The 144,179-nt window shown below is 35.6% G+C and overlaps 3 protein-coding genes across 9 annotated transcripts; 2 read left to right on the plus strand and 1 right to left on the minus strand.

Moving 5' to 3' along the window:
• Positions 1 to 3,042: 3,042 nt before the first annotated feature.
• LOC128219283 (uncharacterized) lies at positions 3,043 to 20,880 on the plus strand. Its single transcript, XM_052927095.1, has 9 exons — positions 3,043 to 3,073; positions 5,299 to 5,391; positions 7,019 to 7,395; positions 11,436 to 11,507; positions 13,267 to 13,372; positions 13,867 to 13,983; positions 18,252 to 18,445; positions 18,758 to 18,862; positions 20,314 to 20,880. The coding sequence occupies exons 1-9, from the start codon at positions 3,043 to 3,045 to the stop codon at positions 20,878 to 20,880; spliced, it is 1,662 nt and encodes a 553-aa protein (XP_052783055.1).
• Positions 20,881 to 27,450: 6,570 nt separating this feature from the next.
• LOC128218986 (fibronectin type-III domain-containing protein 3A-like) lies at positions 27,451 to 105,816 on the minus strand. 7 transcript variants are annotated; one of them, XM_052926774.1, is made up of 23 exons: positions 105,546 to 105,816; positions 93,603 to 94,534; positions 63,368 to 63,531; positions 62,276 to 62,462; positions 57,467 to 57,595; positions 52,219 to 52,349; positions 49,774 to 49,922; positions 49,345 to 49,404; positions 48,692 to 48,830; positions 45,558 to 45,730; positions 45,047 to 45,206; positions 44,096 to 44,182; positions 42,743 to 42,881; positions 42,185 to 42,250; positions 40,420 to 40,532; positions 39,667 to 39,772; positions 38,065 to 38,237; positions 37,352 to 37,543; positions 36,577 to 36,908; positions 36,118 to 36,318; positions 35,167 to 35,333; positions 34,728 to 34,852; positions 27,451 to 34,090 (listed from the first exon to the last, which is right to left on the minus strand). In XM_052926774.1, exons 2-23 carry the CDS (start codon positions 94,486 to 94,488, stop codon positions 33,761 to 33,763), a joined length of 4,209 nt encoding a protein of 1,402 aa, XP_052782734.1. In that variant the 5' UTR covers positions 94,489 to 94,534; positions 105,546 to 105,816; the 3' UTR covers positions 27,451 to 33,760. The 7 variants fall into 7 exon arrangements, with proteins under 7 accessions (XP_052782734.1, XP_052782733.1, XP_052782735.1 ...); XM_052926773.1 differs by having other exon boundaries at positions 52,189 to 52,349; XM_052926775.1 differs by lacking the exons at positions 93,603 to 94,534; positions 105,546 to 105,816 and adding exons at positions 70,828 to 71,373; positions 81,119 to 81,252 and having other exon boundaries at positions 52,189 to 52,349.
• Positions 105,817 to 107,601: 1,785 nt separating this feature from the next.
• LOC128219869 (nuclear protein AMMECR1-like) lies at positions 107,602 to 120,131 on the plus strand. Its single transcript, XM_052928002.1, has 5 exons — positions 107,602 to 107,827; positions 108,440 to 108,550; positions 110,550 to 110,664; positions 111,148 to 111,238; positions 113,572 to 120,131. The coding sequence occupies exons 1-5, from the start codon at positions 107,616 to 107,618 to the stop codon at positions 113,736 to 113,738; spliced, it is 696 nt and encodes a 231-aa protein (XP_052783962.1). The 5' UTR covers positions 107,602 to 107,615; the 3' UTR covers positions 113,739 to 120,131.
• Positions 120,132 to 144,179: the final 24,048 nt, after the last annotated feature.

A 144,179-nucleotide genomic window follows, 5' to 3' on the forward strand; every position in this document is an offset into this window, starting at 1 on the left:
GAGAAAAAAAACACACTAAAAACTGAAATATTCTGAAAGCATATGGTTATAAATGTTAAATTTAAGAAAGTGGCATTTTGCCATTGTCTATAAATTATGTTGCTCAATTATAACACATTTGCTATAAATGACACACGTTTAAATAATTTACACACAAACAAGTCCTACAGAGGTGACTAACATCTTCATTCTCTTGACATATGTGAGTCAGTACTGCATCTCCCTGATTCAGATTGCTTGACCACTTACAGTGCCTAGCAAGGTACAGCTTTCTTGGCACATCTGAATTTGCAAATAACTGTTTTACACATAATAAAACTACCATAATTTTTATACTACTGTGAAATATGCAAAATGCCTAAAAATGCAAAAGAACAGCAACAACAAGTTCATGCAATATTAAATCTTTTGGATATTACACATGAGTTTTTAACAGCCCCAAGATTAAACTCCACTAACTGACTTCAAAGAAGCATTTTGGTGAGTCAAAACGACACTTGCATAGAATTTCTACTTAAGAACCATATTACTTTCTCTGGAGGTTGTATTGAATTCCGGACAGGACCATTCTTTGACCAGCACAGCATTTGCCCTTGAAAGTTCCTCTAGAGCTTCAGCAACCAGGCAAGCTATAGAAGGATTAAACAATACAACTCAGTTTTTAGAGGAATTTCGAGTGTTTTTAGATGTATGGAGGGAAAAGGCAATACTCTTAAAGTACCGGAAAGGCCTCACCAAATTGTTCATCAGATTTTTTTCCAAAAAGTACTGGCGCGAGCGAGCAAAATAATAATAAAATATTTGTATTGCCTTTAGCAAAAAAGAGGAGTGAGCGAAGAGCGAACAAATATATAAAGTCATTTAACTCAATTTTGCTCATATTTTATTTACTAAAGAATGATATTGTAAACAGTGAATAGTGATATCATCCAGTGAAAGAATGATAGCACTTCAAGATGATTCTATACAAATATACAAATATTTGAGATCAAACAAATACTATTTGAGATGAAGCAAATGTATTTCTTTTAACTATTTAATAAATGTGAGAAATCAAAAACATTTTTCCAGATTTTTAGATATTTTTGAAAAGTTTTTTTTCCAAAATACCCTATGCATGGCTAAATTTAAGCCTGGACTCAAGCGCCATTGGTCACAACCACCTGCGTGCCCTATGACATACCCAAATCTATTAACATAGGTTTTCCACTTTTCCTTTGGAAAACTTGGTTAAAATAAGTATCTATAAAATAAATTGTCATATCTCATGCCATGGAAATGACAAGACAAGGTTACTTGAAAAATAACTCACAACATGAATATAGGCATTTGCAATATAAACTACAGCTATCACTCTTGCAACGACTACACGATTGGCCTTCGTAGCCATCAAAGTTCTGGTAGAGAATTTACAGAAAACCTACACTGTGCTGTAAACCATTTCGGCACCAAGTATGTCACAGAAAATTCCAACCAGCCTCAGATTTATTAAAAATTTAACGCCTACCTTTTTTAATCTTGCATATTTTCCTGATTTTTTTAGATATCTTGTTCAAATATAGACAAGTAATAGAAAACATACACATATATACAAAAGACACTTTTATTTCTTTTGTACTGCAAATAATGATTGAGTAAACTTGCATATAAATATAGCAAAAAAAATATTTCAAGAAAATACAATAGGAATGTCAGTTAGGTTAATTATTATCGTCATCCTACTGTCCAATCCCTCCACCACAGCATGCCCACGTTGCCTCATGAGGACAGGAATTTCATGATCCACTGCGTCGGAGGAGTCTGAAATTTTAATAAGCAATATTATATATACACTGTATTTGTTCAATACACACCAAAAGTTTGTACCTGGTCAGGTGTAGTAGGTATAGATGACCAATTGGAAACTGTCTTTTTACTGAAACGGTCATCCGAATTCCAGTGATGTAAAGTAAACACATGTCCAAATCAAATTCTAACTTTGGATAACCACTGTCATTTAGCACTTCTTGCCCAGTGTATTTACATTTACTTTTAGCGGGAGCCAAATTAAAATAAACATATTTGTCCAAAATTTAATTAAACTTTAAAATTGGTAGAATTGTCATTTGTTCACGTCTTTTTCAATAATCAGAAAGTGAAATAATTGTTTTAGCCGGTGTTTAGTCTCGACCATCTAGACCCTTGCATCCGGGTCTATATCGTCCATTGCGATACGTGTTGACGTCATTGACTTTGATCAGAGCGGTTGAATGATTGGGACTAGTCGGTGTTTTGATATTTTTTACGATCGAAAAACGCGGTTATGTATAAGGGAAAAGGCAACATTCCACTAAACATGCTCGTAAAAAATAACTAATTCTTTTAGATGGTGCGGGCGCAAGTGATAAAAAATTAAAAAAACATTGTTTTTTCTGAAGAAATAGATGCGAAATCCGATGAACTAGTTATTAATTTGGTGAGGCCAAAACGTTTTGTTTTTTTCATTTACCTTTAGAAATCCTAAGGAATTCGATATAAACCCCTAAATTATTCAAGTTTTGTGGTTAAAGCGTTACCGTCGGAAAAATGAGCAGTTTTCGAACGTAAATATGAAAAACTGCGATCTGATCCTCCTTCGTCAACAGTCTTATACCACTGGTTTTCAGACATTAACACAAAAATTGGCTCATTTTAAAACTAAAAAAGTCGACAAAACGGTCCATCTGTGATGGTGCAGCTTTAATGAATAAAATGCACATATTAGGAATGCGAAATTTAGCCTTCACACGAATCGGCCATTTATAAGCCATAAGCCATTTTTACTCCAGATACTTCAATTTTTCATTAACAATGAACGATTTGTACGAAACAGCCCTTTGCTAAACAAAAAAGGAATATAATAGATCACGGACGCAGCTTATCAGCACACCAAGGTGGTCATATTTTAGAGTATCTCTATTTTGCTTGCCAAAATTGCAATATTTTGAAAGAAATTCATATTTGGGGTTTGGGTAACTTGGGCGGACGTGTGAGCTCAGAGGGATTTTTGTGTTGGATGAAATTATGATCAACCTTCGCCTTCCCTTCTTCAAAGGTAAGTCTAGCTTAATCATTCAATTTCACCCAACATATACAATCACTTCTGAGCCCCACAGATAATTCAGAGATAATTTCTGAGAAATATTGTATCCAACAAAATAGCATAATCTTTACAGATCTTTATTTTGTATTATATTTGTATATATGTTTGCCGTCAAAGTACATGATGATAGCATATTTGTCAGTCAAGTATCACATTCTGTAGTAATGTTTTGGTTGAAATGACTGTTTTTTTATAATATTTAGGAAAAGTTTTTTCATTACTCCAACCTGCTGTTTTAATAATGTCAGTTAGCGGAACCCCTTTTTCAAATGCAAATGATGCGGCTGCCGCTCTGGTGCTATGTGCCATATATTATGTTGAAACACCCGCTTTCAATAAGATAAGTTTTATCTAACGGGTAAAGTTTGTTTGGATACTTTGGCATGTGGCTTTGTTGTTGAAACAAGTAAGCTGTCATCTTTCCTAAGATATTTTGTTCTGTCAATGTATTCATTCAAAGTTTTTACAATGCTTATATTTTCATCTGTCCTGTATGCATTTAACACAATTAGGTCCATTTGGACGCCTGGCCGACTCTGCTTGATCAGTTCCGAAATGTGTATGACAATGCCTTCGGCAGTTTGATGAATATCCGACAGTTTGATAACATGAAGTGTTTGACAACGTTGAGCTGTTACCAGTAGAAACATCATGCATAGCTTGCAAGATAGGGACAATAATGACCCTGTATCTATTTGTTTTAAATATTGTAATACAGTCTTCACATCCGAAGTGGTTTTGTTCTTTGGCAATGATGGTTTCTCATTGAATACCCCTTTCATAAACCTTCTTATCACTTCATCATCGTGAATATTTGTAGTTCCAGTTAATCTAAGAAAACAACTTATAGCCGACCTTGCGGTATTTAATGTGGAGTAGCTTAATCCTTGTACAAACAATTGTGTACAAAAGCTAACAACCACACTTATACATGTGTAGGTGCACTAAAAGGATTTGCCTTCCCTTCACAGAAACGTAACCATTTTGTAATATAAGTGTTATACTGGAGTTTTGTCCCTTGTCTCCAGGAGTTGAGAATGAGGTCTTGAGCTGTTCCCGAAATGCCTCGCCTTCCCAACGCTCGCCTGATATGATAAAACAACTGTCTGGCGGCGTTTCTCTTTTGGCGGTTTTGGCCGCCAGATAAGTCATCAACATTTACCATGTTTATACAAATGATGTATATTATTGTTACGGCATTAAATAAATGCCCATATACAAACTTATCCTGGTCGTTTGTTGATTACTTACTAGCTGGGGATATGAGAGTCATAGCCAAGCCTGGTATAATACATAAATAACATTTATGGTACATAAAAGTATTTAGGTAGCTTGCTAGGCCATTTCATTATTGGTTTGGCAATTCTACCGTTTCGTGGTACCGACAAGCGTTTACGTGCGTCGAGGTCTCACTGCCAGACTTCGCCTGGCTTGATGACCAATCAGCTGGTAGGATGGATACCACGTGACGTTAACAAACCAATGAAATCTCTATCGCCATTATTCTTTGTCTTCAGCGAACAAGCTTTGCATGAAACGCTAAAAAATCAATAACCACCTCCTCCACACCAACTATTCAATACATTGTGTCTAGTCCAACTTGTATCATTATATGAACTTTTGTATTAACCATTTTATCTCTCTATCAACTTTGTATATTTTGTTTACATTTAACATGAATTGTGTAAAACTGTTTCCAATACTCCACACCCATTTTGGCATTTCTAGTCACTTTTGTATATTAAGGGTGTTATTTAAAATGTTTGTATGTTTGTATTCAATAATGTGTCATTACTGCCAATTTTGCAGATTTCTATGCTATTTTAGTGGCGGTTTTGGCCGCCAGATAAGTCATCAACATTTACCTTGTTTATACAAATGATGTATATTATTGTTACGGCATTAAATAAATGCCCATATACAAACGTATCCTGGTCGTTTGTTGATTACTTACTGGGCTGGGGATATGAGAGTCATAGCCAAGCCTGGTATAATACATAATAGATCTGAATCGATATCTTTACTTTTCGCCCATTATTACGTCGGCCGACGTCAAAGAAGACTGGCAAGCCACCTTAATGCACTCTATTCAACGAATTGTGGTAGCATAACAACGCATCTAAAAACCGGCCGATGTTGTTATTTCCCAGTTTAATGACCCTCGGCCTCTTTACAAGGACATTATGGTGTGGACATTCCAGCCTGTCCGGGAAATTTTCAGGCTCGGGCGGGCACCTGGGTAGAACCACCGACATTCCGCAAGCTAGCTGGTTAGTTTCCTCACATAAAAGAGCTTGACCGTGAGCCTCGATGGTATCGCGCTTAAAGGGGATAAGTCTTACCAAAGGGATAATGTTTCGCAGTGTCAAACCTTTGCCTTTGCCTTCTGTACAATGTAGTGTAAGCATTTTGGAATTTTACAAGAAACATTATTTCGTTATTGCATCCTACATGTTGCACAAGTTTCGTAATAGCATGGGCTCGCGGGCTTATTACAAAGAAATGCTATTGGCGGTGAAATAGTTCATTTTCTGGAGTGCAAGATTGTAAAAAATGCAATACATACGTGGAAAAGCACAATGTTATATATGCCCCCCCCCCCCCCCTGAAAGTGATGTCAAATACCCTTAACCTTCTTTATGTCACATGTATGTCACTCATATATACCTCCAAAAATAGGCGAAACGGGTGTGGGGTAGCCCAGTGGTTTTATTACCTGTGACGCTCCTCCTTGTCGTTAGAAATTATTAAAATTTCAGTGTATTGTTGAAGAGACATCCTTCTTTGGATTTTGGTGTATTTGTGTCACTTTACAGGCGTCTTTAATTAGAAAAGGTAAACAATTATATCAATATAAGGCATAAAATATGCAAGTCGGCTGTGGGGAATTCTCATGTTTTATGACCTGTGACGCCCGATGTTGTTCGAATTTAAGGGGCATAACTCCCGAACAGGTGGAGCAAATCTATTTTTTTTCTTTCTGCACAACTAGGCATCGGTAGTAGTAGCGAATGTTTAAATCAATTCCGTACAATAATGAATAAAGAGTTGTGCGGTCACCAAAAAATGTTGCACGTACGCACTCACGGGGGTCGTTATTCTATAGGGGTTCACATTTCTATGTGAGAGACATTTTTTTTTACATGTGGGGGAGTCATAATATTGGTCACTATTCTATGGGGGTCAGATTACAACGTTACTACGGCCCTTAAGGCTTCTTTTCATCTCCATCAATTAAATGACAAAATAAGTTTTCATCATTTGGTATTGCTCCTAACTAATAAATCCGCGGTCAGCGGGTCGAGTCCCACGCAATGCGAATTATTTTACAGGCGTCATTTTATAATATCAAAACAAAGGTGCCCTTATAAGCAGTTACAAGAACTGGTCTTTGACAGAGATACAAGAAAGTGAACTTCCCTTCTTTTGTAAAAAATATACATATGACAACAGTTTTCACGAGGGTTTATATAACCTTTGATGGCCCGCCGCACTTATATACATAGATACTTATAAGGGGAAAAGCCACATAAGTGTGAAGGGTTCACATATATTTAATGTACAATCAATGTGTGTATGTTATAACAGTTACGGAGTAATCAAACACTCGAATACTCAAATAGTCGTTGTCGAATAGTCAACACACTGAAAATAGACAATATACCATAATAAATAAATGAGAACAACAATACTTGACATATCTTACTGTTATTTTTTTTTTTTTTCATAAAATGTTATTATTTGATAACAGTTATAACACATCCTTATATTCAATAGTCTAATTATAATGTATTTATGTGTCTAGAGGCCAGTTAACATAAATATGGATAAAACAATAAAACACGATTCAGATTACAATTCATATCACACAATACAATACACATTTCCTGATTACAGATTTATGGACTCAAGTGCCATCAACAACAACTCAGTACAGCAACATCTCTGGCTCTCACTGTCACACTACATCTCTGGCTCTCTCTGTCACACTACATCTCTGGATCTCACTGTCACACTACATCTCTGGCTCTCACTGTCACACTACATCTCTGGCTCTCACTGTCACACTACATCTCTGGTTCTCACTGTCACACTACATCTCTGGCTCTCACTGTCACACTACATCTTTGGCTCTCACTGTCACACTACATCTCTGGCTCTCACTGTCACACTACATCTCTGGCTCTCACTGTCACACTACATCTCTGGCTCTCACTGTCACACTACATCTCTGGCTCTCACTGTCACACTACATCTCTCGCAGTGCTGTTATGGTCTGCAAGTTAATCATTGCATAAAAAATTCATGCACAAAACTGGGTGTCAAAGTAACTGCCATTTCAACCATCTCAAGAAAATATGTAATGTACTTGGAAATGTCCAAAACACAAATTCAAAATAAATGCAACACAATGGTTATCATTTATGATAAAATCAAATCATAAGTGAATACATACCAAATATAAAATGACCCAAGATCATTATTAAGAACTTATAAAACAAAAATGTCTTCCACAAGGACATGTTATGGACAAAGGCTCTCATCAAACTGATTTTCTAAAAATAGCTGTGTCCATCTAAAACTGGTTTTGAAGTAAGTGGTCGATTGACAAAAAGGGAGATAATTGGTCAATTGTAAGTGATAGGCTGTAAACCACTAAAATCTCACTGGGCTACAATTATTTATAATGACTTGAACTATTTTTCATACGTAGTCTAGGGGCCTAGCTTGCTATGTAGATTCATAATTGTGCTGGGGGGTTCATACATGATTAACATGTCCCCTTGGAAAATTTAATCAAAGTACTGATGGACTAGGGCTTCATTCAGGGGAATGTTGACAACCATGTTCTAAGCATTGAAAAAATCGGCTCACATCACAAGGGGTCACTGTTTAATGGGCTAGCTTAAACTTTAGACTAAAACTGCTTGCAAGCTGCAAAGGAAATTTGAAAAATCTAGTTAAGTGTGTGTAGAGTGAGGGGGGTGGGGGGCTAAAGCGTTAAATCAGATAAAGTCATAGTTCTTTTGAATTTCTCAAAGTCGTTAAATCAGACTTGTACAAATTAATTTACGTGGTTGGCACACATACTCCTTTAATTTGATCAATTCCTTTTATATCAAAGGACTGCTATTTGTAAGTTGAGTAGACTAAGATGAGATGAATATCGTTTTTAAAGTATGAAATATTGAAATGTCTTTTGAATACTTTGACCATCAAATTTCATAACATGGTGTCAGCAGTTCATCACACTGCTAGTGAGAATGGAATACCAAACATAATTTTATTCTTTATTTTATACCCATCATCAATCCACATGCAATACATATCACAAAATACTTTAACCCATATTCCGCTCCAGTGCAATACGGTCATATACCACTCTTGTGACGTCACGTCATAACAAGTATATTGCGCAATATTAAATTGACGTCATTAAACCAATGAGCGCATCCTTAAAATGAAATTTATTATGCAAAGATGTGGCTTCTAAGTCATCTAATCAGTGATGTTTATAATAATAGGGTTATTAGTACTGCGTTTTGATCCGGATATGGCGGAATGTCATATTTGATTCTGGTAGTTTTTTGTAGATTTAGATTTTACTCGGCTTGTGCCTTGTGGTGTCCGAATCTGCAAAAATCTATTTGAGTCGAATACAACCTCCTGGATCAAAACGCAGTACTTATAACCCTATTATGTACAAAACCTGTTACCCCATGGACAGAGCATCTTTAACCCACAGGGCCATTGTAACTTTGAACAATCATTGTAAAAAACTACATACATGTACAAGATGCTTAAGGAAGTAGTTTGGACAAATTTAGAATTATTTTCTCCGTCTTAATTTGTATGCATTAGATAACTCAATAAATGCAGCAGTTGGCCATTCTTATATTGTCCTCTGTCACTGTCCTGATAGCTCCCTATCTCAATAGATGCAAAAGGTTGTAGGTTCATGATTCTCCTGGTACAATATGTCATACAGAAAGAAGATATTGAATGTAGAATCAAGAAGCTTTCTTTTCAGGCACTCCAAATTGAATAGTACTCTAACATTTGGAGTGCCAAGAATTTGTTGGATTCCTAGGCAACAGGTATCAGGTGTTGCAGTACATTTGGCAAATACTTTTCACCCGTCCTTGTAAATCTAAAAAAGCTTTCATTTCGCAAAAGTAGTTCATATAACTAAATTAAGGTTGCTAAATCAGAGTTTGAATAATTCTGAAAACTAGATGTGCCTTTAATTGCAGCAATTTGAACTCCAACTCATAATGTCAATTAAGCTGGTTATGCAATACTGCAGTTCCTTGGTGTTGGGATTGCTTTATTTACTTGAATAAACAAACAGTTCTTGTGCTGGAAAGTACAATGTATTAACATGCATTTTTCTTGCCCTGACTCCATCAAAGCCTTAAATCTTAGATCAACATGTACTTGGGGCTATGTGTAATATCAATGAGAACTATAAACTATGTTCAATTTAGTGCCACTTATGATATTTCATTCCACATACAAAAACACTAACATGTTCAAACCAATATCCTATGTTATGATAAAACCATTGCCAAGTTGGTAATTTGAAAAGACAAGAAATTATATCTGGTCAGGGTTTGACATAGTCTTTCTAGACAGCTGGACTTGTTTTGCAGTTACTTTGAAAATCTTCAAAAGCTAAACTGAACAAGACTTGAGCAAAAAACTCACACTACCAAAAGGGGTTTTAAAGACTTATGAGATCATTCTCACATCACCTATACCAGTAGTTCTTATCTACAAACTTAAGTCAACATAATAATTAATGTTTTACATAAATATTGCAATGAATAAAACATATTGCAATAAGTGCCAATAACATAGCAATCAAGTATGATCACTATAGGCCTAAACATGAGATTTCAACATTTTCCTGATAAACAATAAATAATTTTACTAAAATAAAAACTCACACTACCAAAAGGGTTTTTAAAGACTTATGAGATCATTCTCACATCACCTATACCATCCTGATAAACGATAAATAATTTTACTTCACAATTTTCTCATTTTTTACACAAGCTGAAAAAATGGTCTCTTTTTGAATACTTCACATACTTCATGGCTTTCATCATTCAAACTAACATTTCACTTGTTATTTCAACAGTATGCAAGAACATTCATGTAGTTAACCCGATTAACTCACTCGCTACGTATGCATTTCTTGTGCTTCATTAAAAGAACATACTGTTAGCTTGAATTGTTAGGAGAACTATTTTTTATTGGATGTTTTCATTGTAATCAGTTCTGGTACTACTTTGATTATTCAAATTCGCTAACGGCAATCCAATCAAAATACAGCGTATGAATACATTACGTCAGTGAATCCTCAGATGCGGCTTGAGAATGCAGATTGCGCGTTTACGGCTATGAACTAGGCCACAAGTGCCCTAGTCCAAAAACCATGGTGCAATTTGACGCAATTTGACTGTGGGCGTTCCGACGGATTCTTTATTTAATACTGGAAAAAAGCAGATTAAGGATCATGTAGTCAAGTACGCAAACTGCGATTTCGGCTGATATTTTGTCAGATTCGTGTGGATTCAGCTGCATACTCGCGTTTAGGCATGAACGCACCTGAGAACTTATTGTTAACGTATTCCGAAACTTGTTTTAGAAATTGACTGCCTTTGAGTTATTCTTTCTTCGAAAGTATATCAACGACGACAGACCTACAACTTTAAAGATTTTATAAAGAGCCTGTAGATGTTTATCTATTAATCAGCGTTGTGTTCGGCCGCGATAATGTAGTCCCTTGTAGCAAGATATTCGAGCACTGCTCTCTGACATTAATGGTTAGCCTCGGAGTATCTTTTGTCGTCGGTGAAATTGTGTGTATATAGTCAACTACTTAGAAAAGATATGCACATGAGTTGGAAATACTGGTATATGTTCTCTGTTGGTTTGTTTTGTTTGGGATGTTTTGATTTGTATTCATTCATTCATTCATTCATTCATTCATTCATTCATTCATTCATTCATTCATTCATTCATTCATTCATTCATTCATTCATTCATTCATTCATTCATTCATTCATTCATTCATTTATGTTCGTTCGTTCGGTCGTTCGATCGATCGTTCGTTCGTTCGTTCGTTCATTCGTTCATTCGTTCATTAATTTTCATTTCTTTCTTTCATATTTTCAGTCAATCATTTCAGTATTGATGTATTTAATTCAGATTGTTTATTGTTAATAGCCATATGGATATTTACACAACTGCTTGTCGTTCCTTTATCAAGTATTAATGCTTTACCATTTTTCGTTTATATTTTTAGATCGTGAGATGCCTGATTGTGTTTCGAAAAGGCATGAAGTCTGTGTCCGCTTTTCATCCGTTGTCATCTTCGGTACGTTCTTGTTAAACCACCACTCTAACTTTTGTCAGCAATGAAAACGCACACGTTTTATTTCATGTGAGCATAATAATCAGCCTACTGAGTTCCAATCAGTGGTTCAAATTTGGTTTTGTCGAAATAAAGTTGATATACTTAATAAATGATAGAAACACATACTATTGTTTAGTTGTGATACCAAAAACATCATCAAATAATTTTATGAAATACAAACATGACATTGCCTCAATAGGAGGGTCTGTATCATTACATAGTTTATAGGGGCACAATAAAGGTACATGACATTGCCTCGTTAGGAGGGTCTGTATCATTACATAGTTTATAGGGGCACAATAAAGGTACATGACATTGCCTCGTTAGGAGGGTCTGTATCATTACATAGTTTATAGGGGCACAATAATGGTTGTTGCAAAAAATAACAAAAATGCAGAAGAACGATAAGTGAACAAATAAAAAATAATTAGCAATATTTTGGCGTTTTTTAACTGGAGAATTGGTGACCACGTAGCCATTAATTAAAAAAAAAAACATTCATAAAGGCTAATATGTTTTAACTGTACACTAATCATATTCTTTTTCAGATTAATTCAACATAAAATTGCATTAATATAAAATTAAATGTTTTGCATCATATTGTGCGCCTTCAAAGCCTCAGTAAACACCTGTTTCACTTATTTGTCCAAGGCACTAACCGTAACATTTATTATCAATAATATTATGACGCATGTGAAGCATGTATGTGTTGTATTGTGACGCATGTTAAACCTGTCTGTGTTATTTTGTGCCGCATGTTAAACCTGTCTGTGTTATTTTGTGACGCATGTGAAGCCTCTCTGTGTTGAATTGACGCATGTAAAGCCTGTCTGTGTCGTTTTGTGACGCATTTGAAGCCTGCCTGTGTTGTTTTGTGGCGCATGTGAAGCCTGTCTGTGTTGTATTGTGACGCATTTGAAGCCTGCCTGTGTTGTTTTGTGGCGCATGTGAAGCCTGTCGGTGTTGTATTGTGGCGCATGTATTGTGACGCACGTGAAGCATGTATGTGTTGTATTGTGGCGCATGTGAAGCCTGTCTGTGTTGTTTTGTGACGCATGTGAAGCCTGTATGTGTTGTATTGTGACGCATGTGGAGCCTGTATGTGTTGTATTGTGACGCATGTGGAGCCTGTATGTGTTGTATTGTGACGCAAGTGAATCCTGTCTGTGTTGTATTGTGATGCATGTGAAGCCGGTATGTGTTTTTTTGTGGCGCTTCTGAAGCCTGTCTGTGTTGTTTTGTGGCGCATGTGAAGCCTCTATTTTTTGTATTGTGACGCATGTGAAGCCTGTCGGTGTTGTATTGTGACACATGTGAAGCCTGTCTGTGTTGTTTTGACGCATGTGAGCCTGTCTGTGTTGTTTTTGACGCATGTGAAGCCTGTCTGTGTTTTAGTGACGCATGTGAAGCCTGTCTGTGATTTATTGACGTTTGTTAAACCTGTCTGTGATGTTTTGTGACGCATGTGAAGCCTGTCTGTGTTTTATTGGCGTTTGTTAATTCTGTTTGTGATGTTTTGTGACGCATGTGAAGCCTGTCTGTGTTGTATGTGTGACGGTGTGTGCATTTTGCTTCAAAACAGAACATTTTATGTCTTGACTAATGAGCGTTTTCATTGTATTTGAATGAAATGTTTGCGCCTATGAGCTGTTTGTTGTTTTTCTTTGTCTGTGTAGGCTTGATTGCAGGGCTTTTGCTATACGGACTAGCTTCATTTAAGAACCCAACCCGGCTACTAGAAGTTCAAGCTGGTGATCAGACTGTACTAAGGAATCGGAAACCGCAAAACAAGAAAATGATTAAACCGACGTTTCCGAGCAATTTAGGTCAGATTTTGGAATTAATATTTATTTACATTGATATATATTATGAATGTATTAGTATACCTGTAACTAATTATTTGATAAAGAAAAAAAACATTCGTGTGAACATAGAACATGTACGATGAACATGACCACTGAACACACTTAATTACTGGTTAAAACCAGTGTGTTCAGTGGTCATGTTCATCGTACATGTTTACAAGTTGTCCGTAAATATCTTTTTATTTTATCTTGTAAAAAATAGTTTATTACGAAATGATAATAATTATTCATATGTAATCCTTTTTAATACGTCTTACAATATTTAGAAGCTTTGATAAATTTTCTGTTGAAGTTTTACATCTTTCAACTTTTCATAATTATATATCTACAAGCATTTTTGGCGATTATTGTTTTCAATGAATAAAATATTGCTCAATGTCAACTTTTTCTGAACCATGACATGTTATGCACAACATTTATAATATGTCAGATTTTGTGCATTCGCTATATTTAAGACAAAATCGGACTTCTTCTCAAACCAATCAAGTACGATACGCCATGCAAATCCAGTATTGAGAAACATTCAGCTGCAAATTTGCACAGCTTAGATGAATTTCATTCTGCTACCAAAGGTAAGTGATAATTGTATACACACAATGACAGTGACACAATGTCGCTGGGGTTGACAGTGTGATTGACGGGGTTGACAGTGTTGACAGTATGATTGACGGGGATGACCGTGTTGACAGTATGATTGACGGGGTTGACATGGTTGACAGTGTGATTGACGAGGTTGACATGGTTGACAGTATGATTGACGTGGATGACCGTGTTGACAGTATGATTGACGGGGATGACCGTAATTGACGGGGTTGACAGTATGATTGACGGGGATGACCGTGTTGACAGTGTGATTGACGGGGATAACCGTGTTGACAGTGTGATTGACGGGGATGACCGTGTTGACAGTGTGATTGACGGGGATGACCGTGTTGACAGTGTGATTGACGGGGATGACCGTGTTGACAGTTGACCGTGTTGACAGTGTGATTGACGGGGATAACCGTGTTGACATTGTGATTGACGGAGATGACCGTGTTGACGGGGATGACCGTGATTGACAGGATTGACAGTGTGATTGACGGGGATGACCGTGTTGACAGTGTGATTGACGGGGATGACCGTTTTGACAGTGTGATTGACGGGGATGACCGTGTTGACAGTGTGATTGACGGGGATGACCGTGTTGACAGTATGATTGACGGGGATGACCGTGATTGACAGGGTTGACAGTGTGATTGACGGGGATGACCGTGTTGACAGTGTGATTGACGGGGATGACCGTTTTGACAGTGTGATTGCCGGGTTGAATAGTTGACAGTGTGATTGGCGGGGTTGACATGGTTGACAGTGTGATTGACGGGGATGACCGTGTGGATGACCGTGTTGACAGTGTGATTGACGGGGATGACCGTGTTGACAGTGTGATTGACGGGGATGACCGTGTTGACAGTATGATTGACGGGGATGACCGTGATCGACGGGATTGACAGTGCGATTGACGGGGATGACCGTGTTGACAGTGTGATTGACGGGGATGACCGTGTTGACAGTGTGATTGGCGGGGTTGACATGGTTGATAGTGTGATTGACGGGGTTAACATGGTTGACAGTGTGATTGACGGGGTTGACAGTGTGGATGACCGTGTTGACAGTGTGATTGACGGGGATGACCGTGTTAACAGTATGATTGACGGGGTTGACATTGTTAACAGTGTGATTGACAGGGTTGACCGTGTTGACAGTGTGATTGACGGGGTTGACCGTGTTGACAGTGTGATTGACGGGGATGACCGTGTTGACAGTGTGATTGACGGGGATGACCGTGTTGACAGTGTGATTGACGGGGATGACCGTGTTGACAGTGTGATTGACGGGGATGACCGTGTTGACAGTGTGATTGACGGGGATGACCGTGTTGACAGTGTGATTGACGGGGTTGACCGTGTTGACAGTGTGATTGACGGGGATGACCGTGTTGACAGTGTGATTGACGGGGTTGACCGTGTTGACAGTGTGATTAACGTGGATGACCGTGTTGACAGTGTGATTGACGGGGATGACCGTGTTAACAGTTTGATTGACGAGGCTGACCGTGTTGACAAAGTGATTGACGGGGCTGACCGTGTTGAAAGTGTGATTGACGGGGATGACCGTGTTGACAGTTTGATTGACGGGGTTGACCGTGTTGACAGTGTGATTGATGGGGATGTCAGTTTTGACAGTGTGATTGACGGGGATGACCGTGTTAACGATATGATTGACGGGGATGACAGTGTAAACAGTACGATTGACAAGGATGACCGTGGTAACAGTATGATTGACGGGATTGACAGTTTGACAGTGCGATTGACGGGGATGACCGTGTTGACAGTATGATTGACGGGGTTGACCGTATTGACAGTATGATTAACGGGGTTGACCGTGTTGACAGTGTGATTGACGGGGATGACCGTGTTGGCAGTGTAATTGACGGGGTTGACCGTGTTGACAATGTGATTGACGGGGATGACCGTGTTGACAGTGTGATTGACGGGGATGACCGTGTTGACAGTGTGATTGACGGGGTTGACCGTGTTGACAAAGTGATTGACGGGGCTGACCGTGTTGACAGTGTGATTGACGGGGATGACCGTGTTGACAGTGTGATTGACGTGGATGACCTTGTTAACAGTGTGATTGACGGGGATGACCGTGTTGACAGTGTGATTGACGGGGTTGACAGTGTGATTGATGGGGATGTCAGTTTTGACAGTGTGATTGACGGGGATGACCGTGTTAACGATAAGATTGACGGGGATGACAGTGTAAACAGTACGATTGACAAGGATGACCGTGGTAACAGTATGATTGACGGGGTTGACAGTTTTGACAGTGTGATTGACGTGGATGACCGTGTTGACAGTATGATTGACGGGGTTGACCGTATTGACAGTATGATTAACGGGGTTGACCGTGTTGACAGTGTGATTGACGGGGATGACCGTGTTGACAGTGTGATTGACGGGGCTGACTGTATTGACAGTGTGATTGACGGGGGTGACCGTGTTGACAGTGTGATTGACGGGGATGACCGTGTTAACAGTATGATTGACGGGGCTGACCGTGTTGACAGTATGATTGACGGGGCTGACCGTGTTGACAGTGTGATTGACGGGGATGTCCGTGTTGACAGTGTGATTGACGGGGCTGACTGTATTGACAGTGTGATTGACGGGGGTGACCGTGTTGACAGTGTGATTGACGGGGATGACCGTGTTGACAGTGTGATTGACGGGGCTGACCGTGTTGACAGTGTGATTGACGGGGATGACCGTGTTGACAGTGTGATTGACGGTTATGACCGTGTTGACAGTTTGTTTGACGGGGATGACCGTGTTGACAGTGTGATTGACGTGGATGACCGTGTTGACAGTGTGATTGACGGGGTTAACCGTGTTGACAGTGTGATTGACGGGGGTGACCGTGTTGACAGTTTGTTTGACGTGGCTGACCGTGTTGACAGTATGATTTACGGGATTGACATGGTTGACAGTGTGATTGACGGGGTTGCCATGATTGACAGTGTGATTGACGTGGATGACCGTGTAGACAGTATAATTGACGGTGTTGACATGGTTGACAGTGTGATTGATGGGGTTGACATGGTTGACAGTGTGATTAACGGGGTTGATATGGTTGACAGTATGATTGGCGGAGATGACCGTATGGACAGTGTCATTAGCGGAGTTGACATGGTTGACAGTGTGATTGACGGGGGTAACCGTGTAGACAGTGTAATTGACGGGGTTGACCGTGTTGATACTGTGATTGACGGGGATGACCGTGTTGATAGTATGATTGACGGGAATGACCGTGTTTAAAGTATGATTGACGGGGATGACCGTGTTGACAGTGTGATTGACGGGGATGACCGTGTTGACAGTGTGATTGACGGGGATGACCGTGTTGACAGTATGATTGACGGGGATGACCGTGTTGACAGTGTGATTGACGGGGATGACCGTGTTGATAGTATGATTGACGGGGATGACCGTGTTGACAGTGTGATTGACGGGGATGACCGTGTAGACAGTGTGATTGACGGAGGTGACCGTGTTGACAGTATGATTGACGGGGATGACCGTGTTGACAGTATGATTGACGGGGATGACCGTGTTGACAGTGTGATTGACGGGGATGACCGTGTCGACAGTGTGATTGACGGGGTTGAAATGGTTGACAGTAAGATTGACGGGGATGACCGTGTTGACAGTTTGATTGACTGGGTTGACATGGTTGACAGTGTGATTAACGGGGTTGACATGATTGACAGTATGATTGACCGAGATGACCGTGTTGACAGTGTCATTGGCGGGGTTGACATGGTTGACAGTGTGATTGACGGGGTAGACCGTGCTGACAGGGTTGACAGTGTGTACAGTGGTCACAGCGTTGACAGTGTTGGCAGGAATGTACCAAACGTTGCTGGCGAACACACCGATGTATCCGTTTTCTCACTAGCTATGTCATATTTACGAATAAAGAATTAAATGGCAGAATGGACAAATCTTATTATCAAACTTAAAAGCAAAAGCTGAAAGCAAAAACTTTGAACAAAACCGATAGCTTTGTTCAAGCCATTCTTAACAAAAACAATATGCATTCAAATGTTGACAACATTCCTTTTAATGTTTGCAAATTACGGAACAAATTCAACATGTGTTTACATGACACATACAACCCTCTTTTTATCTGTCTACATTGGAGTAAGGAATATGATCCTCGACTGCAAACCGATACTACCAGGGTTATAATGCAAATGTCGAGAAGTATCTTCTTGAATGTATTCGTATTACAGAGTTGTTTAACCCGACGGCATATATAGACCCCGAGTCCCACGGGGACCCCGTCTTTGTTACTGCCGCATCCTCCAACCACTTCACGGAGGTTCTGGGGCTAATAGAGAACATGAACGCCGTAGTGAGGCGGTGGATGCCACATTTTACACTGTACATATTCAACCTGGGACTCAACAACACCGAGCTTAACCAGGTAGTTCGCTCCTATAATGAACGTCTACCGTGATTGGTATTAAATCCCCCTAGGTTTTACTGTTGATCCTTATGTTCAATGTTGTATAGTAGTACATGTAGAAGACTACCCCTGAATTTTAAACGCCACAGACAAATGCCCTGTCTCAAATTGTTAACGTCAGATTGTTATCAAACTTCTACAGGGTACTCCTTTGTTATTAGTGGGTTTAGGAGTTGGAAAACGTTTACGTGTATTCTAATGAAGCCGTAGAATATAACTGTATTTTCCTATTTTTTTCAGTATTTCGTTTCCAAATTTGCTATTTTTCAGATACGTAACGTCTGCCGATGTCATATTCTACGTTTCCCGTTTGACCGTTTCCCTGACCACGTGCGGGTTTTGTTTGGCTACACATTTAAACCTCTCAGTATACAGGTTGAATTCTTGTTTTGTTTTCTTTTTAGATGATTGTATGGTTTTATAACATAGTAAACATGACAGTGTGGCAGAGTTTACTTAATCAAGGAACCATACCAGTGTGAGTTTTATTCATGACGTTTATTTCTGTGACCACAACACTGCGGCAGAGTTATTAATTACGTGTATTTCTGTAATCATTTGATGACATTATAATTACATTTCTGCTATCACCATTGTAAACCATTAGACTGAAGATCGTTTATTCTGAAATCATGCCACACTGAATATTAATTTAGCATATAAGTTACACAGAACCCCCCCCCCCCCCCCCCCCCCAACAGGTATCACTTTTCAGTTAACAACTTTCCTTCTATATTACACATACAATTATATCACATAAAGCCAAATAATTAATTAATACATCAGTGTTTAAATTATTGAATTTAACTTGAATAATAGTCCATGTGCATGTTACTTATTGCACTGTCCAGAGATTTCCACAATACAACACGTTATGCGGAAGTCGTTTATCTTTCATTTAGCCAATACTTATAAAACACTAAAATTAAAACTGGAACCAAAGTCCAAACTGTAAACCCTTACACCTGTGAGAAACGTAATCTTTATATTCATGATCGTAACAATCGCAAAAAATGAGTATAAAGACATGCATGCATGCACTTGAGTTCAATAAATAGATTATAGTAATAATCAAACATATCTATTAGTAAGTTTCTTGGAACGAGCCAATTTATGCAAAAAAAGCATGGAAACCAGTGATATAAGACTGCTGACAAAAAATCAGATCGCAGACTTTTATATTTGAGTTAAAAAATGACGTGTTATGTATTTTTCTTAAACTGTTAGAAACGCTTTTAGCCATAAAACATTAATTTTCGAACTGAAATAAGAAAATCTGCGATCTGGTTTTTGTCAGCAGTCTTAATCACTGGTTTGCAGATATTTACGAAAAAAATGGCTCATTTCAAGACAAATAAGGATAAAAGTTGTCAAAACAGTAAATCTGTGAGAGTGCAGCTTGACAGTGGGATATGGGACTTAGACCCTGTTGGGGTTGGATTTAAAGCCCCTAGTATTCAATTCAGGGTACTTCTTTCTTTTTTGAAATAGAAATGTTTAGCAAAACGCGCCACCAAACATAACAAATGTTCAAACGTTTAAAATTGAAAGCTGTAAGTCATGATTTCAGGATTATTCCCCAATGCTATCTCCTACTAGGTTCTGCGTTGATGATATAAATGATTGGAAACTTGGTCCTAGTCTAAAATCGTTCATATGGACAAAATCATTTCATCAATGCCCCTTTGGTTGAAGTTTTATCCACGCCGAGATTATATACCTGATCAAACAACTACTGTGTTGTATGTGACCACACGCTACTTATCAAAGGTTTATATGATATATGCTGACCCCAATTCCATACATGTACCTAGATATATTTTCAGTTGATTGCCAAAGACCATCCATTCCTGGTATGGATGGACACGTCAGTTCGCTTCAAGTCTGTTGACCCTCGACCGATGTTCCGATCCTGCAGACATCAAGGCGTGGTCGGAGTTAAGGGGTCTGGATCTATAGCAAGACGGACACTACCGAACACATTCGCGTACTTCAACAAAGAACCATGCGCGTTCAGAAAGCTTCCGGAGATTCAAGCAACCTTCATTGTGCTGACAGTGGACCGGTTTGTGAGTGAGAGTATCATCAAGCCGTGGGTAGGCTGTGCTCTCACGCCGGGGTGCATGCTTCCTCAGCCAGATCCACAACCTTACATAAACTGCTTCACACATGGGGACGTGTATGGAGAGTGTCATAGGTTTGACCAATCAGTGCTGGGAATTCTTCTGTACGCGAATTACGGGTCAGACATCTACCATGAGCAGCTTAGCGACAATGGACCTCACTTTTGTATGAAGCGTGCATGCTCTTCAAACGGAATTGGAATACGTATTAACAATATGGGTCTGAGATTTAAAAACTTACTTGGTTCATTAAACGGTGCTACGAATTGACCAGAGCACAGACGGAAATGCTGGTAGAATATTCAGGCATAGTGTTCGTGTTAAATGCGTTTCCATGTTTTACATCATGCCATTGACTTGTAAATTCTGTATGTAATTACTGTTCAAATATAAAGTAATCATCTTAAGTGCCTCATTTTATCAGATATTTCGTTGTCCAGTTGTAGACAGCTTAACGCGTATATGAACCACTCTCGGGTCAAGACGCTCTCATAATGGGGCCCAAAGCGTCATCGGATATATTGTACCTGCGGTTAACAATCACAATCTGCTTCAGCCAGTACTTAACTAATGAACATATATTAAATTATTAATCTAGGCCTGCCTCTCATCCAATACGTTAGGGATTCGATCCTCATCAGGTTTCTTCTTACGGCCTCTTTAAAATGACATGTGTACTGGTGCGTTGACCAGTCGTTACCAATTACCTTACCACTAACCTTAATGTCTGTAATGCATTTGAAATAAAGTATGTCCATCTCGTTGTACTGAATGCAGTTGTTACTTGGCGAACGTGATACCCATGAACAGGATCAAACCCTCCCCAGAAAATGGCAGGACACCTAGTGATAGCGCACATCCCTCTCCCAGACTAAGGTAGGACACCCAGAAACTGCGCCAATCCCTTCCCCAGAAAAGGGCAAGACACCCAGAAACAGCACCCATCCCTACCCCCAAAAAGGGCAGGACACCGTCCAAGGAACAGCACCCACCCCTCTCCCAGAATAAAGTACACACCCAGTAACCATGCCCATCCCTCTCCCAGAATTGGACAGGATACTTAGTTGTAGTGCCTACCCCTCTCCCAAAATTGGGCAAGACACCCATCACCTCGCTTTTAGAATAGGGCGGGGAAACCCAGTAACAGCGTACATTTTTCTCTCGGAAAAGGACAGGAAAATCAGAAACAGCGCACACTTTTCCCTCAGTATAGGGCGGAAAACCTAGTAACAGCGCACACTTGTCTCTCAGTATAGGTCGGAAAACCTAGTAACAGCGCACACTTGTCTCTCAGTATAGGGCGGAAAACCTAGTAACAGTGCACACTTGTCTCTCAGTATAGGGCGGAAAACCTAGTAACAGTGCACACTTGTCTCTCAGTATAGGGCGGAAAACCTAGTAACAGCGCACACTTGTCTCTCAGTATAGGTCGGAAAACCTAGTAACAGCGCACACTTTTCCCTCAGTATAGGTCGGAAAACCTAGTAACAGCGCACACTTGTCTCTCAGTATAGGGCGGAAAACCTAGTAACAGCGCACACTTGTCTCTCAGTATAGGGCGGAAAACCTAGTAACAGCGCACACTTGTCTCTCAGTATAGGGCGGAAAACCTAGTAACAGCGCACACTTGTCTCTCAGTATAGGGCGGAAAACCTAGTAACAGCGCACACTTTTCCCTCAGTATCGGTCGGAAAACCTAGTAACAGCGCACACTTTTCCCTCAGTATAGGTCGGAAAACCTAGTAACAGCGCACACTTGTCTCTCAGTATAGGTCGGAAAACCTAGTAACAGCGCACACTTGTCTCTCAGTATAGGTCGGAAAACCTAGTAACAGCGCACACTTGTCTCTCAGTATAGGTCGGAAAACCTAGTTACAGCGCACACTTGTCTCTCAGTATAGGTCGGAAAACCTAGTAACAGCGCACACTTGTCTCTCAGAATAGGTCGGAAAACCTAGTAACAGCGCACACTTGTCCCTCAGTATAGGTCGGAAAACCTAGTAACAGCGCACACTTGTCTCTCAGTATAGGTCGGAAAACCTAGTAACAGCGCACACTTGTCTCTCAGTATAGGGCGGAAAACCTAGTAACAGCGCACACTTGTCTCTCAGTATAGGGCGGAAAACCTAGTAACAGCGCACACTTGTCTCTCAGTATAGGTCGGAAAACCTAGTAACAGCGCACACTTGTCTCTCAGTATAGGTCGGAAAACCTAGTTACAGCGCACACTTTTCTCTCTGTATAGGTCGGAAAACCTAGTAACAGCGCACACTTGTCTCTCTGTATAGGTCGGAAAACCTAGTTACAGCGCACACTTGTCTCTCAGTATAGGTCGGAAAACCTAGTTACAGCGCACACTTGTTTCTCAGTATAGGTCGGAAAACCTAGTAACAGCGCACACTTGTCTCTCAGTATAGGTCGGAAAACCTAGTTACAGCGCACACTTGTCTCTCTGTATAGGTCGGAAAACCTAGTAACAGCGCACACTTGTCTCTCTGTATAGGTCGGAAAACCTAGTAACAGCGCACACTTGTCTCTCAGTATAGGTCGGAAAACCTAGTAACAGCGCACACTTGTCTCTCAGTATAGGTCGGAAAACCTAGTAACAGCGCACACTTGTCTCTCTGTATAGGTCGGAAAACCTAGTAACAGCGCACACTTTTCTCTCTGCATAGGTCGGAAAACCTAGTAACAGCGCACCTCAGTATAGGTCGGAAAACCTAGTAACAGCGCACACTTGTCTCTCAGTATAGGTCGGAAAACCTAGTTACAGCGCACACTTGTCTCTCAGTATAGGTCGGAAAACCTAGTAACAGCGCACACTTGTCTCTCAGTATCGGTCAGAAAACCTAGTAACAGCGCACACTTGTCTCTCTGTATAGGTCGGAAAACCTAGTTACAGCGCACACTTGTCTCTCAGTATAGGTCGGAAAACCTAGTTACAGCGCACACTTGTCTCTCAGTATAGGTCGGAAAACCTAGTAACAGCGCACACTTGTCTCTCAGTATAGGTCGGAAAACCTAGTAACAGCGCACACTTGTCTCTCAGTATAGGTCGGAAAACCTAGTAACAGCGCACACTTGTCTCTCAGTATAGGGCGGAAAACCTAGTAACAGCGCACACTTGTCTCTCAGTATAGGGCGGAAAACCTAGTAACAGCGCACACTTGTCTCTCAGTATAGGGCGGAAAACCTAGTAACAGCGCACACTTGTCTCTCAGTATAGGTCGGAAAACCTAGTAACAGCGCACACTTGTCCCTCAGTATAGGTCGGAAAACCTAGTAACAGCGCACACTTGTCTCTCAGTATAGGTCGGAAAACCTAGTAACAGCGCACACTTGTCTCTCAGTATAGGTCGGAAAATCAGAAACAGCGCACACTTGTCTCTCAGTATAGGTCGGAAAACCTAGTAACAGCGCACACTTGTCTCTCAGTATAGGTCGGAAAACCTAGTAACAGCGCACACTTGTCTCTCAGTCTAGGTCGGAAAACCTAGTTACAGCGCACACTTGTCTCTCAGTATAGGTCGGAAAACCTAGTAACAGCGCACACTTGTCTCTCAGTATAGGGCGGAAAACCTAGTAACAGCGCACACTTGTCTCTCAGTATAGGGCGGAAAACCTAGTAACAGCGCACACTTGTCTCTCAGTATAGGGCGGAAAACCTAGTAACAGCGCACACTTGTCTCTCAGTATAGGTCGGAAAACCTAGTAACAGCGCACACTTGTCTCTCAGAATAGGTCGGAAAACCTAGTAACAGCGCACACTTGTCTCTCAGTATAGGTCGGAAAACCTAGTTACAGCGCACACTTGTTTCTCAGTATAGGTCGGAAAACCTAGTAACAGCGCACACTTGTCTCTCAGTATAGGTCGGAAAACCTAGTAACAGCGCACACTTGTCTCTCAGTCTAGGGCGGAAAACCTAGTTACAGCGCACACTTGTTTCTCAGTATAGGTCGGAAAACCTAGTAACAGCGCACACTTGTCTCTCAGTATAGGTCGGAAAACCTAGTAACAGCGCACACTTGTCTCTCAGTCTAGGGCGGAAAACCTAGTTACAGCGCACACTTGTCTCTCAGTATAGGTCGGAAAACCTAGTAACAGCGCACACTTGTCTCTCAGTATAGGTCGGAAAACCTAGTTACAGCGCACACTTGTTTCTCAGTATAGGTCGGAAAACCTAGTAACAGCGCACACTTGTCTCTCAGTATAGGTCGGAAAACCTAGTAACAGCGCACACTTGTCTCTCAGTATAGGTCGGAAAACCTAGTAACAGCGCACACTTGTCTCTCAGTATAGGTCGGAAAATCAGAAACAGCGCACACTTGTCTCTCAGTATAGGTCGGAAAACCTAGTAACAGCGCACACTTGTCTCTCAGTATAGGTCGGAAAACCTAGTTACAGCGCACACTTGTCTCTCAGTATAGGTCGGAAAATCAGAAACAGCGCACACTTGTCTCTCAGTATAGGGCGGAAAACCTAGTAACAGCGCACACTTGTCTCTCAGTATAGGTCGGAAAACCTAGTAACAGCGCACACTTGTCTCTCAGTATAGGTCGGAAAACCTAGTAACAGCGCACACTTGTCTCTCAGTATAGGGCGGAAAACCTAGTAACAGCGCACACTTGTCTCTCAGTATAGGTCGGAAAACCTAGTAACAGCGCACACTTGTCTCTCAGTATAGGTCGGAAAACCTAGTAACAGCGCACACTTTTCCCTCAGTATCGGTCGGAAAACCTAGTAACAGCGCACACTTGTCTCTCTGTATAGGGCGGAAAACCTAGTTACAGCGCACACTTGTCTCTCAGTATAGGGCGGAAAACCTAGTTACAGCGCACACTTGTCTCTCAGTATAGGTCGGAAAACCTAGTAACAGCGCACACTTGTCTCTCAGTATAGGTCGGAAAACCTAGTTACAGCGCACACTTGTCTCTCAGTATAGGGCGGAAAACCTAGTAACAGCGCACACTTTTCCCTCAGTATAGGTCGGAAAACCTAGTTACAGCGCACACTTGTCGCTCAGTATAGGTCGGAAAACCTAGTAACAGCGCACACTTGTCTCTCAGTATAGGTCGGAAAACCTAGTTACAGCGCACACTTGTCTCTCAGTATAGGGCGGAAAACCTAGTAACAGCGCACACTTGTCTCTCAGTATAGGGCGGAAAACCTAGTAACAGCGCACACTTGTCTCTCAGTATAGGGCGGAAAACCTAGTAACAGCGCACACTTGTCTCTCAGTATAGGTCGGAAAACCTAGTAACAGCGCACACTTGTCTCTCTGTATAGGTCGGAAAACCTAGTAACAGCGCACACTTGTCTCTCAGTATAGGTCGGAAAACCTAGTAACAGCGTACACTTGTCTCTCAGTCTAGGTCGGAAAATCAGAAACAGCGCACACTTTTCCCTCAGTATAGGGCGGAAAACCTAGTAACAGCGCACACTTGTCTCTCAGTCTAGGTCGGAAAATCAGAAACAGCGCACACTTGTCTCTCAGTATAGGTCGGAAAACCTAGTAACAGCGCACACTTGTCTCTCAGTATAGGTCGGAAAACCTAGTTACAGCGCACACTTGTCTCTCAGTATAGGTCGGAAAACCTAGTTACAGCGCACACTTGTCTCTCAGTATAGGTCGGAAAACCTAGTAATAGCGCACACTTGTCTCTCAGTATAGGTCGGAAAACCTAGTTACAGCGCACACTTGTCTCTCAGTATAGGTCGGAAAACCTAGTTACAGCGCACACTTGTCTCTCAGTATAGGTCGGAAAACCTAGTAACAGCGCACACTTGTCTCTCAGTATAGGTCGGAAAACCTAGTAACAGCGCACACTTGTCTCTCAGTATAGGTCGGAAAACCTAGTAACAGCGCACACTTGTCCCTCAGTATAGGTCGGAAAACCTAGTTACAGCGCACACTTGTCTCTCAGTATAGGTCGGAAAACCTAGTAACAGCGCACACTTGTCTCTCAGTATAGGTCGGAAAACCTAGTAATAGCGCACACTTGTCTCTCTGTATAGGTCGGAAAACCTAGTAACAGCACACACTTGTCCCTCAGTATAGGTCGGAAAACCTAGTTACAGCGCACACTTGTCTCTCAGTATAGGTCGGAAAACCTAGTTACAGCGCACACTTGTCTCTCTGTATAGGTCGGAAAACCTAGTAACAGCGCACACTTGTCTCTCAGTCTAGGTCGGAAAACCTAGTAACAGCGCACACTTGTCTCTCTGTATAGGTCGGAAAACCTAGTAACAGCGCACACTTGTCTCTCAGTCTAGGTCGGAAAACCTAGTAACAGCGCACACTTGTCTCTCTGTATAGGTCGGAAAACCTAGTAACAGCGCACACTTGTCTCTCAGTATAGGTCGGAAAACCTAGTTACAGCGCACACTTGTCTCTCAGTATAGGTCGGAAAACCTAGTTACAGCGCACACTTGTCTCTCAGTATAGGTCGGAAAACCTAGTAATAGCGCACACTTGTCTCTCAGTATAGGGCGGAAAACCTAGTAACAGCGCACACTTGTCTCTCAGTATAGGTCGGAAAACCTAGTAACAGCGCACACTTGTCTCTCAGTATAGGTCGGAAAACCTAGTAACAGCGCACACTTGTCTCTCTGTATAGGTCGGAAAACCTAGTAACAGCGCACACTTGTCTCTCAGTCTAGGTCGGAAAATCAGAAACAGCGCACACTTTTCCCTCAGTATAGGGCGGAAAACCTAGTAACAGCGCACACTTGTCTCTCAGAATAGGGCAGGAAATACAGTTACAGCCAACACTCTGCAGTAAACCCAGTAAAAGCACACAACCCTCTTACAGAATAGGGTTAAAGAAACGAGTCACCGCTTTTATCTTCATGCATTTATTTTGCAAGATATCCCACAGACTGAAATAGACTGTCACTGAACACAGGCATTCTCTTTTAACAGTGAATAAAACACCAGTGAAATAGAAGAAACATTTCAAGCACATTTTAATGGCTTAAACACATTTGCAGCCAATGAATATCAACATAATATCTGTCTTAATAATTCCACAATATATAAATGTACATGTATATTTGTCATGATTTTGGTCTGAAAAAGCAAACTTGATTACTGACTATGAACAAAACATTGACATTTGCAACCAGCAAGTTGTATGTTAAGTTTTAAATGAGGTTTAATAATGTTTCAAAGTTAACCTAGTTGATATTGACATAATGCTTATTTTAAACAACTAGCAACAGGTGACATTGGATTCAAATGCATCATAAGTCATACAGAAAATAATGTAGAATAGTAATAGTTGACTAGCAATACTCGGATATATACCATACACAGTTTACTCACAGAAAAATAAAGAGTAAATTACAACTTTATACAATTCATATATATATATAATATATTTTTTTGTTATTTATGTATAATATATGTATTTGCATGCCACATAGCATATATAACAATTACAATGGTAGGGCATTGCTTATGACATTATGAAGAGAATATCACATGAGGGTAAGCTAGAAGACGGAGACAAACGAGAGGACAGGGAGGTGAAGAAATGGTCAACATTTACCAGCAGCTAATATTACAACATCAAAGAAATTGTGTCCTCTGTCTTTTTCTTTTGATATAGTATTGTCCGGTAATTATTATTAATAATTCTGAAATTCAATGTATTTATACAATTGACCACAGCTGGAAAGCAAAGTGTTTTTTTAACCATGTTTTCACGCAGTCGGTGAGAGCTGGATTGCAGGGTGTGTGTTTTATATTAGTTAACTTTAACCCCAAAAGAATAAATCACTTTATACAGTTGGTCGTCTGAAGACATCCGCATGTTTGAACATGTGTGTATAAATTATGTTGGTTTTAAATTACTCTATAAATAAACTTGATTCCTTTGTAATTAAAAAATAACTTGCAGAAAACTAATGTTTAATTCTACATAAAAAGGAAAAAACATATCTATTTCTAGTGATAAATACAAAAAAATAGTATACAAGTTAAAAACTGACTCCTCCTTTTTTTTTTTTTAGCAATAAAACTGGTCACACACAGTTTTCTCCGCTTAGAAACAGAGAGCAAACAAGTGGTTCACTAAACACGGCTGCATGTTGTACCATTGTAATTATGTACACATCTCTTCTCAGCAAAGCACCATGCAAGCATGTGTATTTTTTCCAAAGAATTATTAAACTTATACATAAACCATATCTCATAAAAACAGTATGGCCTTCCATGATATAACATAAAACTGAAATGTGCCGATTGCTGGTGACTTCATAGAGACAGTTTGACTTTTAAAATGAAAAACCTACAGCAAACTACACCCACACCATGGTTCAATATACAGCCTGGTCCCAATTTCTTAAAAGATATCTTAATTCCATTATAACAGGATCAAGCTAAGTTCACTGCCTTATCTAATTTTGGGTCTAAATTAAGAAACATTTTCCTTTTAAAGAGTTATGAGTGTAAAGGAAAATATTTTGAGAACAATCGTGATAAACTTTTGTAAAAATTGTTAACTGAAAATTTAATTAAGTCATTTATCTCATTTAAATCAGATTTGAAGGCATGTAATGATTATGACTTCATAAGAAATTGGGGCCTGTTTCTTTAAATTTTAGGCCAACTAATATAAAATAAACTGAAAAAAATGACTTGGTACTAACTGTAGTTTAAATGGTTCTGGTTTTGGACACAACACAAGGGCTAAAGATTTAATTGTACAACAGAAGTACATCATTACATAAATAAATGTATTGGTTTGATTATGCGAGCTAAATCAACAATAACAAATGTTGTGTATTGTATGAAATATATCATTCATGCTACTGTGCTTATATGAAATCATTCCCTTGTAATATTCTTTCAATAGCTTATTCAAACAAGAACAACCCTTGTTGGAGTGTCGGTTCTTAGCCTTTGATCTAACAAAGACCATAACTAAATCATTAGTAATGCCAGAGTTATGCGCTTTCCTGTTTATGTGGGTATTCTCTCTCTGGCATCATGTGTACCAAGTTCCATTTAAATGTCTTAATTGGTTAATGAGTAATTGCCAAGTATAAAGGTTTTGCACAATGCCACCACCTTGAACCACACCTAGGCTATCACAATAGCCTGAATTTATTTCTTTGACAAATCAGCTTAACTTGATATCATATTGTCAGATGATAAATAACTAAGAGACATGGCAGCTTTTTCAACATCAGCCAGTACCTTAGTACCATAGACTATTTCCCATGATATTTATATCCCTCATTAAATGTTGTTGATGATGATCAAGAGTTGGGTATTATATCAAGTACATTGTTTCAGGAATTATATGCTTCTCAGGTTGTAGTGTACATCCACTGCTCATTATGTTTGTGAACTTTGGGGCCATCTTTTCAGTGAGAGAATGACAAAATATTGTAAGCTCACAAATTTCAGTAAAATATCAAGTGTCACAAAAGAAACAGAAGAGTTCATTTTGCAGAATAAAACAAACATTGCCTAATTTTCAATTTTAGAACTTCAAACATTCATACAATGCACAACACCTGACACAAACATGGTTTATACAAACGTGTGAACACTGGTTTATACAAACGTGTGAACACTGGTTTATACAAACGTGTGAACACTGGTTTATACATTCATGTGAACACTTGTTTATACAAACATGTGAACACTGGTTTATACAAACATGTGAACACTGGTTTATACAAACATGTGAACACTGGTTTATACAAACATGTGAACCCTGGTTTATACAAACGTGTGAACACTGGTTTATACAAACGTGTGAACACTGGTTTATACAAACATGTGAACACTGGTTTATACAAACATGTGAACACTGGTTTATACAAACATGTGAACACTGGTTTATACAAACATGTGAACACTGGTTTATACAAACGTGTGAACCCTGGTTTATACAAACGTGTGAACCCTGGTTTATACAAACGTGTGAACACTGGTTTATACAAACATGTGAACACTGGTTTATACATTCATGTGAACACTTGTTTATACAAATGTGCGAACACTGGTTTATACAAACATGTGAACACTGGTTTCTTTATAATAAGCATTACCTTGAAAATCAAATAACAATGAAAACACTTTACAAGGTTTTTATGTAAAAATATCATCAAAAACAACATGAAAATGAATTATAATATATAAGATAAAAACAGTGAATTAAGGTGAGTGTCAAATAACAAATGTATGTAATAACAAGTAAATTCTCAGTCACAACAAATTAATACAGAGACTGGGAACCACCAATATGTTTATGTCAGATCTTGAAATGTTTTCTGGTCCATGCAATACAACAAATAATATATCATTTTCTCAACAACGAGAAAAGAAAATGCCATAGCCATTGCAATATATACAAAAATAAATACTTTTCACTGGCACTCGAAATTTCATGTAAATACAACCATCCATCTTGGGATGGACTCAATGTGAAATAAACAATTTGTAATTAAAGGCCGTCACCATTCCTTCTCTTACAATGAAATAAAAATATAATGATCATGTGGGGTTTTTTTTTGGAAAAGATAATGATTATGTTGTTTTTTTAAATAGATAATGATCATGTTTCTTTCTTTTTTTTAAATAGATAATGATCATGTTTCTGTTTTTTAAATAGATAATGATCATGTTTTTTTTTTAAAGATTATGATCATGATATTGCTCTTAAAGATAATGATCCTGTTATTTAAAAAGATAATGATTATTATTTTTTAAATATTTTCTAAAATACATTGTTCACATGACATAGTCGGAAGCAGAAAGTTTAGATTCAGTGTAATAGTCATAGAAGACTCAATATTATGTCTTGTATTTTGCACATAAAAAAGTGAACTACAGTTCACATTTGTTTATTTATGCTATAAATTCCCAATGGACTTTTTATGCAAATTAAGACCATAAAAATTGAAATGTGTAAAATGTCGCTCCATAAATAATTTTATTAATTGACAGCTGATTGATAAAATGCTTGACCTCAGGCATATGTTTGAGTTGTTCATCGCATTTCTAGTGACTTATAAACATTTAGTAAAGCGAGTGATTTTTCAGATGGATTGGTTTTTCATTTTGCACAGATGTGCTTCATGTGTCATTAACAATAAAAAATAAGCTCAGAAATCTGAAAGCCAACACCTGTGAAATAAAAAGTCCAAAATAATAAAGTTCCTATACCTTAAATAGTGTAAACGTTGAAATAAAAGAATAAAATAAATAGAAAGTATACCTTCTGACATTGCACTCAATTTACATAATTTATTCAAGGATTATCACCACAAAATCACAGGCAAGAAAAAGCTAAAACTTAAAAAGAAATATGATTATTCTCGTATTATATTCACTTTTATGCATTTTCCAATATGGTTATTTTACTTTCAAGTGTATGAAATGTGCACATATTGTTTGTTGAGTCATACATTTGCTCTTAAAATCTGAGACAACTTCATTTCAAATCAGTACAAGTAACTTAAGTCACCTTATTATATACATATATTTAAGTGATTTTTTCCTCAAAGCTAGACTCAACAAACAAGGCAACAAATCCAGCAATAGTGTTAGGAAAATGGTAGATATTTACCTACCAAAAATTACTAAACATCATATTCATATAAATTCTAATTCGGTATAGTTACATTTTTACAGAAAACAAGAAGAAATGATTTATAAACCAAAAGTTTAACAAAAAAATATTCTATTAACAAGAACAAATGAAATAGCTACAACAAGTCAGCTTCACAAGTCCAGTGCACAACCATGGCAAGCTGTTCTATTATTGGATTAAAATTCATAATCCTTGTTAAGATTCTAGTTTCTACCATTCATCTACAGTAAGCCTAACCCCTAGTTATGCTTGAAACTATATCAACATCTAGACATAAATCCCCACCATGTTTTGCACAGAGTTTAAAATTTGTCAAAAATCTTCTTTGAAAAAGTTCTTCAATCAACCATCATTGAAGTCAGACAATGACATGTTGTGAACATTCGTATTTCAAAACCAATATCTAATATGCATACCATTGCTGACATTGATCAGCTTAGCCCACAGGAGTCAAACTTACTATACAAGCTAGCTCATGTTAAGAAAGATACTACTTTCATATTCATGTATTTCATCATAAAATGTATTGTTAGATGTGCACTTATTGCCATTTAAAAACATTTCACGCTTTTGAAATGGATCTTTAAGATTCTCAGAAAATTTGAGACGATCACGCTGACTTGCTCTTGTTCAGACAATTTGAGACGATCACGCTGACTTGCTCTTGTTCAGACAATTTGAGACGATCACGCTGACTTGCTCTTGTTCAGACAATTTGAGACGATCACGCTGACTTGCTCTTGTTCAGACAATTTCGGTACATAAATACCCATTCAATATCAGTGTTTTCTTGACATTTTCTGCACTAAAAATATGCAGTACACAAAGATTCCCTCAACATATTATCAAAAGGCCATTTCTTTATCATATATACACATGTGCTTGTCTATAGAATAATTGCATTGTAAAACGCTCTTAGCTGTCCGTTTAAAATGATAGCCTATGTCTGGTGTTATATCCGTTATATTGTTTATCCATCTAGAGTGATATTATCAGAACTGGGAAATACCACCTAAAACAGGTCAATATATTCCTCTTGCATCAACCACTCACTTATTATACACATGTATCAATTGTTTTTTATACACAGGTATCATTTGTAAGTCTTTTCTTCAATTTAAAACACTGCATTGACTGTTGAAGTCTGAGGCCATTAATAACAGTCATGATAGCACTATCATAATGTATCAATGCATCTAAAACAATACTGTATATCACCAGTGCCTGCACTGTGCTTTAATCAGGTCAAAAATGGTCAAACAAGATGTAAAAGGAACACAGAAATATAGAGAAATCACAACTATGTCACTTTACCCACCCCCTGCAAAACAAAATATATTCACAATGTTTAAAAGCAATGCATCTTAAAACACTGAAATAAGACTCCATCACTGTAGAAGTAAAACTGTCACATGATCATATCCTCCATCTTCCAATGAGGAAACAAAACTCCGTGTAAAATACATGAAACACAGGTTTGGTGATCAATTGTAAATCAAATGGTGAGAACAATTCCCACATCAGTTGGCAGCTCCCTTGGTCATACCTCGTCGTGGCCACTAGATCCGGGGAAAAACTGTGAGACGATGAATGCTATCAACATGGCCACGACGAAAAACACACACAAGAAAATGGCGGCCAGGTGTTGGTCAGTCAATTTCTTAGATTCGGGCACCTTGGGTACATTGACTTGTGAAAGTATGGGCTTCAAGGGCTCTGGGCTTAGCGTGGAGAAGATCATTCCTGGGCTGAACGCCCCATGTATTTCTGTTTCGTCTTCGCACAGTCTGATTGCACACACACGAACATGATAGTCTGACTTGCACTGCAAGTTCTCAATGGTGAAACTCGTCTCAGGGCCGCGATATATCTGAAATACAGCGAAATTAATGAAAAACTCTGTATGAGTATCATTATGCCTGTAGTAAGGCAGCAACGCTTCTGTTTTATCTTACGACAAAAAAATGCAGCACAGAAGGTTCAAATAAATATTTGTGCAAGACTTGAATACTCCAACTACTGAATCACAGTGAACCATTTTACCCATAGCATTAATAGACAAGACTTCACACATCAACTTCTATAATTAATATCAATTTAAAGCTGATGCATCAATTTTCAATGGTTTTTCATTAAAAACACACATTTTGTATTTTTGAAAAAGAGAGATTTCAAACTTGTGTTTGTGTTTAAATCTTACAACTGCACATATTTCTAGCCTAGTATTTTACCAGTTGCATTTCTTTCTAGCCCAGTATGCTACCTGTTGCACATCTTTTTATACCCAAATACCTGTTGCATGTGTTTCTAGTCAAGTATGCTACCTGCTGCACATGTTTCTAGCCCAGTTTGCAACCTGCTGCACATGTTTCTAGCCCAGTTTGCAACCTGCTGCACATGTTTCTAGCCTAGTTTGCAACATGCTGCACATGTTTCTAGCCCAGTTTGCAACCTGCTGCACATGTTTCTAGCCCAGTTTGCAACCTGCTGCATGTGTTTCTAGCTACCTGTTTATACTCGTGTTCCTTGCTCTGTAGTTGAAGCACATAGGTGACAGAGTCTCCGCCCATCGCCCGACACGTCTGCCACTCTACCACACAGCTTGTCAGCATGATGTTCTCAACCTTCGGAGCTGCAAGTGGGGAGTAACTTTAATCATTAATTCACTAACCAGGGAAATCAGATTCAAGATTAAGTACCATCAGTGACACAGAAGCATAATTCAGGAAATAATTGGAATAATAAAACAAAAGTTTTGTTTCATGTTAATGATTATGTGTAATAATCTTTAAATGACTATTTTGAATGCTTTCTGAGGTAGAATATTTGGACAACTTTGTCACTGGGTCCAGAGTGATTTGCTAAATCCATGTCACACAAAACCCAGACCTAGATTAAGTCATAGATAAGTTAAAAAACACCACCAATACTTAGCCAAACACTGACCTTTAAGAGCTGGTGGCGGGGCTTTAGTTGTGGAGAATGTGTAAGTCTCTGAATATGGCCCGCTTCCAGCATCATTGCTTGCGTAGATCCGGAAATCATATGAAGTCATCTCTGACAATCTGTTCACCTTTGTGTTTAAGGCCTGGCCCTTGTATACCTCAATGAAACTGAAAACACACATTTTTATGTTAATATGTTAATTCATTTTTTTTTAAATATTCTTGCATCAAAATTCTTTTAATACATTTTATCACTTATATATTTATAAAGATTCTAATAAAATCTTTATCTTGCCAATCTCCATATCCACATACCCTTCTTACTTGCCATCCAACCCAATACTTACTTGCCAATCTCCCTATCCACACACCCTTCTTACTTGCCATCCAACCCAATACTTACTTGCCAATCTCCCTATCCACACACCCTCCTCACTTGCCATCCTCCCTATCCACACATCCTATTGTCATCCAACCCAATACTTACTTGCCAATCTCCCTATCCGCACTCGCTTCTCACTTGCCTTCCTCCCTATCCACACACTCTACTAACTTGCCATCCAACCAAAAACTCACTTGCCAATCTCCCTATCCACACTCGCTTCTCACTGGCCATACTCAATATCACCACACCCTTGTTACTTGCAATCCAACCCAAAATTTACTTGCCAATCTCCCTATCCACCCTCCATACTTACTTGCCATCCTCCCTATGCACACACCCTACTAACTTGCCCTCCAACCCAATACTTACTTACCAATATCCCTATCTACACTCCCTTCTCACTTGTCATCCTGCCTATCAACACCCCTTACTTACTTGCCATCCTCCCTATCAACACCCCTTACTTACTTGCCATCCTCCCTATCAACACCCCTTACTTACTTGCCATCCTCCCTATCAACACCCCTTACTTACTTGCCATCCTCCCTATCAACACCCCTTACTTACTTGCCATCCTCCCTATCCATCTCCAGGGTGTATGTGATGAGATCCGTGTTGCGGCCCTCTCCCCATTTCAGTTTGAGGCTGTTATGGGCAGAGCCGCAGCATTCGAGCCTCGGGGGGCGGGGCGGCAGAGCCCGTGTAGAGAATTTCACCACCGAGCTGAAAGCACCTACACCGATACCATTCACTGCCTGGATACGCACCCTGTTAGTAAAATGGAAAATTGTATTTTAGAAAAATGTATTTAATGTTAATTACCAAAATTACTAAACAATTCTGTGAAAGGGAATTATGCATTACGAACAAGAGGCACATTTAACATGATAACTACAATTGTTATAACACTAAAGCATTTATCAAACAAAACAGTAGATATATTTAAATTAAAGTGCTGAAATTATGTGTTACCCTGCAGACGATGATGTTGGGCAACTAAAACAGTCTACCACAATATTTTCTTACTTGTACGTAGATTCTGGGATGAGTTCCTCTATCTGGTACTCTGTGACAGCACTGACTGGTATTGGCTGTTTGTCTCCACCCATATCAATATTGTATGACGTAATTTCACTCCCGTTATCATGCGGCTCCTTCCAGACCAGCGTGACACTCGTGGCAGTGGCGTGGGCTCGTATAGACACTACTGCGGAAGGACTGCTAGCGGGTGTTACGCATGTGGCAACCGGGCTGTACAGGCCCGGCCCCGCACTGTTGATTGCTTGGACCCTAAATACGTAGGTAGTTGCCGGGCTGAGGCTCTTTACCTCAAAATTTGTGTTGGAACCATAATATATCTGGAATGGAAAATGGAACAAAATAAGTATAAGCGAAGTTATAAAATGTGTAATCAAGTGGATAATTTAAAGATTAGTTGTAAAAAATCTTGAAATATTTATGATCATTAGCTTTCATTGCTAAAAGAATGTTTTAAGCAAGTGTTTTGGTTTATTACAAACACATTAGAAACACATCTTGCAGATAAACACCTGTTCAATCAAGTGCTTTTGCAAAAAATATTGAATTCAGTCAATTTTATACTGGAGATAAATGTGAAACAGAGCACGACTAAACAATTATTGGAGACAAGAGTCATTGGCCTCACTAAACATATTAGTATTGTTACTGGCAACATGTGTGAGCATCTGAAACTTCTTCTTAGCTATGATCTCAGTTAAAGTCTTTGCATGATGACAAGGCTGAAAACAACAGATGAACCTAACACATCCATTTTCCATACCTGTGTGAAGTCAGTCTCAGGTTTGAGTTGCCACTCGAGCCTGTAGTCTGTGATAGTAGCACCATTGTTGACTGGCCCCTCCCAGGAGATCAGGGCACTGTGGGGGGAGCGGCATTGACACAAGGGCATCTTTGGGGGGTCTGGCACCCCTGCCCCACTCACCACCTCCAGTGGCTCTGACCATGGTCCACCCTGAAAGGGAAAGACAGTTTCATATGTCAACTATTATGAAACAAGATCACAGCAGATGGATAAAATTGATTGGTGTTCTCCAATTAAGCTGAAGTTTACATTTTTATAAAACAGATGCTTACAAGGTAATAGCCACCTTTATGTGGCTTCCAGAACACCTGCAAAAATTCTTAAGCGTAACTCACTTACGTATCTTATTTCATTAAGCTTAATTATTTACTTAAAGATGATTTTAAAAAACAAAAAGTAGTTTATCTTATTGATCCCAAATATTATTTCCTTTAAAAGCCTCAAATCCCTCTAAAGAGAATATTACACTATTTATACCAAATCAAAAATGGAGTGCTGAGCTTGATCCTGTTATAAGGGACTTTAATTATTTCGAGGAATTGGGGCCTGAACCCAGGTTCTTGAAGGACATTTGACTCAAAATTAAAGAAAAAAAAAATCTTTTTGAACATGCAAAGTCATTGATGAGAAATGTTTAAGTCAAACTAAGCCCAAATCCCAGCTACACTCACCCCCGCTCTGTTGAAAGCCCTAACTTGGAAGAGGTACGGTCTTCCTGGGGAGAGACCAGCGATGATGCAGTCCAGGTCACGGCCCTTGTACACCTCGCGGCTCGTGTTGTCAGGGAGGATCATCTGGGCCGTAAACTCTGTCACCTGGGCACCGCCGTTATATTCTGGATACCCTGGAAAACAGAGGATCAATACACATTAATACAAATGAAAAATAGCAACATATTTCACTCAAAGAGCATCAAAAGCGCCTCTGTATTGTTCACTTACAAAACAGACTTAATTAATGTAGATATGTTTTTTTCAATTTAAAGTTGAATCTGGCTATGCTGGAAAAGAAGGCAGATGCACCTCAATAAAGCTTTCCTTAAGCCTGGGCACCACATGGAACAACATGCACATCAGCTTTTCTCAATTCATCAAGTGGTTAAAGTGGACTATTTGAAACAAAAGCCAGATTGATACGCCAAGCTGCACATATGCATACTGCCACTGGTGAAATGTATACTGTTTAATGTGAATTCCATGATCCTTGACTATTTTAAAAGTATCATAACCATTTATTCATATATTCAGATCTATAATTTAAATACCTCTAAGATAACAATTTAATCCAGTAGCATACTAGTCAACCTCATAAGAGTGCAAAAACTATGGATAAAAACTGACCATCTTTTTAATTCATTTTTAATTTCGGTGCATCATTGATTCTACTTTGCTTTTTTTATTGCATAAACAAGTGCCAAGGAGAGAGAGCAAAGAGAGAAAACCCTCAATGATTTATATTATAGATGACTCCACAACTAGCCCATCCTTGTCTACATGTGCATACAGGTACACCCCTGAAACTCATGATCTTGTCTGAACAGGATATTAAATTATTAATGACAAGCAAACTGCATTGCCACAAGCTAATTTTTCCAAATTTAATCAAAAGCCAATAAACTGCATCGAAACGTTACACTTATTGTCCCTGGGCAAAGTGAAACAAGAGGAAAATAATTAGCATGTGATCAGGCCTCACCTTGGCTTTAAAGACACATTTAAGTCGGAAAAAACTGCTTTACCAGTATTAACCTTATATGTGTTAAAAAGTCCCCTAAGCAGGTCAACCAATATTGTGTAATAATCTACTTTTGATACAGTGCTCTAGTTTGCAAGTGACTTTTAGTGTGTGAACTAATATCCTCCTTTTACAGTTGTAAAGACAGAATAATCTTTATCCTGAGAATAATAACATACCAGCTGTTTAATGAAAGTTTATTCACACGCACTTGAAATAAATAAGATATTAATGCTCAACTCTGAAGAATCATATCTTGGAACAGTTTCAATCATCAGGCCAACTCCACCTTACCCCTACTGCCAATATACACAGACTAATGCCCAACTTTAGTTATACACAGACTTACCCACAATCATAGTACACAAACTTACTTCAAACTTTACTTATACACAGACTTACCCCCTAATTTAGTTATCAACAGTCTGGAGTATATTGCAGTTATACTCAACTAACCCCTTTCAATAGTTATAAATAGATTTACCCCTTCTACAGATAAACACAGACTAACCCCCTACCACAGTTATACACAGACTTACCCCATCGTAAGTGTAGGGAGGTGGCTTTTGGCTTGCCCTGTAGTTTGGGCACTGAACACTGGCCAGGGGGAACACATTGTGTCACGACTGTCAACACTTCAGAGAACTGTGGGCAAAAGAAACTTATGGTTACTGGTTAACTGATACTTTCATACAAAGGTTTTTAGAGTAAATTGAAAACAACATTATCATACCAAACAAAATTAGAAACCGAACCGATCTAAGTTATGTATATAATATTTAAAAAATGTTTATGTCTTTCTTAAGGGTGCCAATATTTTTGTGTGCAAAACCATGGAAGAGTTGTGAAAGCTATTTTCAAGAACATTTTATGGGTTCAAAGAGCACTACTACTCTTTTTAATTGAAGTATTCCTGTTTTATATTGACAATCGGATGTAAAAAAAACCAAATCTAATTATTGATGTAAAGAAAAACAAGAGTGTAGCTAAATTAACAACAACGCTCACCTATTGTTGTTTTTTTAATAAAAAGGGGCATTACTCAACATTTATTTAAATCAATGTTATGGGCCTTGTTCTACATATGCCTGTTGCCCATGGCATCATGTGTACCAAGTTACAGCTGAATATTGTGAGTGTTGTCTTATTCATCTATGGCCAAGGTTGAAGTTTATGCATTATTCCGACAACAACACCAAGGGTATGACAATACCTCAACATTTTCATTCAAAACACAGACAAGCTGGAAACATATTTTATGTGGAGTAAAACATATTGAATCGTATCCTAACCTCACTCCTGCCTCCGGCACTGCACGCAGCCACACGGACACGGTAATTATGGCCCGGCGTGAGACGGTCACACGTGTGTTCCCGCTCTGTACCCTCAAACACGCTCTCATAACCTGCAATATATGGGCGGTGGAAGTGAGCAATAATGTAAAAACAACCATTTTTAAAAGTTATTTTATTGTAAACAAATGCCTGTAACAGTTTCTCATGTACTACAAATGGGTGAAAGTGAGGAATCTGGACTGTATGCATTGTACTTGTTGTTTGAAATTATCTGGCAAATATTTAATAATCGTCAACAATTATTCTTCCCTATAGGTACTTTATATCTATGGCAAACATTTTTTCTCAATTTGTGAAACATTATGACATTATATGACATAATAAAGTATTTCTTCCTTTAAATATTTATCTTTTTAGTACTTTTTCTTGCAAACAATTTCAAGACACTATCTTAAAATATCACATCTTGTATCAAGCGTTTTTAAGTAATAAACTCATACAGCAAGTGATGTGATACAAGATCAGCCTCATTTCAATAACTATGAACGTAACTAATAAAATACATCTTATTCATGACAGCCTGACTATAAATAGAACATGAATTGCCAGCAAACATTAAACTAATGTTAATTCCTAGAGAGAAATATTTGGCTCTATATATTTTAATGATTTAATGCCTTTATTAAAATGCAATAATTATGGTTTAAATATTTATTAATATGTCTGGAATTTTTTTATAATTTATTTTATCATATCAAATAGCACAATAAAATATGACATTAAATTGTAAGTGCTTCATTCAGAAAGGGTAATATCCGGCGTTGTGGTGTAAAATTGCTAGAGGTTTAATTCAAAACAAGAATATTTACAACATCAAACTCCATACAACATTAATTTTACCTGATCCTGTTTAAGTTAGCAAATACAGTTAAAAAAATCATTAAATAAAATGTATGCAGAAAAGTCTATTCCATTTTCAGTTTCTTGTTGTTGTGAGTGTTGTCGTTGTTGTTGTTGTTAGTGTTGTCATTGTTATTGTTGTTAGTGTTGTCATTGTTGTTGTTGACCATCAAGTATGCAGAATTTATGATAGGTATAAAGTACTAGGTGTACAATGATGTGAATTAAGATGTCCAGTGACCCCATATTACTTGGTATCATATGAAAGTTTATTTCTATGTGAAGTGAAAGTATATTTAAAACAAATATACAGAAATTAATATCAAAAGCAAGCTGTTTTGTCTGTCAAAAGATGACAAAAAAGGACACAAAAAAGGAACAGGCAGGCATCGCAGCCTACATGTATTTAAAACTTTTAAAAATAAAGCATGTCATTGTGTTTGCATGTATTGTACTTGGTGAAAGATATTTGTGAATGCTCTATCATGCATTTATGAGCAATATTTTTGTATATACTATTAGATTTAATTTATAAATGTATGCGAGTTTATTTATTTATCAATATACATAGTTGTAATAAAACTAAAACAAAGAATTTTCATTTCTAATTCTGAATGACAACATTTCTATATATATATCCCAAGACCATTTCAATAACTGATCAAGATGTTATATGGTCCAGATTTGGATATGTCAAATGCTTGTAATATTGGGTATTTCTCACGGTCCAGACACCTTTGGCATAATTGATTTAACTGTGGTTTGGATTTGTTTATTTTCCCAATCTTTCTTACAAACATTAGCCACTGAAATTATCAACATACTAGTGAAGAAAAGCTTAATCACTGTAACAGACACATACCATTTCCATCGTCAAGCTCCACAAAATACTTGGTCACCTCTGAACCACCAGTATCTTTGGGGGGATCTAAAAATTGGCACAAAAATCCAACATTATATTTGAAACATAACAATGTTTCTTCTTACATGTTCATACAGCAAGACTCGACATTTCAAGGCTGATACTAAAAAACTCACTTGATCTTATTACTGTAAATGTTATTCTTATCTTTGTAAAGTCATGTAACCAATGTTTGATATGAAAAGCGACAAATAAAAAATGTTGTTTATTGTAGTTAAAATCAAGTAAGGAGAAAAGTAAATGTAGACACTTGGGATCAAAGGGCATAACTTGACATACATGTTAGCCAGTTTCATGGGACTTGCTATACACGTAGGCATCATTGTGAGCACGTGCACCAAGTTTCATGTCAATATATTCTGCAGTTGTTCAGTTATGGCCTAAGTTTAAAAAAACAACACTACAACAACACCAAGGCTATGACAATACCTTGAACTTTATTCTTGGGAAGTAACAGCAAACCATTGAAAAAGAATTTTGATAATGCTGCAAACGTACCCCAAGTGATTCTGAACACATGTGGGTGTATCTTGCCCTTGAGTTGGGGCTTGCTGGGGGTGTCAGGCCGGGCAGGAAGGGTCCGGTAAGCCACCACCTCACTCCATTTGCTGGCACCCTCGTCATTGCTCGCACATAGCTGGGGAGATGAGATGAACAATTACAGTAATGATCGGCATGAAGATTTCATGATACAAATCATACTTTGATGCTTTTTGAATAGCTTTCCCAATCTATATTGAGGAGGGGGCCGGATTGTAATCTATATAATACTTATCCTTAGACATACATCACTGATTGCTTTCATTCTCATTAATTTCAAAAAATCCAATGAGAACACTTTCATTTGAATCTTTCGCTTTAAGCTTAATCTAAGATGTTTATTGAAAACAGCCCCCTCCTTTTATCTTGGTCAACCCCTACTTTAATATTCGTTTTATTAGGAATCAAGAACTTTATTATCATAAAGAATAAGACACTGTCTCTGTTGAATCAAGATCTATTGTACCTGATTCCTTTCTGAGAACTAATAACAAAATCAAAGAAAAACAGATGGTTTTAAAATTCCCTTCTCGCTTGAGTCTGTTTTTGTGTTTTTTAAATAAAACCTTACAAATTAGACCAGATTATACAATGCCTTTCGTTCAGAACAGCTGTTAAAACAATTGAAGTTGAACATTTCTGTACGTACATTGAAACTGTGCCCTTACTGAACTGAACGTGAAACAGTGGTAAACATGAACAGTTCATCACTGTGGTAAATAGTCTATCACATTTGGAACACAAACAAATGTCTGCACTCAAGTCTACAGATGAAAGGATGAGTGTATGTAGATCTGGTAGCAGTTTGGGCTATAACCATTAACATTCTTACCTACCAAGTAGTTTCTATAGTAACCCATTTCATCTTCACAAAATAGAGTACAAAAAATAAGTTTGTGTCCATACATGTACGTGAAAGCAAGAAAGTTCAAATGTTTGCCGGTAAATGCAAGTGAAATGGAAGTTGCTTCAGTAAGTACTTTGCTACAAATCAATGCAAAACAGGGGAGATAATCCTATATAATACAGACAGAAAAAAATATTTTCATGACCTTCAGGAATTCAGCTTGCTAATAGAATTAAACATTGCATCTTCTTCTTTATCTAAGGATGCCTGAAATGGTCTGTAGACAAAGCATTATAATATGTCTAAGTGCTTGTGACCTATGTTTTGTTTTAATGTGCACAGATTACCTTTTCAAACCATGTGTAATTGGTTATCTGTAGCTAACAAAATCTGGTGCACGCTTAAATATTTTACACTCAGACAGAACCACCATGTCACATGAATTTCTGAGGATTATCACATACCCTAAACTTATACTCCTTATTCCGCCTCAGCTTTGTGATTCTGTACGACAGCAGTGGCCCATTGTACACTGGGATGAACCCATGGCCCTGAAATATAGCAACATACATTGGTCAATAAGCATAAATGCAGGTACCACTACAAGTGATTTAGACCCCCATCAAATATATACATGTAATGTTTAATATTATTAATTACCAGGACTACTAGTATCACTTATTGTGATTTACATTGTCTTTAAACAATGAGATGAAGCTAGAATTAGATTATCACCAAAGGTGGTTGATATCACCATCCCACATTGGCATATTAATAAGCATAGCTGAATACAGACAAAGCATAATTTATAATTAATATTATTCTAATGTACAAGACAGCAAACTACTTAGCACATTCTTCAGGACTGTAAAAGCTCATTATTCACAGTGGTTTATTTCAGTCCAGTTCAGTCCAACATGACATGAAACATTTATCTTGAAGATATTTCAATACATTTGCATACATAGACGGAAGGTAGCAGAATTGTACACTTTTTTGTACGTCAATCATCTTACGTAAATCATTTATGTAATAAATGCCAAAAACATTATTCAATAAAATATTGAGGATTTCATCAAATGCTTATATAAGCAGTTACTAAAGACTTTGAATAGTACGCATAGTTATATAATACTAAATCAATTGACCAATATAGTACCAATGTATAATAGCAGTAGCTATGAGATCTCTAATCAAGTGTGTCCAATTTTTATTTTATTTTTGTTCTCGGAATTATTATTGATAAATATCATTTGATAAGATTTAAAGTCTTAATTCTTCAATAAGTTAATATAATTCTTGCAGGAAATAATACTGTGAATGTGTTTATCTCTAAAAGTTGAGCAGACAACAAAATACTCTTCATTGTAGCAAGTATTACATACTGAGAAAAATAATCCTAAATGCAGACTTACAGAGACTTCATCATCTAGCTGTAGTGTGAACTCGTCATCGTTGGGTCGTTTGATCCATGAGATGAGGAGTTCAGTGACGTAGGGCTCTGACAACATCGGGGGGTCAGGCTGGGACGGGGCCGAGCCACTAGTGCAGTACACCACTGCCTCACTGTACTCGCTGCAGAGTGAAAATCATTTTTTATAAAATATATGAAATTATGAAAGATGATTACACATAAGAAATTAATTTTCCTTTAACATTCAAGGGCTGAAAAAAGGGCATCTGAGCACATAAAAATGGACATTCACAATTGAAGTAAATAATACTATTGCCGTATCTACATTAGATGATTATGAAAAGAATGGAGAATACATTGACTTTCAGTTTCAGAAGTGATTAAAACATATCAGGTAATTGAATCATAAACTTAAGTGAGGATAAGTAAGAAAGGAATATAATTGAAATGTTTTTTGTAAAAAAAAGTCATTTAAATACAAGTTCAAAAAAATTACTTGAAAGACTTCATACCTCTTTCCCGAATTGTTTATTGCTGCAAGTCTGAATGTGTACTTTGTTGACGCTGTCAGTTTTGCAACTCGGAACTGTTTTTGCTGGCCCCGAAAAACTTCAATGAAGTTCCCATCCCCTGCATCACACTCCAAAACGTACGCAGAGATCTTGGAGCCATTCTCACAAGGCGACTAAAACATAAATCAGAGCTGGCTGTTAGATGTTTATTAAATGTAACTTAATTTAATTAAGTAAAGAAGGAAGAATTATTACTTAAGCTTAATTTTCTAACTACAATTCAGGCTCAGGTTTGTTTCATCCTCAATATATTACATTTTTGAACATTAATGAATGAGAGTATCTGCTCAAATCCAGATCTACGTGCATCTATTTGTTTACATTGCACGCTGCAACATTTCAATGATGTTATAGCTGCCTGGGAATCATGAATGCCAGCTGGCACATGATAGTGACAATAATGACCCTGGTTGGCTCCATCAGTAGGATAGCCATTTGTAAATAACAAATATGTTGAATGAAACTTGAGTAAAATCTCACACAGATAGTGTTATTGAATTCCCATCAAATGTTAAAAAGTTATGACTGATTTCTGAAGTATTGGTATGAAATTCAATATTCTGCAACATTGACCTCCAAGTGTGACCTTAAACTTGGGAAAGAAAGCATAAATTGTATGCACAACACGCCTTTCAAAGCTGCTCTACAATTCTGAAAAGTTTGATAGAATTCCATTTTATTGTTAAAAAGTTATTGGTATGAAATCTTTGTGTGAATACTGTGCACAATTGACCTCTAAGTGTGACCTTTGAGATGTGATCCAACACTCCTTCCCATTGTGCTCTACAATTTTGTTAAGTATGATTGAATTCCCATAAACCTTTAAATATGTATGACTGAGACAAGAAATATTGCTATGAAATATATTCATATTGTGCAAAATTGACGTCCAAGTGTGACCTTCAACTCTAGGGTGAGAGCAAACATTTTATGCACCACACACCTTTCAATGGTGCACGGGATCTACAATTCTGTGGGGTTTGATGGAATGCCATTAGAGTTTCCTGTTGAGGCAGATTATCCGCGGATGGATGCAGAGACTGACCACATAGACTGACAGTGGGACTACTTTATGCCTCTCTTTGAGGGCATAAAAATAAATGATTTCATATAAAATCAGGTTTAAATCTTATCATCTTAACAGTAAACCAAAAAATGAATAAAAATATAAAAGATCTTTAAAAAACAAAAGAAATGTAAACCTTGAGAGGTAATGATGGTCTTAAAGATCTCTTTCAAGATTTATCGAACAAGATAACAGAGCACTTTTGGCTGTGTTTTTAATTCCCTGTACTTCTTTCTGAGTTTTGCTTCTTGGCAAAAGATGAACAGCCAATCCTATCTAACTTGCCATTGATTTATGAGGACACCACATAACCTTTCTAAAAACAAAATAAAAACATTCCGCTAAGTTTTCATTTCAAGTTTCTACATAATTTCAGTATCATTCTGCATGATATGTTTCCCGTGGTGTGATTTTTTATTCAAAATCAGATGCTTTGATTTAGAAAAATACCATCACTGTTGCACTCAAAATCATTTAATCAATGCAATTAAAACTACAAAGACTAGACCAGTAGCCAAACATTTAACATTAACATTTGCCCCCGATGTACAGCACAATGGTAAGTCCTTACATACACTAAACAAGAGACACACATCATGAAACAACATGGGACAGGGCAGTGCAAGTTGCTTTTTGTATCAATCCCTCGCTGGGCCTGAAATGTGCCCACTCTCTTGATTTTAGTATTTTAAGTTCAATGAGGGAGATGCCATGTGACTAGGCTAGTAAGAATGAAACTCTATTATTGATTGGATGCCAGAATAACTATTAACCAATCACACATCCTGTAACAAAAGTCGACAAGTTTAGAATGCAGATACAATCGGTCATTTTGTAAATGCAAGTTTATTATGCGGATCAAATCGAAATTTGGGGTTTCTGTATCAAATCAAATTGGAAAGTTTAAAACCCGTTTTTCAATGCACTGGAGCGAATTGTTACATCACTACACACTTAGCAAAATATCTTTATTAATAAATGTTCGGGTTACCAGCTTGGAATGGTCAGGAAAACAGGTGTTCACTGGGTTTTTTAAATTGTTTATGAGTAATCAACATCTCACTTGTCCCAACAATGGGGTAACCACCTTGGAATGGTCAGATAACTGTTCAATGGGGCTTTTACCTAGCTTATGAGTAATCAACATCTCACTTGTCCCAACAATGGGGTAACCACCTTGGAATGGTCAGATAACTCTTCACTGGGGCTTTTAACTAGCTTATGAGTAATCAACATCTCACTTGTCCCAACAATGGGGTAACCACCTTGGAATGGTCAGATAACTGTTCACTGGGGCTTTTAACTGGCTTATGAGTAATCAACATCTCACTTGTCCCAACAATGGGGTAACCAGCTTGGAATGGTCAGATAACTTCACTGGGGCTTTTAACTGGCTTATGAGTAATCAACATCTCACTTGTCCCAACAATGGGGTAACCAGCTTGGAATGGTCAGATAACTGTTCAATGGGGCTTTTAACTAGCTTATGAGTAATCAACATCTCACTTGTCCCAACAATGGGGTAACCACCTTGGAATGGTCAGATAACTGTTCAATGGGGCTTTTACCTAGCTTATGAGTAATCAACATCTCACTTGTCCCAACAATGGGGTAACCACCTTGGAATGGTCAGATAACTGTTCACTGGGGCTTTTAACTAGCTTATGAGTAATCAACCTCTCACTTGTCCCAACATTGGTCATTGGTCATTGGTAACCAGCTTGGAATGGTCAGTAAAACAGGTGTTCACTGGAGGTTAAAACTTCAAGGATGTGATTGACCTGGCAGCAGAAGGGCTGAAACCATTCACATACTGTGATCCCATTAAACCCCACCCCCAAGGAGGCAAAATGAAGACATTCTTTAGGGGATGTGTCTCTTTTAAAGGGAGACAACTGTCCAATTTGAAAATGCCTTCTTAACGACAATTATTGACAACAGATGTACAATTTTTGCAAAATTATTTGCATTACTTAAATCATTCTTCACTTTATATTTCGATACTTACTGTCCACTTGAGGTTAATGAAGGTTTTTGATTTTTTTTCCAGTTTGGGTGGCTGGGGTGCGTCTGGCTCACACGGTATGGTCTTGAAGCTGGTGGCCTCGGTCGTGTCCCCTTTAATGTCATCCAGCAGGGTACACACTCTGTGGATCAACAAACGTGTATAGTATACATGTATTATACAGATATTGCCTATTGACCACTGTCTAGGTGTGTGTGTGTGTGTGTGTGTGTGTTATTTATACTATTATACTGTGTTGGGGGTTGCGCTATCTCATTGTTTTGTGTTGCTGCAGTACTGATTATGTCGGAGGGAGGGCCAACATTTCTATGCACCATATTACAATATTCCTATTCAAAACAGTTATGGTTATTTCATTTTGTAGTTTATACAGGTCACAATGTTGATTTAATGTTATAGAAAATAAGAAAAAAATACTTTAAAAACAATCATCTCATTTCAGAAAATAACAGGCAGTTGCAATTCAAAGAATAACCAAAACTTTTATTTACCTTATCTTCAAGAAAAACTTATGTAAACATTAAAAAACCGCTTAACAAAGTTCAACTATGTGTACTTAAAGTAGACAACAATAGAAAAACAATCCTATTGTGGGTGATGAACAGTACACAATGTACGCAATGGCTGGTACTCACTTTAAATGGTACTCTGTGGCAGGATGCAGGTCTTTAAGTGTTATTTCTGAGGCATCACCACTAAAACAGAAACAAGATCATCCAATTAAACAACTGATAATCGGATCAAGCTTAGCAACAATAGCATTAAATCTCGCAGGTTGGATTGTAAAGAGGAAGCGATTAGAAAATGAAAATCCTGCGGGAATTGGTACTAAAACACATTTAGAACATCTCAATACCCTGATATACAGGTTCAGGATCAATGCAAAAACACTTTTTATAAGAATTTCTGCACATCAGAGACTGAAAGGCTACAACAATATATTCCCCTAATTATCTACACTCAGAATTCATACCCTTCAACATTTCTTCTGAATAAATGAACTGGCCACATTATTTTTATTAGCTATATTGATATAATCAATTAACAATTTAAGAATCCCATACCTGTACACCAATTTGTATTTTCCATCCCGACCCTTTTCACATAGCATAAGTTCATAGTTGAAGAAACTTGCGTCTATATCGTATTTTTCACTATCATAATCAGGGGGAAATAACTTTATAAGGGCCGTGCGAGATTCCACATCTGTAACCTGAAAAAGTGTAATATCATTTAAAGCAAATGTTATTGCAAAAAAATGAAAGGTGAAGGGCACAAACTTTGTGCATTGAGACCCAATTAGTCCAACGATTATATCATGGTATCTCTGGTGTACAATAGTGTGAATTTTGGATGCCTGCTGACCTCTTTTGGTATCATTGAAAGGGTTCATTGTAAAAAAACAAATTTCTTGGAAAATAATCTAAAAAGAATATATAACAAACAGTATTTTTTTACTTTGACCTCAAGCCAAGTTCATTTGAAATACAGAATAAAAAGATAAAACTGTAATAACTTGATAATTTATTCATTTTGTTATATATTAGTGAACCGCAAAAAATCCCTTTTCAAATGATAGCAAAAATTACATGGCATCAAAATTCATCTCCCTGGAATATTGAACAAGACTGATTTACTTTATTTCTGTTAATTTATAGTATTTAATCATTATTTTTCATCCCAAAGTAATCCTTTCATAAAAATATTGTGTAATATAAAGAAGACATTTCCAACAAATGCTAACCCTTTTTAATGCCTCTCTAAATCTATTGGCCATTGTATAACAGTTTGGCAGTTATAATGCTTTTTTTATAGAACAAAACCTCTTTTATAAACGCCTGCACTAAATATCAAACAACGTGCAAATTGCATACACACATAATTAATGTTGATTACTGATTATACACAACTAATATATTATGTACTGACATGCTCAAGATATTTTTAAGAATGTAAATATTTGTGACTATTTTCACCAACTTAAGGTATCATTAATTTAAAAATGTTTATTTCAGACGGATAGGAATGTGTAAAAGGCATGATATTCATCGCAAAATTATTTAACAAGAAACATTAGTTGTGAATAACTACAAAAACATCAAATTGTTGGATTCTGCAAAACCTTAACAATGCAACTGTTTCATAACAAATTTAAGTTATTATAAGTAAGGTTACATATGCCACACATTATTTATCTAGTTTATAGGTCACATGCATGATGTACTGGTTATACCTATTTTCTAAATTAAGAACCTATACCAATGCAAACACCATCAAAGAGAGGAAAGTGAGTGTTACAGTCTGATAAATTGTTAGTCGAGTTTTTGGTCCGACATAATTAGATGCACGCATGTTATGCTGAAGGGTTCACGAAAATAGCTGCGTATGTTTGTTTTCCCAATGCATGCATGACAGACGATTTCCTCACAAATTACCAGGCCTATATTTTCATTCACTTATATTGTTAATTACAAAATGTCTGCCAGGATTTATTCTTCATTCATGCGCATACCATGAGTTTTTGTAAAAAGAAGAAAAATTTGCACTTAGCGAAAAATGACATGACTAACATATAATATTGATATTTGTCTCTGTGTATGTGTTTATTGCATACAACCTTTCCTTCTTTCCAAATCATTCATGCTCACCTTACTGCAAAAAATGCTTCTTGAACATTCCTAAACATAAACTTATGTATCTACCTCATCAACAAATATCTCAATGAACCTCCAGCAAGGCTGTTTTATGTAGAAGCGATTTAAATATTTTGAAAGATACAGAAACAGATATTTTTGTCGGAACGAATTAATCAACTCCTACCAGAGTTATGATTGCAATGATGTTCCAAGACCGATGTAAATTTTCGACATAGACTATAATTAAACTATTTTTCGATAGAAGTTCAGAGATGTCATTGCCCTCAAGTTTGTCAATTGTGGTGAGTCATTCATGACTGTTTACTTTTTTTTCTTCTTTTTTTTTGAAATTCTTAACATTCATACTTCAAAAGAATCAGCCAACTTTTCTTATCCTACAGGTTAAAATTTAATTGCTCATAATGTAAGTACAATAATGCATATTTTAAAATCAATATGTTTGAACAAAATCAGATAATTGTTTATGGGAGCAAAACTGAACAATTTCAAAAATCTTTGTCAGTTTGTGACTTATCATAACCACTTAAATTTAAGATTATTTCTATTCAATAACAATCTTTAAGTGCAGACGAGACTATGTTCATTTCAATATAAGAGATTACCTTGTTTTGAAACCTCACAACCTCAAGATGCGTATTTGAACATGAACAGCGTGCATACAAATAATATATTGTCATTATTGAGTGAAACCATTCTTCACATCGTCCAATCAGCACCCATGCCATGCCACTAATCAGTTAACCTACCATTACAGTCATTCCACCTACTCTCCAATCAGATCACACGCCATGCGAGATACCAACCTCCCCGTGAATAAATTACCTCAACAGAGCAGCGTGTATGAAGACTGACCTTGGGCGCCGGCATCTGTGACAACTGGGCTCGTATTGCTTTTCTGTCTTCCTCCACTTCTGACTGGTCTGTGAGCCCGGGGTCCGGGCTTGAAACATTGGTCTGGGGCTCTACATCTATGCCATTGGTTCCTGAAGTAGAAGTTATTTCAGAAATGTGACTTTTGTCTCTTTATTTACAGATTGGCTTATGAATTGCAATCTCACTGCATTAAGGAGGTGCATAGGGACCTAGCATACAGTTTTTGTTTGTTCAAATACAATTTGAACTAGAACAATGCTGCTGACTTCTATGACAGTGGCAAATGATGGGGACACCTGAATTTTAAAGACTATCACAATGTCATGATTTTTTTTTAAGTCAGACAAGCTAAAAATGGAACTCTGACTGTACCATTCTGAACTAAACTTGCTCTGCAAATTGGAAGAAGACTCTGAGCTCTGCAGATCTATAACAGGCCATAGTCTGTACATAGATGAACTAATACCTTGCATAACTTGTCTGGAGCACAGACAGTCTGCTGTCTGGGCCATGAGGGAAGCCATATAACCATAATTCTAAGAAATCATCATTTTTCCAGAAATATTTGCCTTCTGCCGTGTGAGAGTGCTCAGCAAACTCCACAGCAAACTCCACGGTGAGAACCATTCTATAAACAATAAACCCTGTCAGAAAACCTTCAAACTTTTTAATGACTCCAATTTTTGCATGCCTTGCAAATTTCAAGCTAGCATGAAAGCCAGTTAATCTCACTGCATTAAGGTTAATTTTCTAAAAGAATTCTGGCTATTAACATCATAATCTTACATTGCTAATATGCACCCAATGGTTTATTCAAGTGTGCTTCCTAGCTACCCGATATTTTCCATTCTTTCTACATACCAAAAGGACTTCTACAAGTATTAAATCTTGGCTCAATCAAAACAACCCTCTTTTTATCAACATGAACATTTCATGAACCTGCAATTTTTACAGACTTCCTTCTTCTGCCAGTTGCTATGTTTTCTTTTTACAGGCCAAAAAGCTAATAAACAGATTGCCCTGACATTAGTGAAAGGTGATTGACATAAAAAGGTGCTTCCTCTTTACCATGGCCTTTGCCGTAATAGTAAAGTATTTATGATATCAAACCAGTCATTTAGCATTTCATGATGTTTACAAGTGACCAACAAGGTAAGAGTCTTAAGCCACTAATAAGAGGATCAATTCCTTGAGATGTAATTTTTAACTGGAGGCTTACCAGGAGGCTTACCAGAATACAATCCAGCCTGTTACTGATTACTCTCTTGATATTTAACTTGAGGCTTACCAGAATACAATCCAGGGTTTTGTCAAAGCGTTACTGTTTACTCTTGTGATTTTAACTTGAGGCTTACCAGAATACAATCCAGGCTATTGTCAAAGCGTTACTGTTTACTCTTGTGATTTTAACTTGAGGCTTACCAGAGTACAATCCAGGGTTTTGTCAAAGCGTTACTGTTTACTCTTGTGATTTTAACTTGAGGCTTACCAGAATACAATCCAGGGTTTTGTCAAAGTGTTACTGTTTACTCTTGTGATATATTTAACTTGAGGCTTACCAGAATACAATCCAGGCTATTGTCAAAGCCTTACTGATTACTCTCGTGTTTTATAAGTGAAGGCTTACCAGAATACAATCCAGGGTTTTGTCGGGGCATTACTGTTTACTCTTGTGATATTTAACTTGAGGCTTACCAGAATACAATCCAGGGTTTTGTCAAAGCGTTACTGATTACTCTTGTGATATTTAACTTGAGACTTACCAGAATACAATCCAGGGTTTTGTCAAAGCGTTACTGTTTAGGAAGAAAGCAACAGTGCATTTGAAAGGAGCAGTCAACAATACATGTAGCTATATATCATTTTATAGGAGCAGTCAACAAAACATGTAGCTGCAAATCATTTAAAAGGAGCAGTCAACAAAACCTGTAGCTAAATCATTTAAAAGGGGCAGTCAACAAAACATGTAGCTGTAAATCATTGAAAAGGGGCAGTCAACAAAACATGTAGCCGTAAATCAGTTAAACGGAGCAGTCAACAAAACATGTAGCTGCAAATCATTTAAATGGAGCAGTCAACAAAACCTGTAGCTGCAAATCATTTAAAAGGGACCGTCAACAAAACATGTAGCTGTAAATCATTTAAACGGAGCAGTCAACAAAACATGTAGCTGTAAATCATTTAAAAGGAGCAGTCCACAAAATCTACCAGACAGCAATCACACACTTTGTCTGGAACTGACATAAGGTACTCCTCCATTCTTTTTGATCATGAAAAGATTCCCCTCAGCCACCAATAACATCATTTCAAGGAATACAATCTATAGGTTCATCACCCTTAAGCTAGAGAAAGTAAATTGTTTTCATAAGCAGTCTAAATATAATTTCAATGTGTGAGGCCAGAGACTGCAAGAACAATCAGCTTCAAGGTCAATTTTTCAATAATCTAAGTACAATGAACACAGGTGAGCCTCAGCCTCATCTCATGTAAATTAGAGGTTTTGAAGATTATATTATATTTTATCATTGAAATAATTTCATAAATTGTGCATAGGTGTTGGTCAGGAAAAAATAATGTTTGTTCAATATGATAATAATGTCTACATAAATAAATGAGGGATGTGACTGATCTGGCAGATTAAATCATTTCAGGGAGGGGTTTTGGGGTGTTGATACTAACAAAGAATAAAGTAACAAACAGAAATAACCAGTTAACATCTCTATATCAGCTTTAAAAAAAAGCAATCAGATCTGCGGAAATCCGTGGACAAATCACATTTGACAAGTTTGACTGGCACTGCCACCTATGAGATACTATTTACCCATATTCACACTGGGCTGTCCTTGTTTTTGACCTGAGATGATTTATATTCACACTGATCTGAGAAATATTCTGACTGAGTTTCCGGACATTGGATAAACAGTCTGTTGTTTTTAACATAAACAGTTTCCTAACTTTTTGATCTAGTAACCTAGTTTTTGACTGAAGAAGACAATTTTCACACTGGTCTTAAATATGATGTTGACAACAATTGCAAATTTCTTTTTGATTTGACCAACTGACCTAGTTTTTACCCTTTAATGACCCATATTCCCACTGGTCCTAAATACCATGCTGATTTGATGAACACTGAGGAATTTTTGAAAGGAATAAAAAACTTAAACACAAAATTTTGTCTTAATATTTGACCTAGTGACCTAGTTTTGATCAAAGAATTGCCCATATTCACACTCTGGTCCTAAAAATCATTCTGACAAATATTCTGAGCAACTTTGATGAAAATCCGATATTAACTATTGTATTAATGACACAGAATAAAAACAAAACAAAATAAAAAGCAAAACTGGTAACAACACCCAAACTCTTGTCTGGTTTTGGAGATTTATAACCAGGAATTTTTCATAAAAATTCACTTTCTCTGGTTGAAACTGCCACCTATGTACATATGTACCAGAGGTGCTTTACTTCTTACAAACACTCGATCATTTCATATCTTATATTGCTACTTCAACTTTTCAAGTTGAATAGTCCCAGAAACATGTGCCAAAACTTAATTACCTTTAATTCAATAAAACTCAAGCAATAGTTCCAAAGGGATCATTTTAACAAGATAATGAATCTGGTTTTCAGGACACTTATGTTAATAAAGAAGAAGGCATTACATTTTTTGTTTAATTTCAGCTGTGAGGAATCTACAAGTAAGAACCACTCTTTCTGTTTCAACAAGTTGTAATGTCTGCAGTGTACATTACAATTTTATGTTTCATCACCAGGGTTTACCGTTGATACTGGATATCTCCACAGACCTTCATAGGTCAGAGAGATTCAGATAAAGGCCACATCTTCAAAAATTTACAGTCAAAAACAGATGTTAAAGCTGCCCTCATAAGCCAGTACAAAATCACAAAGCCACATAACACTGGACATGTCTGACATGGCTTCTGGCCCCTCACAGTAAGGCTTGCAAAGGAGGTCTATCAAGATTTTTATTGGTTGAAATCTGAAAAGCAAAAGTTTTAAGAAACCAAACAGAATACAGCAGCCCAAATGAAGTTGTGGAATTTTCTTCATACAATATAAAGTATTGTAAGTGGCTCTAGCAACTATGGAGCATCAGAATGTCTGGGCCACTTCCTAAACAAGGATTCAATGTTTGCTTTTATGCTTGCAGTGTGTTATATCTGCCAGGTCGGTACAGCTAACCCCTCTGGCCAGGCCTCCCTGGGTGTGGCCATTTGCCAGGTAAGTACACCTAACCCCTCTGGTCTGGCCTCCTGCCAGACAACACAAACCACAAAACCTCTCCACATATCTACCCTGGTTAAATATTTTACCCAGCATTGCCGTCCATGAGTCATCACCCACCTCACCTAACATCCTGGATAAAGTACTACTGTGATTGCTACTAGAAATCTAGAACAACCTGTTGGAGTGTCTGTCTGGAAATACCACTAAACAAGTTTCTACAAATCTGTGTACTATGTCTGCTGTATGATTGTGATACAACTTCATGCTGGAGCCTGATCACTTTCAGGGTTGTGATTGACCTGGCAGGGGGAGGGTTGAAACCATTTTGGCCACGGGTTCTTGGGGCGCTCTTGGGGGTCAAAAGCATACTGCCGTAGAAGAAAAACTGGCTTTTTAGAAGCTCTTTTGAGGGCTCTACTGACATCAAATTTTAAGTAAACTGGAATATCAATTCTAACAACCAAAACCAACTAAATAACTTTTTTTTTTTGGGGGGGGGGTGAGGGGAGGGAGGGGTCCCTGGGGCCATTAGATTCAGCGAACAAAACATATCCCTGACTTTTCACTTGTATACAGTGATTAACAAGAAAAGTCGATTGTTCCACACTGATAAAATCATTATTTTACTATGAGCAAAATATAACAATTCAATTCTAGTTCATAGAAATTCAGTGGGGGATGATTGCAATTAGGCATGTAAATGCTCGTATGAATCATGTTGGACCCCAAAGCCTGATAACCAAGTTATGAAGTAAACCCACAAAGCATACAAGTTAGGATTCCCAGCCGCCGAGGTAGTGGGCGTGAGTCAATGTGGTGGTTATTCATCAAGCTACACAAGTGCTAGATTTTCAAAAAAAAAGCCAAAGAATGACATACTCATGGGATAGTACCAACATCTTATATTAATAAAATGTTGTTTTAACAGTTTACTGTAAATCATTATAAAATAATTAGTATTTAGCACTTGGATGCACACCTTTATTGTGCTGTTTTCTGCGGGGTGGGGTCCTGCCCGAATGTTCCCGATTCTCGTGTCGTATCCGCCATTTTTGTCGAAGCTGGTTCTGCTTCTTGCTTGTGCGCTCATCCATGTGTGAATTTGGCCCTGGAATAGGAATAGTTAAAACTGAATTAATGGAAACAACAATTCATGAAGTTTTATTATTTAAATACGCAATTACAATAATATTGAAATAATACAAAACACAATGCTATAAAAGATGCAGTTATGTTGAATAAAGGAATCCTAAAACAGAGAAGATTTTTTTTGGATAAAATACACACTGTAAAATTTGAGTATTAAAGTGAAAAACATTCAAAAACATTCACTGGGCCACAATACATAAACATTTGTCTGGCTTTCTAGACTGTCTCCTGAAATCCATCTGTGACCCAAAGTTTTTTTTAGTCTTTCTGGTGGTCATATAGCTATTAAAGTTAAAAAAATACCTACCTACATGTACCCATGGTACAAAGGTCAGACAGACTTGTTTTTATTAATTATGGCTTTATTCTATGATAAAGATCTTAAATTTAAGCTCTTGGGCATTGGTTTACAATTTTCAAGGTAAGTTTGGACATGTATAATTATAATACAGGTGAATTTTACGTGTAAAGTAAACAGTTGCAATTGATTTCATTCGTTAACAGGGTTTTTAACTTCAGGTTGAATTTCATTGGTAACAAAAACGCATAAAATTGAGTTTCAATTACAAATTTACCCTTGTCAGTTTCAGTAAATATGGCGTTCAAAAATCACCTGGGGATAAAATCGAAACCAAAAGTGGGTGGAGGACTTTGAAATGAAAGAAATACACACCTGGCTAATTTAATATCTTTACAAACATCAGTATTGGTCCTTTGAACATTGAAATAACCACTTTAAAACCGTAATCATTAAATCCCCATCAAATATGGCTAGCAGTATGCAATCAATTCTGACAATTTTAAAAAATATTCAGTCATTCATTTTTCCAAAACAAATATACACTGTATTGAAAGGTGAAGGTCATAAGCAACGTGTACACATTATCTGATATATAAATACAATGGAGTCGTCTGCTGTACTAATGTGACCTGGCCTTTATCTTACATACTGTAAGGACAGCTAACCAGGCAGGCATTTAAAACATGTGGAAATATGAGCTCAATACAAATTAATTCAAAAAATAAAATACTTTTACCTCAAGTTGTTTCTTAAGCCAGACAATTTTTTTGTCAGAAATTGTTAGTGCACAGCTTTTATTGATGTCAGCAACTTGACTCCAACAAGGCAACATCATTACCAAGCATAACATTTCTAATTACATTGCATTGACTTGCATTATTTAAGTGCAATTGTAAATCAAATTGGATTTTCTACTTAGTGATTTTAATGAAGCCACTGCTCAGCATGACTATAGAATAATGATTCTATTCTGCCATGTCTTCGAAACTTACAAAATATATTTTTCATAAAATCATCATGGCAGTTGGAAAATGATAACTAGAGCTATCACTGAAGGTGATTAATACCCCCGAACGCCGCCTCTCATTATGAAGTTTTATGAAATTCCATCTAGTAGTTTTCAAGTTACTGTCCGGACAAAAGTTTGACAAAAAAAAACACAGAAAAAGGCAATAACTCTGTAATTTGCTAAAATAGTGTAATGATTCATGAACACACTGAACTCCTTTTCATTGTGCTGTACCATTGTAAAAAGTTTTATTACATTCATCCAGTAGTTTTCAAGTTATGCTCCGGACAAGAAAAAAAGTAACCAAGGGCAATAATACTGTAATTGGCTGAAATAGAATTGCGGTTCCTGTACACTGCAATTTCTCTCATTATGATCTATCACTGTATGAAGTTTTATTAAATTCCATCCAATAGTTTCAAGTTATGCTCCGGACAAGAAAAAGTAACAAAGGTCAGTAACTCTGTAATTGGCTTAAATAGAATTGCGGTTCCTGTACACTGCACTCCCTCTCATTATGATCTATCACTGTATCAAATTTTATTAAATTCCATCCAATAGTTTTCAAATTATGCTCCAGACAAGAAAAAGTAACAAAGGTCAGTTACTCTGTAATTGGCTGAAATAGAATTGCGGTTCCTGTACAATGCACTCCCTCTCATTATGATCTATCACTGTATGAAGTTTTATTAAATTCCATCCAATAGTTTTCAAGTAATGCTCCGGACAAGAAAAAGTAACAAAGGGCAGTAACTCTGTATTCAGCTGAAATAGAATTGCGGTTCGTTTGTCGGGGGGGGGGGGGGTATAATTAGTTTCTTGCAAACATTTATGATCCAGCTATTGTCCAGACTGTGTAGGCCAGACATCGAGGGTCATAGAACTGCTTTATGACTAATTAAGTAAATCCCAGATATATCAGCCTACTAATGTTTTGTAATGATGAGGGGTAGATTACACAAACATACAGCTGTAATGCACCATATTGTCACCATATTGTATAAATAAACATACAGCTGTAATGCACCATATTGTCACCATATTGTATATACAAACATACAGCTGTAATGCACCATATTGTCACCATATTGTATATACAAACATACAGCTGTAAGTCACCATATTGTCCCCATATTGTCTATATATACAAACATTCTCTAACTGACCTCAATAATGTACACTATTATTATACTGATAATTAATAAATGCACAGATTTATAGCTTATAAGAACACTTGGGTGGTTGAAAATAAAACCGTTGTAAGTGGCATTAACTAAAGAAGCAGATAGAAGGTTTTCCCTCGAACACCTCCACTCTCTAACTTGCCAACTAGCCCAGTGCCCTAAAGCAGTCAGAAAATCAAGCTGCAATATATCAGCAATTAATGATACAGCAATATAATCTCTCGTAATGAATGTAGTAATATATCACCTGTTGGTTGGTCTAACTCAGTTGGTGGAATAATGACAATCACTTTGCTGGTTAAGGCGTAAAAAAATAATGTTTGTTTCCCCTAGCTCGACCGACCCTATTTTTTCTCCCGACCCTACACCATTTTCTGCTGGAGTGTGGATTTTTTTTCATAATTTCCTAAAACTGTTCATTTATGAGTGAAAATGTACTACATTACTGTATTGGTAGATTTGGTCCAGAAATTAGGGTTCTAAAAAAAAGAAAAAAAAAAGAAAAAAAGTTATGCCTAGCTTACCAAACTTTTTGGCCTATCATGACAAGGTCAAAGTGGCATCACTATATGTTTACATTAAAATTGATACTAAACATGTATATTATGAGCAACTAGATGTTCTTGATTTTTTAAAAATCATTCTAAAAAGTCTTAGGCCTAAAACTGAATGTGTGTGTTAAACAATTACAGACTTTTGTCAAGGACATTTATGTTTATAGTGTATAAAATATTATGGGTGATATATTATAACTATCATGGATACACTGTTTCAATCATAGTTATAAACAGTATCTATGCTTATGTCTCTGCCTATTGGATTGCCCAACAGATTTCATTTAATAATTCAGAAAGCTAGTATCGAAATCCAACAAAAAAGACCACCAAAGTTCATTTTATTCAAAATTTGGTCTTATTGTGCGAGTTAGTTCACGCAGGCTAGTATTAATACATTTTGCACTCGATACATGGACAAGGCCCTGCCCCGCCTGCCGTCTTAATGGTTTAGACGACCAAATATAAACAACTATTACATAGTAATTGTCACTGGCACACATCTTACGTTTACTGAGGTAAGGGTCACACAAAAAACAGCATGTAAATGGCAATGTAGACGTATATAATACTATGAAGGAAAGAACTTTCACAGGAATATGTAAATGTCAGAGAAATAATCTTTGTTGTAATTATCAATATTATCCAATCAATAAATGATGTCAGAGTTGTAATTATCAAAGTCAACCAATCATTATATCATATATATGCATTAACATTAACCTATGGTTAATTATAAAAAAATGTTATATAAGGAGATCACACACAGCAAGCCTAGAATCACCTTCTAGGTCAGAGAATGCCATCAGACCACCATAAACTGTTGTTTGCCCATAAAATATTCACAATGTCTCAGACACGACACACTTATGACAATAAATGCCAACATTTCTCAAACATAAGACAATGTAGCCAGAAGTCAGACTAACTGAGTGATGCAATCACATGTGACATATAGATATAGAAGCCAGAAAGAACATACAAATAGTTATGTTCACTATACCAGTGCTATTAAGTGAAAACAAAAGCGCCTCAGGGCAAATGCAAACATTCTCTTGCTGTAAATGTGCCTATGGTCTCTTGCAAAATGTGTACCAAGTTTCATTGGAATATCATAAACTGTTTTGAGTTATAGCCAAGGTTTAAGGTGTTGTACCACGATGACTATGACGACAAGGACACTAAGGCTATCACAAAACCTCCCTAAAGTTTTATATGAAATACAGACCATCTAATAAGTTCATATTCAGTTTAGTAGCACTAAAGCATATTCACACCTATCATGAAATGCCTCACATGGTTGATGGCAGGCATGAAAGACATTGCTGCCTGCAAGACCAGGGAGGGAGGAGTTGATAGAGACAAAGTGATAAGCAATCCAGGACTTTAAGAGACATGGCCAGATCCCATGATCCCATGGTGATTATGACTTTTATAAGGTATTATAAGGTACACTCATGCACACAAACACCAGAACCATGTATCAATGCTTAAATTGAGTTTATACTAAGATGTTTGACCTTATGCATAAAGCCCTTAGTTTAAGACTGAAATGGTGAGGTGTCCAGGTGCCGGCGTCTACTATACTCACCAGGTGTGTGTACAGGGTTATGGTTGGAACAGGAGCCCGGAGGTGGTGGGGTGCCATGCATGTGTTGGGGCCCTCTCCCTGGTGCCCCCGGGGAGGGGCCAGGCCCTTGATGGGGGTACTGGCTAGGGTGGTTTGTGTATGGGCCTCCATAACTGCCTGGGTAATATGGTCCACTGTTTGGGCCCCCCTGAAAATAAAATACATTTATTAACGGTACCTTAACATAATTTATACATACTACTTTCATATCATATACTAGTATTTTTTTTATCTAGAGTCAATATTTTTGTCCCTTGCAGAAATCACTGCTTAAAGACCATTGCATACAAACAGAGCATCAATTCATTCAAATCATGTGAATTTCTCAGAAAACGTCTCCAAAGAGTATTTAAGTTTCTGAATAATATAACATCATTATTGACATGCAAGAAAGCTTGATATTGCAAGTAACAGATTATTTACATCCTGTTTTCTAGGCTATACTATCATGTGATGTGGGCGGACCTTGTACCACTGAAAAGTAGTCTCTGCTCAATGATCTCTTGACCTACATCATTAGGTCACATGCCATCATGTGATATTAATTTGAATGGAATATGTGAGCAACATAATACTGACACCATCTCAATGATACAATTTACATTATACCCTTAAGTGGCTACATGCCTTCAATTTGAAGTCATGCTTAAATATCGCTAAGGAATGACATGACATTATAATTTGGTTCTGTCTAGTGAGAATATGTTATAAACTAAGTCAGTTGAAATATTTTCGGTAAGATTTAAATTACAAAGAATAAATTACTCTCTCCCTCTTTCTTAATCAATTACATACTGTTCAAACTATTACATAAATGCATCCTTAAAATATAACGATTAATATCAGTCGGACAGCAAACATCAAAGATAGTCTGCTGTTTTAATTGAACGATGTGTGTTGGCATCATACCTGGTGGCTGGGGTGGGAGAATGACTACTTCCTGGCATGTGTGTTGGCATCATGCCTGGTGGCTGGGGTGGGAGAATGACTACTTCCTGGCATGTGTGTTGGCATCATACCTGGTAGCTGCAGTGGTAAATTTTGACTACTTACCGGCATGTGTGTTGGCATCATGCCTGGTGGCTGGGGTGAAAGAATGACGTGGGTGAGAATGCCATTTTCGTCAACAATTTGTTGGACCATGTGACCAGGTGGCACTTGCATTGGCATCGGCAAAGGAGGGCCATTACTCGACACCATACGAACTGTTGCTGGACCTGGAATACACAGATGAAATATAAATTATTATGGTTTTAATCGTACCATTGCATCGACAAGAGTTGATAACATCTCTCGCTCAAGTCATTCTGTCTAACCTAGGAAAAGGAGACAAAAGCTAACAAATAATGTTTATGTCCATGAAAATCAGTACATTTTGCTGCAGATGTGATAATATGCTGAACATGATATTGACAATGAGTAAAATTCATGTATGTAGTACAGGAAACAAAAACTGACCAAACTATTAATATTTTTTATAATAAGTTTTGATCGGGTTGCATTTTTTCCCAAATATTATTCACATAATTTAACTTACATTGATGTCTAAATTGACAAGGCGGGAACATAGTTGGACGAAGAATAAACATTGTGTTCTCAATGTTTTCCGTCCACATAGGTAATGTACCACAAAAATCTATTAAATAATCAACACAAGTATCAAATAACTGTTCAAAGTACTGTTTTCTTTAAACCTCACTAAAGATTATCGGCAAACACGTTGTTTGATAGCTGAGAAAATACCACAAAGCTACCACATTGATGATTCAAAAACAAACAGACCATTGTATAGGAAGCAACCATTTTATCATTTGAAGTTTTCTTTTCCCATATCGCCAAATAAAGACAGTACAAAATACCCACTGAGATGTTAGTCATGTTATGGTGACACTCCTATCTGCAAGCAGTGCATTAATTATACCGAGGTTATTCCATGAACGGCAAATCATAAACCAATTCTTGATTCGTGACAATCATGGAATACCAAATACAATCTTAGTATTATAGGAAATAAAAATGCCATAATCAAGTAATAACCATTACCATAAGTGCACCAAGTGGTTTTAAAAAAACTAAGGCTGTTGAATGTTCATGGGATTTCAATGATACTTGAAAAGTCATTCAATCAGATAACCAATGGCTATAAATTCAATTATGAACTTTATGAGCAAATCAACATACAGTAACAATAAAATTTTTGTGGCGATTATCAATAATTTTCACATCCATAGGTGAAAGCTGAAAAAAAATGTCATAGGGCTGTGGGGGTCGCTAAGGCAACCAGTAGGTCCATGGTAAAGCCCTTGTAGGGGGCCCAGGTAGCTATTGAAATTCTCTCTCTTTTCACCATTTCAACCACCAATTCATTTTTACATCCCTTTTAAACACATTTGAGATAGATCCATTATCAAGAACCTCCATTTTTCTATTGTCTTCTGTTGCCTAGAAAAGTTTGCAGTTAAGCATTCCTCTGATGTCACAAAAAAATATCCCAGGAATTTGTACAATGTTTCACTTAATGAACTGTAGTTCTGAAACAACAAGCCTGTTTCATCCAAGCTACTATTAAGGAAAACACTCCGCTATTTTCCAAAGAAGCTTGCCAGAGATGGCCATGTAGTAACTTAATTGTTCTGTCATATCATCGAAAAGATGAGATTCTTTACAATCAGAAATGTTCATCTAAATTATTAAAGCAAATAAAATTTGTGATCAAAGAGGTCCATGGAAGAACTCACAGGATTGGGAAAATTACTCAGTGGGAAAGGTAGAGGTGGGCATTAAGCTAGGTCCAGACACCATGGAGCAACAGGTGGGACATTGTTACTTTTCCAGGCAATGGTATAGAGGTGGGCATTAAGCTAGGTTCAGACACCATGGAGCAACAGGTGGGACATTGTTACTTTTCCAGGCAATGGTATAGAGGTGGGCATTAAGCTAGGTTCAGACACCATGGAGCAACAGGTGGGACATTGTTACTTTTCCAGGCAATGGTAAAGAGGTGGGCATTTAGCTGGGTCCAGACACCACGGAGCAACAGGTGGGACATTGTTACTTTTCCAGGCAATGGTAAAGAGGTGGGCATTTAGCTAGGTCCAGACACCACGGAGCAACAGGTGGGACATTGTTACTTTTCCAGGCAATGGTAAAGAGGTGGGCATTTAGCTAGGTCCAGACGCCATGGAGCAACAGGTGGGACATTGTTACTTTTCCAGGCAATGGAAGAGGTGGGCATTTAACTAGGTCCAGACACCACGGAGCAACAGGTGGGACATTGTCACTTTTCCAGGCAATGGAAGAGGTGGGCATTTAGCTAGGTCCGGACACAATGGAGTAACAGGTGGAGATTGTTCCTTTTCAGGCAAAGATAGAGAGGTGGGCATTTGGCTAGGTCCAGACACCATGGCACAATCGGTTGGACATTGTTTTGTTTCCAGGCAAAGGGAGAGGGTTGGCAATAAGTTAGGTGGTGTATATCATGTTTAAACTAACCTTAAACCTAGGTTAGGAAACAGTGGAGCAACAGCAACAGAAAATCGTTCCTTTTCTGAGACAGTAAAATGCCCCATGCACTTCATCTGGGTTTACACCAGTGCAAATATTGAGCAAAGGAATCTCTTCCATAAGCCTCTCAGACCAGATTTTCCCCAGCCATATTCATTGTCTAGACAATGGACATACAACAGTGCAAGAATGAACCAGAGTATCATATTTATCCCAGAACATACATCTACCGTTATATGTTGTCAAAGAGATGTAGTGGCTTGGGGTGTATGTGTTTTTTTATCAAACTAAATTCCAAACAACTACACCTGGAAAGTCATAAAAGTTTCACTGCTAATTCTGGGGTACATTCCATATTTTTCACAGCAGAAGAATTTAACATATTCCATGTCAACAGTTGTGAAACTATAATATATATATATATATATACTGGAATACTTATTGTTTCATTGAACACCCTCATCACATTTTTAGATCACTCTTTTCACACAAGGAAACTTGAAAACCAATGATACTGCTCCTAAAATTGCATGAAAATGCATGCATTAAAAAAAAAATGATAAAAGATTAAACTTAATTGAGAAGGATGTAAATTACTTCAAATAAAAGTTGTAAGAACCGCCCAAATAGAAACTCCAGAGTGTGATTGGCCACATGCGTATTATGCAGTCCCTGCCCACTCAAACAATTATCCATTTATAAATTGTTACTCATTCACAAGACTTGAAAAAGATAATGATACATTCGGTTGCACAAAAAATACTATAAAATACAAATAAAATATGTTAGCAAAAATCTCCTTGCAATTCCTGACTCACAACATTCATGAGTGTGTTGGGTCAAGCTCATGTTGCAATTTATTAAAGAAATTAAATGTTAAAGTATCTTCCCTGTCTGCCATTATGTCTGGGGTACACTATAAATGTGAAATGGGAGAAATTCCATTGTATTTATTATCTATTTTTATTGGTGATAATTTGATACATTACACCAAAGTTGTGGAGTTAACATTCAATAATAGCATCAAGTACTATTACCATAACATTACCAACATAGGTATGAAATGTTTTGTTGTTGTTTTTAAATTGATAAATTGTAATAACAATTATCTTACACATATTTTTCACATACATGAAATTAATCTATTAGTTACATTTATATATACATGTCTCAAAATAATGCAGATTTACTCCCACGCTATTTTTTTTTAAATGACAAAATATCAGTTTCCCGGATATCATTATAAAATATAACAAATTATAACTGCGGGAATGTGGCTTAATACATTAGTTTGTGTCAAGTTTGATATAATGTCCCGGCATTATGTAACAAGAAAATGGGACCGATGGGATATAATACCATCATTTGTATCATCATTTATACCTCATACGTGATATGAGTAGAAATACAGACTGCTTTTGTAGTGTTGGTTTATAACGTCTGTTATATTAAATGTCTCCTTATGTCGAACTTAAATATCTTGAATGTCTTATTATGTCAAACTCGGATATCTCAAACATCTCCTTAGGTCCAACTCTGATATTTTAAACGTCTTGTTATGTCCATGAAATTTGTCATTTTTATTTTCAAGAGTTAAAGCCCATTGTTCTGGTAGGGGCAGGTAATAGAGAAAATATTTTTTACATAGTGATATGTTAGCTAGTAAATATAGATTTTTTTAATTTAAAGAGTATTGTTCAGCTGTCGAGTGAATTTCATACCGATTTTCAACACTGTTCTAAGATATTAAACTAAGACGAAAGGGATATTTTAGTACATTAGAAGTATTAAAACACTTCAAATCAATGATCAATTTGGCAACTATGTAAGGTAAATTACTTCATGTTTCTCATGTTGATTAACAAAGTGGATGGGGTATTTGTGTCATTGTTGTTGTTTCTATAAATAGATCATAAGGTCAATATATTTCAATATTGACATCTGAATTCTGGAAATCCCAATTTCTATTTATAGATATGTCAATATGGTATGAAATTTTGCACTCTGATCAATAAATAAACAATTAAAATAATAAAAATCTATTAGTAAATTAAAGAACAGATATTATTATCTTGCAATAAAATACCTCTTCCGCTAGTCAGGGAAGAGATAAGTTTATGTAGAAAAACATGAAAAATCCAAAAATAGGCTCACAGAATTTATAACTTATATTTTATGTTAATTTTAAATATAAATGCATAAAATATTCATCTATATAAAAAAAACAGGTTTCTTCTAAATTGAAACAAAGAAATTTCATGTTTTTTCAATGAAAACTTTGCTTTTATTACAATGAACAAATACTCGAAGCTTAATGGTTCAATGGCTGATCAAATGTAATTAAGTTCAATTTCAGATATAAGGAATATTTTTGTACCTGGGTCCCAACAACTTTGACATAACAAGTGTCCAATATATTTAATGGTTGTTTTTTATGGTTGTCTACGCAAGCGGTTTATTTAGTTTAAACATTTATATATTTTACAACAATTGTGGATAAAGTTATGCAAACTTATACAAGTCAGTCTCGTTGGCACGATGTTGCGCGAGAGCGTGATCTTGTGTTGTGGGGAGAAACGGAGTACCCAGGGAAAACCCACTTGTCTGGCTTGGTTACCACTAACCAATTTCTCATATGCGCCCAGGCCAGGTTTCAAACCCTTGGTGAGAAGTGAAGGCATTATCCTCTGCGCTATCCGGACAACCCATGTTCATTTGACTCGAAACAAAGGAACAATTTTTAAAGATAGCCTTTAAAAAATATAAATTTTCCAGCTTTGATGTCTATTTTACAGTTCCAACTTTACATAACAATTACCAACTTGGATGTCTGTACAGTTTCAACTACATTATTGATATTACCAGCAGCTGAGTTTATATAATCTTAACTGTGATGTCCATAAACTAGGTTATTTTGAACACCTGATAAGTCTCAATAACCAAACCAAGGCCTTGTACCATTTTCAGAGGCCTTTTGATATTAGATAAACATAATAAGTGCCTTCTTACAAATTGCAAGATTGTATAAATATTTGACCTGAATACCAATGAGCTTTATTTGTGTCCAAACAGTCGCCCAATATTTGGCCAAAATTTAAATGGAGATATATCTGATTATATAGGTCATGTTTGTTTACACTGCAGTTAACAACAACATGTAACTTTTTGTTATAAAAAAAGATTTCAATCAAAAATGCATTTAGAAAAATAACTAACTAATTAATGACAATGATGCTTATGTTATTGTTACATGGAAGAAATATATAAGCTTTCTGTGGGAAATGTTGTAGTTTTTTTCCATTAAAATATGTTGAAAAACCTGAATTAACAACACCTGGCTACTGAAACACCCCTTGTTATAAGACTGAATGAACTTCTACATTAATCATAACAATATAATATTAAAACTTAAATAGTGACAACAAACTACGGAAATGTTACCTCTCATTTTGCAATGAAAAACAGTGTTCCTTGAAAAACTACATCAACTATAACATCCATAAACATATTATGTTAAAACGAATATGTCTTCAACATGAACTGTTTAACCATGTGAAATGCTGACGTGTCAATAATCCCTGTATCGTTTTTCTCCTATACCTGCCGTATATAGAAAGGTAACGTAAATAGAAAGGTAACGGTCACCTCTCATTGATCAGCTGGTTTATTCTTTATATCTTCTTATTTAAATTGTGACAATATTGAAACATTGGCATTTAATTAGGGTCAATTTGTATCAAAGTTGATTATACAACAGATATTTTGAAATAACAAATTATAAAATTATTTTGTAGATGAATATCGATGTTAGTATTTTATTCAACATAATATATTAAACATTAGATGATAACAGTAGTTGAAATTGTTTTTGTTTTTTTAATTTTCAAAATGTAATAAAATAGTGTTTTTATTCAATCATCAAATAAATCCACAAAGCAATTAATTTTGTATACATGAAATTAGATTTGATGGAACCAATGTATCATTTCTCATAATTACTTCAACAAGATAAAATCAACAAAACAGATGTCCCAGTATATACAAGAGCCAGGTGTATGCCAGCTCAACAAGCATTTTTGTTCAAAAGTTAATTAGAATTCAATTAACATGTGCCCTCAAATAAGAGCTGTCTCTATCTTACACAAGACCAGATGAGTCACCAAAACGCCAGACAGATCATGAATAATCGTGCATGGTATATAAGGGCATTCTTTGTATTCAACATAATTTTGTCTACAACATTTTTTTTAAACTTTGTATGGTGTGGAAACAGCAAGGTAGCTTCAAAAAATAATCAAGGATGGTATGAGGTCAAAGACATTCGTTGAGCAATATTGTTCACTAATTACAGAGACCACGAATGCTTAAAGAGGTGTAGCTAGAGAAAAACTGATTGCAGAACATTAGACCCAGGGGTGCGTCCTTCAAGCTCCCTTGTAGTGAGAATCTTGCTTCCTAGCAGAGAACTTTCCTAACAGACATGCTTGCATAAAAGGTTTTCATCTTTAAGATGCCAGATTTTATAAGAATGATTTAGACTGCATTTAAACATATCTGTACTAGATGAAGCGTTAAGAGTTGAAAAAAAATAATTTGAACTTTGTGAATTTTAGTGCAATTTTTATTGAAAAAAAAATACATGTGGGGATAATTGACTGAATGGGGCCGAATTTCAGTGGAAAGCCAGCATGGATCAACGCTATATATATATAGGGAAAGTCACCATGGATATCCACTTATAATTGGGACTTAAGGAGCATGATTTAATGTTTTTCATATAATCAAGGCTTGAATTGTTCATGCAACTATTTCAGGGAAAGCTTGCATGTTGGAATATGTTTCTCAGAAATTCTTAAAGCTCCAGTAAAGTTGAAATGTCTATAATATGAACATATGAAATCTTATGAATGTTATCAGGAGGTCTAAATCATAGACATTAATAATGTATATTTAAACTTTATGTAATCCTCCGATTGAAGACTAAGTGCAACTCCAGACACAATACATACCTGACATGTCTGTCCTATTGTATCCCACGTTTGCGTACCCATTTGAGTACATGCCGTTGTTATACCCGTACCCAGAGTAGCCGTTATACTGGGTGTACCCGTTAGAGCTGTACCCCGTAGTGTAGCCAGAATATTCCTCGATACACACACTACACATGACAGGCGAATTCTGATCATATGTTTCCCAATCTGTCGTACACTTCATTTCGCCCTTTTTCATTAGTATATTTATATATACAATATATAATACACTCTCAATTTTATTTTTCTATGCACATATTTCCTTCAGCTATTATATGTACACTGGTAGTTTTCAGTGTTTTTCCTTACTCCTTAGTGTATTTTCCTATGTATTCCACTATACTGTATTCACACAAATTCCAGACAATTTTTAATACATTCCAGTGTATTCATGTGATGGCACATATTCCGAATGATTTTTTCAACAACATTGGTGTACTTTACAACCGATTCTCAGAAAATGTCAACATAAATCCATCAGCTTTGTACAAAGGTCTACAGGTTGGGTGTTTTCTCAGAGAATATCTGTTTAGTAATAAACAACTTACTTATAGAACGAGTTAAGATATTACAGAAATAAACACAAGCAAAAGTACTGTTCGCATTTTTGGCCTTCAATTAATTATGAACGAAGATTGATTTCTTCCAAAAAAATAGTGAACCAGTGAGACAAACACTAGAATTTAACATTAATTCATAAAATGTGATCATTATTCACCGATGATAAAACACATCTCAAATCATCTCAAAAACTATGAACAACAAAGTACTTTCGCTAATTACTTCAAAATATAACCATATACCATAAGCTTTTTGCAATCAATGTCAAGCGAGGCAGCTTTTTGTCAACATTTACTTCACGTAATGAGTGCTGACATTACGAACAGAAGCGAACAACCATCTTGTAAACTAAATTGCTTCAGGCCAATGTATGCAAAACCTGCAAAATACCATTAATGTAAACACCGACCTCACAACACTCTTACGAAGATTTAGAACATAAACTATTGATGTATTCCTTCTGTATTCCTTAAATTCACACACACAATCTTGCACCATAAACAAAATATGCTCCTTGTTGGAAAACAGACACAAACAACATATCCAACAGAGTGTTATAACTCCCAACTTATGAAAAGCTCACATAGTGTGCTACTGTACTATCTAACTTTCTTTGGTAGGGTAAGATCAGGGAGTAGGTGCTGTAACTGTAACTGTCTGACTCAGATTCCCAGCTGACTAAGATTCCTGTCTGGCAAAGATGGCTTGAAATTAGTGTCCCATTTGACAGAGATTATCATCACACCTAAAATTATGTCCAAAAGTCCCATCTGACTTACTTATCTCAAATAACAAAATTACAATCTGACTTTAAGGCCACACCAAATTGATATTTCGTTCCTCAGATTTACCGCTCCTATTTTTTTGAAAATGTAAAAAAAAAAAATTTTTTTTTTTGTGCGCCTGCAGCTCCATTTTGATAGCCAAGCAGATTTTTTTCAGGTAATAGTTTGTTTAAAGGCTAAAAATAATCATGTATAATTTTTCTACGCTAGTTTTCGTGTTTTTGTAAAGGGAAGTTACCGATGCGTAGTGTTTTTATACTGTATATCGATCGGTTTAGCATGGGTTTCAATAAATTCAATCAAAATGGCGGCTTCCGGTATTAACAATGTGGCTCGAAGTTTGGAAATTAAATCTAATTTTTGACAATAAATATGTTTTGAGCATGCTTGAAGTCATTGTTGATCGTCTCATGCACTAAAGGATCATTATTTAAAGCAATCATTATAAAGCATGTGTATCTAAGACTGGTAGCGATTATATTGCGTAATTAGTGACTCGTTTTGAATGGAAATCCGACAGGTCAACTTAACTGGAACATGGGTCATTGTTTGGTCCAAATTGATGTATCAAGTTCATTTTTGATCAAATTCTGACAAAACAACAGTTTTGAAGAAATATCTTTTCACAAATAGCGATATAAACACTGGTCTGGATATACCTCAACATAAGTAAGCCTAAGTTTATCACCTTATATTTTGTTTTTATTTGCAGCATAATCTGGGATTATAATGCACTTGTCAATTGTAAATGTGGTTTTGTCTTCTTATTGAAAATAGTCAGGAATGGGCCTCACATAGGTATTCGGGGTTGCGGGGCCATTTGGCAGGGATTTTACCAGCAGTGTGTCCTTGCAGGTCGGGTATTTTACCCGGGTTTTGAGAGACCGGAATCCTTCTTATTTATATTGAATATAAGGAAAAATATATTTTTCGCTCCTAGCTCGCTTCGGTTTAATGAAAACTGACAAAAAAAATTTTTTTATTTTTTTTCGCTCGCTCGCTCCAATTTTTTTGGCAAAAATCCGAGGAACTAAACATTAATTTGGTGTGGCCTAAGTTATGTCTAAATACAGTTGCATATGATGTTAAACTGATTCAGGTAGATTTATATAAGTTGTTTCAAACTTTTTACTAAAAGCAGGGTTATTTATTATTATGAATGATCGTCATATTAAAGTATGTTTTAATTATATAAGAAATTAGATTTATCCATATAATGTTTGTACTAAACACGGATGAATAAATAGTATGTATTCCGACATTTTCCCAATGTCCATTAGAGGTTCAGTTCAAGATGGCATTAAAATGGGTTTAAGGGCAATTATTTTGAACAATCTTTCTTATTTATAATGAATGTAAGGAAAAATATATTTTTCGCTCTTCGCTCGCTTTGGTTTTTATGTAAACTGACATTTTTTTATTTTATTTTTTTTGCTGGCTGACGCTCCAATTTTTTTTGGCAAAAATCCGAGGAACTAAACATTAATTTGGTGTGGCCTAATGGAATCTCTAATGACTTATGGTGCCATCTGGCAGAATGTTTTTGTTTTCTTTTGATGTCTTTTATGGCTATCTGACTTAAAATGCTGACTAAATGATATTACCATGTCATATAGAATGCCAACTGGCTGCTATTGCCCTCTGAATTAGAATATTGACTGACTAATGATGCCATCCAACTTAAACCATCATGCCTTCTGATGAATGACATTGTCATTTGAATTAAAATGCAGACTGACTGAGAGTGACATCTCACTTAAAATGCAGACTGACTGAAATTGCCATCTGACTAAAATGCCGACCAATTGATATTGCTATCTGACTTAAATTGCAGACTGACAATTTGAGTTTAAAGATGCAGATTGACTGATACTGCCATCTGTGATACAGTTAGGTCATCATTACAGATTTCTAAACAATAATTAACAATAGAGTCGACTAATATGAAGATTTGAAGACGCTATATCATTTTAGACCGCATTTCACACTTAATGAATTGTTTTTAATTGTTATGACCTTATTAAATATGAATGAGTTCCTTTAAAACTTCTAACAGTGTGTTAAAAAAAAGAAATAAATCAAAGATTGGGAATAATAAATAAAAGGAAAAATTTCAGTGACGCTCTTCTGACAACCTATATCACTTCATGTTTGGTGTATAATAATACATCTGTCTCAACTGCATTACGTATATCTGACAGCTTCACATCACATTATTCATTCAAACATTTCTATTTTTATCAAAATGTTTAACCTTTAACATTCAAGAAATTTCTGCAACATAACTTAAATGTCATACAAACTCGATTGTGATGTTTCAACCAGGAATATCTGGAGGTTTAAGTCCAGCGTTTAGAATAAGTGATGAAAACATTGACACTCCTTTAACAATCTATAGAAGAATATTTCACAGAAAAATTGTATGACAATAATTTTCAAATACAAGAAAATCCACTTTCTGCAGGAAAATTCCAAGAACATTTTAGCAGACGGTAGCAAGAATTTAACATAAAGTGAAAAGTTATGCAGCGCCACGAAAGCATTTTTACTATATCTTGAATAATATGTTTACGAGATAAAAACCTTACAAACGTTGCCAGGGAAATTGCAAGGTAAGAAAGTAAACATTCATTATATTGTCTGAGAAGAGTCTCCTTTTTTCATCTCCACTTTCCTACTTGTGTTATTTACTTGTGCTTGCACAGAATTAAATGTTTTTGTGCTTATGATTCACAGAAATTATGAACTTCCAAAACTATTTTTAATGTTCTCAGATTTTTTTTGTATTTTGGCATCACATTAACATGAGTGAGTCAATCCCTAGTCCTCATAATAAGAAAAGTTCATTGGTTAAGAGGTAAACAAACCAGAATACAGCAAATCATAAACAACTTGGCCAATTTTTAATCATCAATGCTTCTGCCAGTCCGTCCACCAGCACTTTAGACAAAAAAAATTATAGCACACAAGTAATGATATTTCCCGAATAACCTCAACAACCTTAATCCAGTATATCCAAATTGAATTAGAACACAAGTATATAAGCATTTCACAATACTTTGAAAACAAACTTGTTATATCACATTAAACCAGCATTCCAGCTGATATATAGTCCTACATATTTTTATAATATCTCCAGACATATAGTATGTCTTGAAGCACATCTGACAGTGAGTTCCTTTGATCAAGTGCTAAAACAGCGAATTATACACCTTTACCCATACTAGCTGCCACTGACAGGGTAAAAACAATCTTATCCCTGCACAGATCTGCACCATGGAGCATCACATTAGGGACATGCCACAGTCATATCTGCACACTCACAACACTATCAGACACCATATCTACTGTTTGTGCTAATTCTGTTTAACCCTGGAAGAAATATAGATAATCCTCTTATATTTCCATCAACAGAGCCGAAAAAGTCCAACAGGTTGGTGTATGTCTGAAAGATATGCTAGACATATTCAGGAGATATATAGATAGCGTACAAGTTATAAAAGAAGCCTTGTTTTTAGACTATTAAATAAGCTTGACCTTGGATATTTTTTTTCTTGTTTAAATCACCAACTTAATTGTCTACTAATCCATGGGAAATGCACAAAAGTAACATATTCAATTCAGTTTGTAATTGACACATTAAACCCACCACAAAACACAGACTTCCAGGAAATATTCAACCCTAGAGGTCACAAACATTCCAAACATCTCTTTATTAACTATTTTATTATGGTACAGTGGAAACTCACTAAACCGGACAAGGTCCGGACTGGGCAGAATTTCCCGTTTAGTGAGGATTCCGGTTTAGTGAGGATATGATGTACGGAGTAAGTTTACTAAAAAAATACTGAGTTATCCTTTTAAGGGAAGTTGATTTAATGCTTGTTAAGTATGTTTGATAGTTTAATTAACGCACCGCTCTAATTTGATTCAATTTAAGAAGTCTTTAGATAAAACAACCCTCCAAAATGATCACTTATTAAGCGTTTCTAGTTTTTTATTTTCAGCAACAAACAAGTTAATGTTGCAATCAATTTTCTTTTCACATGTTTGATTATCGTTTGATTATCGCGCGGCAGTCAATCCACAGCGCAATCATCATTATCGATTATCGAGTTAACACAACATCACAGGTGCAATATTTAACGACGCACCGGCTGTCAAAACAAAGTGACACGCGATTTGCGAATTCCTAATACACAAAAACATTTTGACATGTTTGGACAAATATACGTCCGGTTTTGTGAAGTAAAATTACGTTGATAACGAACAAATTTTCTCGATTTTTTGTCCGGTATCCGGAATTCTGAGGTTCGGTTTTGTAGTGATTATTTTACATTGAAAATAGAAGGGGGAAATCGGGACTCTGAGAAAAGTCCGGTATCTCGATGATTCCGGTTTTGTAGAGATCCGATTGAGTGAGTTTCCACTGTATAAGTAAATTTATTTTAATTTATACTATACAATAAACGCATGAACTCAGAAGCACTTAATCAGCTGAGTGAATAGATAGTAAACTCATCAGAGCCCTGACATTGTATTTCCTGCATCATAACCTACAGGAGTATAAAGGTAAATGGAACAATACTATAAGCTTCTGAAGCAGGTTTATTATTAATGTAATTGAAGCCCTACTACCAGGCCATCCAGGAGACGAAACTAAAACCAGAGACTAAGGTGGTATAATTGTATAAATGCACCCCTCTGTGACACCAAACAGGGTTGAGAGTTTGAGCGCTTGGAATGCACACCGGTACTAAAAAGTAGGCGAGTAATTCTTGGACAGTAGAAGGTGGGGCAGTCACAATTTTCACCTCATTTTGAAAGTACCGTAATAAAGTTATTTTAATGACAAAATAATGCTTCAAAACTATTGTTTCTGATTAAATATTCAACTTATTTACACATATTGCATTAAAACAATCTAGTTTCCCAGTGTTGTTGTATATTGTAGGAAGCATACAGAAAACTACTACTGTCAAACTAGAATTTGACCTCAGACCTTAGATGTAAACATCCTTTGCAACCAAAGGAAACAGTTATTTCACTCCAGTTGATATTGCAATATTTAAACAGAAGATGAGCTGCAGTTAAATAATATGGACATTTTTTTATTCAGATATCTTCAAAATTCAAGAGTATTTTCTTGATAAAAATGAGAGTGTCCGAAATCTACTAATGAAGAGAGATGTGACTTGAAATAAAATGCATGACCACGGAATGCTGACAAAAAGAGAGAGATTATTACAATTTGATCCAGTCTTACTATGGAAAGGTTATATATCTTATACCTGATGTTAATCAGGACTAAGAAAGATCGCAATTAATAAAGGCCATAATAAACCTTCATGTTGTCATCTTAGGAACTTCAGTCTCATACCAAGATGTATCCCTTACTTTTTATGAGCATAAATTACATAAACATGTCATGTTCACCAACTGAAACAAATGGCCTTTACAAATTATTAAACACCACTTCCGGCAAACTTTCATCACATTTTTTTTTTAAATTCCATTGCTGAATAAGTTGCCAGCAATAACTTGTTTTTGTGCATGTTTGTAAGTACAGCTGATTTCTCAAACACGAAGGAACAAAGGCTCGCGCAATACACATCTAACTAAGGTGAGTGAGTGTACAGATGTCCTGCAACAACTCAATATTGAAGTCGAGGGTTCGATCCACTGATTTCTAGCAAAATAAATGCAAAAATGAGGGATTCATAATAATTGTATCTATAGGCCAATGCAATTCAAGCTGTCTTCAACAATAAAGCTAAAATGTAACAAACAGCAATAATGGACACCAATAAATCTCAATCTATAGATTTTAGGTGAAACCTGACAGATCAGCATCCTCAAGGGTGAAAGGCAGCATTCTACATGCCTCTGGAATGCTGCATTTACATAAGACAACGATTATTAATGGGTAAAAGTGCATGTTTCCAGGAAAAACTGCCAGCTAATCCCAGGTATAAACCACCTGTTACACAGATCATAGCAAAGAAAGAAGGCAGTCTTTCATACTAGAAGTTACATGTAAGTCTAAATGCAACTAGCCAAAATTCAAGGCCCCAAAATATGGAACATTCCAAACTGATGGATGAATTGAGATCAGAAAAATCCACTCCATCAAGAATTTAAATATACATATACATTGTACAATCATATTCAATCAAAGATATTAACATTCACCTAGTCTTCAGAATAGAGAGAAATTGACATTCACATTGTTATGACAATCGGTAGTATCAGCTACTCCTTTATACAAATGTATGTTGTTGTAACTTTTCTTTACATTAATTTTTCAGCTGCAGGAAATTTTATGCATGAACTGTGAATGGTCTGGGTGCTGGTGGGGGGGGGGGGGGGGGGCACTACCAACCTTCTTGAGCCAACACATTCACTACAAGGACCGTCCACTGGACTACCACGGATTGAAAAATCATCCCGGACAATTCCGATTTACCACAGCAATTTTAAACAGTGTAATTGCCAGGTAGTTACTGGACCATGACAGACTGGCCCGGATAGGCACGGACCCAATGCAGATCCAACAAGAATCTGACCCCAGTATGTGGAAGTCCAGAAAGTATATTTGACTGGGGTTTAATAAACCAGTGACAATCGTATTTGGCAAAAATATTTAACATAAAAATACATAAGTAACATTCTTGGTGTTTCATATTCCGTTTCTTAGCATTACTTTTTTCCTGGGGTATAGACAAAGCATATACATACAAATATTAAGGTGGTGATTTATCAGTATAAAAATAAACATTCAACCATTGTATAACCTATCACTTATTATGGAGGTCTATATGGAAAAAAACATGTTTGTCTGGCTGTGCTAGACTTGAACGATTAATTTTCGTAATAACCTCCAAATAAAAAATAGCCCATACTTAAGGATTTATCATTTTTCTGTGTGTCTATTGCTGTACATAAGCAAGACGGCACGCGAACAAAATCCTTGAAGAATATGCAAGCGTGCAAATGTTATCCCCTCTTCTTGACAAGATGTCACATTTCTCCCCCCACTCATCTCTCACAAAACCAACAATTATATAAATAAAAAAAAGAAATATGACAAAAATGCATCCCCCCCCAACCAATAATACCCGCACTGTGAGAAAATTTGATTTTTTTTTAACATGTCAACATTCAGCCTCATTCCCAGGAGTGTTATCACTGCTTATGCCAGTCTCTTGAGCAGAAAATGCAGACCTCCACTCAAGCTTACATCACCATGTCTGCACAGTTCTTTTGTTTATGCACTTTTAAATGTCAATTCCTATAATTGAAGAAACATGTTTCTATATGTAAAATTAATGGGAAGAATGTCAGGAAATCACTGAAATGTGAAAAATAAGTTTATGTTCTTTCAAAGATTTTCTGAAACTTTCTAACAAACTAATTTAAGTGTTATTTTTATACTGAAATTTGATTTGCAGCCTTTCACATATAAAGTCTACTTTCATGGTATTGAACCGTCTGATTACAGCAAAAAGCCTCAGATCAATTTACTTGAAATCACAGATCAAAAGAGCAAGAACTTATCATCATTAAAATCTAGACATCTACAACCACCACTATACACTGCAGGTATTATACTATCATGTTCACCAGTGTCAATGTTAGTGTGATTTACCCATTAAGAGTTTTAACCCCGCCCAAAAGAACAAAGACCTTATAATTCATTCTACAAAAATTGCTAAAATTATTTACTTTTTTTGGAAGTGTTTGATATTGACTATAAATAGAAGGTTTTGCCTGCAGTAAATGATTTTTTTAAAAACAGATTTTAACAGTAGGTAACTTAAATCTTATTTGAGTTTGATACATGGAAAAGAATATATTTACATAGTAAATATTACACAGAAGAAAACACATCGGCATATAAGCTCCTGCAGAATTATCCGTATTACCCATAATTCCATTCAAAAGCACAAATCAAGTTATAAACTCTGAGAAAGTCCATTTACTGAGAAAGACACCATAATTACTGCACCACATTTTGGTCGACCACTAGATCCACAATTCTAGCCATCAGATTTGATCAATAGCTGTGTTCCATGCATTTGATCTGTGCTCTTTCCTCATGAACTTTAGAGGGACATTCTCCCTCGGAAATGGTCAATTTAGTATTTAGTGTACATGAAATGTCAGATACATTTATGAGACAAAATTAATATAAAAGCATATACCTTAATGTTAAAAATATAAGTTTGTGATCATTTATACCAACTTCAGTTTATTCATAATTAATGGAAAAGTTACATCCACTGAATTTCTAGAACATGACCTTATATAATGGTCTGATCGAGAGTCTTACATAACCAAATCTTATGGATATTTCAATAAATAAAAACAACAGCATAATGAGATTCCGCAGCGACTGTTCAATAACTAGGTTTGTTGCCAAATTCACTGAAATATGTTGGAAATGCCAATTTATTGGTGCAGATGCTGGCAGCCGATCAAGTATTGCAAAACAAACCAGCACTTGATGCTTCCGCTGAAGGATGTAAACAACTCCGAAAATGTACGATTATTTTCTATTTAGCAACAGAAAAACAAAAATCCACTCCCTCAACGTAAATATTAGGTATGATTACCTACAATTATTTATGTAGTTGCATTTAAATTGCCAATTAGGTGACCGAATTGCAGTCTGTCACCCAGACTTTATAGCAAATAATTAAAATCCTAACAAAAGCGAAAGCTTTCACTTGAAAGCGTTTTTCTCAAAATATATTAAATCACTATGCACAACAAGCCATGAAGCTTTGCATCCCACAACAAACATTATTTATATCAATGAAAATACCAGGAGACAACATTTTCCCATACATTAAAGCACAGATACTTCTTCTCTGATTGATGCTATTTAAAAACAAGTCCATTTAATCCACAAAAATACTCACACCCATTCCATTCATTCAAAAATAAATCAATTTAGGACAGAACAGTCACGATATTTAAAACACTTGTGTAACAAAAAAGCGAATCCTGTACAATAATACTGTAAGCCACGTTTGCAAAACTGAGAATAGAGAAGTGGGTTTATCACAAAATAGTCTAGCGGGCAGCATTCCAATGTAAGTATAACTACCTACACATATACAAAAGCATTCTATCCAGGTCATCATCAGTTCAGCCTTATAATTGAGGTTACAAACTGTACAGAATTATCATTTACTAGATCAAATATTATTTAGAAAAATGATATGAGAAGCTTAAATATATAATCACCTTAAACCAGATAACATGCTTTATTATGGACAGATATCATATACCTTGCATGTACAGAACTGCCTCTGATAAAACCAGACATTCACGGCACATATGAACAATAGACAACATCTGTTAATATCTTCATGAACATTTTATCAGTTTTCATTGATAAGATATCACATGAAAGGAATTAACAGGGAATTCAAATTCATTTCTTCACTGACTTCTTAAAGTCCTTTTGGGCTTAAAACTGGATGAAAATGTAACTAGATTGAAGTCTGTTTCACTAGCCCAAATTTGATAGGCTCTGAATGTTGCGCTAAAAAGATTCTTGAAAACTGTATGTATTATACAAGCAATAATATATTCCATATAAATATGTACATGTATTGGTAAATCAGCTTATAATGAATGATTTGTAGGTCCTACTTGCAGAAAGGTATTGTTTGCAAAAATTATCAGCTTCTCAGTTGTCAGACAGCAGGTTCATGGTTTGAGTCGGAGACCTGGTCAGATTTGTTCCGGTCAGATTTGTTCATAGTATTCACCTATGTTTGTAATATTATACAATATATATAACTAATACTTGATGATCATGGATTATCCAAAAACAGTAACAAGATTTGATAAAAGTTGTTGAATTTATTACCATGAAATATTTCTTCTTAAGATTTGACCTAGTGACCTAGTGACCTAGTTTTTGACCCAAGATGACCCATATTCATATATATATGCAAGATAACATGCCGACAAATAGTCTGACCAAGTTTGATAACCATTGGATAAAAACTCTTGATTTTATTTCATAAAATGAAAACTTTAACGCAGAATTGTTAAATCAGGCTAAAAACTATACTCATTACTATGAAGTTGTATTGAAAATGACTCATGGGTGACCTAAGGTTTACACAAAAGAATACATTATATTGGTTTGTGATTTTACTTGTGAGCATTAATTGGCCTGGTAATGGTTTGATTTCATATAAAAACTTAGTGTGGCTTAAGAAATGGTCACACAAACTGGAACTGTTCAAAAGAACTGCTAATCAAAGGTCGGAAGGGTCATAAAATCTGGAACTGTCGAAAAGGAATGCTAATCAAAGGTCGGAAGGGTCACAAAATCTGAAACTATCCAATTAGCAGTTCCATTGGCCAGTTCCAGATTGTGTGACCATTTCTTAAGCCACACTAAGTTCTGATGATATGCCTCTAATGTAAGACATATTTCTCAGAAGTTCCATCATTCACTTGGCATCTAAAAATAGTGCATTTATATCTCGTGTAGACATTTCACCAATACATCAATGTGTAATAGTCGTTTTTCAATATTAAAACTCATGTTTAAGTTCAGTCATGCTTATGTTATAATATGAAACCAAACAAAAAGGAATAAATGAACAATTTAAAGTATTTTACTCTTTTTTATTTCGAAATTGCTTTAATTATTTATTGGAACACATGAAAAACCACAGCAGTTCAATTTCAAAATAACATTTATGATCAACCAATAACTTGGGACGATCATTTGGTTGACCACAAATCATTAGACGAGGAGAAGACCTAACTCCAGTACATGGAGTGTCAATTTCCGAGGCTAATCAATTAGTGATGTCAACTAAACATGGAGTGCCACCCACCACCAGCCACAAACAGGCATGACGAAATTATGGATTCTGTCAACTGTAACAGTATGTCCTCCGATATATAGACAGAGAGAAATATGTCTGGTTTTTTTACAACCATGTAAGCCAAGTCAAAGTCTCAGTGGTACTAAGCGCAGTGCACACAGGTTGAAGCACTGGCTTTTCACAAATGCATGCAAACCTGGTGAATGATGGTTCCATTCCCAGCCTTCTAAGAGGCTGCAATAAGGTAGCTGGTGAAACAGACTGCACTGCTAGGGTTTTCACCCCCTACCCTTGACCCCAAATGCCCAAAAATGCCTCAAATCCATTAATCTTAATTAATTAATACTTACTAGTTCAAAAGGTCAGTGACCCTTCTGGGAGTCAATGTTCATTAAATAAAAAAAATTCCTAACAAAAAACAGATTGATATGAATTAGTATCTATTTCAAGATGATTAATGAAAATGAGAACCATTACTTGATATTGTAAGTCAATGAAATAAAATACTATAGAATGACAACAAATAGAGACATTCTGTTCAGCTATTGTTTGGTCTTCAATGAAACTGTTTACCATATTTTTTTTTATTCAAGGGAGATAAAACTGGCAAGTAAAAACAAATAACCCGAGCCACAAAGAATAGTTGAAATTAAAACACACTTCCACTTCATGCTATTGAATTAATGCCAACTTTAACATTTTCTTCAAGAATTTTCCTAGAAAATCAGAGTTCCAGACCCAGTGGATTTTCTCCTGTGTATATGCCAGCAGAAAACACAGACATCAGTGACCCAGAATTTGGACAAATACTGATTTCATTCAAGTAATTTAAGATTGTATCATCTTTGAACTAAATGACATCCCCTATCCCCCACCACTACTCCCTCAAAGTTACGATTCTTCTAATTAATGTCATTACTTGATTGTAGTTATTATTTTTTTCTGGAAAAAAATATCATCATCATCATCATCATCATCATCATCATCATCATCATCATCATCGCCACCACCACCATAACCACCATCATCATCACTGTGATCATTTTAACATCATCATCACATTACTTATTTAACAGGAACTGCACCTATTTTGGACAAATACATCAGGACAAATAAATTTTCTTCATGTCTAAAGTAATGTTACAATTGCAATTAAATACACATAAGCACTTCATAAATTAGGATCAAAGATTGACAAGGCTTTTTCAAAATCTTGTACTCTGCAAATAACATGCAAGTTGACAAAACACTTCAGATGATTAAGTTATTGTATTACATTATCAACATAAGGGCAAAACAATCATGATTTAGACCTTACACCTACAAAATGTACAATTACTTTTAATACATAATGTACTGAACATCAAGGTCCTCAATGTAGCGTGTCATCTTTTCTTAGTTGAACCATAGATACATTTTACCTAAAAGGGTTTCATCTTCATCATCATCATCCTCATCATGTGTTACATCATCATCTTCAGAAACAGCACTACAGCAGTTAGAAATAGCATCGTCATCTTTATCACCATCATTGTCATCATAATTGACAACATCCCGGACATTGCTATCATTATTTGTGGAAGTAGAATTAGTTGCAATTTCTATGCACTATACCACAGTATTTCAACTTCAACTCAAATTCCACCAACAACATGGCTAGATTCTTAAGTAATCATAGTTATTATCTTTAATAGTTAAATAGTAACATGCTCCTTTAGTTGTGGTTGAATTGTATTCTTCCATGTGAATTTTACTTGTCTAAAGCTCATTATATCTTTATCAAAGAACATATCAAAGTCTTAAGCTCTTTTGAGAAAGAGAAAAACAGTACAATTTTCAAAAGTTATTACTCCCCTTTGTTAATTAAATGCCATTTACAGTCTGCTTCAAAGACTGCTATGAAAAAAATGTATTGAGTATCTGTTAGACATTTTTGAACAAATTGTGTTTAATTTGCACTGAACTCTCTGAGAAATGAACTTGCTCAAATGAGTCTAAGTTTAAAGGCATTTTATTTCTACCTAGTTTTGAAAGAATTTATCTGTTCAGTTGAACCAAAAATTAAATTGTATCAGAAATTAGGAAATACTTAATAAAAAGTTTATGGTATGTAGAATAGAGTGATGACTTTTACATGCACTAACCTGTTATATAATTACGAATAAAAAATGTTCACTAAAAAGTGTTCAGAGAGAAGGATTTCAAGCAAAATTGGGGGATATTTTACATTTTCCAGTTCAACTTTTATTTCTTCATAAATAGCTGAACTGGCATTACATGGAACGGTGATAAAATTTAAATTTAAAATTAAACACAAAATTCCAAAACCTGATATTCATTTAAATGTGTACGAATTCATCAGGCCTTCCAAATTATATTTTGCATAATGTCACTATTAAATACGGTAAGATTTAAAATGCAAATGTTATGCACCAGGGCTTCTAAAACTTTGGAACCTCAATCGGTTCCGACCCGGCGACGACCCCCCCCCCCCCCCCCTAGACCTGTTCAATAGTCCAATTTTATAGAAATGTCATACATTTTTTGCGACGCCTTTTCTGTCAATATTTTTTGCGATGTGGCAATTCGTAAGAGGGCTCTAGAGCCAGCATAGCCAATTCGAATAGTCATTGATACAAGTTTAATTCAAATGAGATTCTCATCGAGTTCTGCGGCGTTTCTAACAAGAAAGACTGCGATCGTAATTAACTGTGGCTGTCGGGAGACGATCAGACAACCAAAAGTGAAACAGTATTATGATTTATTTGCTTAATGCTTCTTTAGTGGGTCAACATTCAACTGATAATCTTGAATAATAGTATATATCTAGATTTATAATCGGGGTAACAAGCATAAAGTGTGATATCGACAACGATTTTGTCATTACTGCGAATAAATATGACGTAAGCGGCAGACTCAGCTGTCAGACTATGTAGTTAATCAAGCGTATCACTGTTGATATCCTATATATTATTACGTTAATTAATTTGGTATTTTAATGCTTTCACGGATTAACAATGACATGCATTTATCTTTAAAGCCGTTTTTAACCAGCAATGGTTCTTAACAATTTAAATTTAACCGTTTTGTAATCAACAAACGGATATCATGTAATGATCGACGACGACATAGCATATTGCCATGTGAAAATATGGACCGATTTTAACACTTAATCAGGAAAGCTGCATGCAGATAATTAACACATAGTTTGTTTAATTGTGTCTTCTGCTTATACCAAAACACGTGATTGGGCCGATTGCAATTAACAGCTGGTCGCATCGGTCTCATGGTAACCAAGACACTTTTATGACCTATTGGATGTAGTTTTGAATGTGTGAATAACCCATGAATGTTTGTGTATTACAATTTTTACATCTTTTACTGACTTACGGTAGTCGTTTTGGACCGAACTTACCAAAAAAATTAGAAAATTTCGGACCGATTTTTTTTACCCTTTTTGAAACTGAAATCGGTCTGGCTTGGTCAAAATCAGTCCAGACCGGCACATTGACGGTTTTTAGAAGCCCTGTTATGCACATAATGTACTAAGTAAGTCATGTTGCAAAATACCTATGTGTAATTCATCAACATATATTAGGTAAATCACTAATAAACAAGAGATGTTTGTCAAACATTATGCCCCCCCTGAGCGCCATGTTGTCAGGATTATATGGACAATTGAATGAAATATGCATGGACCAAAATGACAGCTGATTTGTTGCTGTTTTAAGATTATGACCATTAAAGTGTGAGGATAAAGTGTGTTATGACCGTCATGACCTTTGACTCTATGAACTCAAAATCCAGAGTCATCAGCTGGTCACCAGAAACCTAAATGTCAAGTTTGAGGGCCATGGGTGCAGGCATTGTCAAGTTATCACAAGACAAGTTTTTTTCGTTCAAGGTCACTGTGACCTTGACCTTTGACCCAATGACCCCTTAAATCATAAGGGGTCATCTACAAGTCAGATGCAACTCCAAGTCAAGTTTGAAGGCCATGGGTTCAGGCATTGTTGAGTTATCACTCTGACAGCCTTTTACCATTCAAGATTACTGTGACCTTGACCTTTGGCTCTATGAATCCTAAAATCAATAAGGGTGATCTACTGGTCAGGCTTAACATCCATGTCAAGTTTAATGATCATAGGTCCAGGCATTGTTGAGATATCAGTGGGGGAAGATTTGTTAACTTTTTTGCGTTAAAGGTTACTGTGACATTGACCTTGGCCTGATGACCCCCAAAGTCGATAAGGGTCATCTACTGGGCAGGCCCAACCTTCATGTCAAGTTTGATGACCATAGGTCCAAGAATTGTCGAGTTTGCTTTCAAGGTCACTGTGACCTTGACCTTTGACCCCTAAAATCAATAGGGGTCATCTACTGGTCAGGCCCAACCTCCATGTCAAGTTTGATGACCTTAAGTCCAAGAATTGTCGAGTTTGCTTTCAAGGTCACTGTGACCTTGACCTTTGACCCCTTAAATCAATAGGGGTTATCTACTGGTCAGGCCCAACCTCCATGTCAAGTTTGAGGGCCATGGGTGCAGGCATTGTTGAGTTATCACTTGGACAACCTTTTATCATTCAAGGTCACTGTGACCTTGACCTTTGGCCCAATGACCCCTAAAGTTAATAGGGACAATCTCCTGGCCAGGCTCAACCTCCATATCAAGTTTGAGGGCCATGGGTGCAGCCATTGTCAAATTATCACTCGGATAACCTTTAACCATTCCAGGTCACTGTGACCTTGACCTTTGGCCCAATGACCCCTTAAATCAATAGGGACCATCTTCTGGCCAGGCCCAACCTCCAAGTCAAGTTTGAGGGCCATGGGTGCAGGCATTGTCAAGTTATCACTCGGACAACCTTTTATCATTCCAGGTCACTGTGACCTTGACCTTTGGCCAGATGACCCCCAAAAACCATAAGGGTCATCTCCTGGTCAGGCCAATTCTCCAAGTCAAGTTTGAGGGCCATGGGTGCAGGCATTGTTGAGTTATCAATCGGACAACCTTTTACCATTCAAGGTCACTGTGACCTTGACCTTTGGCCCAATGACCCCCAAAAACAATGGGGGTCATCTACTGGTCAGGCCCAACCTCCAAGTCAAGTTTGAGGGCCATGGGTGCAGGAATTGTTGAGTTGTCACTCGAACAACCTTTTACCATTAAAGGTCACTTTGACCTTGACCTTTGACCAATTGAGCCAAAAAAACAATAGGGGTCAGCTACTGGTCAGGCCCAACCTCCAAGTCAAGTTTGAGGGCCATGGATGCAGGCATTGTCACGTTATCACTCGGACAACCTTTTACCGTTCAAGGTCACTGTGACCTTGACCTTTGGCCTGATGACCCCCAAAAACAATAGGGGTCATCTACTGGTCAGGCCCAACCTCCATGTCAAGTTTGAGGGCCATGGGTGCAGGGATTGTTGAGTTATCACTCGGACAAGCTTTAAAATTATTTTACCATTAAAGGTCACTGTGACCTTGACCTTTGACCCGATGACCCCCAAAATCAATAGGGGTCATCTACTGGTCAGGCCCAACCTTCATGTGAAGTTTGATGACCATACGTCCAGGAATTGTTCAGTTATCACTCGGACAAGCTTTGGTCTACCGACGGACCAACCGACCGACCGACCGACATACCGACATGCCTGTGCAAAGCAATATACCCCTCTTCTTCGAAGGTGGGCATAATAATTGCTCTAGTTGACATTTATCATTGTTCACTTTGCATATAAAATACGATGTTATTCAAAAGTTATGTGCCTAGCTTCACATGTGCATATTGTCTATGCCAACGTGACATCGTCAAAGCAGTAATTAAGGCTATATTTGAAAAAACAGACAAACTAAAAGTTAACTTTAAGGAGTGTAATGATGTCATTTGAACACTTTAAAAAAGTTATTCTAAAAAAACAATTGAGAATCACTGTTATAATAGAAATTTATTATGTCACGCTTAATGCTTCACAAAATAAAACTTCAACTGATCCAGGGTCACAATTGTATAATGTTACTGGCCCAATTTTGAAAGGCATACAGAAATATAGCTTAAGCCATTATTAACAGGCAGGCCAAGTGTTTTCTGTGTTTTAGCAAGATTATTCCACTGATCTTGAAGATTGCCAACCAAGCAGAAAGATATGTCTACATCTGCCAGCTTCCAAATACATGCTACCATTTGGTTTGATAAAGTAAATTGTCCTGACCCATTTCTCATGAAATTTTAGTTTGGGTAAAAAAAATCAAGTTTCATTTAGCAGGTCATTTTTGAAAACTTCAAATCTCCACAAATTTAATCAAATGGCGACATATGTTCTAAATCACAAAATTAATCATGGCTGCTGAATCACTTAAAGTCATGATATCAATGTTTCCTATGGGGTTTGCCCCACCCCCTCTCCCACCCCCACCCCACCCTGCCACATTATGTTAACCAATGGCTAAAATTAAGCAATATATACAGTAAGGTTGTATATACAGTAAGGTAATCACTTCTGTCATTCATGAGGTCTGGTCTGCGACATGGTGCCTTTTGCCTCTCTTGTTAAATCTTCTGACAGAATATAGCAATATCAATAAGACAATGTCTACGTTTTGTATAATTACTTAACAAGTAAAAAAACACAAACAGCCCGACAAACATTCCTAAAATCCTCAGACAAACTTTGTTGTACTTACAAAACAGGGAAACTTAGTCTGCATTGTAAGTGGTGGGGAAATATATTGTGAATCACAAACAATCAATACAGAACAATCTTGCACAATACCACCCACATTGTCAGGCTGTAAACCATCAAAACCTTTGTTAAAAAGTTGTGATTATAAATAATCATAAGAAAAGTTCAAAGTATGCTTGTTGTAGGATTGAAGTTAATGGCAGGGTGCTGCAGAAAAGAAACTGGGGGTAAAAGGTGAAACGAGCCCATAGTATCAGGCTGTGATAACCTCAAATATTTGCGTGGAATTGTAGTTCTTAGAAGAAAAAGGTTTCGACTGCTTAATACTATGTAAACTTTGTATGTATTTATAGTCATATCATACAATTAAATCAAAATAAAAGAATAATTTGACAATCTTTAAACTAAGGTGCACATTATATATATCTGATGCAAAAAAAAATGATGAAAAAATGTTAACAATGTTTTGGCGCTTTTTTAACTGAGGAATTAGTGGCCTCATAGCTATTAATTCAAAAACAAATAATTGCTTATATTTTTCTATCTGTACTTAAATAATATGTTTTAGGCCTTTTTTATTTGATTCTATGTTTTACGAACACCGCCGCTCAAAAAAACTCATTTTTGAAATAAAAATAAAATTGTGATTTCGAGTTTTTTTTATTTCCACCGATGAAACTTTATCGCGGCAAATCATTAAAAGCAGAGGACATCACAATAGCGGTAAAAATATTGGTGTAAACATCTCTGAAAAAGTTTAAGCCAGTGAAAAACATTCATCGGATTTGCAGGCTGGTGCTAAAAACCTGGTATCCAGTACCTGGTATCCCCCCGGTATCCGATATCACTTTCTGATACCGAATTATGTTGATATCAGGGTTAATATCAGATGATAAATTCAAGTATCCACGGTCCGTTATTAATTGCTTTTTTGACAAACAATGCATACTTTAAATAACACGGTATCAACATAATCCAGTATCATAAACTGTGATAACAGCTTTTGTCGATATCAATACCTGGTATCGGGTTTTAGCTCACCCGGATAATCCGGATGCAGGGTGACTTCCGGTTTATTTCCGGGTTATAATGAAGTATAATAACAGCGATAAACATGGACTAATTATCGTTCCAGGTTTGTTATTATTTATTTATTTCTATTATATTTGTCATTTAAATTAGCTTATATTACAATATTGTGATATAATTTGAATGTCATGAGCTATAAATCGCTTGACTGTTTACCTGGACAGTTTAGTTCTGGTGGGTGGGGTAGATGGTTCAGAAAAGACTGCGGTTATTATTCTTATTGGAGTATTATTAATAACAAAAAATATCATCTATTCTAAAACCTTTGTTTTGAAAATTAACACAAATAATACATAAGGCTGTTTTACTATCTGACAGTGATAATTTATAATGAGGAATCTGTATACATACATTGTATGTCTTTAACCCCATCCATAAATAAGTCTGAGAGTAACTTACTTTTTTTATAAAAAATATACTTTTAATGTTCCATTCCTTTCTTTACAGATATGATTCAAATATGCTGATGTTATCTAGTGAGAGCATCACTTTCATTGAAGAACATCACTACAATCGGTTGGGCTGCTAGATTGGTAGCAACATGATGTAAGCTAGTGCCTGTTGAATCTCTATTGTTGGTTGGGCATCTATTGCTTACTGGACCGCTATATTGGATGGACCATATGTGTTGGTTGAACAACAATTACTATAAATGGTTGGACCGGAAGTGTTGGTTGGACCACCAGTGTTGTTTGGACTGCTTGTTGGACAGAATGTGTGATGGACAACTAGCATTATTTGAATCACTGTTGGATAGACAGCTTTTGTTTTATCAGACAGCTATAATCAGTTGATTTACAAGTTCCTGGATTACTAGTTCCTGGCGGATAAATATTCCATATATAGAAGGAAACAAAAAAGCTCTTAATATGCTAACTGTAACAATGACATGGTTGGTGAATTGGTATCGGACAATTTGCAGCCTAGACAACACAGTGAAGTGATAGCCGATTCCTTAAACTCTAAATGGCAAATAAATTTACCGAAACTAGTTGATTTTTTTATCTCACTTGTCTATTATAACATGCATTTACAAAGTATAAAGAGTGATTAATGAAAATATGAAGTGAACTTGTCAGATAAAGCAAAAACAAATGTGCACACACTTACATATTGACTTGACATTAAAATAGAAAATCGTAGAGAATACATCTTAGCTTTTGCTTTTCTGTGTGTTTTTTTTCCCCGACCAAAAAATAAAACTCCAAAAAAAAAAAAAAAAAGGCCTTATTACAGTCCAATGAATTAAACTTCATGATGTAATAAAATTTAAACAATTTTAAAACAATCAACCCATATCGTGCTCCTTTAAAGCACTTAATTCTACGTAGGCAAAAGGGTGTTACCCAGAAGGACAGCTAGGGTGCAGCACCCATCTATTACTCTTGAGCTTAAACTTATAGTGTCTGTTGGTTGGGACAGGGTTACTTCTAAAAAACATCTGACATAAATTTAAGGATATTTAGCATAAGGAGGAAAAATAAGTTTCCAGTGCAATCTACACAATCACATTTTCAGCTGTCTTTATGTTACAATTTATTACAAAAAAACGAGCCATTTTTTACAACACTTTGCAATTTGCTTCCATGAAGTAGTCCAGGCACTTGAAATCTAGAACAATAGTTCTCCAAAACATAAAGTACCATCAAACTAACAACTCCATCTGTTTTAACAGGCTAATTGCCAATATCCTTGTGTTCCAAACAGCCTAGATACAACCCAAAATGCAGGCTAATTGTTTTAATCTGAAGTATGTCTGTTGTTGTCAGTCTGTAAGTGTTGTGTTTTGTTGAGCTTCCTGTTAGGGCTAGATATATAGCTCATTAATCCTCAATCTGTGACCATGTAGAGGTTGCTATTGCTACTGCTGATAATGACAATAACTAGGATGACGATGACAGCGATGATGATGATGATGATGATGATGATGATGATGATGATGATGATGACAATGTCGATGACGACGAATATGATGATGATGATGATGATAATGATGATGACAATGAAGACGTCGCTGATGGTGATGGCGATGGTGGAGGTGGTGTTGCTGCTTTGAATGTATTATAATGACATAGTCCTGCATCAAGGGAAGTAAGTCTTCAACATTACAGATACAACATGCACAGTTGTTCCCCTTGAGAGGTTAAAACATTGCCTGTACAAAAATATCTCATGTTAAGAAATGTTTTTATGAACTTGAAATTATATCATTGGCTTAATATTACACAAAAATTCTCTATAAATGACACATAACATAGAGGGATACTCAACACTAATTGTGAATAGCAGTGCTTTTATGAGCTAGGTGTATTTCAGAAATGTTCTATATCCTGTATCCTTACTAAGTATTGATTCAGAGCCATGATTCAAGAAACAATGACGCTTTCAAGTATTAATGTCCAATATGAATTACAAATTCTTTTTTTTTAATTGTTTCATGTTTGCAATCATCAATGAAGCTTTCAAGTATTAATGTTCAATATGGTATAACATCATTAATGAAGACTATTTAAAAAAAATCCATCATCAATAAACATGCATCAGAACCCAATAACTATCAAACATTCAATGCAGGATCTGGTATGTGTTTTATCATAAATCTTTAATTTCTGCAAACATGTACAATTAATTGATGAAGCCAGATTTCAATTTATTAAGAACATGTTGAATTTTGTTCTCAAGTAGGCACTAAGCGTGAACACTACACTATAAAAACGTATTTAAACTTTCAATGTTTAATTATTTTTTTATAAATTAAGATAGTTCAAATACCTTGTATTTGCTGATACTGGTCATCAACTTTCACAGTGATGGTCTCGCCAGGGTTTATATGAACATGGACCACATGCTGATGACTAGCCCCTTGATTCCCATTTCCACCTTGGGCCGCCTGGTTAGGACTGGGGGTGCTGGTACCCGACTGGGGCGGTGTTACAGTTGTCGAACATGAGATGAATCCCGGGGGTGAGGCAGCAAGAGCTGGGGGAGAAGCTGCACCAGGAGGGCCGCCACTTTGGGGAGAAACGCAATGGAAACGAGACTGGGAGGCGGTGCTTCCATTTGGTCCAAATGCCCCCATTTGAGCCCCACCCTGGGGCGAATGCATTCCCGGGGCGGGGCCTTGCCCAACGGGTGCCTGGTTTCCATGAAGATGATGATGGTGGTGATGCATGTGGTTCATGTGTATATGCGTCATATTTGGGGAGTAGCCAATCTGACCAGATGGGTCTTCTAACGAGGGGTTTGGGCCAAGCACCCCCTCTGTCTGTTCTTCTGCCCCTGTTTCTATAGCAACCCCATCTTCTATATGCCCATTCACTTGGTCCTCATTATTTATAACCTCATTACTACAGTTCTTTTGGTCTTCTACTGTGTTACTTACACCACTTTCAGCCTCAGACGAGCTCATTGTTTTATCATTATCTACTTCAACTTTAGGTTCTGCATTAGTCTCCTTAATTTTCTCAATATTTTTCATTTGTTTGGTTTTGATAGCAGCATTGCTGATGGCATTTTCAGGTTCTTCAGTTTCTTTCAGTTTCATGTTGGCTTTGCTGTTTGCCTTTGCCTTGGTAGTCTTTGCTTCTTTTATTTCTGTATCGTTAACGTTGACAGTTTTGTCCTCAATGTTTTTGACCGGGTCGTGTTTGTCCGCCATCGTGTCAGAGGGAACGTGACATCTTACTTCAGGGCAATGTGGTCATCTGAAGGCAAAAGCAGAAATTTTAAGTTTTTGATTTAATATGTAAATGGCATTTCTTACATATGTTCGATTTCAAGTTGGACACTTATTCAACCCAAATCAAAACTTGTTTGTAAGATTTTCAGGTTGCATTAAAATACAGCAACATGAATAAAGCGTATATATATATATATATATATACAGAACACATTTCAATAATTGGTAATAAAGTATGCTCCATATGTTCATTTACAACTCTTATAACAAGCAGTAAAAACAGGTTTGTACGAGGGGTCAATTATTTTGGTGGAATAAATAGAATATAAGAATTTCTGTAGGATTTTCATTTTAACTTGTAAATAGTGATCATTTTCTTTATAGCAATTAATAAAAGTTATGCAGCAAAAATGCTATCTGGTAAAATCCTAATGCAAGAATTTCACTTCTATTTTGGGGGGCACTTAGATATTGATGGTAAAATCCTTGAAATGGTTTCTATGAATTCAATCTAGTTCTGAGAAACTTTTGATGTAATTTCAGTGAAAAAAAAGCCATTTCCTGGAGTGGCACCAGGATTTGTTGTTATAGGGGTGCACTTAAGGGGCATAAGTTTACAAGTGTGCTAGTTCCACCCGGAACCACCCAAAATATGGTTTTAAATACGGAAAGGGACTTTGAGAGTTCTTCCTTAATAACATTTTGTTTATCTAGACTGAAATAGTGCATTTCTGTGTATTCTATTGGCACACTGCACCCACCCCCAATCCACTATAAATATCTCTTGTTTCAACTACTTAGTGCCACGTTATGACATTTTCGCTGACAAGCTAATGCGCACTGTTCACTTCGTATAGACAGATGATATTTAGATAGGAATTATATTAACCTAATTTATGTATTCTACATAATGTGACATAATACAAATTCACTAGGCAAATGTCACATATAATAGTTTAAATCACAATGTTATTAGACTTCAGTGGTTGTTGTCTGTAAATTTTGATTAATGTCAAAGTTCAGTACTACAAAAAAGTTTATTAAAAGGCCATTTAAGATCAACCAGCTGAGCATGATGACATCACCATCAGCCTTTTATAATATTCAGTGTTTACACTGATGCATCCGCGGATGGGATCACCTGAGTGCAATTCACATTATCACTGACAAAAACAAACCGAGCTGGGAGCGCCCCTATCTAATGCCGAAATAATGAATTAATGTAGCAAAAGTAAACATTAATCTATTTTTTTTAAAAAGCTCATATATATAATCCTTAAGAATTGTTTTAAATCATATTAGTCACTATGCAAAACCTTTATGGCAAAGATTGGAATTTACTGCCTGTGAAGAGTTATGCAATTTGACATCACTGATATTAATTCAAATTTTCCTAATTTTGTTATTGCATAAAATGACATTGACCTTTATGATTTCTTCATCATACTACCATTATAATTTTTTTCAATTATGCATTTTTCACCACTTAATTTCTTTTTATACTTATACTAGTAATAGTTAGATGGCATGAAGTACTATTTTAAGCAATTAATATGATTATCATATATATATGTAATTATGAACATTTATATGACTTTTTTCCATGACAAAAGTCAATGTAAATATATATACCTGAAAGATCATTTATATGACATTTTTCTATGACTTAAGTCAATGTGAATATATATATATATATATATATATATATATATATATATATATATATATATATATATATATATATATATATATATATATATATATATATATGAAAGATCATACTTTTTTACAAGTTTCCAAACGATTAACTTTCGAAACAAGTTGAGGACCGGACATATTTAAAGCCATATTTATTCCTCCAGATAATCATCAAGTTATTTCTGACTGGATTCTTTAAAGTCTGTTCCAGATATAGCACCAGCTAGTTTCTAGAATTTCAATCTAATTTATAAATATTCTTAAGAAAATCTCAGCTATACAGAGATAGAGACAAAAACAGCGGAACACAAACATTTCATGGTTCTCCAGTTTCAATAAATTCCATTTCAACTTTCAAAGAGCTTATTTGGAGCCAAGCCCCTTGTAAAATTAGAAGCCATAAATTTTTATTTGGCACAATTTAAAGGTAAATAATTTAATGAAAACATTCACTGACTGGTGTTCTTTTACTTTTTTCCTGACCATGTTATCCCAATGCTTAAACATGTGAAAATGAAATTCCAAGTTTCTGTTTTTAAAAAAATAATTAATAAATGTATATTTAATTATATTGTTGTTGTTTTTTTAATCTGTTAAAAAACATTGGACCAATTTATGTAAGGAAGAGTTTACAAGGGGTGTCTCAGAAGTTTGTGGACTCATAAGTTTAGTTTTAACCAATAGAATTACTTGTTATTTAACAATCATTGCGGTCTTCATGAAATTAAATGAATGTAAAATTGTTCCATCTGCATTCATGCTACATCTTTAACACATTTCTATGGAAACCTAGTAACGTCTGCCAGCGCACACCTGGAGTTTGACTTTACTAATTTACAAGCCATGCCTCCTCCTAAATATGCAAAATCATAATGTCCTGTCCTGTGTTTTACATGTAATTTTGTATTCAGTGAATGTGAGGTCATAAAGTCATTCCCTATAGTTTAAATGTTAAACAATTTTCTGTACAGAAATATCATAAAAGAAAACAACTAAGTATCTAAAAGAGATTTAAAAGTTGCGTCATGAAACTATGGACAGTGATACAGCTTAATGAAGTGCTCCAGAAACGCCATGCAGACGTTTAATATGAATAAAGAGACTGACAAGAATTGTAGCAGATCTATGGTGTTTAAAAGGAATAGACTATTTAACGCCGGGCGTCAGTCTATCGCAGACGATGAACGTTGGGGCCATTCGGTCAATGTGAGACCATGGATGGTGCAAGTCAGAGACATGTTACACAAAGAAATTAAGGCTTTCACTGTTAGAATGTTAGCAACTGAGCTTCGAACTTCAAAGAATTCTGTAAGAGGATCTTCACATGAATATAGAGAGTGCAAGGTGGGTGCTGAGGCAACTGTCTACCAAACATAAAACAAACCAGGACTGGTGTTGTGTTCAAGAGAGGAAAATATGACAATTATGGGGAAGAATTCCTGGATTGCATCATAGCACAAGACGAGACCTGGTCATGGCATTTTAACCCCCCCCCCCCCCCCCCCGAATCCTAACAGCAGTCTTCCATGTAAAAGACACCCACAAACACTCCACAACCAAAGAAATAATGAAGGGTAATAAATCCAATGGAAAACACATGGATAGGTGAGGGATGATCCTAATTCACCAGGTGACGGTGGACAGACCATCTGAATACAGCATACCATTCCAAGAAATTTCAATTAAAATTTATTAATATCAGCAACATTAAATATTACCATTCAGATAACTTTATTACATGTTTATATATTAATGCGGACAATTTTTATCAATTTTTTTCAGGTTTACATTGGGATTTGATGCAAGCCAAACCTTAATTAGAGTGATCATATTCTACACCAAGACAATGAGCCTGCTCACACACCTACATCAACTAAGCTTGAGATTGATGTTCTCGGATTTCAGAGACTTAGCCACTCCCCATACAGTCCAGACCTTAGCACTGATGGCCTGAAGTGAATTCTGAACTATGAGGTTAAAACACTTCCAGAAACACAGATAAAGTGTGTTGAAAAAACTGACATAGGATGAAATTACATCAAAAGTGACATGGGAGAATGAAATGGGGACGTTTCAGTGTTAAACAATACTCTTTTTTTATTTTTAATGCTTTTTAGAGTAATAAAAAGATACATAATAAACTTTGTGTCCGCATAATTAATAATATTGTGTTTTTTAGTTATAATTTTTTTATTATGAATATTAGGAGAAAAGTCCACGAACTTCTGAGACACCCCTCAAATGTAATTCAATAATTGCTTTTACAATTAATACAATTTTGTAATATATACCTACTATCTTGGTGTTCATCAGAAAGTGGCACCCAGTTCTTACCAATAAATGATTTACAATTCTCAATGATGAAAACAGTAGTCATTTTAATACTGAATATCAACCACTCAAACACAAGTCAATGAAGAGCAGAATGAATCTGACATCACTCCAGACAAGTAAGTGTATAATTTCACACTAAAAAAAAATGATTCTCTAGAATTAAGACAGACATAATAAAACTTGATAACCTGATGAAATAGCATTGCATGGGCTCAAACTCATATAATGATGCAGAAAAATACCTTGAAAATTGAAGTATAAAGCACAGAAACATTTCCCAAGATCCATGTTTGTTTACATCATTTAAGGCGTACCACCTGTCTATAAGATAAAAGACCCTGCTAAGTGCAAAAGTGAATTAAAGTATGGGAACATTACATTGTGATAAGGCAAGACCAGTAGGCCCCAAAATCATGGTTAACCAGTGTTTGGGTGTAAGTAATGCTGTCACAGCTATATATTGTTTTAATTTCATGTGGGTTTCATTTTCCGAACATGAAATGACTTCATGATTTTGTAAGGAAAAACAGCTCTATGTCTTGAAATCAAAAACAAAAGATGTAATAGTGTATATTGAATACTATTAAATCTCTCGACAATAGTCAAAATAAAAGTATGGAGTAAAATTAAGGACCTAGCAAGTTTGAAGTAGTCTACAGCATTTAGCTTTCATCTTTGGCCGGAAAGTGTGTCAGATAAAAAACATCCATTAGGATCAAACACAAACATGCAAAATAACTAGCAATAGATCTATGAGTTTGCTTTTAAATCACACATCAATTCTGCAATGTGCAATCAATAAACATATTGAAAGTCTGCACGGTACAAATATATGTGTCCCCAAAGGCAAAGTTAACACAATGAATAAGATGACAAATCCAGTTAGTGTTTTTAACATTGGTTAAAAGCCGAAAGCCTGCTGTATGGCCATGTTAAATTTCATGAAGTTACAACAAAACATTGCAATCAAATTCCAGATGCATGTTTCTTTGTCTGCTTGCACAAAATCTTTACACTAAAAAGTTTTCGAGACTATATTATGTATTATTACGCCCTTACACATAAACTACTTAGTCCCATGGAGACTAATAATATTTGAGAAATGATTTAAAAAAAGAGAAAAATAACAATGTACATGGTTTAATACTAGTCCAATCTTTAACATAGCGTAAAACAATGAGAACTATGCAAACAAAGTAAAATAGCAATAATTTTGAATATTTGTGAGAAAATATTATACTATCAAGTCTGCCAGCCTACCAATTCTTTGCAAAACAACATACATCTCATTTTCTTAATTGTCTGTAACAGGAAACTATACAGATGGAATAAAATGGTATTTCTGCATTTCTATGAACCATCTGCATTTCTATAAAACATCTGTGTTTGCATTTCATTGAACTACATGACTTTGTATCCCTGCCTGCATTTCTATGCACAATCTGCATTTCTATAATACACTTTTGCCTGCATTTATTTTAACCATCACCCTGCCAGTGTTTCTATGTTCAATCTGCATTTTTATGCTGGATTTCTACGAGCCATCTGCATTTCTATGAACCATACCTGTCAGCATTTCTATGAACCACCTGCATTTTTAAGAACCATTCCTGTCTGGATTTCAATAAGCAATCTGCATTTCTATGAACTATCCCTGTCTGCATTTCAATGAACCACCTGCATTTTTATGAACCATTCCTGTCTGTATATATATGAACAACCTGCATTTCTTTGAACCATTCCTGTCTGCATTTCTATGAACCACCTGCATTTCTTTGAACCACACCTGTCTGCATTTCTGTGAACCACCTGCATTTTTACGAACCATACCTGTCTGCATTTCTATGAACCACCTGCATTTCTTTGAACCATTCCTGTCTACATTTCTATGAACCACCTGCATTTCTTTCAACTATCCCTGTCTGCATTTCTATGAACCATCTGCATTTCTATGAACCACCTACATTTCTATGAACTATCCCTGTCTGCATTTCTATGAACCACTTACATTTCTATGAACTATTCCTGTCTGCATATCTATGAACTACCTACATTTCTATGAACTATCCCTGTCAGCATTTCTATGAACCACCTACATTTCTATGAACTATCCCTGTCTGCATTTCAATGAACCACTTACATTTCTATGAACTATACCTGTCTGCATATCTATGAACTACCTACATTTCTATGAACTATCCCTGTCAGCATTTCTATGAACCACCTTCATTTCTATGAACAATTCCTGTCTGCATTTCTATGAACCACCTGCATTTCTATGAACTGTCCATGTCTGCATTTCCATGAACCATCTGCATTTTTTATAAACTATCTCTGTCTGCACTTCTATGAACCACCTGCATTTCTTTGAACTATCCCTGTCTGCATTTCTATGAACCATCTGCATTTCTTTGAACTATCCCTGTCTGGATTTCTATGAATCAACTGCATTTCTATGAATTATCCCTGTCTGCATTTCTGTCTATGAACCATCTCTGCCTGCATTTCTATGAACTATATGCATTTTTATGAACCATCCCTTCCTGCATTTTAGTGGACATTCGCTGCCTGCATTTCTATGAACCATATCCACCTGCATTTCTATGAACCATATACACCTGCATTTCTATGAACCATATCTACCTGTATTTTTTATTAACCATATCCACCTGCATTTCTATGAACCAAATCCACCCGCATTTCTATGAGCCATATCCATCCGCATTTCTATGAACCAAATCCACCAGTTATGTCATCTTGAACAAAGTGTGTTAGGTAGAGATAGGGAAATGTAGGGGAAGTTGGCTCTGTTTATTAATATTTAAGAATGGTAAGGCCAATATAAATCAATTGTTTTTCATCCCTTTGTTTAAATAGGGACAGGGCAGAGGGCTCTTATGTATGGCATTAGGGACCATAAACTTGTGTTTATAGACGAACCACAAACACAAACGTAACAATTCTCCTTTTTTACATGTGAAGTTATACATCGTTACTGTAGGTATGAATAATGCCATTTCCTGACAGTGCAGTATGGCACAACCACACATTCTGCCCCTGCAGACTATCATAATTATAAAATGTCCCTTTAACTATGGATTATACATGGCAGTGGCCATTCATATGAATTATTTTCTGCAACCTTCAGAAGTCACCAGAAAGAGAGAAAATACAATAAATATTGATCTTGTGCAACAAGCTCTGCATATGTGGCGGAAATTTAGCAGCCGTTTATGGCTGAAAGTGCTGCACTTCTATTCCTCAGGAGAATAATGATTCGTACCATTACAGCTATTTTCATTAATCTGTTATGTCGATCAAAACAAAATTGCAAATGCCATTGATTCATTTTTATCCAAATAGATTAATACACAAAATAACTATAATGACTGGTGACTTAAAATATCAGGTGGGTTTTCACACAAAACACAACATCTGGTTATCAGCTAATGAGAAATATTACAATTACATAAAGCTAACATTGATTTAACATGTATAACTTATATATTGAAATATGTATAACTTATATATCGAAATTAGCACATTACATATAGCCCACAATGTTTAAAATTAGAATTTTTCTAACACACGGGTTGTTCAGATCTAGGCTTGTTGATCCATCAAAATCTTATTTCAATGCGGATATATGTTCAATAGTTTTCAATTATTAATAATACTTCTTTAGTCTTGCTGACAGTGACCTCCCCTCAAATCAATGTTTTAAATACTCTGGATTTCCAAAATTGCCATTTACAGCTCAGCAAATATTAATATAAGAAGTGATGTACATGTACAAATGATAGCCTTGGTTCATTTACTATATGGAACATAGCCAGCACCAACATCAAAAGTTTTGTAAATATTATACACAAACTGAACAGGCAAAACTATCATTGATTTTTTTTAAAATTGACATAAAAACAAGCAAATATGTGACTTGAACCTACAATGCAGGGGTTCATTTGATATTCCAGCTTTTGTTTTGACATTTTTGTTTCCCCATGGGGGGATGCTTATAATGAAGTGTGGCTCTCAGTAGTGTGAAATATAATATTTCTTAATATTCTTGATGGACAGGATTATATTTTTTTAGCATAACAGTTACACGAAACATAATCTATGTTCAACTGTTATTCAACATGGCAAACAACACTCCTTTCATTCAATAACAGTCCTTCCCACAAAGCTAATGATGTCATTAGCAGTTTCTATGAAATTAATCAACCTGTTAACCAGCAAAACAAGGAGAATCAGAACTCGATTCAAATGAATTAATTCCTGCATGAAAGCGTGACACAGTGGGTTGCCATTGATTTCGCCTCAAGGACTCTTAGAAAGTCATGATCATTCTATCAGACTGGAATATAATAAGCAATAATCTTGCATAAGCATCACATATTAACGACACTATAACGTTGTATAAAATGAACTATGACTATTTATAGACCAGTCCATGTTACAATTGGTATAACATGAATGAACAAGTGTTCATTAACATTGATGACATTTTAAAAGGTCATACATCCATTGTCCAGACATATGAAACTATTGAGCCTTAAGTTCTGAGGACGCCTCCACCATTATTGATCAACTAAAGGAAATATCTGCGACAATCTTATACCGCATGTGAAAATGGATTATTGTGTGTCTTCGCCTACAGAATATGGGAGTTCTCTTCTAATACATAAATATTCCAATGTCACAGTTTTAAATGAAAAGAATGAATGATATTTAAAGGTCACAAATCCACTTTGTGGCTACAGGAAAGTCATGGAATCAATCCCTGGGTATTAGATTAAGGGAATATATAATCTTGGTCATAAATATGATAAAAAAAATATGTAACGACTCTAATTACCGTGTACATCTATATGTTGCTTGTTCAGCATTTAGGAACTTTGGACCAAGAGTTAAGTGAAGGCTTCAAGCACACATAAATGGTTGAGGCCACACAAATGTTTATAATTGTTTACTTCGTTTCTTGGATAAATACCGCATCTATTCTTCAGAAAAGTCTGGTTTTTTTAAAAAAGAAAAAGGACACTCCTATTTAAACCAAAATAAATTAACCCCACAAGCACATTTATGTAAAAGTTATTCTAGTTTCATAGAAATGGGTGTTATTGCATAAATTAACTCATCAATTTAAAACCTTTGTTAGCATTATGACCTCATTGGGTGTGATGGAACTTGCTGCATGTAATTACATGCATACTCAATACCATCAGGCCATTGAATGATGGCCATACCAAGTTATTTCTTGTTCTACTGACGACCAAAAAACCCTAAAGGAAATAAAATTAATTAAGGAAAAAAAAAAATTAAAAAAAAATCTTTTTCATTTAAAAACAGGTGCAGGCAAAGGTGAAATAGGAAAAAAAAAAAATAGGAACGGCCACTTAAAGAAAAGTTAATGATTGTTTTTGCATTTCCTGAAAAAGGGGTGTGGTAAATCCATAAAATTGTACCATATTTCATCTTATTATCATCAGCAGTTTTTTTATATCATGGCCAAAATTTAAGTCTTGAAAGAAACAAAACAATTGTGGAATTCCAGAAAGTTTTAAGAAAATGACAAGCAATCATTAACTACATTAAATTTCATATCAAACAATATCACCTTTCAACATGAGGAGCAATATTTAAGAGGCCCCATGTCTTGAGATGGGATCAATTTGTCCAGTGGGTATCCCAAAACCTAGTTTGCCACTGGTGGCTATTCCTATTTTGGCAGTATTGACCCTTTAAAGATATACCTATAGTAATGCACGAGCCTAAAAGTGTATATTAGTATTCTTTATGATATGCCCTGCCAATTTGCTTTTCTACATCACTTCTGTATCTTTTTTTTATAAAGAAGTCAAATTTAGGCATAACAATAAGTAAATTAAAAAAGTGTAAGCTGGCAATACACATCACCTAGAGAACAACAAAAGTTAACATTTGAAATCCACTCACACCCTTATTTTTAATATTAAATGTTAAAAAATGTAAGAACGTATTTTATTATATATAACTGTTAAATATCGGCGGACAATAGGTGCTTGAAACAGTTTTAGATAGTGGACTTGATATAAAACACATATCATTATACCTCTTGTAAATATTAGTAACATGCTTATGTATATTATTATAAGATTTGTTTGAAGTATAAAGATTTATGTTCTAATTCAATTTATTTTCATAAAAAAACATTCAATTTATTTTCATAAAAAAACAATCTCATGAAGAAATGTCTATGTTCACATGTTTATTTCTGTTCAAGTATAAATATATTTTCTTTTGAATATATTTGTTATCAATATATTTGTATGCATATATAGCTTTATGTGAATAAACATATCTCATTATAACTTCTTTTCAAATAAAAATTGAAATTTTATGTTTTCACATGTATTTAGAAATAAATAACAAAATAAAAATAAGGGTCAAAACGTCTCCGTAATCTGGGGCCGAAACGTCTACAGGATGGGGCCGATTTGGTAAGGGGCCGAAAAGGTAACCGTTTCAACTAGGGGCCAATTCGGTAAGGGGCCGATTTGTCTGGTAGCCAAATAATGTGTTTTGATTATGTGTTATGCTTGATTTGCAAAATAGCATTGCTCTTCCATGGTAAAATATGAATATAAACCTTTATTATCCATTTCAACCATAAAATACTTCACTTATAACAATTTCAATATTTTTAATACACCCCCGTTTTTTGCACAAACCTGTTTAGACATTAGGGATTAATCCCATATAACACGTCTATTATTTTAGACTATTGTACTGATATGATCAGATGTTTGATTTTATATCATAATTGGTGCTTGGTCAAGTGTATTACACCTTTTACAGCCTTTAACTGTAGTCCTGGTTTCAGTTGATTAACCACATATAATATTCATTAACTGGGCTCTAAAAGTGATATACATGTATGCAGGATCTACCATACGGCAATAATGAAATAAATGTTCAAGGTAAAATACATGTAAAACAACAACAACATAAATCTTACTTACTTATTAAATAGCAATTGACGTCAAGCAGAAACGTGTATTTCACGAACACTATTTTGTCATGTATAAAACACCATACGCGTCGTGAAAATCAACATTTTTTCTCAAAATGCAACCTTTCTGGCATTGTCAGGACATAATATATATAACTTTCGAGAAAAATGTTGCACTATTTTCCATGTACATATACAAATTTTCCAAAGGCAGTTGCTGATGCAGTTATAATTCAGAAAATTTATCAAGATCTGTTGCAATTTGCTAAACATACGCCATCTTGAATATTTTGAAGGAAATGAACTTAAGGACTTATGGGTAAATTTAAAGTGACATTTCAGGGGGCCTCCCAAAGGGAAAATGCGAAATACCGCTGGGCTACGTACCACCATTTTTAAGGTTTGTCGACTATTGGAGTTGCGAACACCCACAACAAGCTACTCATACTTGATTGTTCTTTTTTAACATAAAATACATGCAAATTAAACATAAACTCATCACAATAAAATGGAGTGGGCTAAAAGATGGTATTGAAATACATTGTATATGCATACTCAGTATACAAAATAACGATGCGGGTAGATAGATAGATAGATAGATTTATTCGTGCATATATATGTCATAGTAACAAACCAAATATCTCATAAAGTTATAACACAGACTGATTAACAAAGTATTAGTGATGATATATATACTAAAGCACAACATCATTAGAATGCTTTGGATACATAAGTGCGTTAATAAAGATTTAATTCAATGTGACAAATATATAACACAGGATAACCCATTAAAGTTATTCAACTTATTTCCAATGGGGTGAATGGATTTTAGGGTGACATGAAATCCACTGAAAACGTGAAATCCACTCAGAACTCATTCATTTTAATTAGTAAATAAAAAAATCTATACCAATTGCAATGACATTCATTTTCTACATATGCAATATTAAGAAATGAAACAAGTATTAACAAATTGAATTCAATTTAATCAATAAATAATAAACGTGATTTTGTTTATTATTATTATTATTATTATTATTATTATTATTATTATTATTATTATTATTTGTTTGCGTGCGTGCGTGCGTGCGTGCGTGCGCGCGCGCGTGTGCTCCAAAATCGGAAATCGCGAAACATGAAACGTTCAAAATACAGAGCATCAAACTGGCAACGGCTCAGCGAAAATGACAATGGAAGAACTCGATCCGTGTGATAGTCACAAAGCCCATGAGGGCGGCACAAGTTTATGAATATATTAAAAGCCTTAGAATGCATCGACTTATACGGAAATAAGGTATGCCATGGCTGTTAATCCCACTTACTGAGTATTAAAAATAATGCCGACTGTAGACAAAAATTAAATAACAATATTCAAAACAATAACAAAACGGACGCAAACTATTTGTTAACTTTACCATAGTGTGGCGGTCGAGACGAGTAGCAGTAGCCTTGCACCTTTAAACATATTCCCGGCGATGCCGATTACAAGGATCATATATGGCGTCAATAGTAAACTGAAGTGTATGCTTTTAGATGCATGTGGTGTACATGTGTAGGTGTTTGTGGTCATATCTGGGTAATTTTCATATATTGAAAAATGTTAATCCCCCCTTATTGAAACGGGCTGTCTACCTACAAAGCCGTTTAAAATTATGAAAAAAAGAAGAGTGAAACCAATAACGAAGTAAATGTAACACTCCTGCCGCTACACACATACTGAATGAAGCACTGTTGATGAAAGGTGCTTCGACAATGGACCTGATCATTACATTTTCAATGCTTTCCTTTTTTCCCCGTGAATATCTTGGTATTTAACCAATCTTTGTTCATCATTAAGAATCAAAACTTCGAATTATCTCCTCAGAATGTTTACGGTTACACATTGATCAGTACTAAAAAAAATGTTGGCGGTAAGAATGACACACAGACAAACATTTTTACGCTCCACTGTTTTATTCATGGAACGCTAGAAGCAACCGTCTCCTTATAGTTAGGTTACACCCTACTATACATAGTATTTTACGGTAGTGGTTTTTAAAGCCCAACAGCGAACGGTGAGACTTGGGCGAGAGTTGTTAAAATGGCTGCAAGTTGTTGTGGGGTGAAGAAACAGAAACTAAACAATGCTATGCCCGCAGTTTCTTGTAATGGTGGCCCAAGTCACATGAATGGATTAAAAAATGGATACACTGTAGCCAGTATTCATATGTGTTTTTATTGTTTTGACGTTCTCCATAGCCATTTACACAACTATGAACCACCTAGAACCCCGTCTTTCACGAATGAATATTAGTAAGTGGACTCGTCCGTCTTTGTTTACAAACAAATCGAATTTAACAGTCAAAATGTGTTGTTTTAAGTTTAAAGGTAATGGATTTTTTTGAAAGCATATTTTTTTTCTGTCATGTTTTGTCCCAGGAATTCATGGAGTTGAAGAGGAATGTTTGTTTACAAATGTTGACAGCTGACCGTTTCAGTTCAGCCTATTTGATTAGAAGGGGGGTTCACCTATGATTGCTCATAATTATTTAACAAAGAAACACAACTGGAGGTCAATGACTCTGATAAGGGATTCACACAGTGACTAAAGTTGTACCTATAGCATCTTTTTCTGATAATGACTATGTTTTTGATATTTGTTTTTAATAGGTAACATACAGGATAAAGAAGTTGGGGTATTTTCAGGATGAAAATTAGTTATAAGCTCAATCTTTAATGATACAACGCTATGTCCCTTGATAAAAACTAACATCTGTTAAGTGAAGCCTTGTTGATGTCGTCTCTCAGTGCTCTTGTGAATAAATAACAAGATACATGTCTGACAGTGTGTACCCTGGAACCTAATCTTTAAATTGTAACCAGATTGACTTTACTTAAGTATCTGTGTATTGCCATCCACTTCAGCCCGCTGTTTGTCACTTGGAAGCTCGGCAGGGACAAGCGATTACGGGGCTGTATAGGCACATTCTCTGCCACCAGTCTGCAAAGCGGTCTCAGGGAATATGCAGTCACAAGGTGAGTCTATTCCACTGATATCCATCGCTGTGCAGTTAGGAGGCATTTTGGGCCCAAGTTGTTGAACTTTGAATGATATTTGACAGCAGAAATTTAAGGTGGAGGAAGAATTTAATAATTTCTACATAGATGGATAACTTGAACTCTGAGCAAAAGAAGAGTCATGAATTTTTATGATTAAACAGTGTGTGTGTTTTTTTACCAATTTGGGGCATAAACTTGGCCCCATTCCCAAATAGCTAAGGGAAAATAAAATTCTCAATTATTATGTTTTTAATTTTGTTTATTTTTTGGATGAAAGAAATTGAACACAAGTGAGTTTTTGTATGAAAGAGTTTTCTGTCTGTTTTTTAAAGTTTCTTTGCAAAATTGTTATGCCCAATTTAAGACAAAATGATGCTTTTTCTTATCAGACCCAGCCCTAGTCTAAAAAAGATTAGAAAAAAACACATATAATATGAATTAATCTTACATCATTGACCATTTTCAGAAAAAGAGGATGCCTTCAAATGGGTTGTAATAAGCAGCATTATTGATACAGTTTAACAAATCTCCTTCATTTCTGTACTGATTATGAAATGGTACTCATACAAAATGAAATAAATCTTCCTTTTGCATTTGCAACTGACAATTAAGTTATATCTTAAATAAATAGCTTAGAAACTGTAAGGAACAAATGATCACATATGTTATATTTCTATAACATTATCTTTTCATTTCAGGAATACTGTGTTGGCACATTTAAAGAATTAAAAGACATAACAGCTTATTTGAAAGGATAACTTTGATCAAAAGCTTTTCTTTCCAATCAACAGGGTTTCAGATTTCCGGTCTTTTATACAGTGACGTTATTCCTTTTCCGTTGCAGGATGGAATCTCTAGATGTCAAGAAAACGTTCTGAAGAAGACGCTTCTTGATTGAAACAGTATCTTATTGTAATTAATGTAAAAAAATTATAAAAACAAATTATGATTTGCCAAATTTAACTTTTCTTTAGAACATTTCCCTGTCTAATCTAAGAAAATCTTGTATAAAATTTCCTGGATGAAAAAACAGGGGCACTTTTGTCTCCAGTTTGCAACATTGGAATACAAGGAGACTATACATTTCCTGAGTAGTTTGTGAATACTTAGTGTTTACACTCATGCTTTGCTGATGGGACTGCTGAACAGATTTTTATTTAATCATTTACAAAGCCATTAATTATTGATTGATTTTGTTAAATGTGGTATTCAGTAGCTTCTGCATGCCTATTAACACAAAACCTAAGAAAGGTATTATTTACTTTTGCTTAACTGGACAATTAAATCAGCAGCTGGGCACAGCCGGAATATTTCTGATTTAGTGGTTTAGTAAGACAAAAAATACACAAACTACATCTATTACAAAGAAAATGTACTCTGATTCTAAATCATATCATCTTGATATACTGTTATATTTTGCTTACTGAATGCAGTTTATGGTTAATTCTGTTTCAGTTTTCACCAAAGAAGAAATATTTTTAAATCATTTAAAATTGACCTTTTAAGTGTTTCTGTCTCTTTCAGGAAAAAGCATTGTATTGAAAAGTAACATAATGGGTTTGTCCCTGAAAGGATTTTCATATATTCTGAATTATGATACATTATGTACTCTCCATTTTCAGTGTAAAGGAGTGTAAAGGAGAAGTACTCTGAATTTCAGTTTCTGTACAATTAAGTGGCAAGCCATAAAAGGAAACAATACCACATATTATGTACATGAGCATACTACTGTTTACAGGGATTTCCCTCATGCTGAAAACCTGAATCACTGGCGCAATATTCTGGCTGGGGACCCCTCTTTCAAAATAAACTTTTATCAAATAAATTAGAATTTGCCATTGTAAGAGGACCCCATAAATTACCAGAAACCCCTACTTAGTCATCCATGAGAGTCCCAGGACCCCCAGCTGAAATTCCTAGGGAAAGCCCTGTGTATATCAGTATGAGCGTGTCTATGTTTTCTATCTATTTCCAGTGCATTGCGTGACAGTCGTTTCAGTCCAATCACAAAGGAGGAGTTTCCGCGCCTACATTGCTCAGTATCCATTCTCACACACTTTGAGGACGGCCGCGATTACATGGATTGGGAGGTACAATGGTTGCTTTGTATTCATTCATTTCTTCCTTTCCTCCAATCCTCTTATTCTAACATTATTTTGTCTAAACTGCCAAGAAATATATTAGAAGTTGAGGATGAAAAACTCTGCTGTTATGAAATGTTCACTGCAAGTCATTTCATGGAGAAATTAGATGGATTATTAAAATCCAGTCAGGGTTACCACTGCTCAGGTCACAGAATCTGAGAAAATATCTACAAAAACACATTGTTGGCATCTACGAGAGCATACAGTAATACAGTACATTGTAGGTCTCATTTCTGTCAGAAAAACACTGTTCATAATATTTAATCATCTTATAATTCTTTATTGTTTTTATAAAGCAAAAAATATTTCATGATAATAATAATCACTGTAATATGGAAATGGTCTTGTCAACATATGCTCTTAGACCCATAATCAAAGACCCATTTGTTCAAACAGAGATTACAGAACTTTGCACATATTATTGTACAGGTTGGAGTGAATGGTGTCCGTATTGAGTTTGTGAATGAGAAAGGACACAAAAAGACAGCCACATATCTGCCTGAGGTCGCCACTGAACAAGGTAAACGCATAAAAATATAATTGTTAATTTAACAAAAAAATTGTTAGTTTATTTTTTTGGGGTCAATAGGTCAAAGGTCAAGGTCATGATGACCTTAACTAGAAATATTGGTGCTACTGGCAGGTAAAAAGTAAAATTCTAGTTTAGTCCTTTGTTTTCTCTGTTATCTGAATGAAAGGAAGGATTTCTTACTTAGAAATCTACGTTAAATAAATTATACATGGATGTTATGCAAACAAAGACATTCAGAAACATGCATAGTATAAACCTTTGCAAGAAGCAGCTTAGCTTCACCAAAATATATGCTACTAATATGTATAGCATAATCCAATACATAAGTTGTTTCTTTATCATCTGTTTTTAGCTCTACTGGCCAAAGGCCAGAAGAGCTTATGCGATGGTAATGTGTACGTAGTATGTGCGTCCGTGCGTCTGTAAACAATTCATGTTAACACAATACAGCCTTCAGTTTTCATTGTATCTTTATGAAACCTGTACAGTATCTACATATCCATTAGAGCTCGGTTCCTTTCGAAAACCAGCCAGATCAGCCCATGCATGCCTAGATTATGGGCCTTGATAGTATAAAAAATCTGTAAACAATTGCTCGTTAACCTGATACAGCCTTCAGTTTTGATTGTATCTCGATGAAACGTGTACAGTATCTGCATATCCATAAGAGCTCGGTTCCTTTCGAAAACCAGCAAGATCAGCCCATGCATGCCTAGATCATGGGCCTTGATAGTATAAAAAATCTGTAAACAATTGCTCGTTAACCTGATACAGCCTTCAGTTTTGATTGTATCTCGATGAAACGTGTACAGTATCTACATATCCATTAGAGCTCGGTTCCTTTCGAAAACCAGCCAGATCAGCCCATGCATGCCTAGATTATGGGCCTTGATAGTATAAAAAATCTGTAAACAATTCATGTTAACACAATACAGCCTTCAGTTTTGATTGTATCTCGATGAAACCTGTACAGTATCTACATATCCATTAGAGCTCGGTTCCTTTCGAAAACCAGCCAGATCAGCCCATGCATGCCTAGATTATGGGCCTTGATAGTATAAAAAATCTGTAAACAATTGCTCGTTAACCTGATACAGCCTTCAGTTTTGATTGTATCTCGATGAAACGTGTACAGTATCTGCATATCCATAAGAGCTCGGTTCCTTTCGAAAACCAGCAAGATCAGCCCATGCATGCCTAGATCATGGGCCTTGATAGTGTAAAAAAATCAGTGTGTCAGTAAACAATTGCTCGTTAACACGATACAGCCTTCAGTTTTGATTGTATCTCGATGAAACTTATACAGTATCTACATATCCATAAGAGCTCGGTTCCTTTCAAAAACCAGCCAGATCCGCCCATGCATGCCTAGATTATGGGCCTTGATAGTTTAAAAAAATCAGTGTGCCAGTAAACAATTCCTCGTTAACACGATACAGCTTTCAGTTTTGATTGTATCTTGATGAAACCTGTACAGTATCTACATATCCATTAGAGCTTGGTTCCTTTCGAAAACCAGCCAGATCCGGCCATGCATGCCTAGATTATGGGCCTTGATAAGATAAAAATCATGTAAACAATTGCTCGTTAACACTATACAGCCTTCAGTTTTGATTGTATCTCGATGAAACTTATACAGTATCTACATATCTATAAGAGCTCGGTTCCTTTCAAAAACCAGCCAGATCCGCCCATGCATGCCTAGATAAGGGGCCTTGATAGTAAAAAAAATCCGTATGTCAGTAAACAATTGCTCGTTAACACAATACAGTCTTCGGTTTTGATTGTATCTCGATGAAACTTGTACAGTATTTGGATATCCATAAGAGCTGGGTTCCTTTCGAAAACCAGCTTGATCTGCACATGCATGCCTAGATAATGGGCTTTGAAATGATTAGATTATGGGCCTTGATAGTATAAAAAATGCCATTATGTAATAAATCCTTGCGAACATGATACAGTCTTCAGTTTTGATTATACAGATACCCATAAGGGGTTGGTTCTTTTCGAAAACAGTGATGTTGACCACACAAACCCAGCCAGTAGAGCATAGGCCCTTTTGGGCCTCTTGTTTATTGTAGTCGTTCAGAAACTCTAAAATTGGCCATAACTTAAAAACGGTTTAAGATATACAATGACACTTAAAGCAGTGTAGCTGCACACATGTTTTTTATGAGAATTTACATTTGTGAAACGTCTGATATCTCTGGCCTTTAATGTTGAGTTATGTTCCATAATAGAACAACATATAAATGTTGTCATCGGCTTGTGTAGCTCTTGTTTTGCAATGCTTTCTTCCCATATGTATGATACACTTGCAGGTTGGGATCGTGTGCAGACTATAGACTCTCTACTCAGGAAGGGGGGCTACAAAGGCTCCCTTAACAATGAAATACGCCGCAGTATACGGCTGACACGGTATCGTAGTGAAAAAATCACCTGTAGCTACGCGGACTATATAGGCCACCGCACTAATAGCCACGCATGACGACACGATGTACAGTCCCGGTACAGGCAGATTCCAATTTGACGTCCAGTTCTTGTGATCTTCATTTTAGGGCATGTGATCTGTTTCATTTTAGGACACATTTTCCACTTCATGTACAACAGGTTGTCCACAACACTTTAGGACATGTTACACTGCTCATTTTATTACAAAGTCATGTAATCTTTCTCATGTTTATATGATAATGTGACCAGCATTATGTCCTATTTTTAGAAATTGTTGACCTAATTTTTAAAAGATTTACCAGTAAAATTCAATTTAGGACATGCCATCCTATTTTTAAGATGGATGATCCTAATTTTAGGACTACTATCCCTGATTTTAGAACATACTTCTAATTTAAGGACATTGATATTTTTGGGAGCATAAAACCATTTTTACTCTTTAAATGATGAAATTCCATTTTACATGAATTAAATGCAAACACACTGAGTGCATGCGGTTTGTCAGAACAGTTGACTACTTGCTCTGTACATATTGTAATTCTATAAAAGGTTTTAACATAATTAAAAGTTTGGCTCATATTTTAGACTTTTAGAATGTTTTCTTATGACATTATGTTCAGAGAAAATGTTGATTAATGATATTATTAGTCTTTAATCTTTGTTTCTAAATTTGATATGTTGTGTGTAAAAAATAAAAATGAATACCATAAAATATATAAAAAAAAGGAAAAAAGAGAATGAATATGACATTTAAAAAAAGTATGCTGAAATATTAAATTAAAAAATATTAGTTCAGATTTTTGTGTGTAAAATGTAAAAAAAAAATCAGATTCTTTGTTGGGAGTTATATTGTTTGTGGTATTCTATTCCTCAGTATGTTATCTTAGATTTATTCTGTGTGTATGTGTTGTTGATAATAAGTGTATGAGATAGAATTTTACCTAACAATGTAATGAAGAAACATTTTTATTATTTTCACTTAAAACCCTCAGAAGAAATATTTCCATGCATAGTGATATACTGAATCTATTTTTTTCTTTTATATATAAAGTGGGTTTGTATTTAATTGTTGAAACCATTAAAAACCATTGTGGAAAACTGTGGTCAAAAGTTTAATATTTTGAATAGATCTTAATGAAAGGGAATTTTAAAATTGTAACTTTCAAATTCTTTGTTGATTTAATCAGTACAACTAAAGTATGAGGTAACGAAACAATAATCCCAGCTCAGGTCTAAGAAATTATCAAGATTATCACAAAGAATATTAAGATTTTCATTTTTGTACAACAAAGAAATGTAAATAGATCAGAACTATACAGTTTGATAAAGTCAATGTAAAGTGAACATGACTGCGCTGAATAAAAATAACATTTGAAAGCCATCAGGCAGTATTTTAGAAGTTATCAAGGAACTTGAATGGTGTCAGGCTGTATTGTGATTGTTATGAATTGATTCATGTGACGTGCATCATACATTTCCTTCTCCATGTGTTTGTGGAGTTATTCTTACAAGTTTTGCCACCATCACTTAGAAGTTCATTGTCCATATTTTCTACATTACGTTTTCTGCCTTTTAGGGACTGTACTTGTTTAGGCTATTTATAGATTATTACAATTCATGTATACATAAATTCATACTATTGATCAACCAGGAAGATTGCAGGTGTTTGTATTGCATTTATATGTGTTGTAAGTACAGCGCCAAACCATGTATTAAGGAGTAGTATTAAAAATAGTGAAGCCGATTTTCCATATTCAGTCTGTTCATGACTGATAAATGTTGGGTACATTTGAAATAAGTTGGTAATATGATCTTAAACTGTTTGGTTATCTGATTCACAGCTATTGAATTTAATTTGCCTGCTGACCCCATATTTTTTTAGTATCAATAGAAAAGTTTGAATATGTATAGAAAAAAATAGGTAAAAATTATTCCAAAAAATAACTTTTGCATGAAAACAATATATATTGGGACATCATTTTATTACCAGAGACTATCAATTATAAGGGTCACATGATATCTAGCGGAAAACTCCTAGTAAAACCCTGACATGAGGCCATTGAGCATAAATTAAAGTTGAACATTGTGGTTATGGAAATATTTGAAAACAAGCTGATGGGTCAAATACCTTAATGGTACATTCTGTCATATAATACACCACCTGTGAATTTGTTGAATAGATGTTCTGCATTTTACACACATAGGCTTAAAGTTCATTGATAAAACTCTTGACAATTTACGAGTTGCAAATGTCTTTACTGATATTATTGAATTGTTTTAGCGTCTTGAACACATGCTTTTTATACGCCCATCTTACGATGGCCGTATTATGGGAACACCCATGGCGGGCGGGCGGCGGGTGGGAGGGCGGCTCCACAATGTTGTCCGCTCTCTAACTTGAACATTTCTCATCCAATTTCCACCAAACTTCATGAAAGTGTTTGTTGGTGAAATATCTAGGTCAAGTTCGATAACCAGCCAAATCGCTTTAGGCACTCCAGAGTTATGGCCCCCTGAATTTGTCAAAATTGGCCATTTTAGCTTTGTCCGCTCTCTAACTTGATCATTTCTCATCCAATTTCCACCAAACGTCATGAAAGTGTTTTTTGGTGAAATATCTCGGTCAAGTTCAATAACCAGCCAAATCGCTTTAGGCACTCCAGAGTTATGGCCCCCTGAATTTGTCAAAATTGTCCATTTTAGCTTTGTCCGCTCTCTAACTTGAACATTTCTCATCCAATTTCCACCAAACTTCATGAAAGTGTTTGTTGGTGAAATATCTAGGTCAAGTTCGATAACCAGCCTAATCGCTTTAGGCACTCCAGAGTTATGGCCCCCTGAATTTATCAAAATTGGCCATTTTAGCTTTGTCTACTCTCAAACTTGAACAGTTTTTATCCGAATTTCACCAAACTTGTTAAAGTATAATTTTAAAGAAAATACTTTTTATGACATCATTCGGAGTTCATTTTTAGTTTTACTTTTTCTGTGACTTAAGCCTGATTTAATTGATGAACAAAAATTAATAACTTTGTTTGACTTAGCAATGATAGATGTGTACACTTTTGAATGGGATGTTCTTTGTGAAATATGTAATGTAATTTGACAACTTAGTCTAGTACAATCAGTGATGGTGTCCTGGTGATGATCGTGTGACAACATTACTGTGATGGGATTAATATGAAATATAACTAAAGGTTGTGAAGTAAGCATGTACCCTTGTCAACAAATAAAGCCAGTGCAAGTAACTTTACATGCAAGAAATGGCTACACATTAATTCACCAACAGCCTTCCATTCAAGGTAGAGTTCCTGACCTTCACTAAGGGTTAAATACTCCTAGCATGATGTAAATTACAACTCAGAGCAGCTACTCTTTACCTGTGCCAGGGCTTCCATTAAAAGAAGTTTGGAAGTATATTTCTCCCTAGAAATTGGTTAAAACTTCCAAAATTGAGTCCTAGGAACAGCAAAAACTTCCATAATTTTGAAGAAAACTTCCAAAATTGAAAGCTTGGAAGTCAAAATATCAAAACCTGGTGTCAATATTACTTTTATGATCACAATTTCAATTAGTCTTGAAGTAAATTATTTATTATAATATAAATCTGAATTTGGCAAGTTACAATTGAATAATATTTGATTTTTTAAAAACTAGTTGAAAAATAGTGGGAAAAAATAAATGTATAATTTGTGAGACTTAAACTTCCAAATTTCAGTGAAAAACTTCCGAAATTGATTGACAGGAAGTCCATACTTCCAGTTTTAAATTCTTAATGGAAGACCTGCTGTGTACAATCCTACATGCCATATGCTCCAGCAAGGGATGTCCACTGGATTTTCACTCATCCTACCCACAACCCCCACAGGAGGTGAATATCCCCCAGAACTTGTATAAAGAAATATTGGGCTTGTGAATGGGAAGAATTCTTTGCACAATACATTTTTTGCTTTATATATACTCGATTCAGTGCTTTTTAGTCAAAAAAAGATTTGCCAGTAGAACAAAATGAATGATGGTCAATGAAAATCCTCGCAGTTAAAGGCAAAATCCGTTTAATCTGAGCTAAAGTGCCTGGGAAGACTACTTGAGGTATGGCATGTATGCACAATGCAATCATTTAAAGCTAAGGAAAGTTGAACTATGTAATTTCAACAGATTCCATGGCTTTATTTATGTAGGGATATTTATTTCTTATCCTAATAATGACAATAAGTATCTGCAACCATTGCAGTAAAGAGTAGAATTACCACTGAAAGTTTATGGAATATTGTAATGTAAAGGAAACATGGTTGTAGACCTAAATGTCTGCGGGGTATCACCAATGTATTGAAGAATGTACTGAAACAATTTTATGTTATTAACAACTTCGTATGCCACATGTTTTATATAAAACAATATTAATCTCATCCTGCCAGACATGCATGTTTTCTGCCTAAGACATTTGTTTGACAATATAACAAAGCATTAATATTCTTTTTTTTGCTACAGAGTGAATCTTGTTTGTAAAGAGTAACCCAATTTATGTTCATAAGGGGTGATTTCTTTTGGCACTGACTTTAGACTTGTTTAATTGATGTCATACACTCACTATACATATTTCATTCGGTGATTTTCACAACTATTTTCATAATATAAATATTTAATAGTATACAGATATATACAGTCTTGGACATAAAAGATTGCCTAGATATTGTTCATCTTTGAATCAAAGTTGTAAATATTAGCTTTTATAATAATATCAGTTTTATATGGCTACATGAATTTGGTACATGGAAATAATATGAATAGCTAATACAATACACTTAACACATACCAGAGTTCCTGATTAATGCAAGGTGTTTTTTTTTATTAGCTTGCATGATTTTTGAAGAAAGTGTTGGGTAATTGAAAAAGCTTTGTTTTCGTTGTCGGCACTGGCATGCACAAACTGTTACCTTGGCTTTTACTTAAACATATTTATGTTAGACATTTCATGACACATTGGACACCGGTTAGTAGTGACAATATTCACGTATGCCGCAAGGCCCATAACTCTTTATTTCACAACTGGGTCACATTTGAGTTATGTCCCTTGATCACTTGATAATTATAACAACAACAACAGACGAGCATAGACATCCTCTTACTTAAGTATTCTATTCAAATGAATTACATCTCTTAAAGGAAGTCTTAAAAACAACAACAAATTTTATCAGCTTACTGCATTTCAACTTTTTTCATAGGACACAGAATTTACATCTTTCAATTTAATTAAGCTGCTTCTGAGAGAAATATCATCATTTTATAGAAATACTTCTTTTCATTTATCAGAATGTTTTTTTATTGATTTAAGTTACTTGCCTTATTATTGACTGGGACCAGGCATAAGGTTACATATAACTATTTTTTTGCTCAGGGGCTTAAAAACAACAGTGACATACTGATGAGACATATTGTTAATGTTTAAGTTTCAGCAGCACTTCATGGAATATTTCCCATTTAAAAGTTACAACAATGCCGATAAAAAAATCAAACCATCAGCCATATGTAATAAGTACATTATTTTCTACCGCGTGTCATCCATTGAAACCAATTATTGCAGTACTTGTAATCTTTATTTAGAATCAAGAATTAAGCCTAGTTTCCTGAAAATCCTCCAGTATTGACTCGACTGAGTACACTTTTGTTTAAATCCTGAATACTATAAATGGAAAGGAAATATATTTTGGTCATTTCATATTTTGATATATATCTTATTTTCAATATTTCTTAACAAAAAATTGTGTGTACTACCTTTATAAGGTATATAGATATGCGAAAAAACAGTTGAGTTTGACTTCAAATATATGTGTTACAAGTATAATTCTAAACTGTCACACAGTAAAAAGCATGCATGATAGGCTGTTGGTTATCAATCTCCTACGCAGTAATCTCACCATGACAAGCAGACTAGATTTCTGCCACCATGACCAGTATGAGTGAGTATAGCTGGATTTCAGCTATATAAACTTTATATAAACCTTTTTTTAATTTTTTTTTTTTTCTCTTTGCTTGGATAGTTTTTTTATCAAATTTCAATTATTCAAGGTACTTAAATATAAAAAATACAAAATAAAGATAATTTACTTAGTATCTATGGTCACGTTATTTGCATGGTGGCAGTAAGTACTGTTCATGTAAGGGAGGTAACACTGCGTGTAGTCGAGTGGAAACACGACTTGAACATCTTTTTTTGTGAAATTGAGGTCTAGTGCCTTTGCAAATGGTTGGAACATATAAACATTATTTCTCAATAACACCTTGCATGGTGATAAATTTCAGTGAGTGGGTTAAAAGACTGAGCAGTTTTTAGTTGTATATAATATGTTGTATGCTTGTTGATGAAAGTGGTCTGAGCATGTCTTTTTGATATTATGTATTCTATATAAAATAAATGCATTGAAACAGGTATTGTTCTTTTTATTTCCAAGTAAGTAAGCAGAAAGACATGAAATGAGAAATGCTTTTATTACTGTTTATTTTGTTTATTAGCCAACATGGTGATTTGTATATGGCCACTGTGGAATACAAAGGCCTGAAATTGTGCTATTACTTGGCGTTTCTAAAATGCACATTAATGAACATAATCATAGTTAATGCTGCGGTTCATATTTTAAACGTCCTGCCATATTTAATATATCCTCCAAATTATAGTTTGATAGTCAAAAATGTTCCAATTCATGGTTAAATAGTTTGATGGTCTTGAAATATTCTCCAGTTCACTAAGAGCTTATGCCATTTGAAAAAGATGCCACAATTCCGCCAGACAAAAATAATCCACTTAGCATGAGCGAGACCCTTTCAGCATGAAGTTTCACACAGGACTGACGAGCCTGTGTGTTAAACGTATTAATATCTAAATAAATATCTAAAGAAGTGGCTTTATTATTGACAAAAATGGTAGCTTTATAATTTTAGAACTGGATTCTTGGTTCATTTATGTCGATTTTGTGAGGGTTGTGGGTCCAATTAATAGGTTATGGTGCCAATGAACCGTTGTTAGGCCAAAGCTTTGTAACTTAGTAGGAAATGCATTGCATAAATGATAAAACAGGTAGGCATCATTTAAAGTATGCCGAACTACCACACTGGATAGGGGCTCAAATTCCGGTTAAAGAGGATGAAAAACGGTGAATCACCTATAAATTATATGTATCACGATCAATGTTAAAGTATTAATGACCATTGCTGGGCGACAAAGATGAAATCGACATACTGTATGTGTTATAAAGCATTTGAGTTTATTTCTGTCATTGATATCGTTGATTTAAATGCCGGATACTTTTTGATGTCAACATCTAGGCTCCGTGACCAGTTAATCCAGACTGGCGCAGGTTGATAATTAGTATGGCTAAATAAGATGTACATATACATATGTATATGTGTATGGCTAAATAAGATGTACATATACATATGTACATGTGTATGGCTAAATAAGATGTACATATACATATTGTATGTGTGTATGGCTAAATAAGATGTACATATACATAATGTATGTGTGTATGGCTAAATAAGATGTACATATACATATGTATATGTGTATGGCTAAATAAGATGTACATATACATTTTGTATGTGTGTATGGCTAAATAAGATGTACATATACATAATGTATGTGTGTATGGCTAAATAAGATGTACATATACATATGTATATGTATATGGCTAAATAAGATGTACATATACACAATGTTTGTGTGTATGGCTAAATAAGATGAACATATACATGTGTATATGTGTATGGCTAAATAATATGTACATATACATAATGTATGTGTGTATGGCTAAATAAGATGTACATATACATATGTATATGTGTATGGCTAAATAAGATGTACATATACACAATGTATGTGTGTATGGCTAAATAAGATGTACATATACACAATGAATGTGTGTATGGCTAAATAAGATGTACATATACACAATGTATGTGTGTATGGCTAAATAAGATGTACATATACACAATGTATCCGTGTATGGCTAAATAAGATGTACATATACATAATGTATGTGTGTATTGTGTATGCAAACAAATTTGAATATGAAGATTTTCTTGAAGAACGATGATTTACGCAAACATTTTCTTCCATCAGGTTATCCACACACACGTTTTAAATTAAAATCGGAAGACGTACTGGTCTTGATTGAGAGAACACAGTCTTCAAGTAGGCCTATATGTTTTTTGTTTTTTGTTGTTGTTGTTGTTGTTTTTTTTTTGGGGGGGGGGGTCGTGAAGTACTTGCAATCAGTGTTATCATGGATGCAAATCGTCAGTTCACCATATAATATAAAGGTAATGTATTTAGTGGTTTGTGACCTCAGACAGATACCAGGATTGTCAAACATTGCTCTACCATCACCACCACCACCAGACATGCGTGGAGGATTCTATCGGCGATCCTAGATCAATTATTCGCCGGACGGCCAGGACAGCTACCTTTTTTAATGTTTAGTTAAGCAACGAAAGAAAGGAGCAAAATGACAAATATCAAACGCATAAACATAAGTCTCAAACAGCTTTTATTTTATTATATACTGTTACCCACCCTCAGCCCGTCTGTCCGCTTGTCCACAGCTATGTATACGTTTTATGGGTTTTAATGACACAGGGGGTTGAGGCATACACAAACACCACTTATTAACTATTTTTAAAGACGGAAAACACTCAATTAATATATATATATTAAAATTAATATATATGAATATATATATATATTATTGATTCATTTACAAACATTGACTATTGCTTAGCATATTAGTTAGCCCATTGCTATAAATTCGTATGGACGCACAATGTAAGTGAATAAGTCCGTTAATTTAATTATTGCGTTATTAAACTTATTATTCATTTAATGGAATAAGATTCATATTATGATAATGATAATAAACTAGAGGTTTCCGATATTTTTTGGTAAGTTTATCTTGTGATCTTCGTTATCATATATACTATCTATATGTCACACCGCCTACATTATTGTCATTCCTTTTTGATTATGAAAAACAGTAAATATCTTATTTCTACGTTTGAACAATTATAGCCAGTGGGAATTAAAATCAGTTCACTGGAATTCAAAGATGTATAATTGATATTAACAAATCATTTTACGTGTATAACAAAACGCCGTAGGTAGATTTAAAATTTTCGAAAAACAAACAGCTGACGTCATTTTCAAGCTTTATAAATGAGCTTGGCCTAGCCACCCATGCCAGAGTAACTCGTACACGCCACATACCACTAGTAACTAAAATGGATTTTATTAAAATATTTACTGTTTTTTCGATTGTTGCAATGTAAGTGGAATATGTTTCTTTATAAGCCAACCAAAATAACATAATTGATATATGTCATTATTAACTGCTACTTATAGGAACTGGTTATCATTGGGTATGATACGGGATTTCTTATTAACGTTTAACATCATACACCAACCACATGCAAGCGAACCAATTGGCTGAAAAACTTATATGGGTTAAGAAGGCAATTTTTTTATATATATATGTATATCTCCTAGTAATTAGTGTGTTTTCCTTCCAGGACAACTTCTGCAAACGTCACTTCTGTCACTGAGATGTATACAGCAGTAAGTTTATCCACTTGCCTTTAAAATAATGAGAAATTTAGGGATCACAAAATTTGAATAAATCAGTTGAATAAACAATGACCTATATCATGCTGACGACAAATTGAATATATCCACTCCAGTATTAACGATTATTTAAATCAAAAATCTCAGCGAGACACGTCCACTAGTATTTAGTTCGTTTGAATGAGTTGAATAAGTAGTTGAAAATCCAAGACACTCAATTGGATTAAAACTTTGATACCTAAAATTTTATTTTCTGAAACCATGAAATAAGGCGATGGTTATTTTGAAATCAATATTCTTTTTCAGCCCACTGGCGAGCCAGCGTGTGATTGTTGTGACGAAAAACCACTTACGAGCATGATAATTAATTTCAAGTATGTAATCTAGTTCTATCTAAAGGTCGGTTGACTTTTACTTACACTCTATGTGTTATTTGTTGCAATAATCAGTTTCAAAGCAAAGATTGTTGTTTAAGACTCTAATTATGCAAGCAAAGTTCCAACTATTAAATAAATCGCATGCATGTTTGCACATTTTTAAAATATTTCCAGTGCTCATTATTTTTTTCAGATATAACCCTTGTCCTAGCGAAGGATTATTACAGTTCCCACCCGCTTTAGATGTCCTTAGCTGATGATTCAAATGTGTGACCAAGCTAAAGAAGATTTAATTATATTAAGGAGAAAAGTAGTTTTATTATATATGTATATGATCTCAAAATGAACTGATTTATTAGGTCTGGATATAGTCATATTTGATGTTTTGTGTTACGTTTGATTTGTTTGAATATGATGTTAACCACTACAGCAAGTCATTAGCAAAACAAACACAAACTCGGTAACTCTCTCATATATTTCATATCTTTGTTTTATTCATATTTTTCTTTTCAGATTCAGTCATTTTATCATTATTACGGAACAAAAAACAAAGCATAACTGACAATTTTTGAAAAAAAAAAACCCACTTTAAAATATTACAAAGAACAATCAGTTAATTCTCGACGATTTACCATTGCAGCAAGCAGAAAATAACGCTCGAAATTAATATGTCCGATGTCTGACCGTGAAAAATGAGAATCTGCGTTAAAATGTTTAACATAAAAATCTCATAGACATGCACGACCTGCTGTTGAACGTGCATAACTACTATTATTTTAAATAAAAAAGTGATTTATTTCTTTAACCGGTAACGACAAAAGGGTTCATGAAAGACGGTTGTGCCTAAATCAATTAGTTCACATTTACATGCGAGCTAGAGCTAGTTATAAACATGGCAATGAACAGTATAAAATAATAAAAGTTCAAGACAGATATTTTAGTTCTTTATTCGTGTATATAAATCAATCTAGTCACATAGCCGAGAGTATGGCTTAAAAGGTACATTCAGACAGATCGGCTTGAACTGGAAGATTTGCCGTAATTCTGATATCAGCAAAATTGTCGTAGGTAAAATCGTCCTCAACAGCTGTAAAAGGCAAATAAACTTTTAAAACTAAACTAGATTGATTTGCTGGTTAAGAAATGTGATTCGAACCTCCTTTAACATTGTTCTTTAGTGTTGCTTTATAAGTTTTGAACAAAAATGAAAAGGCTGTGATTGTGTTTGCGTTTCATTGTAAGTACATTCCAAGATCCGACATCATGCAAACATTTGGTCGGACGGATGAACGAATACGCAGCTCTGTTATTAACAAAACATAAAAATAACGTGTACCCATGTCGGAAATACATGCACATTGAAACCTTTCTTTACAAAACCTAAGATTCATTATACATGTGCTAGTTCTGATCACGCAGTTCGCAGTTGGTGAACAGACTAAAGAAAAATATGTTCGGAAGGCTAGAAGTTTGGCAATGAACAGAATTTGTTAGACGAATCAATTTCTGCCCTTGGTAGGAACATTACTTGTTATAAGCCGCACATCTAAAAAGTAGAAATACTGATGTTATGCTACGTCTACCAAATGCAACAGAGAAACCGTAACCAGCAACAGGTTTTAAACAATAACAAATGTGTTAGCTAAGGACTTTTCAACAGTATTTTCAAATAAGTAACAATGTGAAAAATGAATACCTGTAATTAAGTTTTCTGACGCTTGACTAGGTCTATGCTGGTGACCCCTTGAATAGGGGTTGGTGGTACTATTATTTTACGAAGCCACAAGGAAATTCATTCATCAGCGTAATACTCAGTGAAAGTATGAGTCTGGTTCGGTTGTGGGCCATAGGCATGGTGTTACCCGGTATATACCTACTCTGTTTTTTTAACGTGCACCAGTTTATAGCAATGTCCACACGGTACCCCTAAATAACATCCCTCCCGGAAGACGGTTTATTTTCTTAGTCCTGCGACACCCCGAATAACAGTCAAGCGTTGTACCACTATACCAGAAATCCATCACCCTTGGTTTTGATAGGGATGAACGGTTAACCGTGTACGGCGTCTGCCGCTATTAACTTCGAGACTTTGTCGAAATCTGCTAAAATTAAGTATCTTTATTAGGTCATACTTAGGAGCTTCGTTGTTTCCATTCCAACGATCCATGTAGATTTCGTGTGTGTCGGTTGGTCGCTTAAAGGTTATATCTATTTGAGAAAAAATGATACAGATAGAATCTACAAGGGTATGCTGTTTTCTATTACAACTATACACATATATAACTCTGTATATTTGTTGCTTCTTCATCTTCTGTATCATTTCCTCCGGCATATATGAGCACTGATATCGACGCTACTTTGATGCCATCAACGATTGGGCTGCAATTCAATAGGTCGAGTTTGCCACAATGACGGTTATCGACTATCTACCGACTTGACTTCATTAATTCATTAACATGAATAATCTTTCCATCATAAAGGACATATCGTTCGTTCAATAATCCGAATCGTACTAAGTCCTGTTAAAAAAAAGTAAAAGTGGGAAATGTATTTGAATTTTCAAGGTTAAATTCGATTTCTGACACAAGTTTAAATTTCAAGTGTTTCTAATCTAACGATATTATATCAAACGATCGTTCATACGATTACTTCAATTGTGCCTTATGTGATATATGGTTAGGTCGGTCAACAATTTTAACCTTAATATGCTTATTTGGAACAGGGGTAGAACATTCGGAGCGAAGTTTACGTACACTTGTAAATATCACGTTCCAATGAATGTGATATCATATGGTAATACTTGTCAATTAACTAAGAGTTATTTTTTGAAACACGGTTTCTGCATTGATGTGAAAAAGTAATTTAATATATTTTAGCACCAACATCAATAGGCATTAATTGCTTTTGGCACTTTCACAAGTTTTTATTATAAAATGGTGGTTCTTTGAATATCTAATGTTTACGACATGTTGTATTTATCAAATTCATTATGGTAGCATGCAGTAACTATGTTTCGAGTGTTAACAAGATCGAATGGATATCTATCGTTTGAGCGCACGCAATAGACAATAATTTCAAGAGAAGAATAGTTCCGTACAAGGAATGTTACGTACTTTACTGCAGCAGACAATTCCCATGAACACAAAATGAAAGTGAAGTAAAAAATAATTATAAATTTATGAAACGTATAATAACGTTTATTCAGCGATGTAAGATTCATATTAAGATAGTGATACTGAGTTATAGGTTTCAGATATTTTTTGATATAATTTTCTTGTGACCTTTGTTATCAGATAAACTATGTTGTGGTACGTCATACCACCTCCAACATTTCATTCCTTTCAATTCTGAAAAACAGTAAATATCTTACTTAACGTTTGTTCATTTTTAGCCATTGGCCATAACAATCATGGAACATTTGACCGGTCAATATAATTCATACGCATAGTTGATCATGACAAGCCATTTTCATATTTAAAAAAGTGCCGTAGGTAAATTTGAAAATAAAAACAAAAAAACAGCTGACGTAATTTTGAAGCCTTATAAATGAACAGGACCTAGCCTCAATCTATGCCAGAGTAACTCTACCAGCCACACACCACTAGTAACTAAAATGGATGTTATCAAAATATTCACTGTTCTTTCAATCGTTGCGATGTAAGTAGAATAGGTTTCGTTATACGCCAATTCAAACTTAAAACTACGTTTTATGAAATATTTTGTTCTCAGCCGCTGCTTAAAGAAACTGTTAAACAGTGGTTATGATACTGGGTGTTTTATTGAAGATTGACATAGCACACACATGTTCGTCTCTAAATAAAAGTACTTAATTCAGATTCAGTTTCTGTTAATCTGCTCCTTCCTTATATTACAGGACAGCAGTAAGTTTATCCACTTATGTTTAAAATAATGAGATATTGAGGGATCACAAAATTTGAATAAACACTGACTTATTCATGTAGAAGACAAATTAAAAATATCGCTATACAAATGTAGTTATAATAGACTTCCCTGCATTATAACTATTATTTAAAAAATCTCAGCGAGATCCTTCCACTAGTATTTTGTTTGTTGTTTGAGATGCGTAAAAATTCAAAACACTGGTTTGATTAAAACTTTAAACCATAAAAACAATATTTTCTCAAAACATGAAATAAGGCGACGAATATTTTGAAATATTTTTTTTTATTTAGCCAACTGGCGAGCCAGCATGCGATTGTTGTGACGAAACACCACTTACGACCATCACGGTGGAGAACCCACGTGACTTATTTGGTAAAGTGCACGGCGACAAATGTCAACAAGTCTCGATTCAGGTAAGGTTTTTAAAGATAACTTTCTTAATATTTGGAGAATTTTTGTGAAATAAAGACCATAAACCCCGCATTTAAGAGCTCTATCCACGGTAATAAAGAATTTTCTCTAATATGCTAAAGTTTTCCTGAAAATTTTGACCAACTGATTTCTCAGAGTTGAAATCTAAGGCAAAGTACACGGCTTTTGACAAATCTATCGCTTTACTTCAGGTTAGCCGTAAATAATTCATACACAAATCTAATTTTAAGCACATTTTATGCATTTTATAGTTTTCAGCGTGTATTGTTTAACTTCTAGTTATTTCAAAGGTAAAAATGAACTAAAACCAAATTGATAAAGTACACGGACATTTTAGGATGATAAAGTACACGGTCATTTTAGTTTATGTTTGAAAGTAGAGTGCGGTTTACAAACTAATAGTTATAAAAGCATTTTCTATTCGTGAAGTCAGAATGTATAGTGTTTAGTTTTTATTTAAGTTATATCAATAAATTTTGCATTATATAACGCACACCTAAATAACTAAATATTTAGCAATCATATTTAATGAGGAGTTTAAAGATAATCTATGGGATAATTTAAGAGAAAGTCTGCCATTATAAGTTCGATTACTTTTAAATATGCAGATCAATACAGAATCATAAATACATTTCTTCAAAAATCAGATAGTTTTACTTATAAATTATAATCTGGACTGACGGCGAATAAAACATCTCTGTAGTTAGCGGCCCGTTTGTGGTGATTATAAATTTCATGAATGTTCCAATTTTGATGTGATATAAAACAATAAAATAGGCACATCACAATTAGTTTATACATATTTCCACATTTAAAGCATATTATTCGTACCTTTCATGTAACGCTGAATCTTTATTTGGTTCAGTCTGAACACATATTATCTGATCTACATCAGTAAAACTGCGGTCGTTCGAACAATACAGACAGGAACTCATTGTAAAGATGGAGGCTCGGAGTTAGATGGGAAACAGCAAGGAGGAATGAGAGCACACTATATTACCAACTTACAGGCTATGACTAAGACTTGAACATCTAGATAAGAGCTGAGCATGGAACATTAGAATGTTCTAGACTAAAGGCTGAAATGTGATTACAAAATAATTGTGTTTCAAAGCTTGCTGAATTATATAAGATACGTGCAGTTAAGAGTTTATTGGACATCAATGGGAAAATGACAACAATGCATCTCTAAACCTTGTGAAAATGTTTTATGCTCAATCCGTTTTCATACTAATTTTACACAGGAATTTTTTCAGTACTGTAAGACAAACGAACATTTTGAAAGAGCACCATTTGGTAACAGTACGCTTTGCTATTTATCTTAATAAAATGTTAAACTCATCAAAACGTTATTTTAACTCGGCAACATACTGGAATGCACTTCTAACTAGACCATTGTGATCTTTCAATGTGTCCTGATTAGGTGTGTTTCGCCTTAACGTGCCTGCTGAGTCCAGATTTGAACTTGAATGCTGAGCGACTCTGTAGGCATTTGTGACGTGTCATTCCCCTGTGTCTAGTAGAAATCTTGTCACTGAGATTGGTCGTGTCACCCAATTTGAACCCACACACATCACAGGTTAGCTTCAATTGGCCGCTTTCGCGTCTTTCGTGTATTTTCAAGTCTTGCAAGAGCAGTTTTGCCACAATATTTGCAAACGTGCAACTTTGTCTCGCCGTGATTGCTGCACCTATAAAAAAGACATGTACTGTCACAAGTTAGCGAGAAATGCTGGCAATGTCAGTAATTGAATATAATTCATAAAAAAACACTATATTACTGCCAAGCAATGAGTGTTTGATCGTGTAATCAGCATCATAAAACTAAACGACCCTGTCCACTGAAACACGGACCACATTATTATGTGAATAACGCAACTCCTAAAAAAACGTTGAGAACACAGTCAGACGACGGCAAATCTTAACCTCTACACGAGGGGAGTCATAATAAAAGTATAACTTTAGTATATTCTTATTTCTCTGCGAAAAAATAATGCTAAAAACTAACCTGTGTCTGTGTAAACACTTTCCCACAAAAACGATGGCAATTGACCAGAATGCCTTCTATCGTGGTCTACTAGGTGTTGTTTTTTTTTATTTTGAAATGCCATTCCGCATTCTTTGCATAAAGTCGGAGTCTTCATATTCTGAAATGAAACAAATGTCACAAAATCATAAGTCTATCAAATCAGCTAGCAAACGAAGACATTAAAAGTACAAGAAAACTTTTCTTTCTCAAAATTGACAAAATAAAAAGTTATTAAGCAGTAAATGTGTTACTGTTTACCATGTATAATGAATACAAACACGTTTTACATATACGATACGAAAAAGAAGTTGAACACCCTTTACAAAAACTTCAAGCCCTTTATATGTCAATTGCGAATATATTGTTAAAATACGGGACTGAATTTTAGTGTGATAACACATGTTTCTATGATTCATGAAAATGAGATTATCATTTAGGCGACTCCGTCGGTCTAACTGTTAAAACGCGTTCATTCTTCCATTGTCACTCCATTACAATGCGTCTTTTCAAACATGGAGCAATGTTCAATAATGAATTTGAAGAATAGAAATAATAAATAAATCTATAATAACTCGTTTTAGCACCAGTCAGTGAAATAATGATTATATACACTGACGGTTGTAAATGACCGTGTACTTTATCAAACCTAAAATGTCCGTGTACTTTATCAATTTGGTTTTAGTTCATTTTCGCCTTTGAAATAACTATAAGAAGTTCAACAATACACGCTGAAAACTTTTAAATACATAAAATTGCTTAAAATAAGATTTGCGTATGAATTATTTACGGCTAACATGAAGTAAAGCGATAGATTTGTCAAAAGCCGTGTACTTTGCCTTAGATTTCAACTCTGAGAAATCAGTTGGTCAAGATTTTCAGGAAAACTTTAGGATATTAGAGAAAGTTCTTTATTACCATGGATAGAGCTCTTAAATGTAGGGTTTATGGTCTTTATTTCACAAAAATTCTCCAAATATTAAGAAAGTTATCTTTAAAAACCTTACCTGAATCGAGACTTGTTGACATTTGTCGCCGTGCACTTTACCAAATAAGTCACGTGGGTTCTCCACCGTGACCATGGCGATTACTTTCAAGTATGTTGCATGCTTATTGATAATTGAGTTTTATCTCACGGTCGATATAACTGTGTTGCACGACTCGCTTTCAACGCAAGATTAGTTGTTACTCTTTCAATATATTCTATGACCTTTTACTGTGTTCCACCCCTAAGCTATACCTAGATAAAGGTATACACCAAGAAATACTCATAAAATATATTATAAAATAATTGCCGCTCTAATTATACAAGCAAATGTTTCGACTTTTTATCAAATTGCATGCATGTGTGCACATTTTTGAAATACTTCCAGTGTTCATTGTTTTTTTCCAGATATAACCCTTGTCCTAGCGAAGGATTATTACTGTTGCCACTCGCTGAAGATGTCCTAAGCTAATGATTCAAATGTGTGACCAAGCTGTTGCTATTTTCCATTTGCCTTGAACACGATGTAAATGTCGCTAAAGAAGATTTAATGATATTAAAGAGAAAACTGTTTTGATAGGTCTGGATAACGTCGTGTTTGATGTTTTGTGTTACGTTTTAATTTGTTTGAATATTATGATGTTTGCTAATACAGTAAGTCATTAACAAAACAAAAGTGTGATAACTGGGTAACTTTCTCATATAATTGTTGTTTCCAACATTTGTCTTATTAATATTTTCTTTGCACATTCAGTTATTTTATTCATTTTTACGGAACGTTTGTTCAAAACATAACTGCTTATCTTTTTCTAATTTAAAATCATTTAATTTTCGAAGATTTACCGTTGTGACATGGAGTAAAATAACGCACAAAATTAATATGTTCGATGTTTGACCGTGAAAATTGAGAATCTCCGATAAAATCTTAAACATAAAAAACTGATATGAAGATATTAGAACATTGGTATTGGACACCTGGACATGCACGACCTGCTGTTAAATGTTATATAAAATGGGATTTATTTCTTTACCCGGTAACGGCTAAAAGGTCTATAAACTACGGCAGTGCCTTAGTCAAATAGTAAGCATTAAAACGGGAATGCCGTGAGGTTTTTTTCATTGTAATTATATGTGCTTTCTTAGATCCGACATCATGCAGACATTTGGTCGAACAGATGAACGACTACGCAGCAATGTCATTAACGAAATACTCAATTACGGGTATCCATGCCAGAAACACAAACGCCATTGGAATCTTTAATTTTGACAAAATCTTATATTGATCATTTATTATCACGCAGTTCGTAATTGGTGGATCGACTGAAGAAACATATGTTCGGAAAACTAAAAGTTTGGCAATACACACAATTTGGTAGACGAACTAATATTCTTCACTCGGTAGGAACATGATATGTCATAAGTCGGACATCAAGAACGTAGGCACAATGATGTTATGTTACATCTACCAAACGCAACAGAGAAAGAGGTACCAGCAACAAGTTTTAAACATAAAAGTGTGTTATCTAAGAATTTTACAAAAGTAATTTCAGATAAGTAAAATGAAATTGAATACCTGTAATAAAGTTTTCTTATGCTTGGTTAGATCTATGATGGGGACCCCTTAAATGGGAGTTGGTGGATGATTATTTTACGACGCCACCGTGAAATTCATTCATCGGCGTTATACCTAGTCTTGTTAGGATTTGGGTCACAGTGCATAGACATTGTTCAACCTGGTTTAGAGTTACTCTGAGTCTTTAATGTAAACCAGTGTATATCACTGTTCACACAGTACCCACAAATAAAGTCTCTCCCAGAAAACGATTAATTTTGTGAGTTCTTCGACCCCCCGATTAACAGTCAAGTGTTGTACCACTAGACCACTGATCCATCATCCTTGGTTTTGGTAGGGATGAAAGGTCAACCGTGTTCGGCGTCTTCCGCAAACCTCGAGACTTTGTCACAATCTGCTATTTTTAGAGTATCTTTAGTTGAATTATATTTTATTGTTATTTTGTCTACAGTAAAAATTACGTACGATTTATACATACACAAATAGTCAAATCAAACAAAAAGAACAAACGGGTGGGGCTACAAGATATGACAACATTAGTATCAGCCCTTCCCAGGCGTCTATGTACCGTCAATGTCGTTTAGATCTATGATAAAATGATACTAGAAAAAGTAGAATATATTAACTTAAATCAATTAAATTAAGGGGGAAAAAGAGAATTGGTTGCAACCAAAAGAAAAAAAACTACATACTTTGTAATAACATTCCAGACCATTTCTATCGTGCTTGCCTAAAGTATTTTTATTAGGCCATACTTAGAAGATTCGTTGTTTTCTACCAACGACCTATGTAGATTTCGTGTTGGTCGGTCGGTAGTTAAAAGGTTGTTTATATTTAAGTTAATCAAAATAGGGAGAGAACCTACACGTGTTGACTGTATTCTATTATAACTATACAAGTATTTTACTCTGTATAGCCACTAAAGAATATCCTGTATCATTTCTTTCTTATGTATATTTGTTCTTGTATAGGCGCTACTTTGATGTCATCATCGATTGGGTTGCAATACTCTCACTAAACGAATTGCCGATTAATACACGGCATGGTTCAGCAGAATTAGTTCGCAACAGAAGGTCGGTCAATAACGGGCCCGGGGGCTCGCCGTGCTTAAATGCTACTACCAGTGCGCTCGGTGTCCGCACTTACACTTGCATCCATAAAACTGCAACATGCATAGTGTATTTTGGTTATTGTTATTTTTCACAACAATAGTCTAGTTCACATACCATATTCTTCTATACAATCAGAAAAGAGCTAATTTTACCATACGTAAATTTTCCAAATTAAATTTAGGGTATCTTGTAAACATTAAAAGACTTCTTTTGAAACGATATATTAAATTTTGGACGATGAAGACATTTGGCCGTTGGTTTTGACATAACACTATATTCCTCGTTATCAACTCAACCTCTCGAGATGTGGGATTCCACTGTCGGTGCCTGGTTGGTGGTATTTACTTCTATCTCGTCAAAGCTATCAATACCGGTTTAACATTGTTAAGACTTTTCGGGAAAACGTAAATGCTTTTTGATTTGAAATCTGATAAAATCTTCTTTCGTAAAAATTGCTCAACTCCTTATAAGTGCTTCCCATGTTGCAACGGATATAAGAATTATGTTTGCTAAAACTTGAACCTCAAAACTAAATAAAAAATTGATTTTTTAAACATTTTAAATTTTGGTCTTTCAAACGACGTTTGGATTGTGGCCGGCCCCTAACAACAGCATTTCTTGAATCAAAGCGCGAGGCGCTGAAAGACTATCTGCGGGCAAATATGTGAGAGTTGCAAATTTTATTTGAACTATGGGAATGGTTGAAGGGCACATAAATAAAAGTGAAAAATGTGCCGAGAGCGCTTGTGCCCACACTGGGCAAGGAAACAAACATATCTGTATCTGTATGGGTTTTTGTGTTATTTTGTTTTTGTAAATGTCACTTCAATCGTCGTATTCCCCCATCCCCATGTATTTAGTGTTACAATGCATGCCCCATTTCAATCGTTTCTAACGGTTTTTTGTTGCTTTGGTTAGATATCATACGATAGGAAAATACAATACATCATACATATATCATTTCCTTTTATTAACATACACGTTTTGTTTCGGGAAAATCATTTTTTTACAAACAACTTTAGCAATAATTCCATTCAAAATGCACAGCTTATCACTTAAGTCGACTTATCCCCATGTATTTAAAGTTACAGTAAATGCTCTTTTTAATCGCGTCTAAAGATTTTCGGTGCTTTGATTAGATAGCATACGTTGGACAAGTTTTATGAACTTACACGTTTTAATTCTTTAAGGAAAATGATTCTATTTTTACGAGCAACTTCAGCAATAATACCTTTTAAAATGCAGAGCTTATCAGATGGTCGTTTTCCCGCGGTGAGGACAAACATGTAGTCAGTAAATGTAGTTGAAACTATTTTTAGATTATCGAACTTGTCTGTTTTATAAATGAGAATATGATTGTACTTTTTAAAGTTTATTGATAAATTTAATGTTATTAATGTTTTATGTAAGTACCTGTGTAGAAATAGTACTAGTGCTGTTATGAATGCTTCGTACTCTTTGGATGTTAAACAGGTTTAATCCGAACTACTTTGCTTCACTAAACGTATGCATGACTCGCTGTCGTATCAGGGCATGTGTGCTTATATAAATTGAAAGCCTAATGTCTAAAACTATGCCAAGAATACACCGGATTGAAGCTTTTATGCAAAAAAATGAAAACATCTCTTTAGAAATATAAACGCCTTAAATCATAGAATAAATAGTATCTTGTTATTGTGTAGCAGGTAAATTGCAATGTATAGTATTTGAAGCATTAGCAATGCGAAACCTGAGATACAACTATTTTAACAATTAGAAAATCATTTCTCATAAAAGACAAACAAAAAAGCACCATTACAAATAAGCGTGCTTCAGGGTCACGTCAGGTTATAATAACAAATCCTGCAGGCGATGGGACACTTGCGGTCGGTAATCATTTCTGAAACATCATAGGCTAAACTCAGAGTGAATATCAATATGTTGATCTTCCTACCAGAGCCTCCATTATCTTGACCCCCAATAATCTGATAAATATAACGATATAAAAATAGTTATATTCTGCTAATAATAAAACGCCGGGATACATAATTACAGCACGGAAATAGCCGAACAAGCAAAAACTCATACTCGGACTGCAACACAACCTATCTTTATATATATCTATTTTTATGGTGTCGACGTCATTCTGCTAAACATAGAGCGCACTGAGACAAAAAAAATGGGTTAAAACGACATGAATAGAAGTAGTTCTTTGGAGTTTGTGTTCTTAAGACTACCTGCGCGCACGCGCAGATAGTCTAAAAATCGATATTCATTGCTAGAACTAAAGGCAATTTACAAAAAATTCGTTTTATGGAAGTAATGAACAAAATTATCTGTCATTGACTATGTACCGAATGTTCTTTATGAATTCGCTTAACATATACATCGAAAAAAATCCAATCAACGAACGTGTCGCTTGTACACTATTTTGAACCGCAATGAGTCCATAGGTTTATTTGAAATTTTCGAGTCAAAGTCATTTCTGAGTTTACGCTTTTTTATCTAACGATCGTTTATGCGTGTGCAAGTGTGCATTATATATAATATGGATAATTGAGTCAACAATTGTGCCTAAAGTTAAATATGGATCGATCGGCCAAACTTTTAAAATCTTGAGTTGTTCTATTTGAGAAAGTGGAAGGGCAAGAGCGACGTTTACGTTAATTTGTAGATATCACGTTCCAACGGGAGTGATTTATATAGGTAGAACTCGTCAAATAAATAAGTTAAAAAATAGATAATTTAGTTCAAACACGATAAACATTGATGTAAAAAAGTAAGTAAAAGTCTATTTTAGCAGCATCATCAAAACTCCGTAATTGCTTTTGGCACATTTTTTTTATGATAAAAGGTGGTTCTTTATTTATCCAATAGTTCACGCCATATGTATAACTCAAATTCATTATGGTAGCATACCAATCTTACAATTGTATAACGATGTCGATCTCTACTTTATGCAAATTTCAACATAAATGTAATTGAACCATTAGAAAATCCATTATAGTATTTCTCTTCAGTGTTTATGTTATACCTAGAGCAAAAGGTATATACGAAACATTCAAGAGAAAAATAATTACATACTTTTCTGCAGCAGATTATCTTTGCCCGCTTCTCATATTTAAATGATTGGTCAATAGCATTTATTGGATGCACACTGGCCTAATAATAAATATGTTGGTTAACATTGTCCAAACAATAAAAATAGCCAATGTTATACAATTGGCGAGTTGATGTTGTTATAAATACAGCAATAGTCATTTCCTTAGATACAAAGGCGAGAATATGATAACAGTTTCAAATTCTGTTTCAATGTTTTGGCAATATCAGCAATTACATCCCTTTGGCCAAACACGTACATTATAATACATACACAGATGGCCACACAAAATAATAAACTTCCGGCGCCGGTCTTGGATTTCGAGTGAGAACTGATCACTCACACATTGTGCAATGTTATTTGCCGATTCATGCATTTTTTACCTAAAAACAAAACAAGAAACATTAGCGCAATGAGCTAGATTCCGACATGAATAGCAAACATACAAAACATAACGAACCGTAATAATGAACTGGTAACCTTGAAACAAAAACAATTAGTTTCAAAAGGTTGCATATCTGAAAAAGTAGTTACAAAAGTCGTTCCCTATTATGTTCATGCATACAATTACAAAACGTATAAAAGACAGATTAGAGTACTGTAAAGAATGATAACACCAACTTGTTTTTCCGGCTGTACTATCAATCCATATACGCACGGCAGGTCTAGTTGACACACAACTGTTAATGGCTAGATCGTTCAAGTCTATACTATTAAAGAAAGTAATATTATACATTTTAAACAGCAAAGTTGTAAGTAGCATTATTTAAATGAGAGTTATAGCATGTCTAGTGATGTGTAGTTGGCTAAAAATTATATTGTTCATTTTTTTTTTTTACTTTAGCTTTGCTTCAAAAAGTATTTGCAAAGTTTTGCTTAGAGGAAGTTTTTAATTTATCATCTAATATTACTAGATGACATTATCAGAAACAGCAGCGTACAACGACACTGTTACTAGTATGATTGGGTCAATTCCTACCAGTTAACCATCCAAAACTCTGTCTGGTCACTACTCGACAATATCAGTATCTACCCCTGTGTAAGAATGTAAATTGAATATACAAAATCGTAACACATTGACAAAAACTTCCCACAAGACAACACAGTAGTTGTATGTGTTCCATAGGTGTTAACGATGTGTGCATACGAAACAATCAAAAATAGAAAGTAGCCCTTGTTATTCTATTTTGATAATTATTATTCAAATTCAAAATGCCCGCTGGAATCCTTTCTGGTATTTGAATACCATATTTTGTCCAGTGGGCTTTGGCCATCCCACTGTAAACAAAACTCCCCTAATCTCATGATAAATTATATTCAGTGAAACACTTTATATTTCTCATTTATTTCTTATTATTAAAGTTTTAAAAGACTATTTGTACATTGAACATTTACAAGAGGGACCTGTCCAAGTGGGGATCAACCCTTTAACTTTTATGTAGTTTTGAGAGTACCTTATTTCCTTTGTGAGGCTGTTCCATACCTGACGGGCCTCCAATCGGAAATAGTTCTTCTACAATGTTGTTGCTCTTACTGATGGCACATCTACACAGTTTTCATATCTCAGATTTAATCTTTGTTTGACGTTTTAAACATATTCTGGTGAGATACCGTACAGACATTTGTTAGTTTTAAAAGCGATACGTCTTACCCTGCTCAGACATATTGTTGGCAATATAACAAAGATAATTTCAAAAGTCGAGGTGCATTCATTATTAAAACGAGTTTTAAAGCTCAAGATTAAAAGATCAGAAGCTTTGTGTTGATTTTCAAACATTAACTGAGTATTGGAAGGATATTCATTTGCTTAGCTGCTCTTTTGCACATTTTTGAAATCTGGGAATCAAAACTTAATAAACTATCTACCGACCCGCCTTAAAAGTTTCACAAAAAAAGTGTAACTAAGTATATTGAATTGTTTTATTTGTTTTACAGACTAAGAGCCAATTGAAATTGTTCTAAAATTGTTCGGGTTAGCCTGCGTGTGCTCGAATTGAAACCAGTTTATCAAAATGGTTCTTTCTTCTACAAGAGTGGTCATAATAACATAAGGATTTTTATCGAAGATCAGAAGCCCTAATATTGATCCTTGTTGGACTGGCCAAATTTGTGATTGGATATCTTTAGTTTTTGCTTTACAATACGGAATTGCTGTGCATTTGTTTGCTCTAATTGATTTCAGAAATAATTTTCACTCAGCATAGAGGGCTGGTTTTTGGTCATGAAATACAATGCCAATTGTATACTTTTTATTGTAATCAAAATATTTGTAATGCCATTAAGTCATGACTGTTATTAAACAACAATACAACTGACTATTTCTATTGCATTATGGGGTACGACAAGGACAAAAATCTTTCTCCTTCGTTGTCTTGACTTTCTTAAATGCTTTAGAACTTTTTATTCTTTGTCTTAACATCAGACGTTTGAGTATCAGTGGACCAGGTTTAGATGTTAATTTGAACATATTTATTTTGCTCTATGCAGATGATACAGTACATTTTGCTTATGTGTTTCATTCATGGATACTTTAGTTAACTATTGTAAAAACGTAGACAAAACTTAGTGATAGTTTTTGGTAATAGACCAAGACGACAAGGACGTAATATTATCCAAAACCATACCACTGTAGTTGCTGATACTTCTCAATACCTAGGTGTATTATTTGTCAAATAATTAAAGAAAAGACAACATGAAGTTGAACAAGCAAAGACATCTTTCAGCTTGTATTTTAAGAGTGGTACCTATTCTTGCCATTTGATTGCCAACTAAAATAAAACTATTTGTACCTATTTTGCTATATATGCTGTATGCTAAGTCTAGATAATTTACCTCGTATAAAAATATATTTATTCTGTATACATACGATGTGTAATTAGCTTAGTTTTATAATAGTCATGCCATACAAATCTAGATTTGACCCTGCATTGCATTTATATGTGTGTGTGTGTTTGTTCATATACTTTGTAGATATTCGGACCTCACATGACAGAGAGCATAGTAAAACGGTAAAACCTGTACCATATTTGTCAAGAAATTAACTGTATTCATCAAGTTTATAAAAGATTTAACTTATATTAGGACAAATGTAAAATATCATGCAACCAGTTTAAAACAAAATATAATAAAAGTCATAACCTGTAATCATTCTTCATGAGAAAAACATCAAACATTTTTGTTTGTTATTTCTACAAATCAGCTTATACTGACCAGAATGGTAATGGTGTTGTATGCCAGTCTTTGTGTATCTGTACATTTGTGATTTATTTACATGTAAATGATGATAAGCTGTATATGCTTTATTCTTAATAAAATTATGTTATGTTATGTTATGTTATGTATGTTAAATGGCGGATCCGTTTTCAAGTAGTAATACGCTTGACTATCAACCTCGTTTTAGTATCTCTAGAACATCGTTCGCCTTACTTTCTGAGCTGTAGTTTTTAACCAGGTCTCGTAAATTATATATATATATATATGAATATATGCATATGTATATAATAGTTTGTCATACAATACTAGATTTGTCCCTGTAGACTGGTGTATTTGTAGGTGTTTGTGTGTACGTATACATACTGTAAATATTTGGTTCTCATACAAAGAGAATATGATAACACTGATTTAACTGTAAAATATCTGTCAAGAAATTAATTGCTCCATAAGATACCAAATCCTAAATTCTAACTTTCAGCATTTGTCAACGTCAGATTCGTCGAAGGGTTTCTTTTATTCAGTGTTTTCTTCCGTTACCTAAGGACTCATCACAATATACCAGTTCCGGATTCATTTGTTGAAGGCCAATACCTATTTTGAAATTGACCTAATCAGGACATGGCGGTAGCTCTGATCGAACATACGTTAACCTTTTTTTTCAATATCAAAAGGGCAATAAGCCTTGCTTTGCTTACCCGTCCAGATGAATCTTGCGCGTGCACCATCGACTATGATTATGCGCACTTGACATAAGTAAATACATTGCTCTCTTAAAACAATATAGTTATGGCTTTGTACGGACTATGGTAATTTTATATCCATCCACCGAAAATATTAGTCGGGTCGTTACATGAAAGACTAAACTTAACCATGCATAGGGGGTTGCCCCAACCAATGACGTTACATGTTACACGTATTTTGATACTTGTTTGTTGTCGTGTGGCGTTCTCACTTGTTTGGTGCTAGGCATTACTTCTTAAGCCAAGCCTTGATTTTGTTTTGATTTTAATTCATTATCATGTTAACCTCATGTGACATATGATCTAAAAAATCATTTGAGTACAGATAAAAAAATGTTTTTTTAATTGATAGCTAAATGTAGACCTTTATAATGACTGAATTTCTTTAAACATCTAGCCGAATTTCAAATCTGCATATATACTCGGACATCGTGCGGAATCCACACTATTTAAAGCTGCACTCTCACAGATTTACCATGTTTGCAACTTTTTTTTTTATTTTTTGTCTTTTGCGTAAATATCTGCCAAGCAATGATATAAGATTGCTGACAAAAGATCAGATCGCAGATTTTCATATTTCCGTTCGAGAATTAATGTTTTATGGCGTTACTAACGGTTTAAAAAAAATGCATAAACCACAATGTGTTGGACTTAAATATAAACATCTGCGATCTAATTTTCCGTCAGCCCTTATATAACTGGTTTCCATGAATTTTCGCAATAATGGGCTCGTTCGTTCAGCTTTAAATTAACATTAAACCAGTTGAATGTTAAGTCGAAGGGGTTGAGCTCTAAGGCGGTTCTCCTTGATTAATCCTTGATAAACACACCTAGTTTTTAAAAAGGATACAAACACTGTGTTGTTTGTGGAGGTTTGTGCTGTTGTTCCATGTTTCCTGTTTGTGATTCTTTTTTGTGTGTGTTCTATGTCTTTGGCGTTTACCCTGTACCATTAACCGGGCTTAATGTTTAAACTGTTGGCTCCTGAGCTTATTTCTGTAGTTTATATCATTATATATTCATATAAATATTGCATTTGAGTCTTGCTATATCCTAATTATTTTGTTAATACGAAAAAAAATGGAAAGGAGTTAATACTGTTCCGCGGAGAGAGATCGATTGTATGCATCCACACAACTAATAAGCTGTCGTTTTAACAATATTTGAACGAAAAACATGATGCGGTTATAGCTGAACTGGTAAGCGTAGGACCTGATGAGGGCAGTTTGGCCTTGATAATAACTCACGTGAATCCAACCAGTATGATGAACACTCCTTACATTTAATGCTATGATTGCGTAACGCATTATTCATTCGGCGGTTCGTATCTTTAACTTTTTTTGCGACAAACTCAACTAAATAGACAGATAGTTCAATTGTTCTTTAATTATAAGACTTTCTTGTGAACTCTGACATTATCAGATATACATGTAGTATATGTGGCATGATTTGCGTCACACAAGTTCTAACCGGTCATTCATTTATTTCAATTATAATTGATGCAAATTTGTAAACAATAAATAATTAATGTCACGTTTTTCCAACATATATACGCCCATGGCCATTAACAACCATGGAATATCTGATTGGCTACGATATCATATACGTACTATTTGAGCGTCATAAGCTAATGTTCGTGTCTGACAAAGTGCCGTTCGTCAATAGAAAATAGCTGACGTCATGTTCAAGCCATATAAGCAATTCAAACCTCAACCTTCTACCAGAGTAATTCAAACAAGACACACACCGCTAGAACTAAAATGGATTTTATCAAAGTATTCACTGTTCTCTCGATTGCTGCCATGTAAGTGAAATGTTTCTTTATACAGATATTAACATACAGGAATGGTCTTTTATCTTCCGATAGTTTAACGAAATGTTTAACATACATGTAATATAACATTTGATTTTTTTGATTAGTGTTCATATTATAAACTTATTAAATGCGGGCCAGGCAGTCGTTTGAAAGTGAAGAATGTGTTATGACAGTAGTAATACATTAACGATGGGGTATAACTTGCTGATGAGGTATTCCTACCCAACTACGATTACGCATCGGGAGGGGCAATAAAACCCATATTTCAATATTGAGTAATTTTACTTCTTAGAGTTATCGAATTTTATACAAATATACCAACAAATAATAATTATTAGAAATAGTGTAAATTAAAAGAAAATATGCACACTGAGACGCTGGAACTTAAGTGATCGGATGTTTTAAATGTTTTAAATAACTTATAAGAGAAGCAGAACTTTACCTCCTATTAAATTCAGAAATGAAAAATGAAATGAACAGCATCATGAAAAGCAAGAGTTCCCTGACATATGTGTGGGAACGTACACCAAGAGTTTCCTGACATATGTGTGGGAACACACACCAAGAGTTTCCCGACATATGTGTGGGAACGTACACCAAGAGTTTCCTGACATATGTGTGGGAACGTACACCAAGAGTTCCCTGACATATGTGTGGGAACGTACACCAAGAGTTCCCTGACATATGTGTGGGAACGTACACCAATAGTTCCCTGACATATGTGTGGGAACGTACACCAAGAGTTCCCTGACACATGTGTGGGAACGTACACCAAGAGTTCCCTGACATATGTGTGGGAACGTATACCGTTGTTTTGCTGACTCGTGGGAATGGATAAATGGGTTTTCGAGACACGGGATTTCCTTAAAAATGGCAATAGTAATTAATGTTTCTTCAATATATTCTTCTCTTAATTTACAGGACCACTTCTGCCAACGTTACCTCTATCGCCGGGCAGTTTACAACGGTAAGTTTTCGCAACGTGTTCTTGATTACCAATAATGAAATATTTTCATTTTTTAGTTTGTTTTTGGTGCGATATTTTATCAATATCACCTCTTAAATGATTGTTTTTTCGTTTATTCTTCAAAGAGAAGTGATATATTGACTTAAACCTTAACCAAGTTTCAGTACGAGGTTTCAGTATGAGGTTTCAGTACGAGGTTTCAGTATGAGGTTTCAGTTTCATATGTGAGGATACGTAGTTGGTTTTCATGACATTTTAAATACAAAGATAATTTTCAATATTTATAAAGCTACTGAGGCAACAATGTGATGGGGTGATATTCATATGGTTTGTTATACGCATAGTTTGTGTATTCTTTGTTGTTGTTTTTATTACATATCATTTTGAATTGAATTTACTTTTTCAGCCAACTGACTTGACTTGCGAGTGTTGTGATGAAAAACCGCTAACGTCAATGCGCATTCATTTTAAGTATGCTACTTATTTGATAATTGATTTATAATCATATATTTTTTTATCGTATATATACCTATTCTTAATTTGGTAGTAATTGTTGGCAAAACACCAACATGCCAATTGCATCGCACGGTTTGACCTATTCAATTTCCATTCATTGTAGTCACCCTCCAAGATTATTAGAAG

Source organism: Mya arenaria, chromosome 15 (assembly GCF_026914265.1).
Source record: "Mya arenaria isolate MELC-2E11 chromosome 15, ASM2691426v1".
NCBI lineage: Eukaryota > Metazoa > Mollusca > Bivalvia > Myida > Myidae > Mya > Mya arenaria.

Excerpts from the sequence above, each read along its gene's own strand:
- LOC128219283 (XM_052927095.1), top strand. The coding sequence starts at position 3,043 with ATGATCAACCTTCGCCTTCCCTTCTTCAAAG. Across the intron at positions 3,074-5,298 it reads TCGCCTTCCCTTCTTCAAAG|GACATTATGGTGTGGACATT; the intron begins GTAAGTCTAGCT and ends CCTCTTTACAAG. Across the intron at positions 7,396-11,435 it reads TCTCTCGCAGTGCTGTTATG|ATCGTGAGATGCCTGATTGT; the intron begins GTCTGCAAGTTA and ends TTATATTTTTAG.
- LOC128218986 (XM_052926773.1), bottom strand. The coding sequence starts at position 94,488 with ATGGCGGACAAACACGACCCGGTCAAAAACATTGAGGACAAAACTGTC. Across the intron at positions 52,350-57,466 it reads CAGAAAACAGCACAATAAAG|GAACCAATGGCATAGATGTA; the intron begins GTGTGCATCCAA and ends CTTCTACTTCAG. Across the intron at positions 34,091-34,727 it reads AGGAACACGAGTATAAACAG|ATATATCGCGGCCCTGAGAC; the intron begins GTAGCTAGAAAC and ends GCTGTATTTCAG.
- LOC128219869 (XM_052928002.1), top strand. The coding sequence starts at position 107,616 with ATGGCTGCAAGTTGTTGTGGGGTGAAGAAACAGAAACTAAACAATGCT. Across the intron at positions 107,828-108,439 it reads TCTTTCACGAATGAATATTA|CCCGCTGTTTGTCACTTGGA; the intron begins GTAAGTGGACTC and ends CATCCACTTCAG. Across the intron at positions 111,239-113,571 it reads TGAGGTCGCCACTGAACAAG|GTTGGGATCGTGTGCAGACT; the intron begins GTAAACGCATAA and ends ATACACTTGCAG.